This window comes from Neomonachus schauinslandi, chromosome X (genome assembly GCF_002201575.2).
Source record: "Neomonachus schauinslandi chromosome X, ASM220157v2, whole genome shotgun sequence".
Lineage (NCBI taxonomy): Eukaryota > Metazoa > Chordata > Mammalia > Carnivora > Phocidae > Neomonachus > Neomonachus schauinslandi.
This window is the reverse complement of record NC_058419.1, coordinates 3,857,975-3,995,431: the sequence shown is the minus strand read 5'-3', so window position 1 is coordinate 3,995,431 and position 137,457 is coordinate 3,857,975. Positions and strand designations below refer to the sequence as shown.

General features: G+C 45.2%; 1 protein-coding gene and 1 non-coding gene across 4 annotated transcripts; one reads left to right on the top strand and one right to left on the bottom strand.

The window, feature by feature from the left end:
• The first annotated feature begins 27,197 nt into the window (after nt 1-27,197).
• Nucleotides 27,198-123,115, top strand: MTM1 (myotubularin 1). 3 transcript variants are annotated; one of them, XM_021683399.2, is made up of 15 exons: nt 27,198-27,226; nt 50,204-50,276; nt 52,522-52,594; nt 54,334-54,428; nt 66,621-66,731; nt 71,042-71,143; nt 91,031-91,114; nt 93,452-93,601; nt 97,958-98,146; nt 101,918-102,103; nt 108,160-108,366; nt 109,529-109,621; nt 110,186-110,299; nt 114,466-114,642; nt 121,394-123,115. In XM_021683399.2, exons 2-15 carry the CDS (start codon nt 50,214-50,216, stop codon nt 121,559-121,561), a joined length of 1,812 nt encoding a protein of 603 aa, XP_021539074.1. In that variant the 5' UTR covers nt 27,198-27,226; nt 50,204-50,213; the 3' UTR covers nt 121,562-123,115. The 3 variants fall into 3 exon arrangements, with proteins under 3 accessions (XP_021539074.1, XP_021539081.1, XP_044767448.1); XM_021683406.1 differs by lacking the exon at nt 27,198-27,226 and having other exon boundaries at nt 50,208-50,276; nt 121,397-123,115; XM_044911513.1 differs by lacking the exons at nt 27,198-27,226; nt 66,621-66,731 and having other exon boundaries at nt 50,208-50,276.
• Nucleotides 35,579-35,682, bottom strand: LOC123323472. The gene has a single exon (XR_006539416.1). It is a non-coding gene; the product is annotated as a U6 spliceosomal RNA (small nuclear RNA).
• Nucleotides 123,116-137,457: the final 14,342 nt, after the last annotated feature.

Genomic DNA, 137,457 nt, shown 5'->3' with positions numbered 1-137,457 from the left:
TCTCACTGGAGGGGCAGGGGCCTGGGATGGACTGAATGGTCCTGTCCTCCCAAATGGTATGAGGAAGCGAGGCCTCTGGGAAGTGAGTAGGATTACGGGAGGTCACGAGGGTGGAGCCTTATGAATGGCATTAGTGCCTTTATAAAAGTCAGGAGAGAGCCCGCTTCCCCTCTCTGTCCTCCTCTGTGTAAGGATACAGTGTCCAGGCTGGAAGAGAGTCCTCCCCAGAACTCAACTATGCTGGCACCCTGATTCCGGACTTCCAGCTTCCAGAACTATAAGAAATCAGGCTGTGGTGCTTTGTCAGGGCAGCCCGAATGGACTGAAACAGTGGCAGACCCCAGAGGGCCCAGAAAGTCGCTCGAGGCTGCAGGACATGTATAGGTGGGATTTTTGCAGATCCCATGCTCTCTTCCCTTCGGCCATCACGACTGTGATTCTAAGGAATTTGAGGTTCACACTGGAGGGAGGGCTTCTGCGGCTGCCTGAACTGAGCCCTGAAGGGTTTACCCAGACTGGCCCCAAGAGGGCCTCCCGGACTTAGGACTGGCCAGCACAAGTGTCCATGACCACATTGCTGAGGGCGCCGGCCTGGCGGGGGGTGGGGGGCAGGAGACAAGCCTCATTTGCCCTCTCCCAACAGTATCAGGAGGTTACCCCTGCAGAAAGCGTGGGGGCCGTGGGGCTGGGCCCCCGTCCTCTGTTGCACCGGAGTCTGGGGAGATGAGAATGCGTGTGTCCCATGGCACTCAGGCAGGGCGCTTCCCTAACCCAGCTCTCCTGACTGTGAATGATCGCAACTGCTCCGTGAGGGCGGCCTTCGGGGCCCAGCTCGGTGCCCGGTACAAGTAGGCGCCCAACAGATACTTGTCACGTGAATAAATGGCTGCATGGATGGTGTAGGCAAGAGTACCTGGGCAGAGCACGGAGCCAGGCAGGTGCTAAGCTCTTCAGGCGAACGGGCTCATTCACCTCGCAGCAGCAGATCGTGCAATGCTCACCGCAATCCTTTGAGGCAAGGACTCTCCCTGCTCTCCGCCTCCTCACTACAGACAAGATGCTGGAGGCTTAGAGAGGCCACTCGCTCAGGGCACCAAGCTTCTGAGTGGCAGAGCTGAGATTTGAACCCAGGCTGTCTTGGAGTCCACTGAGCACGAGATGCGGAGCTGAGGAGGTGGGGCTCCTGTCCCCAACGCCCAGCGGGTCCTCTATGATCCATCTTTCCGCAGGAACCCACCTGGGCTTTCCCTGGACACAGGCAGCTGCTGCTTTCGCCCCGCACTGCACACTGGAGCTGGCCTCAGCTGGGGTTCTTTCTCTCCCGGCGAACCTTCAGGCAGCACCCCAAGCCCGCAGCCTTCTGGGGGTCAGCGTGATGACTTCCGGGTCACTGTGCGGCTGGTGGGGGATCCAGCGCCTGGTGCAGCCCCTTGTGCGGGGCCTGGCGCTGAGAAACCCCGGGAACGGGCACTGTTAGCACGACCCTTGAATATGATTAAAAAGCAGACAGAGGGCACCAGTGTGTGTGTGTCAAATCCAGAGGGTGAGACAAGGACAGGCGGGAGAAAGAGGGGTGAAGTCAGTGGCCAGGAAAGGCCAGGGTGGGGGGAGGAAGGGTGGCCAGCCCTGGTGTTGGCCCAGCTACTTAAAGGAGCCACAGCGGGCCAGGCTCTGCTCAGCCGGGGCTCCCTGTGGCTGCAGCTCACGCATGGCACATCCCGCTCTGACTCTGGCCTGACACGTGGGCACCTGCCCCGGGGCGGCCTTCCCTCTGCTCCCCTCCAAGCCTCCCCGCCCCACACGCGCCCTGCTCAGACACTGCCCCCTTCACTCTCTCTTCCTCGCCTTCATTCAACAGATGATGCATAGCAGCCCCTGGGGCCACACAGCACCCAGGACACCCCTCTGCCCCTGTCCTCTCAGAGCTGATGGTAAAAACACAGGGCTGGGGTAGCCCTGGCGGGGACGGGGTGCTGGTGACACTTATCACCCTGAGCTGCTGGTGAGAACCTAGGTTTCAAGCCAAATAGCACAGGGCATTTCCTCCCGGGACAGTCACGGATCCAGAGGTGAACCTGTGAACTTAGTGGGCCCATCAAGACCTTTCCTGGCTCTCTCGCCCAGTGGATGCAAACAAGGAATCTCACAGGCCAGAGCTGCTATTGGCAGCCGTGTTAGGGACCCAAGGGGAACCGGCCTTTGGATGAGTGCTGTGGGTGACAGCGAAGAGAGGCAGAAAAAAATCTGAGCGCTTGACGGTATCGTGGGGCCTGTCCCACCTTTGGACTTCCTGTTATGAGTGAATAACTTTCCTTATTGTTTAAATTTTTAAAGTGGGCGTAAGGACACTGCAAGCTGGGACGATGGACGAAGGCCAGGAAGCTGTGGTCCAGAAGGCTCCACGGGGCTGAGTTGTTAGCAGTGTGACAGGGCCTGGGTGGCAAGTTTAAGATGCTACCAAAGCAAAAGCCTGGAGGCCTCTTCTCAGTCCACCGAGGGCAGCTCAAGGCAGACCTGGACACCGGCTCTGGCTTCGGTGACCCAGCCCGTTGTCCTGGGGTCCAGGCTATGTTTCCGTGTGACTGGCAGCCTCTCTCAGAAGCCTCGTGCCTCCCCGGCCCCTCTGGACTCCAGCTCCTGGCTCCCTGGGCCCTCACCAGCTCCGGCATCTGGCTCCCTGTGCCCTCCACTCCAGACGTGTAAGCTCTGGATGGAACACTATCAAGCTTGAGTCTGGAAAGAGGAGGGGGTGAAGAGTGTTGGGCAAGTGGTGGGGTAAGAGGTTAGAGCCCAGGTGAACCTGGGATCTACAGATGTTCCGAAATGTAGGCTGGGGAGCTTGCGTTTGATCCAGAAGGCAATGGGGAGGCCTAGGAGAGTTTTAAGCAAGAGCTAGACTGTTCAGATCTGTACTTTACAAAGATCTCTCTGGCATCAGGAGGTATGATTGAAGGCTGTGTTAATGAGACATGTTAATCAATATATAAACTAGTCCCTGTGTGCTTCCAAACGATTCGTAGCAGTGTTCCAGATTCAGAGCAGACCTGGGCTGAGAGGGGCTGAGCAGGTGGGCAGCAACAGCCCAGCCTTGGGACATCCCAGCTCGGGGCTGACCTGAGGACTCGGCTGGGCTCTGGTTTCTAACGAAGGTGACCTTGTGAGCTCTGCAGCGGCCTGTATACCCTGGGACCTGCCCTGGGAAGGGAAGGTGGCCCCCAAAAGCCTAATTGTTCTTCCTGAGGCTTTCTACAGGCTCCCTGCACTTCCGGAGGCGTTAGGGAGGAGCCGGGGCTAGCACAGTAGCGACATTCATCTGAATACTTGCCCACTAGTCAAGACCATGCTTCTGGATAATTCCACATGCTGCGGGCCCAGAGCAGAGATTGTTCTCGAAGGGAACTATGTTCACCGCCCAACAGAGGTTGCCTCTTGCTATTCTCTTCTGCCAATTGAGCATGAGCCTTCCTATACTTTGTGTGTCAGCCCCAGAAGTCCCCGGGGGGGTTACCCAGGTGTGAAAAGCCATAGAGGCCCCTAACCTCGTACGTATTTTGTGGACCCTGGCCCACAAAGGGTGCAAACAATATGCGTTGATTTCGTTACCCCCCTCAAGCGTGAGAATACCTAGGGGAAGTTGCCGGAGGTTAACAGTGGGCGCGCATGTGAACCACGTGACACCAATGGCCGAGCCCAGTGATTCCTGGCGGGAAGCTGCCTACTGTCTTCCTGCCTTTGCCTGAAACTGAACCCTGAGGAGGACTTGCAGGCGTGAGACCTAAAGGGACATTAAGCAGAGAAGGCAGCTTTTTGTTTTTAGAAGAGGAGGCGAAGTTTGCATGACATCAAATTAACCATTTGAAGTGAACGATTCAGTGGCACAGAGTACATTCACAGTGCTGTACGACTAACATCTCCACCTATTTCCAGAACATTTCCACCACTCCAGAAGGAAACCCTCTGCCCGTCAAGCCATTAGTGCCCCAGCCCCTGGCAGCCTGTAATCTGCTTTCTGTCTCCGTGGATTTGCCTATTCTTAGTATTTCATATAAATGGAGTCGTACAATACATGGCTTTTGTATCTCATTCTTTTCACTTAGCATAATGCTTTCAAGGTTCATCAGCATTGTAGAACATATTAGTACTTCATTCTTTTTTTTTTTATTTAGTTACAACCGACATATAACATCATAGTAGTTTCAGTGTACAATATTTGATACTTCATTCCTTTTTATAGTCGAATAACATCCCCTTGTACAACAATGCCACATTCTATGCATCCATCCATTGATGGACATTTGGGTTGTTTCCCCCTTTTGGCCACTGTGAGAAATGGTGCTGTGAGCATTCAAACATCTATTTTTCATTCTTTGGGGTGTAGACCCAGGAGGGGAATTGCTGGGCCACATGGTAACTCCGTGTGCCTAACTTTCGGAGAAACCGCCAGTGTTTTTCAAGGACTGCCTTTGGAAAAGCCCGTTGGATGCCTATGCCTATTGCCGTGCCCAGGGAGCAGAGCCTCTGCGTCTGTGGGTGGTGTGGGGCCAAGCGACCCAGGATCGGCTGCCCGTAGGCTCCAACCATGCCCCATCCTGGAGCATGGGAGAGTCAGGCCTGGCAGGCTAGAAAAAGCCCCAGCACCACCAGCTCCTTCTAAACCATCTCCCTCCCCGACCAGATAGGACGGGGGGCCCCCCCCCCCCCCCCCGCCGCCACTGTGGTGGCAACTGAGGGACAGTTACCAGGAGCTGCATCTGAAGAGGTTCAGTACCCAGGCCTTTAACCCAGAGCCTGGTCTCCAAATCCCAAAGGGGCAGAATGAAATGAGGAAGCCAGATTAGAAGGAACTTCCCAAGGGGCTGCGGCGGGAAGAATTACAAAGGGGGACCACAGAGGAGCTGTTGGTTTGTGAGCCTGCGCTCCTGGCGCATGCCTTGGCCTTGCTTGCTCACCTCCCTCTAAATTCCCACCCGAAGCAGCTGTCCTTGTCATGAGCTGAGCCCCTGTTTTGTTACTCCAGATCCTATGGGGGCAGGACTGCTGCTCTGAGCCCCAACCCATGTAGCTGGGGTCCTTCCCTTTGCACGGTCTTGAGAGCCTCTTGCCCTAGGGGCCAGGCCACATCCCAGGGCCATTGGGTCAAGACATACAGATGCTCCAGGCCTTCTCCGTGTCAGGCCCTAGGCTAAGAGCCAAGGATGCAGCAAGGACAAATTCACTCATGCATTGACTCGACCTCCTCATGTTTAGAACCTACCATGTGCCAATGGTAGGTGCTCGATATAGCAAAGAAGAGGCCAGACATGATCCCCTGGTCTCCTGGAGCCCACATTCAGGGAGGAACGACAAGAAGAAATAAAAACAAATACCACAATGAGATACCACTTCACACCCATTAGAATGGCTATAATCAAGATGACAAATGATAACGATTCTTGGGAAGGATGTGGAAAATTGGAACCCTTGCGCATTGCTGGTGGGAGCATGAAAGGGTGCGGCCGCTGGAGAAAACAGTCTGGCCATTTTTCAAAAAAGGTAAACATAAAGTTATTGTTTGATCCAGCACTTGCCCTCCTAGGTATATAACCAAGAGAAATGAAAACATACGTTCACACAAAAACTTGAACACGCGTGTTTCAAAAGTGAAAACAACCCAAACGTCCATCACCCGATGAATGAACAAATAAAATGTGGTCTGGCCATACAATGGAATATCATTCAGCCACAGAAAAGGATGAAACACTGACACCATGCCACCACATCGATGAACCTCAACCACACGATGTTGAGTGAAAGAAGCCGGACACAGAAGGCCACAGATTGTAGGATTCCATTTATGCGTCATGTCCAGAAGAGGCAAATCCAGAGAGACAGAAAGCTGACTAGTGGGTGCCAGGGGCTCAGGGGGTGACTGCTAATGGCTATGGGTTTTCCTCTTGGGGTGATGGCAGTATTTTGGAACCAGATAGAGATGATGGTTGTACAGCATTGTGAATGTACTAAATGCCACTGCATTGTACACTTTAAAATGGTTATTTCGTGTTCGGTGAATTTCATCTCAATGAAAAACAAAGACAAGATTTGATTTCTGCAGTGACTAGTGCTGTGTAGACATCGAAAGAGAATAACCCGGTGGGGCTGGGTGTTAGCCAGAGAGGTCAATAAAGGCCTCTCTGAGGAGGTAACATTTAAGCTGAGACTTGAAAATAATGAGCCTGTCGCACAAGAGCTGGGAGAAGACCACTCCAGGGTGACAAGATGAAAAGGATTCGGACCCCATCTTCACAGCCCAGTGCGGGAGACAGAGGCCGAGAGAGTGTCAGGTGCCGGGTGTCGTGGGACTCACAGGAGGGCACTGACCCTCTGGGTGAGCAGCCAAGGACAGGGGAGGAGAAAGGGGAAACTATAAACAAGGAAACCGTGATGCCACCCCTCCTCGGAAAGAGCATCACCTCCAGGTCCTCAACCCTGGCCCCAGCCAGCTTTGCTCGTGCCACCGCTGAGTTGCTGCTGGGCAGGTTCTCGGTGGCATCCATGGGGAGTCTTGGCCACTTGCTGGGTCGCCGCACGTCTGGGAGGGAAGAGCAGAGCAAGCCTTTTCAGACCTGCCTTCCCCTCCTTTCTCCTGATGTCTGTGGGAGTGTCGGGTCTGGATGCAGAGGCCGGGCCTGCGTTTCATAACTTACAAGTATGTCACATGTATTTTGGGCACGTAGCTAATCCTAATGCCCCGTTCCTGCTCAGGCCTGGAGACCAAGAGCTCCATGCAGTAGCCCCTGGCCTGCACAGAAAGTGCTGTAAGCCCTTGACCTTCAGTGCCTCTGTACAGCCACCAGGCCCATGCCACAGGGAACAGGCAGCCCACACGGTGCTGGCCAAGCTTTGCAATTTGAATGTTGGTCAGCCTTTTGCTTTGAGGCAAAGAATATCCTCAGAAGTCTCTTTGCTTGCAACAAGCACATGCATGAAAATGGTGAGTGAATTCATCCTTGTGGTGATCTCTATCAAAAGAGAATCACTGGGGGTAGGTACCTGGCTGGCTCAATTGGTAGAGCATGCACTCTTGATCTCAGGTTCATGAGTTTGAGCCCCATGTAGGGAGTAGAATTTACTTAATTTAAAAGAATATATTTTTAAAAAGAGAATCACTGGGAGAGATCTCAGGACCACCTCGTCTATCTCCTCCCCCCCAAATTTAATGAATGGGGAAACTGAGGCCTGGAGCAGGGATTGAGCAAGCTGGTGGGCACAAGGGTCACTCAGCAGGACGATAGGGATGAGTTTAGGCCCTGGATTCAAAGAGAACAGAGTCTGAACCGCGGCCTCAGCACTCACCTGCTGTATGACCTCACACAAATCATTTTCTCTTTCTGGGCCTCAGTTTAGCTATCTGTAAAGTGGGAATAACATGGCCTCTCAGAGTTGTGAGGATTCAACGTTGTGCCACGTAAAGGGCCCAAGGCTTCAGAGGTGTTGGGGAAATTGAACAACCCTTCCTTTCTTGTATGTGTACCTTAGTCTACGGCTCAGGCCACTCGATTAAGTGGCCTTTGTGCTTGGAGCATCAGAAAAGCCCAGCAGAACAGGGACCTCTGGAGAGGCAAACGGCCACTGCACATCCCACCCCGGGTGTATGCCAAACGGGCCACAGGGGAGTGGGCACCAACCCCTGGAAGGAGCGTTGCAGAGACAAATGAAAGGGCCACTTGTCTACCAGTCAATATCCCTTTCAGAGTCCAGGCATGTTCCGGGTCAACATCAATAGAGCAAGGCAGAGAGCTGAAATTCACCGTTCTGTTTTCTTTTGAGTGACATGGAATGCTCTTTTTCTATGCAAAGAAAAACAGAACAACCCATGCCATTGTTCTGACATCAATTCAAAGTGTCTTCGGTGGGAGCTGTCCCCTCCCACTCCACCCCCCAAGGCTGAGTCCCTTCCAATCCCCAGCAGCTGGACAAGCTCCAGCTAGGTTTGCCAGGGAAAATGCAGGGAGTCCAGTTACATGGGATTTTCAGATAAACAACAAACAATTTCGTAGTGTACGTATGTCCTAAAGATTGCGTGGAACATACTTATGCTACTACAAAACTATTCATTGTCTATCTGACATTTAAATTTAACTGGGCATCCTGTATTTTTATTTGCTAAAACTGGAAACCCTCGCGCCAGCTAAACCAGGCAGGAGTTTAGACCGGCGCCTGGCCACGAATCTAGGTCACTAGGCAAATTGCAGCGGGGGATGAAGCCTGCCTGCGCTCCAGAAGCAGCCATCTTGGGGGTGGCACTGAACTAGGGACACAGCCAAACATGCTGGCCCGTCTGTGCTGCGCTACGGTCGCAGCTGAAGGGAGTTCTCCGCACCCAGTTCTCAGAGTACTTGGTCTCAGTGGTGCGTCCTTTTGGAGCCTGGCACCCTGGGGCACTGCGCTCCAGGCCTCACTCCCTGTCACAGTCTTTGCCCCTGTTCCCCCTGCCCCTCGCAAGCTTGGCCCTGCCTGGTTTGGGAACCAGTCGTGGTCAGGCAAGGCAGGGCGACAACAGATTTTCCTGGAGTGCCTGCTTGCACCAGGCTGTCTGGGAGGCTTCAGAGCTAGAGAGAGTGGGGAGCAAAGGTACAGTCCCTACCCTCCAGGAGCCTGAAGACTGCCATATTCGGAGGACCACTTCTGCGCTAGGCACTTTACAGGAGACGCTGCACTCGGGCCTCGGAATAATCCTAGTGCTATTATGGTCATCCCATTTTATAGCTACAGATAAAGAGGCTCAGAGACAAGCTAGAAAGTGGGGGTGCCAGGATTTTGGCCCAGGTTTCTCAGACTCCAGGATATAGGACTGTGCCGAGAGGGTGGAACCACAGCACAGTGTTCGGGGGACATCCTGGGGAGGGAGGGGTCCGTGGCCCTCGGTAGTAGGAGGCAGAGGGCTTCTAGATGACGAGGCCCTTGATGCTGGCCTTGCAGACCTGGAGGACCTTGCCGGTGTGGCAGTCCATGGAAGTAGGGACCCAAGGCACACTCCCAGAGCAGGGAGTGCCAGGGCTCTGCGGGAGGACAGTGATGCTGGAAGGAGTGGACACTGAGATTTGTTTTATCACGTTGCTCAGCCACACTGCACTGGAGAACGGTCACCGGCCCTCCGATGGGGAGCCCCACCGTGGGGAGGCATCCGCGGAGCGGCCAGTCCTCAGCCTCAGCAACACTTGCCAGGCTTCCTTCCTTCCTCCATCCTTCTTTTGTTTCTTCAGCAACAAACACCGCCGAAGCACCTAGTAGGTGTGAGGTGTTAGGTGTGCTGTGAGAGATCCAGCCCTCGCGGCGTTGACAGTGAACCCCGGCGGGGCTCCCTCACTAACTGTCCTCTAGGGTTTGGGTGCCTCTCCCTCGGGCCGCTCTTTCAGGGCCCGGCTAGGTGAGGCAGGTGAGGGGGCTTCAGCAGCTGCCCCTGGCGCTCCCCCGACGGGGAGGCCGGCGGGGGCCCCGGCGGGCGGGCAGCGTGAGGGTAGCAGGCCTGCGCCACCGCTGAGTTCTCCCCACCCCGGGCAGGCCGGCGTCTGAGGGGCCGCCTTCCGCTCCGGGCCGCCCAGGGAGTGTCCTGTTCCCTCCGGCCTTGGCTCGAGGGGGAGTCCCCGCCGGGTTCCTGGCAGTCGCTACCGTGCCCGACCCGCCCACAAAGCGGCCCTCCCGGGCTGGGGCTCGTGCCAGGCGGGCAGGCCCCGGGCGCGCGGCCGCGGCCCCCCACGCCCCTTCCCCCGCTCCGAGGCCTGGCAGCGGCCCCCGAGGCCCCCGGGTCCGCGGCCTGCGAGCCTCGGCGCCACCCTGGGCCCTTGACCGCGGCCCCCGCCGCCTCGCTATTGGTCGGACGGGTCACGTGTTCGGCCGCCGGCCCAGCGGGCGACCGAGCGGCCAGAGTCCCCGCGGTCCCGCCCCAGGCGCGGGCGCGAAGCCCCCACCCTCACGCCCTGGCCCGCGCGGGGACGGGACGGGACGCGGACGGGGACCGGGGACGGGGCAGCTCCCCCAGCGCCGGGCCTTTCCCGGGGCACACGGCCCGGATCGCTCCCCCGGGCTCAGCCACTGCTCGCTTCCCTCCGAGTGGGCCCGGCTCCTTTCCCCGCAGCCGGCGCCCACAGCCCTGCCATGCTCCCTGCCCCGCGGACTCCTCTCCCTCTCAGCCCTTGGAGGCGGTCACTGGCACCCCAGCTCACCCCTTCCATGGGAGACGGGGCCAGGCAGCTGGGAAATGTTCGTGGAGGTGGGGCTCAGTCACCGGGAACCCAACTGCTGATTCAGGCAACAGGGTTTTACTGAGCACCTGCTGGGTGTTGGGCACCCATGCCAGGCCCTGGAGACAGAGTAGGGAGTGAAACAGGTAAGCTCTTGCCCTTAGGGACCAGCCATTCTAGTGGATAAAGCCAGACACCCCAGGCCTTTCCGGCCACAAGTCACCCCGTTGTGATCAGAGGCATTTATCCAGGCGGCTGTTCCACCCTTACGCCATCACTGAGCTCACCCTGCCCTGAGTCCCGAATGCTGCTGGGCACCAGAAGGAGGGAGAGAGAGTGGAGGAGCAAGAGCAAGATCAACCAGTCCTCAAGAAGCTCCAAGCCAGGGCGAGAACAACACGTGAAAACCCGTAATAATACTGGAAGCCAGTAAGTGCTGCTTTCTGCAGAGAGCGGGAGCAGAGCCGTTTACGGAGAAGGGTGGGAAAGCTCACACTTGCTCACTTAATACCCGGGTCATTTCGTTCCCCAGAGCAGGCCAGAGCCTGGTTGGCGGCCCTGTGCTACCGCCGCAGGGATGTGGGTCAGTGGGCTGCAGGATGGGGTGGCAGGATGGTGGATTCAATAGGACGTCCGGCCCCAGTTGAATTATGAATAAGCAAACAAAAGTATCATCTCTGGTATAAGTATATTCCAAGTATTGCATGGGATATGCTTATTATACTCAAAATAATCGTTGTGTACATGAAATTCAAATGTTAACTAGGTGACCTCTATTTTTATTTTCGAAATCTGGGAACTTTGGGGAATGAGGTATGGGCATGGCCCTAAGGGACCTTGTCTGGAAATGGGGGCATTGATTAGAGTCCCCAGTCTGGTGCCCCCCTCAGCTGAATGTCTCCCCTGGGTCTTGGGTCCCTGGAGCAAGTGTTGATGGGCGTCCAGCCTGTGGTTTGCTCCACCCTGCGTGACAAAGGAGGGGCAGTCTCCAGCAGGGGAAGGAAGGAACAGAGGAAGTAAGATGAGTCCCACCCAAGGAATAGAGGCCTGAGGGCTAGATGCTTTCAGAACGATTTCTAAAAGGGTCTCCAGGGGCACCTGGGTGGCTCAGTTGGTTAAGCGACTGCCTTTGGCTCAGGTCATGATCCCAGGGTCCCGGGATCGAGCCCCACATCGGGCTCCCCGCTCGGCGGGAAGCCTGCTTCTCCCTCTCCCACTCCCCCTGCTTGTGTTCCCTCTCTCGCTGTCTCTCTCTCTCTCTGTCAATTAAATAAATAAATAAAATCTAAAATAAATAAACAAGTAAATAAATAAATAAAAGGGGCTCCAGACCCCCACACCAGGCACAGTGCCCTGAGAACTCCAAGTGTGGAATTCGTTATGCTCCCCGGCAGCCGGTCTGCTTCGCCCCGGGGGTGACCGATGAAAAAGGGAGGGAGCCGAAGGGTAGCGCTAGAGGGAACAGGCTCTGGGTCCAGGAGGGGCGAGGAGTGTGAACTGGTGCTGCCCTGACAAGGACTCAGGGCTTCCGGGGTGCAGGTATGGCCCCAGGAGCCGCAGCAGCGCCTGAGGAGGCTGTCCCTCTTGACACCCTAAGCCTCTGCCCTTGGGTCACACTCTCCATTCCTGTGCGTCTTCTGGTCCCCTCTCTCCAAGGTTACCCTCGGAAAACCTGGCATGCTTTTCCTGCAAGCTCTCCCTTTGCCGGTTGCAGTGCAAACTGAACCTATAAAAGACAGTTGCCAGGGCTTTTTCCCATATTGGGGCTCCTTGGCTGAGGATCTACCAACTACATCCGGTGAAGCATCGCGGCCACCACATACCCAGCCCAGCAGCTATCTAAACCCGGAGAATCGCGGGAAATGGGTCAGTGGACACCGATGTTCTCTGGACGCGGGTCATACAAGGCCGGACACACAAATGTACATAGTCCACGTAATTTGGCCTAAAATAAAAATGCTAACCACTGTGCACAGGAAGAAGTGACAAACTAGCAGGGATTTTGTTTGCTTTTTCACAAGTTCGAGGCATTCGGGGGAAATTATTGGAAAGGTCCAGATCTCTCCTGAAGCAGACACACCCCCAAGGATGGTTGAGGCAATCAATGCCTTCTTTTTAGGTCCCATAAATTCACTACAGAAATTGGAGGCCTTGGGAAGCAGCCCATCAGTCTTAAAGGTGAACGTTAAAAAGGCCAAGACCAGGGGCACCTGGGTGGCTCAGTCGGTTAAGCGTCTGACTCTTGATTTCGGACCAGGTCATGATTTCAGGGCTCTCGGATCAAGGCCTGGTTAGGGCTCCCTGCTCGGCAGGGTGTCTGCTTGTCTCCCTCTCCCTCTGCCCTTCCTCTTAAATAAATAACGCTTTAAAAAAGCCCACCAAGACCAAACAAACAAGGCAGCTACTGAGTTCAAGTTGCTGTGGGCTCCTCATTAGAGCCATGTGACCTTAGGAAGGTCCCCCAAGCCTCTGTGAACTTCCATTTCCTCATCTCTAAAACGGGTGTAATAATCATCCTAACCTTGCAGGGGAGTGGTGAAAATTTAATAAGATGATAAATGGGAAGATAGGTTCAGGGCTCAAGAAATGGACACTCTTGTCAGAATCAGAGCAAATAAATGACCCTCAAACAGGAAGCAGTGGGAGTCGGGCTAGAGGCAGTTGGTACACACAGCGCTCTTCACTCTTCGCATGTCACTGAGGCAGATTCCTCAAAAGGGGTTTCTCAACAGTGGCTCCCCAGTTAGAACCACCCGGACCCACCTGGCATGGGCTTGACTGCGCCCCACTTCCCATTGGCCTGTTGGCCGCCTCAAGGTAGAGGGTGCAGAATGGATGGCGTGGTGGGGGAAGAGGGGAACGGGGCTGCTTTGGCTCATGTTCATCCACCAAGGTCATGCTGGCCAGCCTGGGGTGGTTAGGCTGGGATACACAGAAGGGCCGGAGCTGCTGCTGAAATCGCTGTGTGTGAGACATTTTTGCCTTGAGAAAGGAGGGGAGGGGGGCAGAAACCATCTAGACTTGTCCCCCTACTCCTGTCGAGATGGTTCCCTGTGGTGTTCTAGAGCTGCGGGACTCCAGCACTCGTGGCCTGCCCTTGCTGAGAAGCCAAGAAAAAGGACAAGGAAGTGAGAAAGCAGCCAGTTTCTCTGCTCCGGCAGGCCTGGTGCTAGAGTTTGTCCTGAGGTGTGTGGAAATTGCTGTGGTCTGTCCCTCCTCCTCCGAAAGAAGGTTAAATAAAGGGTCTGGAAAGCCTTGATAGAAAGCCTTTCTAGAGCCCCCAGAACAAGGTACACAAATGGGGTGGCTCAAAGCAACAGAAACTTCATGTCTTGATTCTAGAGCTAGAAGTCCAAAATCAAAGTGATGGCAGAGTCATGGTGTCTCTGAAGGTTTCAGAAGAGGATCCTTCCTCACCTCTTCTAGCTTCTGGTAGCCTCAGGTGCTCCTTGGCTTGTGGCCCCATCACTCTGATCTCTGCCTCCATCTCCACATGGTCTTCTCTGTGTGTCTCTGGGTCCTCTCTGCTTCTTCTATGAACACCAGTCATTGCATGTAGGGCCCACCCTAAATCCAGGGGGATTTCATCCCAAGATCCTTAACTAATTACATCTGCCAAAACTCCATTTCCAAATAAGATCAGATTCTGAGGTTCTGGGTGGACATGAATTTTGGGGAGACATTATTCAACCCACTACACACTCCTAACTGAATTCTGTACTAATGTAGACATTTCAGAAATGATCTTTATTAGATATTATTTAGGAGGATGTTGTTGATTGAGCAAAATGTGCTTCAAAGTAGCTTCCAGGGGTGCCTGGGTGACTCGGTTGAGCATCTGCCTTCGGCTCAGGTCATGATCTCAGGGTCCTGGAATTGAGCCCCGTGTTGGGCTCCCTGCTCAGCGGGAAGTCTGCTTCTTCCTCTCCCTCTCCTCCTGCTCGTTCTCGCTCTCACTCTCTCTCTCTCTCTCAAATGAATAAATAAAATCTTTAAAAAAAAAAAGTAGCTTCCATTGTCACCAAATTCCCCTCTGAAGGGATAACCACAGAAACACACCCTGCTCACCGCTCTCTGCCAGTCCCCAGAAAAGTACCAGGTACAGAGTAGGTGCTGAATAAATATTTGTTGGATCAATGAATATAATGAAATTCATTTGGTGGCCAAATGGACTTGCCCTTTGGCTGAGAGAAGCTGGCTGTGGGCACAAAGTCCTAGATTTTCCCAACTTCTTACAAAAAGAGTATTTTTCAGACAAATCTGACAAGTATAAAAACAGTCCGAGCTAAGCCCCTCTGGTCTGCCCTGCCCACCCTCCGCCAGTCCCCAGGGTACATCCTGGGGCACCAGGAGCCATGTGGAAACCCGTATTGTAGGTCAGAATCAAGGCATTGACAACCACCCCTAAAGTTCACTCCAGAAAATTAAACAGCTTTTTATTCCACCCCACAAGCATTTACTGAGAGTCAGCCTACACTGCGTGTTCTAATAGAGAGTGCAATTGTTGTCTTGCAAGCTGGGTGGTGAAAATGTTTGAGAGTGAGGAAATACCCTTTCTATTAAAGGGACCCCATTGTTTTCTGGATGCATATTTTGTTTTCTTTGATTTCCAAAAGGGAAGTGCAATACTAAAAAAGGTATTTTTGTAACTGCGAGGAGAAGAAAAAAAAAAAGGCCGAAAAAGCATTGTCCATGTCTAATTGGTCTAAATTGAAGGGCTGGGCTGCTAGGGTTACTGTTTTGAAACAGATCATGCTGCGTGCCAGGTTGCCAACCGGTGGTAATTCCCCGTGACCTACAGGATAATCTAGACCCTCTAACGTGGCATTTATTGGCAGCTGTCACCATCTTCTGCCTCACTGTTAAGGGCTGAATTGTGTCCTCCCAAAAGATGCTGAGGTCCTAAACCCCAGTACCTGTGAATGTGACCTTATTTGGAAAGAGGGTCTTTTCAGATGATCGAGTTAAGATGAGGTCATTAGGGTGGACCCTAATCCCATATGACTGGTGTCCTCATTTAAAAAGGGACATTTGAACACAGAGACAAGCACATAGGAAGAACAGCATGTGAAGATCCGAGTTGTGCTGTCACCAGCGAAGGAACTACCAGAAGCTAGTAGGGAGGTCCGGAACAGTTCATTCCCTAGGACCTTGAGAAGGAGCACAGCCCTGCCAACAACCTGATCTCAGACTTCTGGCCTGCAGAACTGTGAGAGGATAAATTTCTGTTGCTTAAGCAATTCAGTGTGTTGTACTTTGTAATGGCAGCCTGGCAGCCTGGCAGCCTGGAGCAAAGCAATGCACTCACCTTCCATCTTGATCCCTCCCTCCACCCCCCATCCCACACTCTAACTGCTCTGTTCCCTAAATACTCTCTGCACACTGGGCATTATGTGCTCTGGCTGGGGGGGATCCTGCATCCAGGTTTACCAGAGACAGTCCAAGCTTCTGCTTGTTGTCCCAGCATAATAATGAATAGTGCCCCCTTTCACAAGTATCCTGGTGGGGACCGTGTCTTCCGTGGTCACCCTCGCATTTGTCTGTGCTAACTCCAGCTTCGAGGGATCCTTCTCACCTTTTCTACCTGGTAAACTTTTACTTGTTGGTCAAAGCCCAGCCCAAACATCCCTGCCTCTGTGACACATATCCCACCTCCTCCAAGATTTCATCCATGCATCCTCTGGGTTCCCAAGGGAGTTTATACATCTGGACCACAATACTCGTTACTACATCATGGCAGCTCAGATGTGATCTTCTCAGGGACACCTCCCCAACAGCCTGACTGACCCAGTGCCCTGGTCACTGCTGTAGGAGTCCTGGATGCTCCTTCCTTCGTGGCTTGTAGTCTGATTGTGATGAGCTATTTGGGGGAGTTCATATCCATTGGTAAGTTATTACTCACTCCTAACCTGTGGTGCCGGGGACCATGTCTGTGTCCTGGCACACAATTTGAATGAAAAAGCACATTCCTTTAAGTGCTTGTCGTCCCTTTTAAAGCTGTCAATTCTTGCCTGTCTCGGCTGTGTCCTCATCTTCTCTGGGTCGCCCCTTAGCACCTCATACTGTGCTTAGAACATCAGAGGTGCTCAATGCCTGCTATTGAGAGTGTTTAATTTAATTTAGGAACATAACTCAGTGTCTGTACAATATTATGAGTCAAAAAAGAATACTGTATTTGCGTCCCTCCTTGAAGGGATACCACATGATATTGGGGTCCTTCTGGACAACAAACACAACTGGGACGACGACCCCTCTCAGAGTGACTGTTCCGCTGGGAAAGAGAAATGATATTGTTAGAGTAGTCTCCTGTTCAGTATAGCTGCAATGTCAGAGAAGATGTGGGAAATGGCCTATTTCAACCTCTGATCCAGATGATTTCCAGATGATTGTAGAAATGCACGACGAATAACTACTCACGTGTATTCAGTCATTGAGAATTTATAAAAGGTTTTTCTTTATATGAGCTACACCAACACCTTTATGAACTAGCTGGGGCAGGGAAAGAAGTGCTGGAAGCTGCCTTTATTTGAAAAAGTCAAATAGCATGTCTTCAAAGTCACACCGGTGACTGTCCAGGAGGGAGCTTTGTCGTTGGAAACTGAGGTTGTGTGCCCAGCTCTGCCACCTACCAGTACAGTGACGTTGAGCTCCCCGCAGCCTCTCTGAGCCTTGGTTTCCTCGTCTGTAAACGAGGGAGGATCACTTTATTTATTTGTCTCCGAAGGTTGTCATGTAGACCAGGTAACAAGAGGGGTTGAGAGTGGTTGGAGAACTTGAAAGCACTGGATATACTAGGGGCCTTCCAAGATGGTCTTCCCAATAAACCCAGAGAGAAAAGAAAAAGAAAGAAGTATGGTATTGGCATTAAGATAGACGTGTGAATCAATTGAATAGAATTGAGAGCCCAGAAATAAATACACACACATGTGGTCATTGATTTTCAACAAGGGTGCCAAGACTATCTGGTGGGAAAAGAACAGTCCTTTCCACAAATAGTACATGGAGGTCTGTGGTCCACTTTGAGGTAATTTTTGTGTATTTCACAAGTGGAAGTATGAAGTTGGACCCCTATCTCACACCATACACAAGAATTACCTCAAAGTGGACCACAGACCTCCATGTAAGAGCTAAAACTATAAAACTCTTAGAAGAAAACAGTGGTAAATCTTCATGGCCTTGGGTTTGACAACGGTTTCCTCATTATGGCACCAAAAGCACAAGTAACAAAAGAAAAAATAAATAAAGTAGACTTCATTAAAGTGAAAACCACTTGTGTTTCAACAGAAACCATCCAGAAAGTGAAAATACAATCCACAGAATGGGAGAAAATTTTTGCAAATCATATCTCTATAGTGGGCTCGAATCCAAAATATATAAAGAATTCTTACAACTCGTCAATAGAAAGACACATAACTTGGTTTTCAAAAATGAGCAAAAGATCCGAATAGACATTTCTCCAAAGATAATATGCAAATGGCCAGTGAGCTAATGAAAATACGGTCACCGTCATTAGTCATCAGAAGTACATCAAAATGAGGTACCACTTCACACCCACTAGGATGGCAAGAATAAAAAGGACAATTAAAAACTGTTGGTGAGGACGTGGAGCCATTGGAAACCTCACACACTGCTGGTGGGAATGTAAAATGGTGCAGCCTCTTTGGGAAATGGTCTGGCAGGTTTTCCAAACACCAAACATAGGGTTACCATATGATCCAACAATTTTACTGGTGTATAGCCAAGAAAAATGAAAACATGGGTCCACACTAAAACTTGCACATGAGTGTTCATAGAAGCATTATTCATTCATAAGAGCCAAAAGGTAGAAACAACCCAAATGTCCATTGAAGGATGAACGGATAAACAAAATGTTGGTATATATACAACAAAGTACTGATTCATGTTACAACATGGATGAACCTTGAAAACATGATGCTAGGTGGAAGAAGCCAGACACAAAATGCCACATATTGTAGGATTTCGCTTAGATGAAATGTCCAGAACAGGCAAATCGATAGAGAAAGAAAGTAGAGTGGTAGTTGCCCCGGGATAGTCAGGAGGTACAAATGGGGAATGGCTGCTCCTGTGTATGGGGTTTCTCTGGGGAGTGGTGAAATGTTCTGGATTTCGATAGGGGCGGTGGTTGTACAGCTCTGTGAATATGCTAAAAAAAAAAAAAAACCCATTGACTTGTGCACTTTACATGGGTGAATTTTATTGTCTACACACTATGTCAATGAAGCTATTAAAAGAGAGAGAGAGTACAGGCAATGTTCTGTGTTGGGGGGCAGGGGCAAAGGGGATGAAGGTCCAGGATTGGGGAGGGGGAGCTTAGCCCAAGCGGGCTTCCCCAGGCAGCACTGAGACCAAGGTTTTCTTGGAGCTCCATTAGCTGTCTGAAAAGTTGCCAACCCTCTCACTCCCAGGCACTTCAGCTTTGTTCCCATGAGCTCCATGGCTGAGGAAGGGCAGGTGAGTGCTCTGCAGCAGTCCCTAGAAACAATGCCGCTAGAAACATCAAGTATTTTACTCCCTCGGGGCCTGACAGAGGCAGGGGTTAGGAGTTGGAGAAGTGGCCAAGGCTCCATCCGGAAGACTCCTAAGATTAATAGGCTTCTCTGGGTGGGTGCACAGGCCTTCTATCGGTGGATGACTTCTTTGAAGTGATCCCTGGAGGCTATAACTGGAAAGGGAACATTTTCTCCAGACTCTCCCTGGGGCATATTTGGAAAGAACTCACCCCCAACTCCCCACCTCTGATGGGTGTTTCTATTAGGCAGGTTTTTTTTTTTAAGCTCATTTATTTATTTATTTATTTGAGGCAGTTTTTTTTTTTAAGCTCATTTATTTATTTATTAGGCAGGTTTTTTTTTTTTTTTAAGCTCATTTATATATTTATTTATTTGAGAGAGAGATCAAGCAGGGGTGAAGAGCAGAGGGGGAGGGAGCCTGATACTGGGCTTGATCCCAGGACCCCGAGATCATGACCTGAGCTGAAGGCAAACGCTTAACCGACTGAGCCACCCAGGAGCCCCTAGGAGGCAGTTTCTAGGGCAATTCCATTGCATCCTGCTCCCCTGCACACCCCAGCTCTTTCGGGGATGTTTTCTTCTGAGTGGAGAGGAAGGGTTTAGGAAGGCATGCTGGGAAAGGAACCTCCCCAACAACTCCCATGAGTTTTTGGCAGTGACACAAAGAAGAGGTGGTAGTGTTTATTTTGGAAAAGACCCGTGTTCTAGCTTCCCTCATTTTTCTGGGACTTGGGCGATTGCTTACTTCTGGCTCCCTGGGGGAGGCTTTGTTTCTAAAGTGGGACACGAGACCTTCTGTCCTAGGTGAGGGCTGACCGCTTGCAGGGTACAATCACATCTGAGATGAACTACGGAGTCCAGGTTTTTGGTCCTCTTAGTTCAGACTATTGTGGAGGCTTAATTAATCTTTCTAAACAATTGTGATAAAATACACATAACCAAATTTACCATCTTAACCAGTTTGAAGTCTATAGTTCACTAGTGTTAAGTACATTTACATTGTTGTATGACCAATCTCCAGAATTCTTTTTGTCTTGAAAAACTGAAACACTGTCCGCATTAAACAAGTTCCCATCCCATTCCCTCCAGGCCCTGGCAACAGCCATTCTTCTGTCTCTATGAATTTGACTAGTCTAGGTGCCTCATATAAGTGGAATCATACCATACCATACTTATCTTTTTGTGGCTGGTTTCTTCCACTGAGCATAATGTCCTCCAGATTCATCCATGTTGTAGCATGTGTCAAAATTTCCTTCCTTTCTAAGGCTGAATAACATTCCATTGTATGGATAGACCACACTTTGTTTAGCCATTCATCCATTAATGGACACTTGGGTGGCTTCCATCTTTTGGCTATTGTGAACAATGCTGCTATGAACATGGGTGTACAAATACCTCTTTGCAACTCCGCTTTCTCAATTCCTTTGGGTACACACCCAGAAGTGGACTTACTGGATCATATAGTCATTCTATGTTTAATTTTTTGAGGAGCCACCATGCTGTTTCCACAGTGGCTGTACACTTCACATTCCCACCAACAGTTCCAATTCCTCCACAGCCTCACCAACACTTGTTATTTTCTAGTTTTGGGGTTTTGTTTTTTTGATAGTAGCCATCCTAATGGGTGTGAGGTGGTATCACACTGTAGTTTTGATCTGCACTTCCCTAATGATCAGTGGTGCTGAGCCCCTTTTCATGTGATTATTGGCCATTTATATATCTTCTTTGGAGAAATGTCAATTTCAGTTCTTTGCTGGGTTTTTAAAAAAAGATTTATTTATTTATTTGAGAGAGAGAGAGCGGGAGGGGCAGAGGGAGAGGGAGAGAATCTCCAGCAGACTCCATGTTGAGCAAGGAGCCCAACGCGGGGCTCAACGCGGGGCTCTATCTCACGACCCGGAGATCACGCACGAGCTGAGCGGAAACCAGGAGTCGAGCACTTAACGGACTATGCCACCCAGGTGCCCCCTTTGGTGGTTTTTTAAATTGGGTTATTTGATTTTTTTTGTTATTGAGTTGTAAGAGCTCTTTATACGTTCCGGATATTAATCCTTCATCAGATATGTGATTTGCAAATGTTCTCTCCCATTCCATAGGTTGCCTTTTCACTCTGTTGGTTGTGTCCTTTGATACACAGAAGTTTTTAATTTTGATGTAGTCTAATTATCTCTTTTTTACATTTGTTACCTGAGCTTTTGGTGTCATAGCCAGTAAATCATTGCTAAATCTGATGTCAAGAAGGTTTTCCCCAGTGTTTTCCTAACAGTTTTACAGTTTTAGCTCTTACATTTAGGTCTTTACTCCATTTTGAGTTAATTGTTTGTATATGGTGTCAGGTAAGCAACAGTTTTATCCTTTTGCATGTGGATATCCAGTTTTCCCAACACCATTTATTGAAAAGATTGTCCTTTCTCTATCGAATGGTCTTGGTGCCCTTATCAAAAATCATTTGACCATATATGTCAGGGTTTATTCCTGGGTTCTCTATTTTGTACAATTGGTCTATACGTTTTCTTTATACCAGTACCACACTGTTTTGCTTACTATAGCTATGTAATAAGTTTTGAAATCGGGAAGTGTGACACCTCCAACGTTTTTCTTTTTTTTTTCAAGATTGTTTTAGCTATCTGGGGACCCTAGAGATGCCATGTACATTTTAGGATGGATTTTTCTATTTCTGCAAAACAAACACAATTGGGGTTTTGATAGAGATTGTACCAAATCTTGGGATCGCTTTGGGTAGTATTGATATTTTAACAATATTACATCTTTGAATCAATGAACATGGGATGTCTTTTGATCTATTTGTGTCTTCAATTGTTTCCAGCAATGTTTTGTAGTTTTCAGTGTACAAATCTTTTATCTCTTTGGTTAAGTTTACTCCTAAGTATTTTATTCTTTTTGACTGATTAATCTAAATAACAAAATGTCATTCATGCTCTACAAATATTTGCTGACGTTCAGGTTTTTTCCTTTCATTTCTCCCTTTCTCATATATTCTCTTTCAAGTTTAATGTTGGGTCTCTAAATCTTTCAGAGTTTGTGAAGTAGCATACTATTCACCTCAACATGAGTCAGGCAGCCCCCTCAAAGTCAAAGATAAAGCTCTTTTTAAAAACCTATTTTGAGGGTGCCTGAGTGACTCAGTTGGTTGGGCGTCTGCCTTTGGCTCAGGTCATGATCCCAGGGTCCTGGGATCGAGTCCCACATCAGGCTCCCTGCTCAGCGGAGGGTCTGCTTCTCCCTCTCCCTCTGCCCCTCCTCCTGCTCGTGCTCTCTATGTCTCTCTTCCTCTCTCTCTATCAAATAAATAGAATTTTAAAAAAATCTATTTTGAGTAAAACACACTCGAATGTATCATGAAACAGTTCCTCATAGGGCTTCCTTCCTCAAAAAAATTTTTAGTGTAAGAAACTGAGATTTAAAAAAACCTCATAATTGGAGACAGAGGGTGGGCATCTTGTGAGCTGGTCTTTCTTCTGAGTTGCTTTGGTTTGATTTGTAATATGACTGGAGCCTGGGGCAATTTTCTCACCAGACTGCTTGTAGACTAGACCTCAAAGTCATCCCTAAACACCCTACATTTATCTAGTGATGAGGGAGACAAACAAACCTGGCCCTTGGAAATACTGTGATGTCATAACAATAATCTCTGCATGTCTGGCCCCTGTGTCCAAGAGGCCCTGGGAGAAAAAATTTTAAAAATCTGCATTTCTCTTTGTGTGTGTTTTTATGTCCCACTACTTGGCTGGAACTTCCACCCAGCACCTGGGAAAATAGACCCTGCTGACCAGCGGGACCTCTCCAAGGAGGCCCCAAACTCAACACTGAGCTCTATGATAAAGTAGAAGGGAAACACCAGCAAGAGGCAATAGCACTCTCATCTGCACATGAACAGAGTCCAGCTTGACCCCTTGGTGTTCTGGAGCCCCTCCGTGTGCATGCTCATAGGTCACTGGCATTTTCCAGAGAGAAGATGGGGAAAACTTCTGGTTTCTAGAGTCTACAAGTGTCGTGCTCCCGCTGTCCAGACTCGGCTCCCAGGTAAGCACTCCTGGCCCCCCACCCAGGGGGCTTGACCACCATCTTTTCCCCGTGGGGCTTTTCCCTAGCTCCAACAAATCTCTTACCTTGTAGCACACCCTTGGTATGTGTAGGGCAAGCTTCACCACCTTCTCCCCTTCAAAATACTGGGCCTCTTAAAAACAACCAACCAACCAACCAAATACAAACAGATTGACAATTCTGGGCAGTTTCCGCAAACTTACCGGAGGCTACTCACTCTCCTGCCCACACCCCTCTAAACCTCAGCTTTATCTAATATAACCTATATCGAGTATAACCTACTCACAATGAAATTCACTCATTTCATGTTTGGAGTTTAATGAGTCTGGGCAATTGTATACAGTCACGTAATCACCATCACAAAATATAGAACATTCCCCTCACCCCTAAAACTTCCCTCTTGCCCCTTTGCAGTCAATACCCTTCCCACATCTCTGGTTCCAGCCAACCACAAATCTGCTTTCTATCACTATAGTTTTGCCTTTTTCCAAATGTAATATAAATGGAATCATACAGTATGTAATATTTTGTGTATTGTTGATTTCATTCAACATAAGATTTGGGGGCTTCATTCATGTTGTAGCATGTATCAATGGTTCTTCCTTTGTATTGCTCAGTAGTATTCCATCGTATGCACATATCACTGTTCAGCCATTCATCAGCTGATGGGAATTTGAATTGTTTATCTTTTTGACTACTATTTTAAAAAGCTTCTATGAATATTTGCATATAAGTCTTTTTGTGAACATACACTGCCATGTCTTTTGGATAAATAGCTAGGAGTGGTATTGCTGGGTCCTGTGTACTTTTAACTTTATTATAAATCACTGTCAAACTGTTTTCCAAAGTGGCAGCATTCTTCTGCTTAGGCTACTTTTTAAATAAAAAGAGTGGGGAAAGAAGAAAGAGAAAGAAAGAAAGAAAGAAAGAAAGAAAGAAAGAAAGAAAGAAAGAAAGAAAGAAAGAAAGAAAGAAAGAAAGAAAGAAAGAAGAGTGGGGGTAAGGAGGAGGGTGGTGGAGCCACTTACAATAAGCTTATAAAGTAGATACTTAATATCCCCATTTCCCAGATGAGGAAATTGAGGTTTAGAGAGAGGTACTTCCCAAAAGTCACACACCTAACAAACAAATGGAAGAGCTGGGATGCCCAGGAGCTTGCTCCTGCCCTCTCCCACCTCTCTTCCCATCAGCCAAGTTGTCAGCTCAGGAACACTACTGCCTTGACATTCTAGACACCACCTTCACCTGGATCCTTACTATGCTAGGACACAGCGACCGTGAGAAGTGGCATTTGACTCCTTTTATCAGAGGCAGCAGCTAATGATTAGAAGTAACTTTCCCAAGGCCAACAGCCTCCTCCTTATAAAGATGCCCCTTCCCCTCCTCCACCCTGGGCTCTGTGTAATGAACCTGGTAGAACAAGGTGGTCGCAGTCCCCAGCCAGCAATGGGAGTGAGAACTGGGAGGGTAGAGCACCAGCATTGGGCCCATGTGTGAGGATACTAAGGGAGAGAATCAGGAAACAGAACTTTGCCTTCCTCAGGCCTGCTTCTCACCCAGGAGGCTGGGAGTGGGGGTGAGGGTACACCTAGCCAGGCCACGGATGTAGACCTCTCCTGGTCCTGCCTGCTCCCCTTGCCCGAACTTGGGAGAACAGGATGAATCCCCAGGGGACAGGAGGCACCTCCAGCTTGTGCCTTAGCCAAAGTTGGAGGACCCTGGGGGGGAGGATGGGTGAAGGATGTCCCGTCCAGAAAGGTTATCGAAGAAGCAGCATTATATCACATCTATTGCTGTCCCTTCCCTATTGTCCCAGAGCCAGCCATCTCCCCACAGGTTCCTCTGCATTTGGTGTGTGTGTGTGTGCCCGTGTATGTGTGTACCTGACTCTGTGTGTGTGTGTGTGTGTGTGTGTAAAATGCAGGGAAGCCTGAAGAACCCCCAACACACACACACAGATACTCACACACATACTTCGAACTATGAGATGCAGCTCTGGCCTGAGAGAGCGCAGGACTCGGTTGAGAATACAAAGATCTGAGGGGCCTGAGTGGTGCAGTTGGTTAAGTGGCCGACTCCTGATTTTAGCGCAGGTCTTGATGATCTCACGGTCCTAGGATCAGTCCTCATGTCAGGCTGTGCACTTGGTGCAGAGTCTGCTTGAGTTTCTCTTTCCCTCTCCCTCTGCCCCTCCTGCTTGTGTCTCTCTCTCTTTCTCTCTCAAATAAATAAATATTTTTTCAAACGGGGGAGGGATTAAGAGCCTGGGTGGCTCAGTTGGTTAAGCATCCAACTCTTGATTTCAGCTCAGGTCATGGTCTCAGGGTCATGAGATCAAGCCCCACTTCGGGCTCTGTGCTCTGCGGGGAGCCTGCTTGAGATTCTCTCTCTCCCTCTGACCCTCCCTCTGCTTGCACATGTGCTCTCTAAATAAATAAATAAATAAATAAATAAATAAATAAATAAATAAATAAATAAAATCTTTTAAAAAAAGATTGGCCAGGTGGCCACCCATGGCCAGGTGGCCACTCCCCTGTAGTGCTCAATGTTTACAGTTTTCAAAGTGCTTTCACCTCTTCTTTTACTTGATCCTCACACCTACACTGTGAGGCTGGGGCCACTGTCTGCCTTCCACAGGCCAGAGACTGGTCTTCTTTACTGGGCCTTTCTGCCTGAGCTGTGTCCTTCAGAGCTGGAGCTGGGCTAACCTCCTTGGATGAGAAGTGTCTCTGCTCTGCAGCTCCCATCCCCTGGTTGAGCAGAGGGCTTCAGCCTCATCCTTGAATACAGTGCCTGAGCATGCAAGGTCTCCCCCACCCCCAGCTGCTGCCCTCTCTCAGTCCACATTTTCCCCTCTCCCTCTGCTCCAAGACTCACAGATTATTCAGTAGCCCCCAAGGGAACCGCTCGGCATGCAATGCATGCAATCAAGAAGCATTTACTGAGCACTCTTTGCAATCCAGCACAAAAGTGAATGTGATTCAAAGGAGTTCACAGTCTGGGGAGGGGAATTGGCAGGCTGACATGTAAGCAAATGATGACATCAGGGCGATGAGAAGGGCTCTGCGAGGGCTAATTCTTCCTGGCCCAGGAATAAGTGCTATTCTGCCGCCCTTCCAGGAGTTTGGCCAATCCAGGAGAAAGAAACAGCAAGTGCAAAGGGCTGGAAGGAGGAAAGAACGTGGTGCATCCAGAGAAGAGAAAGAAGTTCTCTGTGATTAGACCAGAATTTGGGGCGAGGAGAGAGAAGAGGCACATTGGGAGAGTAGGTGGGTTGGAGTCTGAAGGGCCTGTTATTCATTTAAGAAGTCTGGACTCTGCAGTAGGTTTAGTGTGTGTGTGTGTGTGTGTGTGTGTGCATTTGTGTGTATAGTGTGTATACATATAGTGATATACGATTGTATATAAATACATATCAATACACACACTGGTATCAGGTAAAACAATTTTTTTAGATGCTGGAGTACTAACAAATAAAAAAAAAGATGTTGAAGTCCTCCTATTTACCTTCATTTACTTGAACTGCTTATATATATTATATATTATATATATAATTATTATGCAGCACAAGGAATATTACACCTATTCTTCTATGTGTCACATTAAGCTTGTTTTATTTGATTACACATGGAATTCTCTTCTTGAAGATGTCTTCTGTTTTTTTTTTTCCTTTTCCTTTCTTTTTACTGTGCTAATGGTCGCCTGCCCCAAACCTCAGAAAAGCAGAAGGAACTTCGTCCTGAAATGTTTCCTTTCACTAAGTCTCAAGAGAGTTCTTGGAAAGATGCTGGCACAGCACGAAGTACACCTCAGCTGTTCATTCGGTTTGTGAACTGTAGATTCTGTGCCAGAGTCAGTGAAATTTCTTTTTTTTTCCCTTATAGTATCTCAACTTCCCGCAGCCCACCCTATGTGCCCAATAACAGCTCCATTTAGTGACATCCGCTAAAGTTTTATCTAGAGAAGTTTTCCCTCTGTATTTGCCCTTTATTGGAAAAAAACAATGGGACACAGAGGAGTCCTGGGACTACGCTTCCCAGCAGCCTCCGTCCGGCTTCTACTCCAACTTCCCTCACAGGGGCGGCTCCTAGCATCTGGGCCCTGCCCACTGGCATCGTATTTAGAACTACAACTTCCAGATGCCTCCACGTGCCGGACCTTTCAAAGAGGGCTTCCCAGAAGCCTCCCGGGTGAAGAGCCCCGCCCCTCGGGGCGGCTGCCGAGGCTTTCCCGGCGCCTTCCGCCCGCCTCACCCATGTCACGTGATGCACCCCCACCAACCGGCACGGGGAGGAGGGCGGCGGGCGGTGGCCAGAGGCGGGGAGGCCGCAGGGGGCGGGCCCTGGAGGGGGCGGAGCGGGGCCCGGGAGCCGAGCAGCCTGGCAACGGCGGTGGTGCCCGGAGCCCGAGGTGGGTGCGCGCTCGCGGCTGGCCTGGCTCTGAGCCGGGCGCTGCGGGGACCTGTGGTGGGAGAGCCGGGAGGAGGAAGTTGGGACTCCCCGGGCCGACGGGTCCGGCGGGTCCTCGCTGCACCCGCGGGTGTAGGTGGGGGGGGGGGGTGGCCCGAGCGCCTCGCTGTCCCTGCCGGCCAGGGCTGAGTGAGGCCGGGCAGCCGCAGGCAGGTGCCTCTGGCTTCCTCCTGTTCTCCCCGCCCAAGGTCCCGGGCCGGCGACGGGCGAAGGTCGGGACGGGGATCGGGGCCGAGGGGGGAACTCTGGGGGCGTCGCGGCCGCTCCCCGGACTTTGCTTCCCCGTCCTGGAGCGGCGAGCCGGCTGGGCGGCCGTCCTGCCTCCCAGGCGACGCGCGGCGGCTGGTCCTCGCCTTGGCCCTCCGCCTGGGGTGGGTGCCCGCCGCATCCCCAGTGGGTCCTGCGGAGCGGCCGCAGCCCGGCGCTGGCCGGGAAGCCCCATGGGGTCTCTCTAACAGAGTTTCGGTGTCACGCACGGGAGGTTTATCTGCTCTTGCAACAGTTGAGAGAAGATCTGAGAGGGAACGGTTAGTTCCCTGATACGCAGTCGGAAGTGTGCACAGGCACGAGCAAGCGCCCTTTGCCGGGTTGCCTCCCTTAAGTGTCTTGCTGCGCTCAGGAAGTGAAAACTAATTTTAGTTTTTGCCTAAGCAAATATGGAATGAATCTGCTGCAAAGATTATATTATGGGCTTTATAGACGCATACTAAGTATGAGGTGTAGTGAATTGTGACTGGTTTTTAAGTAGACATAATAGACCTTCACAAGAATGAAACCGTGGCATATTAGAATTGACTGGGACCTTGAAGTTCTTAGTTGTTCGTTTCCAGGATGGGGAAACTGAGGCCCAGAGAGTGTAACGCTGTATAATATTGTAATAATATGACCCAAGATTTGGGGCAACCTGATGGCAAAGCTAACATCACAAGTCAGGTCTCTGGGGAGTATCTTGGCCTCTGCCTAACCCGGGTACTTTTTTTTTTTTTTTTTTAATCACAGCTTAGTTTTGTTCCTTGTAAAGTATCCACCTTAGAGCCTTGAGATCGAGCCAGTGATTTTGCTTTAGTTCAGACCATTTTGAATTTCCTTCAAAACCAGTTTACCAGCCAAATAAGGCAATTAGGCGTGTTAATTTATAGACACATTTTGCTTTCATCCAACATATATTTTGGGCACGATCACTTATTGCTCACCAGATTTGACTCAATGACTTTTGGCAGTTTCACAAAACCATATCTATCCTTGAGAGATTCCACACCATGGAGTAGATTCAAACCAGTGAAAGTAGAGAAGATTCATTGGGGCGTTTAGATTCTAGTTATTAAATGCTTTTAAACAGTTGGGTCTCCTTACCTTAAAGTTCTAACTTATATTTATCGGGTTGTCAGCGGCTTCATTTACCCATTATACCCAGAATGCCCATAGTGTGCCTGCGGCGTCCCAAACACCGAGAAGACAGCAGACAGCACCACTAAGTCCCTGCCTTACAGAACTTATGTGTGGGGAAGCAGAGAATAAAAAAAAAAAAAGCAATGATATATTTTCTAGTGGAGATGAGCACTATGCGGGAAAATAGAGCTCTGAAACTCTATGATGTCAATAAAACAGGCTGGCATGTTTGAGAGTGACTTGGGAATTACATTGAATTGTTTTAAGAGTGTCAGCTGCTGCTCCATTAAAGCAAATAATGAAATCCAAAAGTAAATCTGTCTAAAAGAGATTCTGTGGAGTCCTCATTTCTCTGGCGATTGCCTCTTGGATCATAAATTCATCCTAGCCTCATTTTTACTTGCATTTTTTTCTCTTACATGCAAACAATAAGTGCTTTCAAACACCTAGGGAGGTGGTCTTCCAGTCGCTCCCTGTCTCAGTAGTTCCCTTGCTCTGGCTACAGAAGGCTCTGCTGAGCTCAGTATTCCTTGTTGATTTCATGTCAGTGTCTGCCTGCCTCAGGCTACCTTAGGCAGCGATTTCTTTTCCTGCACTCTGGTTTGTACTGAGAACCTACCATCTGAAACCATTGTCAGTCTTTGGGTTGTGTGGTTTGTAAAGAAACGAGTTCATTTTGATGTTAGCTGTAGCGTAAAGAAGCATTCAACTTCTTAAAAACTAAAGCGCTAGTAAAATGGCATGCATGGTGGCTTACTATACAAGTTCATCTGTTTAGTACCTCTTCTCTCATATTCTGTATGTTCAATGGCTTCAAAGCAAATTTTTTCATTTTTACAGGTTCTAAAAAATGACTAAACGTATAAACAAATACTCAAATATTCTTTGTTCCAAAATGAAAGGAGGATTAACAAAATGTAGTTACTTTAAAAACCACTGAAAGAACATGTGGTTCTTGCTCTTATTGAGGGCTCCAAAATCAAGAGAAAAGCAGAGCCTCTTCAAGGCTTAGTAGGCAACATTTTGAACTGGTGGCCAAAGGATTTCAAAGGCCAGAGTTTCTTGTTATTTCTAAAGTTTTTTTCATTTTATAGAAGAATAAGAGGTTGCTTTCATTATTCTTTAGTAATTTCCCTTCCCTGCATCTGACCTCTTTGAAGTTCTGCTTTCTTTATTTTCTAGTTTCTCAGTTCATTATTCTTTTTTGGCAGATGGGGGAGGGACAGGGGCTGCCATTTGCCTGTAAGGTATTGACCCTGGATTTGAATCCTGGCTCTAATATTACCTGTGTGACTTTGGGTGAGTTACTTACCCCTGTGCCTCAGTGTCCTTACCTGTAAAATGAAAATAATAATACGAATAGTACCTGCCTCAAAGGGTTGTTGGCCAGACTGAATGCTAATCTATGTCCAGTGCTTAGAATAGTGTCTTGCACATAGCACACACTCAAGAAAAGTTAACTGTTACTGACTAGGACTACATGGAACTCCCTTGTTTGCTTTTAAAGATTTATTTATTTGAGAGAGAGAGAGAGAGAGAGAGCATGCAAATAGGGGGAGGGGCAAAGGGAGAGGGAGAGGGAGAATCCCAGGCAGACTCCCTGCTGAGCGTGGAACCTGATAGGAGGCTCAATCCCAGGACCCTGAGATCATGACCTGAGCAGAAATCAAGAGTCTGACACTTCACCCAGGGCCCCCCCCTTGTTTGCTTTCAAAGAAAGAGAATGATTCTAGACATGTCCTAATACACTTTTGGACGTCCAGTAAGCGTGATTTTCCCTTTTACTATTTGGACTCAAATTACTTGAGACCATATTTTGTTTGTTTCTACAAACATGACTAGAGCAAGAAAGGCCTTCTTCCAGTTCCTCTGCTTTGAAAGCAGGAGGGTACCAGGAGACCCAGTTGGAGTCAGTCAGGTGAGATCCAGTTGCCATCCTGTAGTTGGAGGACAGTTCTTCACGTTAAATGTTTACAATGTCTTTTTCCACCTGAGCACCTAGACAGTCTCATCCTTTTCTTTTTAAGAATGCAGTGGGCACCTGTTTAGAACATTGGCATCATGCACTAGCGCTTTCTTTCTGTTTCTGAGGAACAAGAAATGGTAAAGGAGCTCTTTGTCTGTGTGAGGTGGCCGAAAGCTTCCTGAGTTTGGATTCGGGAAGCCAGGTTCAAGTCCCATTTCTGCCCCTTCTTAACTCTGTGACATTGGATAAGTCATTTTACCTCACTGCTGCTGCCTCCTCCATTTGTAAGACAGAGCAGTGAGCCCCGCCAAGCTCCCAGAGCTTTCCAGAGAATCAAATGTACATCAGTACCCCTTTGTAGGCTGTGCAGCGTTATTATTGCATTCATGTATTATATAGGCCGTGGCTATTTGGAGAACTGGTGTAAGAGAGCAGGGTCCTTCCTGTCCTTGGCCCCCCTCCCCCATAGCTGTAGGTGCAGCCTCTCTGCCTTGCTCTCCCTCTTCTGTCAGCATTGAAATATGCAAGTGTTTGATTGCCTCTCTCAAATGGACCTGAAGCCATTGGTACTTACGAGCTTCCATTTTATTGATTCCTAAAATGGTAGTACTGCATAACCAACAATGACAGGGCAATAGCAAGGCAATCTCTTGCACCAGGGAATATTGCCTGCCTTTTTCTGAAGTGTTTCAGGATGAAAATCTTTCCTTTTTCAAATCAACACCTTACATTAGCTCCTCAGTGCAGCTTGAGGCCCTGCCAAGCTCCTCCATCCATACTAGACTGGATGCTCTACTCAGGGGCTTAGGATGGGAAGAAATACAGGGTCTTGATTGCTCTCCAGGTCTATGCTGCCTTTCTTGTTCCAACAGAACCAAAACAGAGTGCTGTTTTCTCATTATTTGAAGTTGTTTCTCAGTATCTTGAAATGACTCCGTAAGTAGCTCTTTGAAATGTCGCGTACTCGTGTTCATCCAGTACTGCTGCGTCTCCCCTCTTTGTCTCGATATGTAATACCTGCGTATTTCAGCATTACTTGTTTCATCTTCCAAGCTTGTGCAGAAAGGGGCTGAGGTTGGAGACGTTTTTTCCTGGGCAGGTGAAACCTAACATGGCCCTCCACACACAGTAGACATTTAGTACATGCTCTTTGACTTGAGCTGGACAAGGAAGGGACAGTTCAGAGTTGTTTGGATGTGTCCATTTCAGCAAATTCGGTTGTATGTACAGAGACCATATCCCCTGACTGCAAGATGAAATGGAGCTCATGCTCAGCCTTCCTTGTTGTGGTCAGTTAGCAGATGAATAAGAAAGTTCTTTGAGTCCAGTGATGGGAGAGGTCTTACACGTTGCATTCCCAGCCTCTGGATTTTTGGACTATTGTCATGAGCAGTTTTAGAATAGGTTCATTTTTGTTTTGCTTGTTGGTATGTTTGGGGGTGGGAAGGGGTAAGGGAAGTTGAAGGGTAATAATTGAAAGTAAAAATAAAAGTAACTTGTTGTAACTCATTCTGTTCTCATTCCCTTGCCTACAGACCTTGACAACACAGTGATGTCCTTTCATTAACTTGTGATAATTGTTCTATATTGATATCATGTCCTTGGGCTTTCTGTGAGAAGGAAGCATTGTTTCCCAGAGCCTCTTAAAACGGAACGGGCTGCTACGTCACGGCACCATGCTTTCCCCTTCAGAGAGCTCTTGAGGCCAAGGTGGCCATAAAGGGGATTCGTGGCATCAGATGGTGGTGCTTGAAATGCCCTCGTCTGAGCCTTAAGTTCCTTTTCGGCCCCGAGATGACTTAGGTGGGGACTCAGGGGAACAGGGACTGTGCTGTCAGGGTTCGTTCCAGCAGTCCTGGAATTGACCTGAGCTGTTTTGCTAAAAGAAGAAATGCACCTGCGGGACAGTGACCCCCAGCCATGCTTGTCAGGAGTACTGGGTGGGTCACAGTGACAAGGAAGATCCGCACTTGGTTTCAGGGAGACCCAAGGAGACCACTGCCCTTGACACTAGTTATGTGGCGGGCAGGATATGCGAAAGCTCAGTGGACATTCCGTTTTGAGCTTTCTGGTCCTGACGTGTTCCTTGCCCACATTGATACTTCCACATCTGAGCGAGAAAGGGAGTCCCTAGATGGAGGGCAATTGGAGCTGGCCCTCACCTCTTTGTAGTTCTTGCTGTGAGGCCGAACAGCTGAGTTTTTAAAGTTGAGGCTGAGTGCAGCCCTGCTGGCCATTTCCTTTCTTTACTGTTATCAGCTCTGACATGACATGATCATTTCTCCAGAGGTTCCCATCATCCCTGTGCCACAAAACAGTTTTTCCTTGTTGCTAATTGTCCGGATGCTCCTGCCCTTCCTCAGCTCCTGGGAGCTTAGGAGAAATGCAGAATTTGAGGCCCCTCAGATCTACCCAGCCAAGAATCTGCATTTTAATGACGCCCCTAGGTGATCTGTATGTACATTAAAGTTTGAAAAGGCTGGTTTAAGTAATAGTTCACATCCTGGCTTCCCCATGATCCTTTGAGACCCTGTGGTCCATTAGAAAGATAATTCGAGCCACATGTGTAACCCATGTTCCTAGTAGCCGCATTGAAAGAGAAACAGATGAAGTCAATTTTTATAATATATTTAACCTAGTAGATCCAAAATATTATCATTTCAACGTGCAATCAGTGTAATGATTAGTGAGTGGTCTCCCCTCCCCTTTTTTTGTATGAAGTTGTGAACATCTGGCACATACTTTACATTTACAGCACCCCTCAAGTGGGACTAGCCGTATTTCAAGTGTGCAGGGGCTACGTGGGCTAGTGGCCCCCGTGTTGGACAGCGCAGCTTTGAGAGATACATCCTGGCCTTGATTTGCTGATGATGTCATCAGATTTGCTGTCAGTGCCTGAAGAGCAGTTAGAGCCGGGGTCGCCTCAGTAATAACTTGCATTAACGATCCGTGTAACCTGTGGCAAACCCTTTGCCCGTTGGGATCATGCACATCCCATTTGAGTCCTCACAACATCCCCCCTTTACTGAAGACCATTCTTCCCTCTGCTCCAGTTTGGTAAGCAGTTTGAAGAATTCGCCAGTGGTATATATGTGAAATGCAGGCTTTTTTCTTGGGTACCGGTATCTGCAAAGAACTCGAGGATTGCGCCCTTCCTCTCTGGCTCACCCAAGACGGTGCGGAGTCCCTAAATAGAAGTTTCCATGTGCTGGAATACTGCAGATCAGTGGTTTGCCACGCTGGCTCTCATTAGAATAACCTGGGAGCTTTAAAGACCTGCTGCCCAGGCCCCACCCACTGACGTTCAGATGTACTTAATCTTGGGGGAGATCAAAGGTGTGCATTTTGTGCAGTGCTCCGCCTGCCGCTCAGCTCGAGAACAGCTGCTATAGGAGTGTGTCTCCAACCTGGGTAAGCCGAGAACAACCCGCACTTCGGGTCCAAACAGATTCCGACTCAGTGGGTCTGCCGGGCGGGAGAGCCGGCTTCAGTTGCGGCGAGCTCCCAGGTTCTGTCACTGGCGCTTTGACTTTGGGTAGCCGGCCGCCTCGGGATCACCTGAGGGCGTTTCCCAAAAGACAAGTTCCCTGGCTGCAAGCCTGGAGTTTCTGATTCAGGGGGTGCAGGGTGGGGCCCAGGAGTTGTACTTGAGAAAGCACCATGTTTTCCGTATTACACCACGAAGTATTAGGTTTACTTTAGGTTTTGTGTAGGCACAGTTCTAGTGCATGTTTGTTTTGGCCTAAGTGGATGTTGAATGATATCAAACTCCTTTTCTGCCTTTACGGTGCTCTGTTTTTTTCCCCATTGGCACCTGTTAAGCTGATGGGGTATTTTAAGGGATTTTCTAATACAACATTGTAGCATTAACCCGGTTTGCCTGCTGGGGTGAAACCAGCATGTTTCTTACTGCTGGACTTGATTGGTAGTATTTTCTTCAGGATTTTTACATCTGTATCTGAGAGTGAGATTTGGCTTTCCTCTACTATCTTTGCCTAGTGTCAGTTTGCTAGCCTTGTAAAGTGAGTGAGAGCATTCCCTTTTTCTGGTATCTGGAAGTTCCTGTAAGATTGGAATTACCTGAATTCTTGAATGTTTGGTAGGACTTGCTGCCAGAGCCACCTGGGCCTGGTGTATTTGGTGTGGGAAGATGTTAAACTACCAGTTAATATCTGCCATTATCTGTGGTTATGTCTGTCTTTTCATTTTTTTAATTGTTTTAAGATTTATTTATTTGAGAGAGAGAGAGGAGCGGGAGGGGCAGAGGGAGAGGGAGAGAGATTCCCAGGCCGACTTGGTGCTGAGCCAGACGCAGGGCTCAATCCCATGACCCCGAGGTCGGGACCCAAGCCGAAACCAAGAGTCGGATGCTTAACCGACTGTGCCACCCAGGCGCCCCTGTCTTTTCATTCTTAAATCTTAATATTGTTTGTGCCTTTTTTTTTTTTTTCTTAGTCTTACCAGAGGTTTGTCAGTTGTGGTTATGCAGTATGTTTGTCAGTATGTGGAAATGAATGAACATAATTATATTCTCCAGTTTCTTTTTGATTTTTAATGAGTAAAAATTTTACATAATTTTATTTTTATTTTTTTTGAAGATTTTATTTATTTGACAGAGCGAGCACAAGCAGGGGGAGCAGGGGCAGAGGGAGAGGGAGAAGCAGACCCCCTGCTGAGCAGGGAGCCCAATTCAGGGCTCCATCCCAGGACCCCGGGATCACGACCTGAGCCAAAGGCAAAGGCAGATGCTTAACCGACTGAGCCACCCAGGAGCCCCTTTATATAATTTTAAAGTCAAATTTACATCAGGGTGTTTTACCAAGAAGCCTTACTTCCATCCCTGCCTCTTGCCAGGCATTCTGTTTCCCCCACCCCGTCCCAGGTAATCAACATTATTAGGTTTTAGTTTATCCTTCTGTTTCTTCTTCTTTTCTTTTTTTTAATATAGAACGCTTCACAAATTTGTGTGTCATCCTTGAGCAGGGGCCGTGCTAATCTCTGTATCGTTCCAGTTTTAGTATATGTGCTGCCGAAGCGAGCACTCTTCTGTTTCTTCTGTCGTGAGTGCGCGCACACACACACACACACATTTGCATTTCCCCCCTTACACCAAAAAAGCATATTACATACACTATTCAGTCTCCTTTTTTTTTTTTTTTCCACTTAAAATATATCCTGGAAATCACTCTTCATTTTCTCCTCTCTTTGGATTTATTTTGTGGTTTGGATGTTTCAAAACATTAGAGTTATTATTATTTAGTTCTAGGATAGCCTCATTTCTATTGTGATTATTTCATTCACCTATGGGTTTAGAAGTATATTTTTAAATTTACAAATACATTTTCTAGGTATTTTTAGAACTGATTTCTAACTTCACTGCATTATGGTTACGGACTGTGGTCTGAATACCAGCAGGTCTTTGGGATGTGTTGAGGGTAGGTTTATATAGTGTTTTGTGGTTGGCTTCTTTCACTTAGCATAATGCTTTTCAAATTCATCCATGTTGACTTCACAGATCCACAGTTGGTGACTTTCTGTTGTTGAGCAGTGTTCCACAGTTATTTGTTTATTCACTAGTTGATGAACATTTGAGTTGACTGAGTTTTTGGCCATGGTGAATAAAGCTGCTATGAACATTTGCTTACGAGTCTTTGTGTGGACTTGTGTTTTCATTTGTGTAAATACTTAGGTGGGGCATCGCTGGGCGGTATGCTTACTGTATGTTTAACTTTACAAGAAATTGTCAAACTATTTTCCAAAGCGCTTGTGCCAATTTGCAAAGTAAAGTATGAGAGTTCTGCTTGGGCCCATATCCTCAACTCTTGTTATTGTCTGTCTGGTTAAATTGTAGCCATTCTAGTGGGTGGGTAATGGTAGCTCACTGTGATTTTAATTTGCACGTTCCCAATGACTAATGATGGGCAATGAGTAATGATGGGCAATGAGTATGTCTTCACGGGCTCATTAGCCATTTGTACATCTTTGGTGAAGTGTTTGTTCAAATCTTTTGCCTGTTTCTTATTGGATTGCCTGTCTTATTAAATTTTAAGAGTTCTTTATATATTTTGATTATAACACCTTTATGAGATCTATGATTGGCAAATACTTTCTCTTAGACTACAGCTTACCCTTTCACTTTCTTAATTGTGCCTTGGAAAAAGAGCAAGGTTTTTAATTTTGATGATGTCAGGTTTATCATTTTTTTCCTCTTCAGGTTTATGCTTTTTGTGTTCTAAGAAATCTTTGCCTAACCTAAGTTCATAAAGATTTTCCCTTGTGTCTCCCTCTAGGACTTTTGTAGTTTTAGTGCTTATTTATGTTTAGATCTCTTATGTCTTCCCCCGCCTACAGGTTCATACCCTGTATAATCCCCTTCCCTTGAGTTTACAGCCTTGTGAGACCTTGAGGAGAGGATCCAGCTAAGCTGCGCCAACTCCTGACCCATGACCCACAGAAACTGCACGATGATTAATGTATGTTGTTTACAGCTACTAAGTTTGTTATGCAGTAATATAAAACTAATACTTTTTTAAAAAGATTTATTTATTTGAGAGAGAGCGAGCACGTGCAAGCAGTGGAGGGGGAGGGGCAGAGGGAGATGGAGGGAGAGAATCCCAAGTAGACTGCAGGTTGAGTGTGGAGTCTGACATGGGTCTCCATCTCACAACCCTGAGATCATGACCTGAGCCAAAATCAAGAGTCAGATGCTTAACCGGCTGAGCCACCCAGGTGCCCCTAAAACTAATACTTCGATGCTTCATTTCAACTTGATTTTGTATATTGTATGAAGGGTCAATATTCACTTATTTTTTATATGGATATCAAATTGCTCCAGCATCATTGGTGGAAAAGACTATCCTTTTCCCACTGAATTACCTTGGTACCTTTGTTGGAAATCAGTTGGCTGTTGCTAGGACCTCCAAAAGATGGGTCTCATCCTGAAGCCAGTCTTTGGCAATTCCTTTGGACAGTTTTTTATTATGGCAAGCTGCCTGCTGGGCAGGCTAACTAGTCCTGCCAGTATCACACAGTCTTGATTACTGAGGCATTTTTAGTAAGTCTGGAAATTGGATAGTGAAAGTACTCCAACTTTTTTTTTTTCCCCCTTCAACGTTGTTTCGGCTATTCTTGGTCCTTTGCCTTTCCATATAAATTTCGGAATTGTCTTGTCAATTTCTGCAACAAAGCCCATTGGGATTTCATAGGGATGGCATCGAATCTCTAGATCAATATTGACATCATACCAGTGTTGAGTCTTCTGATCCTTGAGCGGGATATGTATTTCCATGTACTTAGGTCTTCTTTAATTTCTCTCAGCAGTGTTTTATAGTTTTCCATGCATGGTTCTTGTATACATTTTGTTAAATGTATCCCTAAAGAGTTCATTTTTTTATATTATGCAGGTGATTTTTTTTACACTTTCATGTCCGTTTGTTCATTGCTAGCAATACAAATATCATGGGTTTTTATGTTGACCTGCATATCTGCAACCTTCCTAAATTTACTTACTGGTTCTGGTAGTTCTTCTACAGTATTCTTGGGATTTTTTGCATACATGACCGTGTTGTCTGCAAATACAATTTTACTTCCAATATGTTACGACTTTCATTTCTTTTACCTTATTAAACTTGCTAGGATCTCTAAGAGCTATGGAATGCAAGCAATAAGAGCAACCACCCTTGCCTTGTTCCCACACTTTGTGGGAAAGCATTCCATCTTTCATCATTAAGTATGATATTAGCTATAGGTTTTTCATAGGTGCTCTTGACTATTCCTAGTTTGCTGAGGGTTTTTTTTTTTTTTAATCATGATTAGATGTTGAATTATGTTTGTAGAAGCCATGTCTCAGATACAATCTTTAGGAAGATAGTATACATCATGAATAGCCTTGTCGAGTTGACATAATCACCACATTACTATCCCTTACCAACCACCACTATCCAGCTTTTCCTCCTGTTGCTAACAGAATTTCCATCTGGAGCATGCGAATTTTTTTTTCTATTCTTCTATGGAGCAGCATATATTGCTCCTTCAAAAGCCGTGGAAATTCTCTGTCAGATGCGTATATGTCATTGTTATGGTACTGGCAATTCTTCATCTTCTGACACCCGGTTTGGTTCCTCTTCATGTCCTTGCCTTTTTTATTTCTGCCTTTTTCCTTAGATTATTTTCTCACATCTATGAAAACCTTCTCCCTGCTAATAGTGCCAAGCTTCAGAAGTGTGTGTGTGTGTGTGTTCATGTGTTCAGTCCTTCGCCTTCTTGTATGGCTTGGGTGATTGACCACTGTATTTATGACTGATTGCCCTACTCTGGGTCACTGCATGTCGTTCTCTTTCAGAATCTCCAAGGCATCTAATGAAGCCAGTCTTTAGAGATCCCTTTGCACACTTCTCTTAACTATTATGGCAAATTGCTTATTCAGCAGGCTAGGTAGTCCTGTTGCTGATTTCTGCTAACCTTCAAGGTCAACCTGCTCTTGTAAATTAGGACTAATAAAGATGTATCATGCCCAGCGTTTGCAGCAGTTGGCCACATTCAAAAACCTCACCTGCTGCTTTTTCCTTCTGGCCCATGTAGAGAAGGGACAGGAAACTCTATAAAACTATCCAGCCCATTTCTGGAACTCTTTGGAATTGCCTTCAGGCACCTTTTAAAAAATATCCTCAGTGGTGTCAAATCTTTGGGTGAGGACTGGGCATTTGGCTTCAGGCCGAAATGAGGCTCCTCTGTTAAATAGAGTGGGCACCCATGCAGTGGGAAGCATTATTTTTCATTGAAAAACTGAGATGTGATAAAATTCATGAGATGATGTCTTATGTAGCTCTAAACTCTAAAGGCAGTTTCAAGAGAAGAACTGGAAGAATACTTTGAATGGTGATGGGGCGCCTGGGTGGCTCAGCCGGTTAAGCGTCTGCCTTTGGCTCAGGTCGTGATCTCAGGGTCCTGGGATCCAGTCCTGCGTCGAGTCCCACATCGGCGCCCCCGCTCGGCAGGGAGCCTGCTTCTCCCTCTCCCTCTGTCCTCCCCCCCACTCATGCTCTCTCGCGTGTGCTCTCTCAAATAAATAAATAAAATCTTTTAAAAAATACTTTGAATAGTAGCGGTGTTACTGGAATAAGTGCACATGACCAAAAGGGCCTGCTTTGAAGAACCCCGGCTCCATATGCTCTGCTAGGCATTTTAACAAAGGCCCCCTTACATCACAGTTGTACCTCATGGGGTCTGTATTTGATTTTTGTCCACTAATAATGAAGTTTTTCCATCTTTTTGATATACTTGGAAAACACTCTTCCAAGATACAAAGTAATATCGCGGTGGGCAAACAAGAAAGAAGGTACTGGTTCAGTGCCTCCGAAACATGGATGTGGGGAGAAGAGGCCCTATTTGTTTACTCGTCTGTTAAATGGAGGCTAGAGTTCCTGTTTGTGACCATCCAATTTTATCACGTAGAGATGGCATTCCCAAAAAAACCTTTTGTATTCAGCTGTGAAAGCATGAAGCATTCCTCATTTGACCGTCTACCAGAGAACCAGAGCCACAAATACCTGTTAGTGGGCAAGAGGGTCAGACTGACTGGGTTTGAATTCTAGCTCTGACAGTTCTTAGCGGACACATTCTTTAACCTTCCTATTCCCTGGGGTTGTGTGTTTTGATATGAAGATAGTAATAGTAGGGTTATAAGGTTGTTGAGTTCATCTATGCTTAGAACAATGCCTGGCACATAGTAGGGGGTCAGTAAATGAAAGCCATGATCATTATCCACGAGCAGATGTTCTATTTTGATTTTTTAACCTGTATGTTTGGCTTTATTACTATTTAATTTCTATCTATTCATTATCTTCATTGCTGTTTCACTTATATTTATTCATCTCCCCAACTCAGTTGCTAGCTCCTTGAAGATAGATCTGGTTTTTTTTAGAACTTCCTACTGTGGTCCAGAGTAGTTGCCCAGTATATATTTATTAACTGATTTTGGACCTCTTTGGAAATAATTACATATGCTGAGCAAGAAGTGCCTCAGAAATGGTTAGCCTGGTGTCATTTCATTATTTCTTCTCAGAAGCTATATTAATATTTTAGTGCTGGTTAATTTAATAGGTATTTAGTGAATCCTTATAGACGGTTTGACAGACTAAATTATTCTGAATGTAACCAAATGTTGACATGGCCATTCTGTAGATTGTTAATTTCTGCAGCTAATCTCTTGCCTGTTATGCGTTGGATTGCATTCCCCAAAAAGATATGTTGCTAGGCCTAGCCCCCAGCACCTCATAGTGGGACGTTACTTTGAAATAGGGTCATTGTAGATATAACTAGTTGAGATCATACTGGAGTCAGGTGGGCCCTTAATCCAATATGACCAACGTCCTTATAAGAGAGAAGAAGACCATGTGAAGACACAGACATATGGGGACAACTCTGTGTGACAGATATCGGAGTGATGCAGCTACAGGCCAAGGAATGCCAGGGACTTCCGGCCACCACCAGAAGCTCGGAAGAAGCAAGGAAGGATCCTCCCTGAGTGCCTTCAGAGGAGCATAGCCCGGCAGATACGATACCTTGATTTCAGACTCATAGCCTCTGGAACTTGAGAGAAGAAATTTCTCTTGTAAGCTCTCTGGTTTGTGGTACTTTGTTAGAGTAGCCTCAGGAAACTCAGAGATTGCCATCCATTATTTTGCCTTTTTCCCCCTTGCTGCTTGAATTAGAGTGTTGATAACCCTGAGATTTCATCTCCAGTGGTTGGTTTGCCTATATTTTCATCCATTATCCATCTTCTCCATATAATTAAAAAATATATTTACAGCAAATCAGACAAAGGTATTGGGAAATCTGACACAAAAATACCATTGCAGTTCTCCTACAACTGTGCCAGAAGTGGGAGACATTTATGTTTGTAGCAGAACAGTTTGTAATAGCAAAACCTGGAACCAGTTCGGAAGCCGTGGTGTGGAACAACAGACTTCTATGCAGCAGTGAAAATGTGTGGAACACAGCTCCGCACGTCTACGTATATGGCTCTCCCAACCATGCTGTGTGAGCAAAACAACGGGCAGAAGACTATGGCGTGATTCCATTTATGTATGAAAGGCCAAAACCACACGAAAGCAACATCACTTAGGGATATTTATATTTATGAAAAATGACACAGATATGCAAAGGAGTGATAAACACAAAAATCAGCCCTAAGGAGGGAGGGTGGGGTACCTTTAATAGCTGAAGACTAATGTCTCCAAAGTAATGAAAGTTTGTGAGGGTAATACTATATTCATTGATTCATAGACTGAGTGCCCAGGCTGTTGCGTGCTGGAGCCACAAGGTGAAATAGCAGATCGAACAGCACAAAGTGTCAATGGATAAGTACAGTACAGCCTGAGAAGTGAAATATTAGAAATCTGTACAATGTACGGAGAAGCAAGGTGTGTGTGTGCACGCGCGCGTGTGCACGCACGCGTGCCCATGGGGAAGTCAGGTAAAGCTTCCTGTATCTTGAAGCAGGGAAATAAGGACCCAGGGCCAACAAGGCTCCTGCGCCACCTCCAGTAAAAGTGCCTGGAGGAATTGGTCTGAGTGGAAGGTTATCATCTCCGGCCTTTCATCCTCTCCCTATTTTTCTGGAAACTGCACATCTGCTCTTTAGTTCTTTCCATCCCTCCCTCTTCACCACTGATTCTAGTTGGAGGAATCTTTGTCAGGAACGCCAGTCTGAGAAGGTCCTTGGAGAGTAAGGAGATGCTCTGGACGGGCACCTTCATTATTACTGTAGTTGTGACTGTTTCCATATGTTTACTTTTACCTTCGACAATTACAGTCTTAACTTTTGCTTAAGAAGGTACTTTTCACTTACAAATTTAAAGTGGACTTTTTGCAGTAGTTTCTCACAGGGAAAAATAGTTCAACAAAATGCAGTTTTATCATGGAGTACATTAGCTGGGTTCATGAGTTTTGAAATTGGCAGGTGGATGGGGAACTTGATCTTGTTCCTATTTTAAAACTTTGTTTACTGGCAGGTATTTGACAGTTACAAAATCCACTGGTGGATTCAATGATTTGTTTAAGTGTATGTGATATTACTAGGTAGCCTTTTTACATTAAAAAAAGTGAACCTGATGGTAGTTGATTTTTCTAAGAGTTTATATAGCATACCATTTCAATTCAGGAAGCATTTTGAAAGTTACCTTGTTCCATGGCCACCGCTCATGCTGCTGAAGCCAATCAGCTGTCTTGAAGATGTGCCATTTGTCATGAGGAGAACCAAGTAGAGTGGATCAGTTCAAATCCACCACTAACCACTGGAAAAAATGATTCAAAAAGCATTCTACACTGGATCTGAATTGTATTGCTTTTAGCCAAAGGTCTTTGCAGCATTTAAAGAAGTAGAAGTAAGTGTATTGTGTTCTTAAAATGAATAGTAGGGGCGCCTGGGTGGCTCAGTCGGTTAAGTGGTTAAGTGTCGGACTCCTGATTTTGACTCAGGTCATGATCTCAGGGTTGTGAGATCTAGCACCATTTCGGGCTCAGTGCCGGAGGCTGCTTGTTCTTCCTGCCCTCTGCGCCTCTGCCCTTCTCCCTGCTCATGCTCTATTGCTCTCTCTCTCTCTCTCTCAAATCTTTAAAAAATAAAATGAATAGTAAATATCAAACTGATACAAAGAGTGAGTTTCTAAATGAAATACTTTTTAACATTTTGTAATTTCCAAAGAAGAATCATCAAAATGAAACCCCTTTAGCCCAGAGATTTGATGTGGCTGAGACAAATTGAGGAGCTGTGATGCATATGTGTGGCATGTGTCTATTTGAACAATAAGCCACTTGCCTTGACAGGCAGGTACTGTTGTGGGGGCAGGTACTGTTGTGGGATAAACAGAGATTTACTCTGAGAAACCTCTAGCATATTTCTAGATCCTTGAGCCAAAATAGAAGGTAATGAGGTGAGGTCCTCATGTTAGGGATCCCGTGGAAAGTGTCCCTGGGTGAGGAGTCAAGTGTTCTGTTTTTCTATTTTTTTCATGGAAGTCGGCATGCTTTAAGGACAAACTACTTTAAAGCTATTCAGAGCCTCGCCAAGATCAGGTGGATCATCTTAGAAAGTGTGTATGCAGGATGGTTAGGCAGTGTTAGACATCATGTATTTTATGGAAAATCCAGCGAAGTGTATTAGCACCAGTTGGAGGAATGACTTAGAGTTCATCAGACATCTCTCGTAGGAGGAGGAGACTTGCCCTCTGCTGTGGTAGTATCATGTGCATTTCACGCACCAGGAACTGTAGTTTGTCCAACGGGGCATAACTATTATTATTAATCAAGCCGCAGCGTTGGGATTTGAAACAAACTGGTCTGAATACAGAATCCCTTTCTTTTTTCAACCCTATCACACGGTTTTGCAGCTGGTCATAGTGCATTTTTATAAGGTATAAGCTACGAATGGGGGGTGGCTAATAGCTTATATTTTAGTTTAAAAGGGCACGATTGTTACTTACTTTGGGCAAAGAAAGTTCATTTGGAAATCATTTATTTTAATCGTTTAAGGCAGAGGGTGACAACCTGTCTTTGTAAATAAAATCTTACTGGAATACAGGCACACCCCTTCATTTCCCTATTGCCTTTTACTGTTTTATTTATTTCTTCAGTAAGCTCAGCGCCCAACGTGGGGCTTGAACTCATGCCTCCAAGATCAAGAGTCGCATGCCCTACGGACTGAGCCAGTGAGGCGACCCTGCCTTTTGCTGTTTTAATGCTACAACACAGAGTTTAGGAGCTGTAACAGAGTCCAGATGGCCCACAAAGCCTAAAATATTTACTGTCTGTCCCTTTACAGAAAAAGTTTGCCAACCCCTGTGTGAAGGAAGATGTATAAAAATGAAATAAACTTGTAGTTTTACAGAGCATCGTTTGTTTTCATGTGGGTCGAGCACATATGGAACTTGATAGTGTACCTGGTCTCAAAATGGCTGGGATAGGAACATTTCCCTTTTGTGCAGAGTGGTTTCTCAAGGCATCCTTTTCATTTTCTTGCCTCCTAGGTGGTCTGTAGTCAAAGCAACTTTAATGCAAAAATCAGAATAAGTTAATTTAGTAAATTCTGTGTATACAGGCACTCCAGGTACCTAAGGGAATTCTTGAGTACTTCTCATTGGGGGCGACACTCCCCCTAGAGGCCAAATTGGAAATGGGGGTGCTTTTATTTTTAGTGTAATATATTGAAAAATACATATTTAAACAAATTTTTTAGGGGCGACTGGGTGGCTCAGTTGGTTGAGCTTCCGACTCTTGGTTTTGGCTCAGGTCATGGTCTCAAGGTCCTGGGATCGAGCCCTGAGTCTGCTTGTCTCTCTTTGCCATTCCCCCTTCTCGCGTGCAATGCCCCCTCTCTCTCTCAAATAAATAAATAAATCTTAAAGTAAAATAAAATTTTTAAAAGGAAAAATGCATTATTTTATTATAAATCACTGTCCTTTTGTTTCTCCTTTATACTAGAATTTAGGCACTATATTGATTATTTGTTGAAATTGTGTTTAGGTTGATAATATCTATGATTTTCATTTCAGGCTAGCAAAGGGGGCTTTACGGGAATTTGCTTTAATAACAAAGGGAGCATTGGGTCTAGTGGTATTAAGCAGCACTGTCCTAAGTATGTGGCTTTTTTTTTTTTTTTTTCAAAACAGACTTCCAAGTAAAGAGAGTGCCTTCAGAAAGATTTGTAATTCTGGACCCAGAGGCTGCTTACGCACAACTTCTTGCTCACTGGCAGGCTTTAGAAGTGGGTTTTCAGACTGGGTAGCTTTCCACAGCTTTCAAGGGAGCCTCCAGAGAAAACTATCTTTAAACTTCATTTACACGTCAACACAGAGTAAGAAAGCACACTGAGTAAAATCCAAACAGAAGGCCTGCATACCTTTTATCACTGTTTGTACATGGAAAGCTCCTAGACCACTGATGGAGGGCCATTGATCTCCAGTCAGGTGACCATGGGAACTAGAGCTTCCCTTGGAGTTTAGATTTTGCTTACAAAGGCCCTATGGGGTGGAGGTCAAAACTGTTTTCTAATTCTACTGCCTTTAGATTTATATAATAAGGGCAAAGATGGCCCACCTTTGTTTGAAAGTGTTTATAGTTATGTTTGCTGCAGGTGTTTTGTGGAATTCTGCTTTTCATATGCAACAGAGAGGGGAACAGGTTCTTAGTCTGGAAGCAGGGTATGGGGGAAGAGGTTTCCCCACCTGAATTTGAAAGGTCTGTTTCAGGGGAAAAGTCTATAGTGGAGGCCAGCAGCGCTCCAGTTCTTGGTGGTGCAAATTGCTTCAAAGCAGCATAAGTTAATGCTGCCACTCTGCTACCCAGAGCCGTCCTGCCTTGAGCATCTTGATTGGCCAAGGATTTGTTCTACCATTTTCTTAAGCTTGCATGAACTTCTGGCTTAAATGAAATATTGGGTGAACAATGGTTCAGGTCTTGGGCCAGCTCTTTATTGCCCAGTCCATTTATTCATTTAACCAGCACTTACTGAGTACCTGCTGAGTGCCAGGCACCGTCAAAGACGCTGTAACTGCAGCGGTAAGTACAACACACCAGAATCCCCTTCTGCTGGAGGCTTGTATTCTGCTGGGGGGAGGCAGACAGTAACAGCGGATTATCTGAAAGGTGGCAGGTGCTAGGGAGAAGAGATGGACAGAGAGAGGCAGAGAAAGAAGGGTGGAGGGTGGGAGATAGACGGAGATGGGGAAGAGAGTTGAGGAGGACAGTGTAGGAGGGGCAAAGAGAGTGACACCATGAGACCTTTGAGTTTAGTTGTCTTGAATGTAAAGAGAGATCCAATTAAGACCATCTTGTGACTTTCACATTTGATTTATTAAATAATGCCACCTTTATGTAGCTTTATTTGAAGGAGTTTGGGGCCCCCAATGATTGTTTGCCTAGATGAGTTGAGTTTTCCTAACTACTTCTTAGTCTAAAACTCCATTTCTGCTGGGATTGGCACCAGTCACATCCAACGTGGTTTCTTCAAAATAGAGACACTTGGAAGCATTTTTCCCTGGGTGGAAAGGACACTCCAGTGTTAGTGCAGAGGCCTAGGCTAGAGCTGACCTGCCATTAACTTGCACTGGTCCTTTTCACACATCCTCTGGGCTCTTCTGGTCATCTTCTCTGTCATAGAGAGAGGATTGGGCTGAAAGCATGACAAAAGTTTTTTTTTCAGGATCAAAAATGAGAGATACCTACCTTTTGTTAGATTCCTATAGTGTGTGTGTGTGTGTGTGTGTGTGTGTGTGGATAGATAGAAATAGATACAGGAATTAAGTTTCAATTTCACTTTAAAGCCAGGGTAGCCCAAATTCAATGTTTTTTAGATAAAAAGGATGAAAACTCGATCTTTAGGGGTCCTGGGCAAAATGTAACCAAAAGGGTATTTTCATGTACTTTTTAAAGAGAAGCTTTATAACTAGGTCACTGCTGGCCATGCACTATCCCTGTGCTAGTTAACTTTCTAGCTAGTATTTATAGGGTCAAGACTAATTTGTAGAATAATTTGTTAGTGTCAGCATTCAATAAGTATCCTTTCATAATTGAAAAAAAATGCTAATAATTTGTTAATGTATATACCAGAACCCTGTTCTGAGCCTGTCCCATGTATTTATTCATTTTGCCCATCTGTGCTGCAAAAACACAGAGATCGTAGCAGCCGAAGGCCTGAATAGTGGGAAGGTTGAATCACCTGCCCAAGGTCAAATAGTGAGTTGCAGAGTCAGTATTTGAATGGAGTTGGCTCTAACATCTGTGCTCTCCATCATCATGCTGTTCCAGCTTCTGTGCATCAGGGATCAATTGGAACCATTCACCAGAAAGGTTCACCTATGACATTTTAAAGCAAACCTCATGGAACTGACCCATGTTACTTGGACCCCTGGATTTCTCAGATTTGTGCTTGACCCAACTTTTAATAATAGCAGTTTCTGGTGCAACTCTAAAATATCAGGACTTTAGACCTATTACAGTTGACCCTTGAACAAAAACTGCGTATTACAGTTGAGCCTTGAACAACATAGGAGTTAGGGGCATTAGCCCCCCACGCAGTTGAAAATACACATATAAGTGTGTAAACATTTGATTAGCACATATTTTTTATGTTGTCTGTGTTACATACTATATTCTTACAATAAAAGTGAGCTAGAGAAAATGTTATTAAGGGGATCATAAGAGAAAATAAACTTACAGTACTATAAAAAAAATCTATGTGTAAGTAGACCCACGCAGTTCAAGCCTTTGTTGTTTAAGGGTGAACTGTATGTGATTCCTTATATAAAATGTCCAGAATGGGCAAATCTGTAGAGATAGAAAGCAGATTTGTGGTCACTTAGGGGCAGGAGGAATGGGGAGTGATACGTGACTAATGGGTACAGAGTTTCTCTCTGGGGTGCTGAGAATGTTCTAACGCTGGGTACAACTCTGGGTACACTAAAAACCATTAAATTGTACACTTGAAAAGGGTGACTTGTGTAGCTAGTTATATCTTGTTAGGTAGTTAGAAATAAGGGGGACGTGAGGACTTTCCTCTGTTATATTTAGTTCATTTTAAATTGAAGTTTCTTATTTTAAAGATTTTATTTATTTACTTAGAGACAGAGAGAGGAGAGGAGAGGGAGAGGGACAAGCAGACTCCACACTCAGTGAGGAGCCCGACACAGGGCTCGATCTCATGACTCTGAGATCAAGACCTGAGCCAAAATCAAGAGTGGGACACTCAACTGACTGAGCCACCCCGGTGCCCCTAAATTGAAATTTTTTTAAACGAGGATTGAAAAATATAGGAAGACTCCTCTTCCTTTTATGACTTATAAACATGAACAGGAAAGTGAAGACTGAATTGACTATATACCCCAGCATTTTGAATTTCTTATATTGACTTGACAGTAGTAATTTAATGTTATTTGAAAACATTGACTTATATTATTAAAATGTTTTAAATACTATAGTATCTGATTATTAAGTAATTTTATATCTGTTGCTGAAGAAAATCCCTCAAGTATATAATCTTGTTTAGTGCATAGAATAATTTCAGGGCAGAAACATCTGACTTGCTCTCACTAGTCTGTCTCATCCATTCTGCTGTCTCTGAGAATGAGTTATTTTGCTTGGATTTGAACTTGAGGTTAGAGAGGTCTTTTGAAGCTATTTTTTCTAAGCTTTTATCTGAATTTCACTCATTTTTAAATTATTCATTAATTTTTCTAAAAAGCTATTTCTAATTTTAGATTGTGCTACCTCTTAATAGTTGCAGATTTAAGTTTATAAAGAAGCATTTTATTTTGCCATGGTTTTTAATTTTTAAGCCTCAGGGTAGCACCCTAGGTCCATTGTTTTAGGATTTGGTGAACCAAGGTACTAGCTCACCCCATCATGTTTCACAATATTGTGTATCTTGTACATACTCATTCATTGACCAAATAGTTATGAGTGCCAGCTGTGTGCCAGGATGCAGCCATGACCTAGATGGATGCCCAGCCTTGCCCTTGGTGAGCTGAACTCTGCTGGGGGAAGCCTGGCAGTCTTAATCTTGTAAGAATGTCCTCATGTAGCCATCCTTGCCTCGTTATCCTGGTGGTTACCTTTATGTGCATCTTTGTCACCTCTCTTGGGCCTTACTTATGGACAGTGATTGGCACTGTGCAGCTATCAGATCTCTAGGTTTTGTGCCAAGGTGTGTTAATATTAGCCATGCCAGATTTTGTGTGGTTGCTTTTTTCATGAGCCTGGCAAAAAAGATCCCATAAATATCCACAGTCACCTAGTTGATGTGGTTCACCTCCCAGTGACTTCATACAGATCTCTTTGTGTCATTAACTTTGAGAAATAAAATAACTAAAGCATCACTTAGTTTTCTGTTGTTGCAATAGTCTTCACAAGTCTAAATCCTTGCATTAAAATATTGTGTATGTTCTGAATACGATGCTTTCATTTATGCCTGAATTGTGATGAATATGCATTATTTAAATGAAGTATAAACTTTCCCTGGAAAATACTGATCAAATCAAATCTTGCTAATTTGATTTCCATCAAGTCCATGCCACTTTAAATTGCCTCAATTTGGAGAAGACTGAATTCTTAAAGGCGAAAAGAGTGTGAGTTCAGTTGTCTACCCTTTTTACCAATCTGCTTGGCTGCTTCTAAATTATCTTTAAAAATTAAGAAGTGTGGAAATTTGAGGACTGGTGCACAATTACTAAACAGTGCATTTTTTGAGATGACAATTTGAACGCTATGAATAACCATTCTGGGGGTATGTGTAGTGTCTCCCACTGAGCTCCCCCAAGTACACTTAGCTGCCCTTTTCTGTTCTTGCCCAGTTCCCTATACATTTGTTGGAGCTCTTTCACGTGACCTGTGCTGTGTGCTGTGGTAAGTCCCTTGTGTGTCTCGTTCCCCCTGGAGACTACTACGGAAATGGGGCCTGTCGAGCGTAGTACCATTTGTTCTCAGTTGCAATATTTAAATCTCAGATGCCGCATTGTTGGAAATTGCATACAAAATCTGCTGATATTGAATGTTGTCTTTTTTTGCTAGAGTTTCCAGGATGGCTTCTGCACCAACTTCTAAGTATAATTCACACTCCTTGGAGAATGAGTCTATTAAGAGGGTAAGTTTTCAGATTTAATTTGTACCCCTTTCTCTGCATTTCTCTTCTCACATTTGCATATTAGGTGGTCATTTCGGGCTTATTGAATTATTAATTTCATTATTCACATAATGTACGTTCTTCAATATATGTGGTTTTCTTTAATATCCTACTTTGTTCCAGAAAAGACAGAATGCCATATATGTGTTAAGTAAGTTTTGCATTTCTAAATTCTTTCACGTAACTTCATTTTTGAGAACCTTTGTTTTGTGAACTGCTGCCAGACATTATATTTAAGATACTAGGCAATCTCTGGGCCTTAAAAGCTTTCTGAAGGAGATATTGGAAGGCCAAGGCCCACTGAACAGGCTCTCACACCTTCCGAAATATTGGCCTTATTTTCTAATATGATGCTAAAATAGTTGTATGAGCGAAACGAATACAGCGTCAAGAAAAAATTGTTCAAAGTATTGAGGGGAAAATTGTGTAATTAGAGGATGATTTTGAAACATATATTGAAAGGAAGGGGCGAATTTAAAATAAGCTTTATTCATGGCCCTTTGAAGCCTTGGATACATTTACCAATTATCCACCAGAAAGGTTCATTTACACTCCCACCAGCAGTGTACAGGGATGCCTAAGCAATCAGAAGGGAGCCAACTAGTGTTTTTTAATTTGTAGCTCCCTGAGTACTAATGAGGATGACCTTTTTTTAAAAAATAGTGTTTATTATCCATTTGTATTTCTTTTTTGAAGTGGCTGTTCGTGTCCTTTGCCTGTTTGCTTTTTGGTGTGTTTCTATTGATTCATAAGTGTTCTTTACATATTATGATAATCAGCTCTTTATAATATACATTACAGGTCTTTTTCCTAGCTTATCATTGGCCTTTTAATTATATTTGTGGCATTTTGATTTTGAAATACAGAGGTTTAAGTTTTTTATGGGATCACATCTATCAGTCTTTTGTATTTCATATTTTCTGCTTTGGGTGTCATGTCTACAACGACCTTTTTCATCCCCAAGATTTTATAAGTTTTTATTGTATTTGGTATCATTATGGTACAAGGATCAGTTCTAAACACAAGAGTTACTTCATGGAGCTAATTGTAAGTCCTTGACTCTAATATAAAGTATATCCTATGTTAATCCCATGTTATCCGTGTTAATCAAACATCTGTTTCCCTAATTTTGTGGTTGAATTGTACTTTCTTCTCCTGACCCCGAACTGTGGCCCTTAAAAGGTATACTGAGTATTACATCTGCTCGTTATACTTGTTTTTAGTTAGTGAGGGGCAGCGTTAAAGGATGCTGGTGATTTCTTTCCAGTCTTACCATTTATATAAGTTGTGTGGTTTTGCTCCCCATGGGGGAAGGCATTCCTGGCTGGCAACAATTGGTCTTGCCCTCCTAGTTAAAATGCTTAGCTTACAAGTACTAAAACATTGAAAAATGGTTAGGAATTTTCATTTTGTGCCTGAATAAAAATGATAAAACCATTAAAAATCCAGCAGAGCACCCAACTTTGACAGCTTATATCTTACTTAAATACACAATTCACAGTTCTCTTATTGTATAATACTTTACATTTGCATAGGCCTTGATAATTCACAGAGGTGTGCTTGTGCATTTTGTTTCACTTAATATTCACAAAAACCCTCTGTGGGAAGTATATACTAACTTCGCACACGAAATGATTGCCCTCCTAGTTAAAATGCTTGACCGCCCTTTCCTCTTTATATAGTGACCTATGCGAGGAAGGATCTCAGTAAAATAAGAAACCTGATACGTTAAGAAGTAACATATGGGAAGATTCTGACATTATGGGAAGATTCTGTAATTACTGTTGTTCAGTTAAGGCCCCCTTGAAATGAAGTTTTCATTTCTGCTGTTAACATAAGATGACTAAATATTTAATATGGAAAAAAATGCCAAAGTATGCGTGTGTCTATAGAATATGCTTAATATTGACTTTTTATCACTTTTCTGAACAGTGTTCACTGTAAAGCTCCTGGAAGGGGTATTTAAAAATTAATTTTGAAAAGTGTGCTAATGTTATTTACAGACTAAAAGTTAACACAGCTAATGAATATTGATGCTAAGTTGTATTTTTTGGTCGTTTGTTTTTTTCTGTGCCACTTTTCTATAACGATAAATATCACTCTAATTTTTTTCTTTACAAAGTATATTTCTGGTTGGTTGTGTTCCAGGTTGCTTAAAAATCTGCAAATGTAATGTTATTCCTCTGATGCCCTGTTTCGTTTCCAGACTTCTAGGGATGGAGTTAATCGGGACCTCAGTGAGGCTGTTCCTCGACTTCCAGGAGAAACTCGCATCACTGGTAAGGGTCCTGTGAAGTTAGGATTTGCATTACTTGATGAGAGTCCCAGCAGGATCAGGTGGCTTCAATCCCTCTTTCTCTTTAGAACTCAGATTTAGGTATATAGGCTAGCTTTGTTTAAAAGTGTTAACATAAGTAGAACTCTCTGCATTAGTTTCTTGATCAGAGTTCTTTGAAGAGTTTCATGCTATCCAGGATAGTCATATTTTCCCCTCTGTACCCAAGACAGAATTATTTTGGAGAAAAAAAAAAGTGGATTCTCTCTCGAATGTCCTTATTGGAGCTCTAAGCTCTCATGGTTTGAGGTTTTAAGAACCAAGTAATAGTAAGGTTTTCCAGCCTAGGTTGTATGCCTTAAAATGATCAACCTAAAGACTTAACGTCTAAATAGTCTTCTCTTTGAAATATAGGAGACCATACTGGTTTATGATAGCTTTTGTTTGTCCAATAACTGGAGTTAGTAATATTGATGCAGTATTTCGATTGTAGACTTGTCTTTTTCATGATAAATTCATTCTAAGAGGAAGGGATCTACTTTGGAAGGGCCAGGTCATTCTGGCTTAAGAATACAGGAGCATCTGACAACTTCTAAGCCAAATGCTGATGTTGTGGGCATTCACATTTTATATTAGGGCTGACACCCTTGCCTCAGATTACCATGTATTTGGTGGTGATACAGTTACCATCGTTTCAGGGAACCTTTTGGTTTGTTCACTAAGGTCTGGGTTGTTTAGCTTCAATGGCTAAAACATGGTGTAAGACATGGTGCCTTTGTGAGTTAGTTAGCCATGCACCATGAGAAACTCTTCCATATCCACAGACTTGCACATGATGCTAGTCTTGAAAACCAGTGGCATGTGTCCATCCCAAATTCTGGATAAGAGCAAAGAGGATAGCTTACTTTGGGTGGCCTTCATATATGAAATTTTGGTGCTCTGCATCAGCATCAGAAGCTTAACTGAGGGAGTCCTGTATTGAATTAGCATGAAGTCACCTTACTGGGTATTCTTCATTTAGCACCCGAGGAGAAAGGGATTTCAAAATTGTTAAGAAGAATTAAAAGCCGTTAACACATTCAAGGACATCCTTGAAAGATAACAGAAAGATCTTTTTATGATAATAAATTAAGTCTCCTGATTTAGTCTCTCCTTATGTTTGAGTCTACTAAAGATGTACTATTCTCTTGGCCATCTGTTTTCTGTCCCTTAAATGATCGAAATGAGTCTAGCTAAAAACTCTTCTCTGGACTATTAGAAAGAATAGACTGTAGGAATATTTCTACCACTGACGTTTGTTTATTTAAAACATCATGATGTTTGCATGATTAGAGGTTGGCCAACCTCAAACCCTATCTGGCAGTTAGTCCACGAGACTGTCCTGCCTGAATGGCCGTCCTCTAGTTGAAGTAGCTCCGTAGTTACCTTTACAACCACTGGGGGTAGCGGCAGCAGTCCCCACCTTCACTTCTGCTCTCTAGCTATTACCACCTTGCCCTCGGTGGTGCCAGCATTTTGGTCAAGCTCAGGGAAGCAATGCCGGTACCTGGAGGTGACCTGTGGCCCCACTTGACCTGGCACGGTAATGTAGAAACGCGGCCAGTGCCCACCTTTCAACCTTTCCAGGGATCTTTTTTTACTGTAGTTATTCTTAGCCACATAGTTGATATTAAATGAGTGCCATTTGTTGTGTATCTTGGTATATATTTCCATTATTTTAGGGTACTTTTTTTATCTTAATAGACAAAGAAGTTATTTACATATGTCCTTTCAATGGCCCCATTAAGGGAAGAGTTTACATCACAAATTATCGTCTTTATTTAAGAAGTTTGGAAATGGTAAGTAGAATCTAAGACCATAAAGATGACCCTAACTGTTAAAGATAATGCTAAACTGTGTCTCTTCTACCTGGCAACATTGCCTGTGGATCAGATTAACATGGGGGATATATTTGCTTCTCGGCTCTTAATTTTTGGCTTATGCAAAGCTCATTTACCACTAACACCTGTGTACGTAGGAATAGTGTGGATTTAAAAAGTAAGAAGTTTTAGCCCTCAGAACATAGGGGAGGCGTTGGTAACTGGACCCATTCGCTAGTTTGGAGAAATTAGTAGAGAACAGTGGTTCTTTACCAGAAGCACAGACGAGAACCACCTGGGGTGCTTAACAGACACTACAGATGCCCTAGATGTCCTGCATCACAGTGTCCAGGCCTGTGGTCCAGGTATGGTCGTAAGTTTTAAGACTTCACAGAGGAGGATGCTGATGGAATCCCTTGTTAAGGCCCATTGCTCTAGAACTTTCCAAGTGGTCAATCACAAAGTACTAGACAGCGGTTTAGCACTAGGATGCCAATGGTGTGGCTTAGTGCCAATCTACCTTTTCATTCCGTGGCCGTGAAATGTGTGCCATAGCATTTCAAGGCATGTAGCACTGATGGAACAATGAGATGGGGACGAGGTGCTCCCGAAGGGAAGGGATGAGTGAAGAGCTGCGTGGCTGTCGCCGAAGGACCTACGGTGCATACAGTGGGTCGCCATTGTCCAGGACAGCCTGAAGGGGCAGCTGTATTTGGGGCCAAGGAAGAATGGATAGGTCCAGGGTATGTGGAAGAGTAGCCCAACAGCAGTTTATACACAGGAGATGTAAAGAATGTTGGGGGAATGTAGCTTTTGTGTCATTGCTTTTACCCCATAATTTCCTTGGGACTGTGTTACTGACAGCTTGTCCTGATTAAATTGAGGCATATGACTAAGAAACATGGGCCAAATGGTGGTGGTACATCTAGATGGAGTTACAGACTGGATTAAAGCCTTGATACCAACCAGGAAGGGCGGTAACGAATGTCTTGCTGTATAGGGCCCCTCCTCTACAGTGTGTCTAATGCAATGCAGTTGAACCCATAGGAAGTATGCATGTCCCATATGTGAAAGACTGCGAAGTAGCCAATGTGCTAGACTACGCAGTTGCGATTTGAAACTGTCTTAATGGACTAGGATATTGGCGGGAAACTAATGATACATTTCATGTAGATAACATTTACTTTATACAAACCTGTTGTACCAACAAAGGATGGAGGAGGTCAGGTCTGTCTTAATAGGGGCTCAAGCTTATTTGATCCAGTAATTGGGCATGACTGATGACAAAGTTAATATCCCCGTAGGCTTAACTAACAAAAGTATAATATAATGGCCAGCAAAATGAGACTGTAGTCCCATCTGAAGTGTCGTGTTCAAATCCAGGTGCCATGTTTTAAGAGGGACATTGGCAAACCAGCGAGGGTTCAGACAGAGGGAACCAGGCTTGTGAAGGGGCTGCAATATGAGCGATGATTGAAATAAGTGTTGATGATTCATCTGAAGAAAAGAAGATGGAAGGGAGGCATGACAGACCTACCTTGGAATGTCTGAAGTGCCTTCTGTGGAGCAGGGATCAGACTCATTCTGTATGGCTCCCAAGGGTCAAATTGAGACAGATTGAGAGATTTTATGCTAATATATGCAAGAGTCATCAAAAATGAGAATTAAAGCAAGTGTTACGGTGCCTTTCTCCTCTGAGACTCTTGGCTTGTTGGCCAGCCACGCATGCCCGGTTCCATTTTATGCTGTCACTGATGATGAACTGGGGAAATTTTTAAAACTGTGATGCCATGACAAGATTGTACGATCTCAACTGCATAAACCAAGCAAAACCTGTCTGTAGAAAAGAGGCCGGAAAGAAATAACAGCAGGCGTGTTAGTACTTGGGAGATCTGGAGAGTGGACTTATGCATGCTCTGTTTTCTCCTCTCTACTTGGAATGAGCACGTGGGACTTTTGTAATTAATTGCGGAAACACTTAGCAAGCTTTAGTTGGTTTTCATATGGCATAGTAGAAGGTGGGGATTAGCACCGAAGGGGTGTATAAAAGGCCCATTGGACACTGACTACTAACTTGTTTCTTCTTCCACTGTTTTACATAAACATTTTGACCAATCGGCTATAACATTTAGTCCAAGTATAAAAGCAAGAAGCTAATGGCAGAAAACATCCTTTAAAGAAAGCCACGTAAGTGGTTATGCAGAAGCCTCAAAACATAGTCATCATAGTGTTTCTTAAAGCCCTAAATAAGAGTATCAGTTGTGGATTCTGCTGCACACTGTGTGTTTGACAAAGAGCTATCCTCTTATTGGCATTTTGAAGCGGACACCTGTTGGTTTCAGGTAGGTAAACACTGCTGCAGGAGTGCGGTCTGACACGGGAGTCCGCAGTCCCGCTTCGTTGAGGTGTCAAGGGCAAGGTTTCCTGCCCACCCCGTTCCCCGGGACAGTAGAAGCACAGTGGTTGTTTCCTTAGACTGTCCCTGTGGCCCTCCTGCGTGGTCATCCCCCCTCTACTCTGCCCTGCATGCTGCCTCCAGAGTGATCCTCCTTAGAACTAGGCCGGCCAGCTTACTTCTCCAGTCTAAAACTCTCATTGGCTCCCTGTGGCCCACAGAATAAAATCCACTGTCCTTTACATGGCATAAAAATCCTTGTGACTTGTCTTGCTTCAGCTCCCGCCACTGCTGCCCATGCTGTTTGTCCAGAACCCACCTCAACAATCATGCTCTCTTCCGAGCCTCCTCCAGCTTCCCGTGAAGGAGCCCCTCCCTCTTCGTGTCCCCACAGCCTTTTCCCATGCCTCTCCGTTAGCGCTTAGTGCTCGTGAGCACCCCGCCCCCCCCGCCACCAACACACCCTCTTTCCTTTCCATGTTTGTTTGTTTCTCCTGAGCACTTGCCTCCACCTCCTTTTTTATATATGTCACTGCTTCATCTTGTTCCTTGGCTGTCTGAGGACAGGGATGCTTGTCTGTCTGTCTCCCCACCCCCCACCCCCGTGTCCCCTCAGTGCGGAGGGCAGAGCCTGGCACATTGAAGAAGTTCAGGCGGGCTGCTGAATGAAGGAACTCTGGTCTTTTTTCTTTGCTGCCATGTGTCTTTGGCCTTTACTAATGCTGAGTCCTTTTGGTCCAGTAGACAGTAGGCACTCAGTAAAAACGTGTTCTGTGAGTGAACTTGGGAGGGGACAGGCTTCATCGCTGTGCTTTGACTGCCATGCGGACCTCACTAAATTGTGGCATCTTGAATACCAACCGTGTTTCTGGAGTTTGGAAATGTCATAGCCCCCTTTTGACCTTGAGGGTGCTCAGGAATTTGGCGGGGGCACTTTAGGCATGTAATATTCTGTAATCTGTAGACTACCAGGGGGAAGACTGCTTCAGCTTCCTTTCCAGGAACACTTTGGGTTCAGCTGCTATAGTGGGTGAGAAAGGCGAAGTAACCCTTTGTTCGTTCATGTGCTCATAACTTTATTCCGGAACCTTCAGCAAGCAGCACGGTGAACTAACGCTGAGCTTGGTGAACGACACAGAGGCGAGTAATTGGGGTGTATTATGACAAAGCCTGCTGTGGTTGTGTAACATTGTGAGGTTATGAGGGAGACGGTGATTAGCCGAGTGATGGGTCCTAGCATGCTTTGTAGAGGAGGTGATATTTGAACCGAGTCTTGAAGAATGGTAACAATTTCCTGGACAGGAGGGGAGAGAGGGAGGAGCATATCAGGTAGAGCGTTTCCCTCGCACTTGTGTGATGATATGGAGAAGAGCACATACTGTGGCAACAGCTGAGTGGTCTGTTGGAGCTAGAGCACAGGGTGGAGGGGGAGTAGGGTGGCAGGAGATGAAGCCGGGAAGAAGAGTCTACCCCAAGAATCTCGCAAGTCACGGGTCAGCAGTGCACACCTTATGGGGAGGACCACATGTTGGATGTGGGTTTCTGGAAGGGACGTCCAGTTGCAGTGTGTCTAATGGATTAGGGAGGGGGACTGGAGGCGGGGAGAGCAGTGGAAAAGTTAGTTGTTCAGGTGGGCAGCCAGGGCCTCGCACAGTTGTCTTTGCAACAGGAGGAAGAGCACAGAAGGTTCAGGAGCATGGGGTGGCCATTTGGAGGTGAGAGTTAGAGGAAGGACTCGAGTCGAGAATGATGCCTGTGATCCTTTGCCTTTGAAATGGACCTCACGGGAGAAGGAACACGTCGGAGATGAGTCCCTGGGGATTCTCGGAACATGTGGACTTAATAACTATACAGCCACTGAGTGGAGAAGTCTCCGAAGCATTTGGAAACGTGACTCTGAAGCTCGTGAAGTTGTTAGCACATCAGTGTTGGTGAAAGCCGCATACATCCACGCGATTACCTGAGAAGAAGATGTGACAAGGAGATGCGCGCTGAGCCACACGAACATTCTCCTGGGGCGGGGGGGGTGTGGGGGAGCCCCAGGGCCAACTGAGAAGAGAAAGCAGGAGCGGTGGGAGCAGGAGAAAATCTGAGCAAAGGCTTTGGTGGAAGTTGGTAGAAGAGAAAAGACTCAGAAAAGAAGGGAGGGGACCACGGACGAAATGCTCCAAGACTCAGCAGGATAGAGAATGAGCAGAGGCCACAGAGGGTGGTCATTAGGTCACTGGGAGCCCCGGTGGGAACCCATTCAGTGGAGACGCCAGTCTGATTGGTCTCTTGCTCCTCCTTCCACCTCCCAGGGGTCTGCACGCTTCTTTCTAGTCCTGCTCCTCCCCAGGGCTTCCTCTGCTCCCCGGCAGCAGTCTCTTCTGTCAGAAGAACACTGCATGCTGGCCGCGCTCCTTTCCACACGCTGTCCCCCATCTGGCCACAACTGACAGAGCCATCCCCTAGTCACCCCTGGGCTTTCTTGGGTTTCAAGGGCTGCCTTTCTTCTGGCCCCTTTCTCATTTTTTTTTTTAAGATTTATTTATTTTTGAGAGCAAGAGCAGGTGGGGGGGAGGGAGAGAAGGGACAGAGGGAGAGAATCCCCAAAAAGACTCTGCACATAGTATGGAGCCTGACACAGGACTCGATCCCATAATCCATGAGATCATGACCTGAGCTGAAACCAAGAGTCTGACACTCAACCTACTGAGCCACCCAGGCGCCTCCCCCCTTTCTCCTTTCTTACTGCCTGCTCAAGACCCCTGGGCTTTTTGCCTCCCATCCCAGATGTGTGGGCCAAGGTGGGAGTCTTCAGCTCTTTCTCCCTTCCCAGTCCCTTCTTCTGGTGTTCTTACTTCTCGGGCTGGTGCTGCTTATCTCCCAGGGGCCTGGGATCCCTGCCCCGTCCTCCTTCTCCACAGTCTTCACATGTGCCCCACCCTAGTCCAAGGTCTTGTCCTGGGCCATCACAGGGGCCACACATTGGCCTCCCTGCCTGCAGCCTCTCCCCACTTCCTTCTCTCTGGCTCCTGAAGTCCTCTTTATAGTTGCACCATCCCCGTGCTCAGAAACTCTCCGTGGCTCCTTTCCTCCCTCATGTCCTATGCCTTAGCCACAAGTTAGGGACGTGGCACCTTCCCACCTCTCTCCTGTGTGCCCACCCCACGCTCCGGCTCAAGTGCCCTACTCACTGACCCCTAACGAAGCCCTGTGCTTTCTCCTCTGGACCTTTCTTCAAGCCATTTTTTTTTTTCCACCTAGAGCACCCATCCATCCCCACCCCATTTGAAAAATTGTTTTGAAATATTTAAGATAGGAAGTTTATAAAGAATAACCTAAACATCTGTGGATCCACCACCCAGTTGAAGAAACCCCATCTCCCCTTTACCCCAGAGGTAATCCCATCTGAAAGTTGGTATTTCTCACTCCCTGTCACTCCACACAGCCCTAAACTAGAACGGATTGTGGCAGATGTGTGGTAGCTAGAGGAATGGAGGCTTTTAGGCCTTCCAACTGAGTGATGCTGATGAGATGAGAAACGTGTTGTGCACACACCTTTCATTTTCTGACAGTAAGTCAGAAACAGTATGTTCTTTCTGGATTCAATTCAAGGAGAAATCTCTCTAAAAGATAGGAACATAATGATTCCATTCTTTAGGCAGAGTGTTACCCAAAGATTCTTTAGTACCATTTAAGACCCTCTATAAAGATGGAACACACATTCACCTGTAGTTCATAAAGGTATTTCTTTGAGGGACGAGAAAAATGAGGTCTGTTTACTTAGCTTTTTGATGGCTTATCAGTGTATAAACAGGGCTTGGAGAATTAAGATGGATGGATGGCTTGTGTGTCAGTCAGACTGTCTCTGAAATACTCGGTTCTGAAATGAGCTTTGAGCAGGTGCTAGGTATCATGCCACTTAGTAGCTGGGCATCTAACAAGTATGGCAGCGCTTAGCTTCCATGGTCTCTCTCATTGGCTGCAAATGGAGCTGTGAGCCTTGAACACTACCCTCTCCCATTGTGGACATTCAGAGCCAGATCTGTATTCTTTCCCAGAGGGAAGGCCCATCCAGTTCATTATGAGGATGACCGACAAGGATACCTGTAGTATTTTTCTTTTCATGAAAATATAATGGAGACTTTTTGAGATTGTCCTTCTTTAGGTTCTTCAGTCTAGTAGATTTAGCACCTCTTTTCATTTCAAGGGAGCTGAAATAATGCTAAAAAGACTATAATAAGACATCCTCATGTGTCTAAGTAGAACTTCAGTGGGAACATAGGATCCATACTATAGGTATTCTGTTAAAGTTCAGTCTTGAATCACCTCCTTATATTGCTGCTGCAAAATGAGTGCTGTTTTCAGGTGAAAACAATATCCACTGAACCTTAGGTTCCCTTGCCCCTTATTGCCATGTTGTTCCCAATTTGCCAACCCCCAAACTTGAGGGTCTGTGGGTGACTGGGCCCTGCTATGCAAGTCACATAGATTTAATTCATTAGTTCCTTTACAAGTGCAGGCTTTCAGACCTCAGGGTCTCCCCCTGCTTGGGCAATTCTTTTTAATATCTAGTTGATTTCTCCTTCCATCCCCCACCGCATCACTGGCCAGCCCTCCATGTTCTTCAGCTGACCTCCTGTCTTGCTCTGCTGAACAGTTAAAACCCCTCCTCCTGAGCTCCCGGAAACCGCCCCCCTCACTACCTGCTACTGTCTGTTTTCACCCATGCCCTCCTCCTCCTCTCATCTGAGGGGAAGGGACTGGTTGCCTTTTTTCCAAAACAAAATTCCTCTACTTGAGCCTTGTCTCCTTTCCTCTTTTACTTCCTTCAGAGCCTTAGTGCCCCTTCGGTCATTCTGCGTCTTCCATCTGTGATTTCCATTGGCTCTTTTGTCCCCACCCCGCCCTGCAGACCTGCTCAAGTCTCTGTGTCTTGGATCCCTGCTACCTCCCTCCCCGATAGTACCATCCTCTTTCTTCCCCTTCTTTACCAGACTTCATTTCATTCTTTATTTGTTGACCATTTGAGAGGCCGCCGTGTGCCGAGCACTGTGCCAGGCACTCGGATCTAGTGGTGTGCATGGCAGACATGGTCTCTGCCTCATGAAGCTTTCGTTCTGATGGGACCGACAGACACTGATCAGATAATCATGCCGGGTATATAATAGCAAGTTGTGCTGAGCGTGAGTAACCCAGGAGCAAGTGGTACAGGAGTGTAGCTGTTTGAGGAGCCTGGGAAATTGTCCTGAGAAAATGATGTTTGATCCCTGGTCTGAAGAATGAATAAGAATTACCTGGATGCTTGGCAGGGGCTGGGTGGGGAGAATCAGCTGAGGGAACAGCGAGAGGCACTGAGACCAAGGGGAACATGAAAGGATGAGCCAGTCGTGGCTGGGTTGGGGCCAGGAGAAAGGCGAGGAATGGCAGGAGGGAGAGGAGGGTGGGGCCAGATGACTAAGGCCTTGTAGTCCCTGTTCAGGATGGAGGTGTTTGGAGTTGAGCAGTGAGAAGTTCTGGACATGATTTAAGCAAAGGAATGATAGCATCAGATTGACTTTTGTCAGCGATCACCTATGCTGCTGTGTGGAGGGCAGGCTCTGGGGAGCAACAGTCCAATCAAAGAGACCGCTATGCTTGTTCCAGTGGTCCAGAGAAGTTGGAGAGGGCTTGACAGGTTCAAGATTGATGTAAGAGGTAAATGTGCAAGATTGGATGAGGGATAACAGAGAAGGGGACGTCAAGGAGTACTCCTAGGTTTCCAGCTTTTGTAACTGGGCGGATGGAGCACCAGCCACTGAGATAGGAAGACGGAATTTGGAGAGAGAAACATCATGTGGTTCGTTCTGGACATTTTGAGTTTGAGGGGCCTTTGGAATCTCTCCCAGTTCTGTAATTCCAGCTGCCTCCTGCTTATCTGTACTTGATTAATTTGTCATAAGCTCCAAGCCTGTGTATCTCAAAGTGTTAATCTTTCTCCAAAACCCCTTTCTGGGTTCTTCACATCTCTTGTCTGGGTCTAAATCGGAGTCATTGCCGATGCTTCCCCAGTGGCTCATTTTCTCCTCCTTTTGCTTCCCACCTAGGTCACTCCACTCTCGGGTTCTCCTACCCTCTCAGCTTGCCCTAAATCATTAGCTTCCAGAGTCCCAAGGAATGGGCATAGTCCCTTCCTTGCTACCGCACAGTGCTCAGGACTGCCAAAGGAGTCTTAAAAAAGCACCGCTCTGTCCTTGTGCTCCTCTTCTGGAAACACATTCCATGGATCCCAGTCACCCTGATCCAAGCCCTGGGGTGCTCCCCGGGGAATTCCCCTGCCGTCCTGTTTTAAACCTGATCCGCTTGTGTTTTGTTTTGTTTTTCATATATAAAATCCCCATACTTTTCCACACGTGTACCTGATGTCACTGTTAACTTGTTTCTGGAAGGTAAATCTACATCTGCTCTTATTCCATTCTATAAGGATCATCTTTAACATTGCCATTGCACAGAACCTTCATGAGACCCAGTCAATAGGAAATTGTTCTGCCCTCCTCTGACCTCTCATCCCATCAGTCTGGACGTGGGTTTTGTCTTGCTGTGATGGCATTGTGGCTCTTTGGGCACATGTGTCCTATCTCCCATCAGGGCAACACTTGCATCTTATTTATCTCTGTGGTTCCTAGCGTCCAGTACGGTTTCTGCTACTCAGTATGCACTCAAGAGAGAGATGGTAAATGAATGCATCTTTTTTAGATTGTTCTGTTTACTTCTCAACTATTTTAGATCCTTAGAGGTACAGAATTTTGAGTTAGAATGGACCTTTGAGAATTCTTAAATATTTAATAATATTCAGATAGTAACAGCTCAGGTTTCTACAGAGTTAATTTTCCTATTTCTGGATCTTCCAGTTTGGCCTGCTGGGTTATCTGATCTTGAACCTGTCATTCGGGGAGAACATGGCAAGTAGCCTCATTAAACTGGGCACCTATGGTCGGGAACTGGCTGGTTCTCCTCAGTTGTCCCATTTTCTGTTTTGTGTTGGATCAGGGTAATCAGAGCTATAGAATTTCCTCTATACAAGGACAAAGAACAGTAAGATCTCATCTGTTTTGTTTACATTCTTGCTTCCATGTTGATCTTAGAGTATCAGACTTTTATTTAGTGTCTAATCTATGTGTTTTTAGGTATAAGTTTGACATTTAGGAATACACTTGGACACTCCTAAATCTCAATCCAAACAGAACAGCTTCCCTGATGGTGTGTTTTTAATAACTAGACTGTATTGAGAAGTAAACATGTTATAATATGCAGCTGTGAATGTACACAGTTACTGAGTAGTGTCTTTTTTTTCCTCTAGGCATTTGGATTTTAGTCATGTGAGGTGTCTCACCCCATGGCAACAACTAAAAAAAGACCTGTATGTGGCTGCTTGCAAGATCCGCTACATTTGTAGAGCACAGTTACGTCTTCCAAATACTAAGATATTCTTTGTGATAATAATAATAAATTCCATTGTTTCCTAGCTACCGCGTGACAGGCACCATGCCAGGTGCTTAAGTCCATGATCTTTAATCATCCCTACTTTACAGGTAAATGTGGCTGAGAGGTGCAGTAACCTGTGCAAGTTATCCAGCTAATAAATGTCAAAACTCCGTTTGAACCAATTTTGTCCAATGTAAGAGCTTGCAGTCTCTTGTCTACACCATGATAACCGTGCTCTTACGCTTTCTTTAGCTTTTTATTTTGAAATAATTATGAACGCTCAAGAACTTGGAAAACTAGTGCATTACCCAGCTTCTCCAATAACTGTATTGCTTGATCAAAACCAGGAGATTTGTGGCACGATACAGTTCACTAAGACTCTGACTGTACTTGAACTTCACCAGTGTTTCATGCACTCACTTTTTCATAGGTTTCTGCATAAAATTCTGTGACATTTGATCCCATGTATAAAGTCATGGAACCACGTACTAGCAATCAAGATCTGCAACTGATGCTGCCCATTTATAGTCACACTCTCCTTCCCCGCACCCCTGGCAACCATTTCTTTGTTCTCCATCTCTCTAATTTTGTCACTTCAAAAGTGTCATAAATGGACTCCCTGCAGTACGTGATCTTTTGAAATTGGCCTTATCTACTACTCAGCATGATGCTTTTAAGAACCTTCCGTGTCGTTGTGTGCATCCATAGTTCCTTGTTTTTTTGTAGCTGAGTAGTATTCTACGGCATGGAAGCACCCCATTCTTACACTTTTTGAATTTCTAGAATACCCATGAGCTATATTTATATTCTATAAAGAAATGCTTTGTTTTTGTATTGTACAAAGGAGAAGGATTTCAGGTAAAACTTAAACTTTATTTGTATCCCCCAAAAGGAACATCTTCTAAAGGACAAAACTTCAATAAACAGCTTTAAAATATTTTCTTTATTATCAAAGTAATCACAGCACTCAAGAAAATATTGGACTTAAACAAATTTCTGTAGGCCTCCCTATCTTTGGCCATATGAATATATATCTTACATTACTGTAATCAGTGTAGTTTGTATGCTGCTTTTTTCCACTTAAGCTTGTTTTTCCATGTACTGTAATTCTTTTCAGAGCTGCGTGCTTAGTCCTTCAAGTTGACTAACGGTCATTTTCTCCACCCTGACGACCCCCTCTGGCTCCACAGAGCATCTTCACACATGTAACTGTTCATCCTGTTGTGCAATAGCTGTAAGATAAGCCCTTAAGAATGCAGTTATGGAGGTAAAAGGGTAGGACCATTTGTCTGGCTCTTTTGATGTGTGTTCCCAGACCTTGGCTCAAATCTCAGACCTTCCCCATATTTACCAAGCAAGTTACGGAAGCTTTCAAAAGCCTTGATTGCCGCGTCAGGAAACGGGAATACTACACCAACATCTGGAATGGTTGGGAGGATAAAATCAGAAAGATGAGGCGTGCAGAGCCCCCACGGCAGCGCCTGGCACAGACGACTGACTCCGTGTGTGGCGGCTGCTGACAGCTCGTGATGACTGGTGTGACATCACGCATGCGATCCTGGCTCGCCGGCACTTGTACGGCCCCCTTGCACCCAGCACTGGGATGAGGAATGATGGAGCGGCATCGCTGTGCATCCAGGCCCTTCTCCTGAGGGAGACACACCCAGGCCTCAGCTAGGCGCTACTTCCAGATGTTTGGTTTCTGGTGTGGGGAATATAGACCTGTGCATTCCTGGCAGACAGGGTAAAACAAGCGGTGCAGCCGCAGTCTGAACCAAGCGTTGTAGAACTTCAGAGGAAGGAGTGGTCAGTTCGGTTCTGTCTACTTAGGAAGCGGAGCTTTGTTAGAGGTGACGTTTGTTGGGCCAGGGCTTAAGCCATGGGAAAACATCTGGTAGTTGGGGAAACCTAGATCAGCCTGGACAAAGGGAACACTATGCACAAAGCACAGAGGCCTGACTGTAGATCGTGCTTGAGGAATGGTGAAGGTTTTCATGTAGTTTGGAGTGCAGACTGGTGTGGAAGAAAAGCCTGCAGAGACCAGCTGGAAGTGACACCACGGAGCCCTTGAATTGTGTCCCTAGGAGTTTAGTCTTTATTCTGTAGGCACTGCAGAATGGCAAATGTTTGGGGATGCATTTTGGCTGCCCAGCTGGCTGTTGTAATGCTTGCTCTTTTATGTGTGATCTGTATCATATTTTCGTTCATAGAAAGTGGCAAAAAGGGCCAAGGTAAAAGTGCCCTAAAGCGTATGGTTTTTTAAAAGTGTTTTTATGTTTTAATGATACTGGCAGAAATACTGACTTTTGCATTTTTGTCCATTACAGGATTCTGCTCTAATACTTGATGTTCCTCTGGGTGTGATCTCCAGAATTGAAAAAATGGGAGGCGCGACAAGTAGAGGAGAAAATTCCTATGGTCTAGATATTACTTGTAAAGTAAGAGATTCAGTACTTTCTTCTGTGAAAAAAGACACATTAGTGTTGAATACTGAGTAACAGTTAATGGGGGTTTACCAAAAAAAAAAAAAAAAAAAATCAAAGACCCTATTTCATCTAAGTCCCAAGAGTGGTTCTTCCCTTGTGATCAGGCTTCCAAAACCTCCTGGGGAAATAGTTCCTATTAAAGAGACCTGTGAGGACTCAGACCTGTCCTTCTGTCAGCTTGATTGGATAGGAAGAAAACTTTATAGATAGAATTTTCACACTTTTTAGTTTTGCCTGAGTCTGCTCCTAGTGTCCCTTTATGTGATGTGTTACCAGCTAGACATCTTCACACCGTGAAAGGAAAGAGAAATGTTAGAGATTTTACCCTCTGTGAACAGGATGTGCCTCTAACAACCTTTGTAACTTTTGCTTAGTTTTCAGAGGTAACATTTTGCCTAACATTTTGCTTTGGCATGGTGGGTGACAGAGATTTAATGTTAATAACATTTACTCAGCTGTAATAATAACTGTTTATTGAGCATCTCTGTCGGTACAGACACATGCTAGGTGCTTTGCATTCAGTCCTCAGGGCAACCCTCTTGAGATGGACAGTGGCGTCTCCATTTTATCATTACAAAGCCTTAAGCCTAAGAAGAGTTAGGTCACTGAGCTAAGATTACCCAGCAAATGGCAAGGTTGGGATCCAAATACAGTGAGATGATCATTTTGCAGACAACAGGCTAAACCTTCTGGCAAGAAAACTTCCTTTCCAGGTATTAAGTGTCAGATGGTTATAATCCAAATAGAATAGTAATAGAATAGAGTAATGTCCAATCCCAGAAAGAGTTCGAGGGGGCTTGGAGCTCATCTGTTCCAGTGCTTCTCACAGCTAGATCTGGGAGATGTGACCTTTGCTCAGGCACTGTGATTTCTTTTTTTCTTTTTTTTTTTTTAAAATTTTATTTATTTATTTGAGAGAGAGAGAGCACATGAGAGGGGGGAGGGTCAGAGGGAGAAGCAGACTCCCTGCTGAGCAGGGAGCCCGATGCGGGACTCGATCCCGGGACTCCAGGATCATGGCCTGAGCCGAAGGCAGTCGCTTAACCAACTGAGCCACCCAGGCGCCCAGCACTGTGATTTCTTAAAACTAATCTCCTATAATTGTGTTTTGGTTATGAATATGGTATGTTTGCTTTATTGTCTCCAGTTTATAAAAGATGAAGACTAACTAGTACACTCTATCACAAACCAAATGATTGTGTGGTCATTAGGCCTGAACTGAAATTCTCCATCACTGCCCACCTTGGCTTCTTTTGGTTTTTGTTTTAATCCAACCTACCTTAAATGCCTTATGTATGATCCCAGCTACTGTCTTCACTTTGGGGCCTAGAAATACAGGGATTTACTTTTAAGGAAGTGTTTTTGCCTTTTGCATAAAAGGATCCATGGGAGTAGAGTGTTATATTACAGTACTCAAGGGAAAATTGGGTTGCTAATATTGATGACTTTGAAAGTGACTTCAGTTCTAATAGAATTTTTTAAAGTCCTGTTTGTTGCCTTGTCAATAGGAAGAATTTGTATTTAAATATCAGTCCTCCCAGAGTTAATAAGATAAAGCGCATTCTTACCCTTTGACTGTTTATTATAAAAACGGGGCTTAGGGACAACTCACCAGGCATCACTTGCAAATGTTACACATATCTAGATTTCTTGGAATTCGCGTTGAGCCCAAAGATGATGGCCTAGAACAGTGTTGTAGCTCAGCCTCTTCATTCCGTTATCTCCCTGAGAACTGCGATGTTATGAGAGTCAAGTCCCATGTTCTCAGGAACAGACCGGAAGGTGATAGAAAGGGAACCTGCTGTGGCGGGGGAGAGGTGGACTCTCCCGTCTTGCAGGTCAGCCCCAGTGTTGCCCTGGGGAGACTGGTCGTTCTAAGCCCTACGGATTTGGGCCTACCAGCACTGTGCACAGGGATTTCTGCTTTCACCCGGGGGTGTAAGTCCCAGCACAGGAGAAGGTGGCTCTGAATATGTGAATTTTTACCCCCAGGCACCACATCAGCCCCTGCTGACAACTTGGAGCCTTAAAAAGAAAGAGCCTTGTAAAAAAAAAGCCAAAGCCAAGCCTTAACCACTGCAAAACCTCCTCTCTCCTTCCATGCCTCACCCCTGTTTACTCGTTTTAAAGACTGTGGTATTTTGAGGTCAGCAGCGATGGGTGTTGTTTCTCTAGAGATGGGTTATAGAAATGATGTCTCCATAAATCAGCCCTTCGGTATTGTTGCACCGGGGATGTGTTTACTCGGACTCATTTATTATAGCGAGGCTTGGTGCATCGCCACGTGACCCACTTATCAGGCCGAGGGGGGCTGTGAGGCTCTTCTGCCACAAGGCTCTTTCTCAGGGGCCCTCCCCTGACGACTCAGCCTCTAAGGAGACCAGGTGGAACTTACCACTTAGGATATGCTCATATTTCTGTAGTAGATTTGGTGAGCTGCCGCCTGTGAGTCATTTGCCTTTTCTGTTTCAATTTTCTTGTTGGCAAGATGAGGTAGTAATTTTTTCTGTCCTTTAATTACATCTGAATCAGATGGCAACAAGAAGTAGTTGTTGGAGTCACTGATGGATCAAAATAAATGGTTATCTAGAAATGGTCTAAGTTCTGGCCAAGTGGTTAAGAACAGTGATGTTACGGAGTTATCAGCTGACCCCAGGCTGTTAGGAGGAAAGTTCTGCACAGGTCTTTGAGCCCCACAGATCCTCGGCTATCTGGTGCTATGCTCGTGGCTCAGTTGTAAACCCTTTCGAGGCATGTCATCTCATTGAAATGATTATTCCCTTTTATTTGACTACTGCTTTGCATCATGAGCCAACAACTAATATCCCAGTTTTCTTGGAATATGTTGTGAATTGGGTTTTGGATTTTATTCAGTTCTGTGCTTTTAAAAGTGAAAGCACGGAATCCTAGAGCTGGCAAGGCCCAGTAGATGCCATCTGTATAGAGAGTGAGCAGTCTTGGGTCACTCAGTAGAGGTCTTCGGGTCTAGTTCTTTATACTGCCTCTGCTGCCAGGGGCATTCTGGGATGTCCTGTAAATGGCAAGGCCTTTGCTAGTCCTTCATGCCAGAGACTTAGGAAGCTTTAAGTGTGCTCCTGAGATACTAAATGAAAAAGCACTTTGAAAAAATGTAAAGATCGTGACATCCAAGAGGGCAGGGACCAGCTCAGCTGTCTGCCTCCTAAGGTTCCCCCCAGGGTCCAGCACGGGGCTCGTTTGTTCTGAATTGAATTGGTGTTTTGAGTGCTCAGCCACTCGGTCACAGCACAATGATTGATTTAGGAGACAAGCGAAACAACTCTAGCTTTGAAAGTAAGACAGAATGTTATATATTTGATAGGTAATACAACTTGATATTTAAGGGAGCTTTTTTGGTTTGGTTTCGGTGTATGAGAAGGTTTTCTTGCTTAGCAAAAAGATATGTATTGAAAGCCCCTTTTAAAATCCAGTTTCGAGCGTTAATGTTTACTTCCCGAAAGCACAGGGGTCCTTAACTGTGGTCTATGTAGAACACTGTGCAAGTCAACTTGATGGGAAGAATATGTTCCATTACTTGTATGAGAGCTTAAAGTGCCAATCATTTCCTGATTTGTTAGAATGAGACTTGAAAGGAGCATGAGGGAGAGGGAGAGAGCTTCCGTATTTTCATGACATGTTTGACAGTTTTGAGCTTACATGTGATAGCAGGTACACATTTGAAAAGTTCTGTGAAGGGGCACCTGGGTGGCTCAGATGGTTAAGCATCTGCCTTCTGCTCAGGTCATGATCTCCAGGTCCTGGGATCGAGCCCCACGTCGGGTCTGCTTCTCCCTCTCCTTCTGCCTCTCCCCTGCTTGTGCTTTCTCTGTCTCTCTCCCTCTCAAATGAATAAATAAAATCTTTAAAAAAAAAAACTGAATAAAATACTCTTTTATAGGGAAAATACTGCAGAAACCGGTTGAAGTAAAGAGACACCGTAGATGGTGTGCAAGGCAAGGTTTGATTTTTCTTGTTATAAAATGACTTTAGCTCTGTCTTCTCTTTAGCACTGGTTGCTTTGTCTTTACACTCATGACTACGATGAGAGTATTTTGAGGTATTCTTAGCTGGATATTTCAAAATGTCACACAAAACAAAGTGGTTTTCTTAGTAATCTAGATTAACTGCCCTTTCAGGTAAGTGAATCTTCCACTCCTTTAGTTGAAGAGATTTTTTTTTTGCTAAGGAATGTCACTTTATTTGAAGACTGAACTGTCAAATTTCTCTGCTCCCCCCCTCCCCAGGACATGAGAAACCTGAGGTTCGCGCTGAAACAGGAAGGCCACAGCAGAAGGGATATGTTTGAGATCCTCACAAGATACGCCTTTCCCTTGGCCCACAGTCTGGTAAATTCCAGGGTTCTTCCTAGCACCTGGAGGTTCTCGGGTGTCTCCCCTTTCATTTACTCTCTAGTCTGTGCTTCCCGGCGTGCTGTGTGTGCCAGGGTGTTTATTAAAGGTAATTGAAGCGTTGCCAGGAGGAGCAGGCCTCTCCTCTGCTAGTGTATGTGGGATGGCCCGCCCCAGGTGACTGAAGTGTCACCCAGGGTGGTCTGTGCTCTCCCTCCGCCAGTGCGCCCCCGGCCTTGGCTCGTCCTCCTTAAAGGCATGAGGCAGGGAGGCGGTCTGTGGGCACCTTCCTTTTGCCACCAGGCCTTGCTTACATCCTCACTCCCCTCTCCTTCTCCTCTGCTCGGCTCTAAACAGACTTGGAGGCAAGCACCTGCTAAGGGGAAAGCAAGGAAATAATTCTTAAAAAAATATGCATATATATATATGCCTTTACTTTGAGTCTAGGATGAGTATGCCGCTGTGTGGACTGAAGGAGATCATTTGTAATGTAGCCCTTCTCCCTGAGGCTGTCTTTTAGGTTTTTTGGCAATAAGGGCCTGGGATTTTTTTTTTTTTTTTTTCTGGTGAGACAAGGTTTCTCTCTTCCCAAATTTCATCAGGAGTTGTTCCGGGCAAAGGAAATTCACAGGTGATGGAAGGGACAATTATACAAAGACTGGAGGTCTAGAGAGATTCATAAAGTACTCCTCGTGAGTCATGTGTTGATTACAGATTCAAATGTAATGCTTTTAAAACAAATGTAATGATATAGAGTTGAACACATTTTCAGCCTTTCTCAGTTTTTGATTAAATGTGTGATGTAAAACCTATTTCAGTACTAAACAATTTCGTTAATGATTAGGGCAAAAAGAGTTTTATAAGAACACATCTTTGGAATATTTATGAAAGTGAGAATGTAAGTCTAATCCACGAAAATTCAGTTAGGGAACATGTTCTATCTTGGGCTTTGCGTATCTGGCCCCAAATTATCAGAAATTTGAAGAACGGCTCACACAGTAGGTTTGAAGGAGCAGAGGGCCCAGTCCATCTCCTGTAAGATCCCCTTTCTCTGCCATCTTTTGTCTCTTTTAGGGTTTACTCCCCTAAAAAGTCAAGTATTAGACCAGCTTTCTCCAAACTACTGACCCGGGGCGCCTGGGTGGCTCAGTCATTCAGCATCTGCCTTCGGCTCAGGTCGTGATCCCAGGGTTCTGGGATTGAGCCCCGCATCGGGCTCCCTGCTCCACGGGGGGCCTGCTTCTCCCTCTCCCTCTCCCCCTCCCCCTGCTTGTGTTCCCTCTCTCGCTGTGTCTCTCTCTGTCAAATAAATAAATAAAACCTTAAAAAAATAAAATAAAATAAACTACTGGCCCAGCTCTCGCCTCCATCCACACTTCTGGAAAGGACAAGCTAGTCTGTTCTCGTCTCCAGTTTATTCATTCCTCCAACCCATTTCAGTGTCCGGCTTTACTGTAGGTACCTTCCTGGAACTGAGGCCCTTTTACTGGCCAAATCTAATGGCTCACTTCAGTCTTCATTCTGTTTCCTCTTCCCCCAGCATTCAGCGGTTTGGAGCACCCCATTCTAGCAAGTCCTGGTTTGTGTGTTATTCTGCCACCTTGACTGTCCTTCCCAGTCTCCACTGCCTCTGTCTTTTCCTTCGTGGACCATCTCTGTGGTGGTCCCCCTTCAGCTGCCTTCTCATGTTACTCACTTTGCCTTGATGGTTTCGTTTCATCCCATCACATAAGCTGTCATTGCCTTATGGGTGATTTCGAAATCTAGCCCCAACACTGGCCTCCAGTGAATGTAACCAGCCTAACTCTCAAACATCTTCCTCTGGAAGTCCTTGAGCATCACAAGCTTGTTGTCTCCCCCAACCTCTTCACAGCTCACCAGACCTGCTCTTTAGCCTACATGCACCTCAATGAGGAGGATCCCCAGTTGCTCAGGTTTGAGAACTTGAAGTCAAGTGTCTTATTCTCTCCGTGCCTTGCCTCCCATAGCTACATCTGTTCCAAATCCTATAGGTTCTACTTATTAGTGACTCTCACATATTTCTTCCCATTTCTACTTGGGCTTCCTATTTTAACTCATGCTTCCCAACTGGCTTCTCTTCTTTCAGTTTCTCTCCTTCCAATTTATTCTACAGAGTGCTGCCAGTGGTTTTTTAATTGAACTACAATCATGTCACTATGTCCCACTCTCCACAAAAACAAAAACAAACTCAGTGACTTCCCATGGCTTATACCCTACATTCCAAGCACACAGGACTTCCTTGTGCTCCTCCAATACACATAGAACTTTCTCAGAGCAGAGTCTTTGGTTTTTCTATCCCCTTTACTTGCAGGCCCCTTGTGTCTTTAAAGCCCATCCTCCACCACCTTGCTCAGCCATAAGTCCTTCTATATACCATTTGTGTATACCCCCCCGCCCCCCCCGCCCCCTGTAGGGGTTGTCTTGCCTCTCACTTGTTAGACTTTGCAGGTCCCTCTATTAGAGCACTTACCTCAGCCTGCCTTACGTAATAATTATGTAGGAATTGCCTGCCTCCTGCTATATTATGGGCTTATGAATGCGGGGAGCCGCCATTATTTCTCTCTCTCACTTCACCATAATGACTTCTGCTTGGGAGTTGTATAATGATGGCTTTTTTTATTGAACTCAGGTTTAGTAGAAAGTGAAGGAAAAATCCATCTTATGGAAACATATGGGACAAATTTCTGGATGTTGTGGATCTAGCATCAGAGCCTGGGATTCCGGGTTGCTGTCATTGGAGTAGTCCACAGAGGGGTTGATTTCTCGTCTGTGGTACTTGGCCTTAATTTTTGTACTGGCACTAGAAATCCCTACTTCTTCTTTGGGAAGTGACAAACTTGAGAAAAAATGTCAGCCGGATTACTTATACAAAGTTTTGGAAAATTACATTCTCTAAGTTTTAACCACTCGAAGTCATCTTTAAAAAAAAAAAAAAAAGTTAAACCAATCACTGAAACAATACAAGATGCAGATAAGAACAGATCAGCTATTGCCATGGCTTTTGGAACATCTGTTCTTGCTATTCAAGTCAACATGTACAACTGTCTTGTAAATAAGTTTATTTCGGCGTACTGTGTGGGGTGGTGTCGGGGAGCAGGGAGGGCAGATGAGGAGGAGTATGGGCTGAAGGAATGATACCTAGCCCCATTCGGGGATGTGACAGAAGTGATAGGACGCATGTGTCTGGCTCCGATATGGAACAGTTACTTTCATGCTGTAAGAGAAATGCAGAGGAAGTCTACTGGGGATTCACAGGAAGAAGAGAACACGTCCAACCTACATGGGAAAGCCTGCATGAAATTTGATAGTCATTTGGGTTGAGCCTTGAAGGATGGTTATCATTTCCGTTGGAGGAAGTGGAGTTTCAGGCAGAGGCAAGACCCTGACCCTCGACACAGCAGAGGGAAAGCTGGAAGCAGTGTGAAGTGTTTATGAGGGTAGCCAGGCGCTGTTTGGTCAGAGCGTGGGCAAGAGGAGCTCTGGGCTCACGTGATGGACGGCATTGCCAGGGAAGGAGCTAATACCTGGGGAAGTGGTGGAGACCTACGGAAGGTTTTGAAATAAGTGAAAGAACTGAATACAAGGTCATGAAGACTAGACAGGAGCAGAGAGCTCACGGAGCCTGGGAGGGGGCGTCAGAGGCCAGGTGAGAGGTCCACAGTGCCTGACCGAGGACCCGGCGGTGCAGGTGGCCAGGGCGGGGTGGAGGACGACAAGCTTGGGCAGCAGTTTGGTGAGAGAGGACAGCGAGGAAGGCTGAATCATCCTTCCCTCTGGGGTTTGCGGCTTGAGTGATGAGGAGGGTGGGGTGCCGTTGACAGAGCAGGGAGGTCAGAAAAGGATTTTGTTTGAGGAGACAGGTAGAAGACAGGGCAAGGAGGGAGGAGTGGGGAGTTCTGTTTTGTTCATATGGCCGTTAGCATTATTGTGGCTTTTTGACAGAATCGACGGCAGCGATTTCAGGTCTGCTCCTCAGAAAAGGGTCTAGAGATGTAGATTTGAAATCGTGGTTCTTAATCTGTTTGCAGCTATGGATTCCTTTGATAATATGATACAAATTATAGTTTCTCATCCCCTGAAGAATGCACTTATGTACAAAACTTTACATAAAATGTTAGGGTTTCAGCCCCTCTGAAGCCCATCGATCCCAGGTTAGTTAAGTTAGTTACTTAAGTAACCCTGATGTATAATAGAGAAGTCCAAACAAAACCTGTGTTTCACTTGAAGCTGAGAAAGGTGAATGAATGTATTTGTGGGAGGGGAGAGGAAGCAAGAGAGAGAAGGGATCTTTCTGAAGCAGGATCCTGGGGAAGGCAGAGGGGGATGGGGCGAAAGCCAGTTTGTAGGGCAGTTTTGGAAAGGCGAAGGAACAATTATTCCTCTGAGACAGGAGGGATAGAAAAGTTTTCAAACTGCCACAGTAGGGAATGCGAGAGTGTGCCAGGAAGGGATTTCCTGGAAGCCTAATCTAAGCCTGATTGCATTGAACAATACAAAGGGCCCTACTTGAAAAATATCACTTTGTTAATATTATTGAAACTGTTAAACCAGCTGCAGATTATCTCAGTGTTTTGTTTTTTTTTTATTGTAAGCATTTGAGGTCAGAGGTAAGCATGCTGTTGTATCCACGAAATGGTGTCTGAAGGCCAGGAGAGCTGGGTTCCAAATCCAGCCATAGGGGGAACGGTGTACAAGTGGGCTTTTTGCTCTCAGACCACCCCTTTGGCTCTCTCTGGCCTCCTTCCCCATTAGCATTTTCACCACTCAGCATGTTCAAGTTGGGACTTAAACTTTGAATTGAACTTGAGCAGTTTAGCCACACAGAGTCGACCCCAGCCTATTAATTTGATTGTTCCCATATTATGTCGGCTCAGTCAGACTTGGACATTGTTCCCATAACGTTTTCTACTTCAGCCAAAGTATTTATTTTCTTGCTTTATTTTTGTTTTGCCTCACAAACACTAGAACTTGTACCAATTTCGCAAACTACCTTGTAACTCAACGCTACTTCTAGGTAAATGATACATTTTTATAAGAAACGTGATAATGCTGGGGCGCCTGGGTGACTCATCAGTGGGTTAAGCATCTGACTCTTGGTTTTGGCTCACGTCCTGATGTCAAGGTCCTGGGATCAAGCCCCGCATTGGGCTCTGCACTCAGCAAGGAGTCTACTTGAGATTCTCTTTCCCTTTCCCTCTGCCCCCACTCCCACCTCAAAAAAAAAATAAATCTTGAAAAAAAGAAATGTGACAATGCTTCTGACGTAATTATTTAAAGGCAAGAATAAAAATTGTGTAAATCTGAATAGAGCCTGATAGTGCTATTGAAGTGAGTAATTAATTGTTGGGGTGGTTCGTTCAATGCCAGAGTTCTTCTTTCATTGATTTCCTTTATTGTTTGCTCATTTTTCACCCAAGTGGGATAACCAGAGAGAATATAAATTTTAGATGAGTGTTTAACTGTTAATCCCAATGTATTATTGAGTCATGAAATCCATTTACTAGGTTGCAGCCAGCATTTTTAAATGGACTAGAAGAGAAAATAGTAAGAGCATAATACGTAATACGTACCATGGGTACATATGGTTTTGTTAAACATTTGCTTCAGGGGGTGTGTGTGTGTGTGTGTGTGTGTGTGTGTGTGTGTATGTGTATGTGTACAGGGAGGTGGTCATGGTGCAAAGTGTATGGTTTTCTGTTAATCATGATCTAGAAAGCTTGAAAAACAATCTTTTATTTTTTTTATTTATTTATTTTTAAGATTTTATTTATTTATTTATTTATTTGAGAGAGAGAGAGAGAAACAGCATGAGAGGGAAGAGGGTCAGAGGGAGAAGCAGGCTCCCCACTGAGCCGGGAGCCCGATGCAGGACTCGATCCCAGGACTCTGGGACCATGACCTGAGCCGAAGGCAGTCGCTTAACCAACTGAGCCACCCAGGTGCCCGAAAAACAGTCTTTTAGATAAAGGTAGAATATATAGAATAAAATGGGTTTCGAGTTAATTTAGGCATAAGTAAAGTCACTTACATCTGTCTTTACAGCTATAGGCATGCATGGACTTTCCTGAATTTTGTTTAAGAGAAGGGCTTGAGTTTTGACAAAAGTCATGGAGTGGAGCCTCACATAGGGAGGTGGAGAGCTGGAAGGAGTGGAGCCCGGGACGCGGTTGCCAGGCTCGTGGCAGCCACGGGTGAGGGAGAGTCAGAGAGAGGACTTGTTTACGCAGCCTTGCTGGTGTGTGCTCAGTCGCTTACCTGCTTGGCAACTTTGGAAGCCACATAATATTTACGTGCTCCAGCGTTCTCATCTGTAATGGGGATAATAACCCTCTCTGCCCCAGAGAGTTTTTGTGAGGATTAAGCGTAAACTGTTTACAAGTGCCTGGCAAGCAGTAAGTGCCCTTTGAATGTCAGCTGTGCAGTCGTGCGCCATTTTCCCAGCAGGTGCAAAGAAGCAGGTTTCCCAGGATGATTGCCCTAACACACTTTCCCCCAGAATATTAATAAAGTGATTGTGATAATATGTGAGACACTTTAAATCCCTTAAAAGAAAGGTGTTATGTGGATAAGGTTACTATCCTTATTAACAAACCATTGGTTGTACTTGGATAAAGGATTAGTTGAAAGTCTTAAATTTTTTTTTTAAGACTATTTTCTTTTTTTTTTTTTTTTAAAGATTTTATTTATTTATTTATTGGAGAGCGAGCGAGAGAGAAACAGCATGAGAGAGGAGAGGGTCAGAGGGAGAAGCAGGCTCCCCGCTGAGCCGGGAACCCGATGTGGGACTCGATCCCAGGACCCTGGGATCATGACCTGAGCCGAAGGCAGTCGCTTAACCAACTGAGCCACCCAGGCGCCCCGAAAGTCTTAAATTTCAGTGTGTTAAATCCAGAAAGCATCTTAACTAGAAATGTGAAATAGGGGCAGCAGTGATCGTCTTCGGAAAAGGTTTCCCACTGTTTTTTCTGTCCATCTTTTGACCCCATGCAGGCCTCCCGCTTCCAATGTAGCGCGGCTCATTCGGGCGTGTGTACCTCTGTGCTCTGTGCTTTCCTGCGCCGTTCTGGATTAAGCTCTTGGGCATCACAGTGTTTTCTGCTTCTTGGTACTCTGAACTCATTAACACTCGTGTAGTTGCAAAGGTTTTTGGTGTTTTGTTTGCTTTGGTAAACTTGACCTTCATGTGGGTGGTAGGACTAGGCACAGGAGAGAAGACTCTGCCTATGCTTTTGAGAGAGAGAAACAGCTGGGTTTCAGGGCCTTTTCTGGGGAGGCCAGCAGCCTTCCACGGACTGATGGCGTGGTACTTCCTGCCATGGGCAGCACGGGGGGAGCAAGGTGTTAGAAATGGCCGCACCTTTCAGGAGAGGGTCCGGCTGCATTTGTAGGTGTTTGTGACTTCTGCCTTTGCTTCTCAGTCTTTGCCACTTGTCCATACGGCTTAAACACTGTGTCATTTCTACCTTGTATCCACTCTGGCTCAAGTCCAGTTGTACTTGCTTGTAAAAATGATTGCACAAAAATTACCAAAGCGGATGATGGGGGTGCACATCTTTTTCAATCGCTCAAATGAGAGTTGTAAATGATCCTGTGAATAGGCAATTAACAACAAGGGCACTTTTCCCTGGGCCTTCATTTTTCAGTCCAGAATTGGGGACATTTTTATAAATTGCTTTGAGATTTTAAAAATCTCAGACTAAAATTTAGTGGACTCCTACTTCCTAGGCTGACCACAGGATAGATAAAAGCAAACAGCTCATTTTCAGAAGGCAGTTGAAATGAGAAGCAGTACTGTGTGTACACACACACACACACACACACACACACACGTCTGCTTTTCAGCCTAGATGTGGCACACACACACACACACACACACACACACACGTCTGCTTTTCAGCCTAGATGTGGCTTTGGGCCTGAAGCAGGTCTCAGTTCTCCATTTTCTCCTTGGCTAGGACTCTTTTTTTCTTGGACAAGCAGTAAATGTGGCCAACTGAGGGTCTCATCACACTTCCTGCCACCTCCAGGACTTGGCCCTTGGTCTCTTTCAGTCTCTCTCTTCTCCCTGCTCCCCATCTCCTGGAACCGTGCTCCCAGCAGGACTGGCCCCGCATGGCCATCCGTGTTCAGAAGCCCAGTGTTCACTGCCTGCCTGCTTGGCGGCCGCTCCCCTCAGAGCTCATCCCACTTATCGCCCTCCCACACCAGGGGAGCTATGCTTTTGAATGTGACTCAAGACCCTGCAAGTGCTCAAGCCACCTCTCCTTTCACAGGTTTTTTAAACTACTGAGTAGCCATGAGAGGATGTTTGTAAAACACATGTGAAGTATGCGGAAGTCTGATACCTGCAGCGTCCCTCTGGCTCCCGGGATGTCGTGTCTTTGACTTCATCCACCACGGCGCTCTTCAGCCGGGCCTGCTCTGCTGAGTTCTTACTTGCTGGCTCAAGGTGCCTGGTTTCCCAGGATGTTTTGTGATTCTTGCTTCTGAACTCCTCTTCCTCGGACCTTTATGGGAATACTCAGAGGCCAGGATCGAAGGCAGTTTGACGTTTCCTTCTGCCAGGCATCTTAGGGCACTCCTGGCGTGGGTCAATTACAAATTAGATTCCCTGCTTGATGTTTTCCGGACCATCCAAGTTTTATGAGCTTGGGCTACACGTTGCTTCAGAGCTGCCTTGTGGCTACGAATTCCTGGTGGGGGACAGCAGTGGAGACTTTTTTCTCCCTCGATCAACACCAATAACCTGGACAGGTAACTTCCTTCGAGTCTCAGGGGGTTACTTCCTGTTTGTCCTTACCCTGAGGTTGTAGCACTTGGGAGGCCAACCTCTATTGAAGGCGGTTTCCAGTCTGATGCCCGTCTTGGCATCTTGGGTGAGCCTGGGCCTTTATGTCCTCTATCTCCTAAACTCCCAACAGGCCATGAGAATCCATTCTGTGAGCGCCCGGAGGTAAAAGCAGCACTTTCCTCTTGCTCTCTACATTCCTGTTTGTGGTTAGTGTTTAGCTTCTGAGTATTTGTTCCTCCCTAGCTAGCTCAGTAGAGCATTTTAAAAAAGGTTTCTGTTTTATCCAGCATTTCTAGATGTTTTCCGCAGAAGGCTCAGTTAGAGCATCTATATACCAGATGCCTCTCCCTGTAGAAAAGTCCACTTTCCCCCCCTCCTTCGTGCTCTGTACCGTCCCCTCAACAGTATCTCTCCCTCTCCTGTCTTCCGGCATTGCCCATCTGACCTGACTTCCAGATTCAACGCTTCATGTTTCCCTTTAGCTGCTCCATAACTTCAGCTGACCCCTGAACGTTCCTTTAAAATAATCTCTCCTCTTTCCCTTGAACCTGCTCCTGTGTGTTCCCAGTTTCTCGTGGTATCTTCTCTTCCTCCAAAATGAAGGCCACCATTGGAAGATTTCCCTTTTCCTGAATGTTTACTGAATCCAGGGTTTTCTTCTCTTCTTTTCTCAAGTGGTGGAATCGTACTTGGACTGGTTTTCCTGCTTCCTTTCTGTCTCCTACCCAGTCTACCCCTGCACATCCTCTCCCTGGGACTCGGCTCTCACTCCCCCCGCCCTCCAAACGTCAGCAGTTCCTCCCTCTCTGTCAGCACAGATACAGACTTCAGTCTCCCCCACTGTGTGGCCTCACCTCTCAACTGTCCCCACTTTTTTCGACCCCCTCCTGCACTTTGGCCATGTTTGCAGATGGCCTCGTATTCGCTGAGTTTGGCTACCAATTGTGCCTTTTTGTCATCATTGTTATTATCATGGCCAAGGTCATCTTATCCTTCCAGGCTCATCTCTCTAGAAATAACCTAGGCATTCTCTGGAGTCCCAGGTGCTCTGTGCTCTCCTCTTTACATAATTGGTAGTTGTGCCCTTCTTGTCACCGTCCTTTGGAGAATTTCTGACCCCTTAAAAACAGTGCCTGTGTCTTACTCATCTTTTTCTCTACTTAATACCTTGTTCATGGTAGGCCCTCGGTAAATGTTTGTTGAATTAATATACTAAGGTCAGTAGAGTGAATGAATTAAGAACCGGCAGCAACCAAGTCACCAGTAAGAATATTCTGTTTAGAAAGGGCATTTATTCAACAAGCACTACTTTAAAAGTTTGACAATAGCTAATATATGTCCATAATTGAAAATTCGGGAAGTATAGAAGGTACTGTTAAGGACTCAATGTTTGTGTCCTCCCAGAATCCTATGCTGAAGCCCGAACCCCCCAGTGTGATGGTATTTGGAGGTGGGGCTTTTGAGAGGTGATTCGGTTTAGATGAGGTTATGAGGGTGGAGCCCCAGGATGGGATTACTGACCCTATAGGTAAAGGAAGGGACCAGAGCTTGTGCTTTCCACCACGTGAAGTACAGCAAGAAGGCTGCCCTCTGTAAACCAGGAAGTGGGTCTCACCAGAACCCGGCCATGCTGGCTTCTTGACCTTAGACTTTGCAGCCTCCAGAACTGTGAGAAGTAAATGTTCATTGTTTTAAGCCACCCAGTCTATGGTAACTTGTTATACCGGCTGGAACTAAGACAGGTATGTCGTAAAAATATCCCGCTCCAAGCATCCTTCACCCACCCTATTCCCCTCCTCACAGACAACCAGTGTTTTCAGTCTGTTACTGTCCACCCAGTGATAGTTTAAGCCTATTCATGCAACTTGTTAGGCATCTTTTCCCCCTTTGACCCTAGCGGGAGTAAGCTGTATGTGCTCTTCCATACCTTGCTTTTACATTTACCAAAGATACCGCCAGATGAGTGGGCTTCTTTACCCTATTTATGACCATACAGTACTCTGTTGACCGTACCATACTTTCTTCAATCCTCTCTTGATGGATACTGAGATCATTTTCTATCGTTTGCTGTTACATAAACTGCAGTGGGTAACCTTGCACATACATCATTTTGTAGGTGCTCGTGTATGTTGTAGGATAAGTTCTTAGAAGTAGAATTACTGCTATTACCAAATATCCCTAAAAGAAGATGTACTGGCTTTCACTCCCACATGCAGTGGGTCAGAGTGCTTGTCTCCAGCTCTATTCATTTCCTATAGCTGCTCTAACACATGACCACAAACTTGGCGGCTTATAAAAACACGAGTCTGTCATCTTACAGTTCTGGAGGTCAGAAGTCCAAAATGGGTCTTGCTGGACTAAAGTCAGGGGGGGTGTGGTGCTGTGTGTCTTCTGGGGAATCTAGGGGAGAGTCCATTCCTTGCATTTTCCAGCTTCTAGAGGCACCCACGTTCCTTGGCTCACAGCCTCTTCCTCCATCTGCAGAGCCAAAGCAGTGGTCGAGTCCTTCAAATTACTCTGACTTTATTCCATCGTCACTCTCTTTTTCTGATTCCGACTATTCGGCCTCCTTCCACATCTCAGGACCCTTACGATGACATTGGCACTCCTGGGAAGTCCAGGGTACTCTTCCTGTCTTAAAGTCAGGTGATTAGAAATCTTAATTCCAGGGCGCCTGGGTGGCTCAGTCGGTTAAGCGACTGCCTTCGGCTCAGGTCATGATCCTGGAGTCCCAGGATCAAGTCCCGCATCAGGCTCCCTGCTCAGCGGCGAGTCTGCTTCTTCCTCTGACACTCCCCCGCCTCATGTTCTCTGTCTCATTCTTTCTCTCTCAAATAAATAAAATCTTTAAAAAAAAATCTTAATTCCATTGGCAACCTAATTCCTCTTTGCCACATATGGTAATGACACGGGTCACAGGGAGTAGGACATGGACATCTTTGGGGGACTGTTTTGCCAACTGCACCAATCCAGGATGCTTTCTGATTTTTTGATCTTCACTAATCTAATAGGTGAAAATGTGGATTCATAGTTTTATTTTGTATTTATCCTATTTGACTGAAATTAAATATCTTTTGGTTTGAGCTATTTGTATTTCTATTGATTCTCGGTGGCTTCTGCCTATATTTCCTTTGGGATTTTGGTCTTTTTTTTTTGGTCAATTGTAGGAGTTCTTTATGTAATAGTTACACTCATAATATGAGTTGCAAATATTTTCCCCATATGTCTTTTGACTATGGTGGCTTTTGCTATGGGAATTTTTTTTAAATCTTTGTATTTATCAGTTTTTTGTGATGGGGGTCCCTAAGACCACCCCGACGTCAATGATTCATTAGGAGAATTCAAAAGGTGTAACATATAGTCGTCCTCACAAGTGTGATTTATTATAGCAAAAAGGTATGGAGGAAGAGCTGCAAAAGGAAAAGGTACATGGGGTAAAGTCTGGGTGGGGGGAACCAGGCACAAATTTCCAGAGTTTTCTCCCAGTGGAGTCACACGGGAGACACTTAATTCCTACAGCAACAAGTTGAGACAACACATGGGAAATGTCACCAACCAGGGAAGCTCAGCACCCAGAGTTTTTATTGGAGGCTGGTCATGAGGCACCCTCTGCCTAGCATGTACCCAAATCACTGCCTCTCAAAAGGAAAGCAGGGATTAGGGTTAAACATAAACCACGTTTATACGGTTGAGGCACCATAAACCCCTCTTATCAGTTAGGGAGCAATGGGAACTTTCCCGAGAACCCAGGTTCTCAGAGTCCAGCTGAGGGCCAACCTCACAAGCAGACCTGTCTCAGGAGAGCAGCCAGGCCTGCTAGGTTAAACTCTTGTCTGCAGTTTTCTTTTATAGCTTTTGGGTTTTACATTCCCTGTTAAGGATGCTTCCCTACTCACAGAGTTATAGAAGAATTATCCCTAGAATATTCCTTTAAAACTTCAGTTTCTTTTTTAAAATGTAAATATTTCATCAATTTGGAGTTTATTTGGGGTTACTGTGTAAGATATGGATCCAAATCTTTCTTCCACTGTTGTTGCAATACCATTTGTTGACTATTCCATTCGTTTGAAATACCACCTTTATCACACACTTATTTCTTCTTTGTGTTTTGATTTCTGAATATTTCTTTTCTTGCATCAATCACCCTTCAAGTACTGGCGACATTCTTTTAACCATTGAGGCTTTATAAGATGGAAGGCCTCCTAGGGCAGGCCTGTCCTCATTCCTCCTCTTTTTCATCCCTTTCCTCCCTGTTTTTGCTCTCCAGGCATTTACACAATGCCTGCCTGCCTATGGCTAGGTGTGGGGAGCTGGGGCTCATGCCCACTTGTCCAGGAGGACAGACAAATGCATATAATACAGATGCATGTGCACAGGCTATCAGGGGAGCGGGAAGTAAGGGGCTTGGTGTCGAGGACAGCTTCCTAGAGGAGGTGAATCCTGGAAGATGAGTAGGAGCATTAGCCAGGCAGAAATGGCCCTGGCCAAGTGCAAGAACAGAATGTGCAAATGTGAAGAGGCTGGACACAGACTGGACCCACATGTGAGTTGGTGTACATGTGGGGGTAGTGGTGAGAGATGGTGCTGGAGGGGGAGGCTGGGCCCCAAAGCTTGTGCCCCACCAAGAAATTCCACTTTGTATCTAAACAGGAGGGGAGCCATTCAAGGGGTTGAAGCAGGAAAGTGACATTAGATTTTGATTTCAAAAAGATTGCTTGGGCTGCAGCATGCGGACTGGATGGAGCAGGGCAGGAGTTTATTTCCGGGGATGTTTGTTACTCACCCAGGTGCATGATAATGAGTCCTTGAAATGGGACAATGGAGAGGACAGGAGAGAATGGATTTGAGGAAGATCTAGAAGATCAATAGAATCCGTGATCGTGTGAATGTAGTTATGATGGGGGATGGCATGATAGGGAAGAACCCAGCCTGGGTAAGCGGGTGGACAGTGGGACCAGCGGTCAAGTTGGGGAATATAGGAGGGGAGTGAAGAAGAGGCAATGACTTCCAGTTCAGATATGCAGAGTTGCAGGTGTCTGTAGGACAACCAGACATAGACATCTACGAGGCAGGTTGCTGCGTAGACCTGGAGCTCTCGCCCGGGGAAAGGTTTCTTTGGTGGGCCCAGATGTGATCAATGGCATTTTCATCAATGTGGCCAAAATTGCCAGGAGAGACAGTTACAGTGAGAGGAGGTGTGGCACATGAACCCTGAGAAATGTCACCTTAAATGATTATGATTTTGGACAAGTAGGAAAGAAGGTACTCTTTCCACATGGTTTCAGCTGACATTTCAAGTGTACTTTTGGGGTCTTCTCCTCCCGAATAAGTGAATGTGTACATTTATATATGAAGGTGATGGCAACCCAAAAATATGAAGCCACTTTCCCCAGGAAAGGTGGTGGAAAGAGGACTAGGAGAATTATTTAAGCCAACGGAAGTATAAATGGTAATTTATGTGCTAGCCACTTTTGACCTGTGAGGCTTTTGTCAGACTTTTGGATTAAATTACTTTTGATGCAGTTACATGAAAGATGTTACTTTGAACTATAACCTTTGCCAAGTTTCAGTACCTCCTGTGGTTCTTTCTCAAAATGTTTGGCTTTTTTCCCCCCAACTTTAATGAAAGCATTTTTTTTTTCCTTATATGAAGAGGTCTTGTTTCTTAAGTGTAACCTAAAAGATGAAAATGAGGTGATTTTACATTGCTACACCGTTAAATGGTAGATGGAAGCTTTTAAAAAGGCAGGTGTCTTCAATTTCAGAAATCAAATTAGAAAAAAAAAATGCCCACTTAAATTCCTGTTCAAACACTGCAAAATTCCATCAGGAAAGAAGAAGTGAGTGCACAGTCCCCTAGATTTTTAGTGCTAGGTATTCAGAGTTATAGTTTGTTTACTTCCTAAAAAGGGTCTGCTCTTCCTAAAACTTGTGTCCATGCATGGTGGCAGCATCATTTGAAAGTACCATTAAATCTTCGTAGCTTATCAATTCATTCCCCTGGGTACTATGAAAATAGTTTTTTTCTGTAACTGCCTCCCTTTTGAATGATATTTAATTTTTACAAATATAACTCTCCAACATCCAGTTATGAGACACAACATGACAAGTCTTTGAGGGAAGAGGCTGTCCGTGAGGGGCTTCATGAGATCTAGAAACTCTAATTCACGGACAGACAACTCTCCCACCTCAAAGAAGGAAACTTAGAGTTGCTCAACATTTATAGAGCCTATTAAATAGCAGTAAATCCCATCTAGGTGTTTTAAGTGAGTTGGTGCATCTTCACATAGGTGCCATTTTAAAATATTGGCTAATTAAATGAAATCTAAAACCTGTTGTCCTTTCACATTTTTTCCCCATGAGACACAACAGTGATAAATGTAGGAAAATTTAAATGACAAGTTACATTCTCTTTGTCAGAGCTGTTTTTATCCCTAGTGTGAAATCAGAGATTTTCATCTCAACTTTGTCCTTTAACATTTTTCAAATGTTACATTGTGCTATTTTTAATCCTGGAAAAAATGCACATGATTGCTTTTTTTTTTTTTTAAGTCTCCATGCATGGTATCTCTTGACTAGTAGGAATCTGAATTGGTGAAATGCCCAAATACTAATATAGAGCCAAATAAAGGAAGAACCTGCTCACTTGAAGCCAGGGTAAGCACGTAAGTGTGTCCTTTCATGGTTTTGATACTGTACTCTAGCTATGCACGGTGCTCACACTGGGGAGGCTGAGTGAAGGGTACATGGGACTTTCCTGTCCATTTTTGTAACTTCTTGTGAATCTATAAGTATTTCAAAATTATTTTTTTAAAAAAAGTGAAGCAGCCCCCCGATAGCCCGCACACACAGAAGCGTTGGGCTATATTCCTGAGTGTGGTCGTGTATGGCACGTGGCCCTTCAGGATCAGGGCGACCACCTCACCCCCCGGAAATTCTGGCTCAGCCGGGGGGCAAGGTGGGGCCCAGGCACCCACAGGCACCTCCGGAGAGCACCCCCCGGCACCCGCCCCCACTGCCCTAGCCCGACCCCCGAGGCTGAGCCCGGGCCCGAGGGACCAGGCCCCAGCAGGAAGAAAGGTGTGGAGGGCCTCCCGAAGCCCCCACTGGGCACAACCCTTCTGGGCTCGGAGGCTCTGGGGCTCCCGGATGGACGGACGCACTCCTGATGCGCGGTCCCCAGGCTGTGAAGTCAAGTCACTGTGAGACCAGCACGTGTAGCCAGCTTGATCATTACCCGGCTCACACGCCCGACTCCCCACTCCATCCTCAGAAAGGAAAGTGCTCTCCCCGTGGTACTTCGGTTTCCCAAAGAGAGGCTCCCAAGCGACCCAAGGATAGAGTTAGGAATCACTGGAAATGGCAACCCGCTGATAGAGTTCTAAAAGACTCAAAGCCTTAAAAAATGTATTTGTCTGTAAGAGAAAATAAATGACAGCTAAAAATCTCAAGGTATGTAACCTGTTAACTTTAGGTTTTAACAGTTTTCAGACAGGAGCTTAAGACTTGTCACAAGTCACCACTTGTAGGTGAATTTTGTACTTTGTAATAATGAGGTACAGATGAAGGGTTTTGTTGCCTTGCTTTAATGCTTTAAGTTTTTTTGTAATAATCCACCTTTATGTTACCCTGTTGAGAGCTTGTGTTTTAAAACTCTTGCTTCGTTCTCTTACCTGAATCTTTAAGAGGGAAAAAATAAAGGTAAAAATTAAAATATCTGGGAAATAAGTCCGGGTACATCCAACTTTAGAAAATACTTGCATTGGTTCTTTTGGAATGCTTGCCTCAGTGGAGCCAAGTCGCGACAACTTCACGTTCACATTGTGTTTTTCTTTAAAAACTAACAAGTAATGCTTTTTAAAAATATTTTTTCTTGGGGCGCCTGGGTGGTGCGGTTGGTTAAGCATCTGATTCTTGGTTTTGGCTCAGGTCATGATCTCAGGGTTGTGGGACTGAGCCCCATGTCGGGCTCCATGCTCAGTGCAGAGTCTGCTTAAGACTCTCCCTTCCTCTCCCTCTCCCTGTCTCTCAAGTAAATAAATAAAATATTAAATATATATATATTTTTTCCTTATAATTGTAAGCTAATTTATTTGGATGGTTAAAATATTGGTTTAAACACCTGGTCTTTTTTACCTTAAGCTCTAGTATTAGATGTGCTCCTGTGTATTTCATGACCAGGACTATCTGGCTGTTGGGTGATTCATAAACTTTCCTGAAATATCTGAGCCCCAGGTCTGGCTCTTAGCTCTTAACCTGGGAGTTGTTTCCATCATAGAGTTCTCAGAGGCATGTTTCAGAGGTAAAGGATGCCAGTTCATTGACTCATCCTGTTCATCTGGATGTCTTTAGAATGTGAAGTGTTTTTCCAGAATGATTTCGCAAGAAAGGCCACCTGAGATGTTGCTACCATGAGGACGTTGTACCCACTCTCCTATTAATGACAATTTTATATATTACTTGTATTCAGAGTTCCCTTAAAGCAAACATATTAAAGAAATTATGGAGATAATTTTGGTTTGGGCTATATAACTTTCATCTTCTGATAATAATTTTGTAAACTTATCAGTAATTTTAATATAAGATACAAGAGAATATGTGAAGCAAGAGCAGAGTTGCTTTATTATTCATGACTGAGAAATAGTTACATTGAAAATGCTGCTGGCAAGTCAAAGGACACTGATAGCATTAACACACATGACGATTTTTCTGGAGAGAAAGCTTTATCCGGCCTTTGAGTTAGTAATTTTATTCTTTGTTTTTAAAAGGCTGCCATATTCACTTGAGCTCCGTGGGAAAGGTGCAAATAACTAAAAACAAACAAAATGAACAAAAACAAAATCAAATGTGGAGGTCAGGAACTCATTTCCAAGAAAGCAGCTTATAGGTCTTCTTCTAAAGGGAATGACAGCCCTGTGTCTCAAACCACCTGGCATCTACACATATGTCAGCAGCACAGTATTCAGCAGAATTGATCAGTATAATATCCAGTACTCAGATGTCACCAAGACAGTGCTTTGATACGTGCTACGGATTCTGTTTAGGGATAAACAAGTGCACCGTACATTTTAGCGCTATTTCCATCAAAAGTCCCCCTGTCTTTGAGTTAAACTGAAGTTAACAGAAATCACGTGTTTCCCGAGTGGTAGGAATAATTAAGTATTGCTGTGGATTCCATGTCTGTCTAAAGCCTCAACGAATTGCTACCCATTGTAGAATACACAGCATTTGGGCCTACCACTGCCTGGATTGAGACCTGCTGAGGGTGCCCTGTGCTTTTAAAAAAAAAAAAAAGAAAGAAAGAAAGAAAGTTTAAGAAGACAGTCCAGAGAGCAGTCTCTTAAACCTCTTGCTTTTTGAATACATAAAACTGTTGCTGCCAAGCAAGGCTTTTCCAGAAATGCTCTGTAGTGTGGGGGAGGGGATTCTGGCATGCACAGTTGTAAGACGACAACAGAGGAAAAAGTGTCCAAACCCAGTGCTTCCAGAGAAGGTGGTAGTACAGGGGCTGTATGGACTTGACATTTTCCCTGGGGCAACAAATATGTATTCTGCCTACTATGGACCAGATACTGTTCCAGTTACGGGGGATATAGGATGTGACCAAAGCAGGTGTCTGTCTTTATGGAGCCCCTGGTCTAGGGGAGGGGACAGTGGGAGTCCAACAGTAAACAAAGAAGTATACATATAATCTGTCAGATGGTCATAAGTAATAGGGGGAAATAAAATGGGAAGGAGAATAAGGGGTGCTGTTCTGGGGGGGTGGAATAGCATGTAGTTTTTCTATAGGGTGTCAGAATAAGTCTCACTGATTAAGGTTACATTTGGGCAGAGATGCGAAAGAAGTAAAGGGGAAAGCCATGGAGGAAAAGGATTCCAGACAGCTGGATGGCAGGTGGAAAGGCCCTGATGTTGGTCTGTGCTTGATGCTTTGGGGGAATAGCACTGGAGGCCAGTGTGGCTGGAGTGGAGTGAGCAATGGGAGAGCAGAGGCCTGATAGGGGCTGTGGCCAGAGGGCGGACAGCCATATGTAGGCTATTGGACAGACTTCTGCTTTGACTCCAAGTGAGATGGAAAGCCACAGGAGGATTTGGGGCAGGAGAATGACTTGAGCTGACTTAGGTTGTGACACTATTACTCTGACTTTAGAGGTAAAGAGGAGAGTAGCAGACCAGTTAGGAGGTTATTATAATGATGCAAGTGGGAGATGGTTGAAGCTTAGACCAGGGTGGTGGCAGTGAGTTGATGAGGATAACACCAAGGTTTTGGGCTCAACTAGAAGGATGGGTCTGCCATCTACTGAAATGGGGAGGCTGTAGGAGGAGCAGGATGGGAGGCGTTCAAGGGTTTGGCTTTGGATGTGTTAACTTCGGAGTCCTCCTCTGGAGGCAGGCTGGAATTGTGGAGCGGTCCCTTGGACAGCCAAGTGTGCAGATCCAAGTCGGGGCTGGAGAGCCATAGGTACTTAGGAGTCACTAGAGTATAGATGGTATTTGAAGCTGTGAAATTCATCAATATCGCCTCCAGAGTGAGCACAGAGAGAGAAGAGAGGTCTGGGTCCTGTCATTTCACAGAGATCAGGGCATTGATTCAGAATTCACAGAGAACCATTAATTAAGAATTTTCCTAATGTCCTGTCCCTTTTTAAATAAACATGTCATTGTTCCCTTTTGAGACAGTCGTCTGTTTAATAATGATTCCTGAATTTCCTTTTTTTTTTTTTAAAGTGACTTTTACCTGATCAATTGCTAATACTGTTCAAAATGGATAGGTGTGTTTTGGTCTAGAAACCTGATTTTTGTGGAACATCATTTTAAAAAGGACAAATTAAAAGAGATGTTTGTAGCCATAGAAAATTGAGGTCTCAGAAGTAATGATAACTCAAGCTAGAAGGTAGCATTAAGTCCAGTCTGTATTTTCCACTCTTACTCCTTTTTGAAAGTCTCGCTTTGGATTGTGATTTCATGGTAGGCAAACCTGGTGGGTGAAAACTCGGAGGATGTAGTATTAGTAGACTGTTAGTTCCGTCACGCGGAACTTTAAATTCTTTTTTTCCTTTTGCCTTTTCTAGCCCATATTTGCGTTTCTAAATGAAGAAAAGTTTAACGTGGATGGGTGGACAGTTTATAATCCAGTCGAAGAATACAGAAGGCAGGTAAGTCATGTGGTGAATCGCAAACATGCCGGGTGACAATATGTTGTTGGTCATGCTCTTTGAGCATCAGTGAAATCCTTGCAAAGTCTGGCTTAAATGGCAGTTATAGCTTATTTTATCGATTACTTTGTAATTTATGAGCTCATTCCATAGCCATATGATATGTTGTTCATGAAATGAATCAAATATTTGGAGTCTAGAAGAGTCAAACTTCTATACCTTACTATTTAGGAGTTCATGTCACTATATATTTACGTATCCGGGAGCTTAACTATCACTGACAGCTAGATTCAAATTATATTTATTCTGGTTTGCAGATTGAAATGAATTAGAACAGTTTCCCTGTAATGATGACTTTTCCAAGAAAACTTTGATGAATGTATATCAAAATTGCTTTTATTGCTCTCTTCTGTAGACTTCACCCACGTGCATGATTATGTGCTGTAACAAAGGCAAGAGGCTTGATACAGTGTTGCTGTTCAGGGACAAAGGTCTCTTGTGGCATTTTGTGAAGAAGAGCCTGTGCATTTTATGTACAAGAGCCACAATTTGACCTCTGGTTTAACCAAATCTGTAGGCCAGCTAGGAGTTATGTGATGGAGTTTTTCACAGTTCTCATCCTATACAGCTTTTAAAATAATTGGGAACTTTTGTCGAGTGAGCTTTGAGAATCAGATCAAGCCCAATTGCCTTATATGAAAAGGCAGTGAATGTAAAGTAAAATCTTAGAACCCTAGACTTGAGAAGAACCTTCTAGCCACCACCTCCACTACCAAGCACCCACGCTGATTTTTTTTTTTTTTTTTTTTTTTTTTTTTTTAAAGATTTTATTTATTTATTTGAGACAGAGAGAATGAGATACAGAGAGCATGAGAGGGAGGAGGGTCAGAGGGAGAAGCAGACTCCCCGCCGAGCAGGGAGCCCGATGCGGGACTCGATCCCGGGACTCCAGGATCATGACCTGAGCCGAAGGCAGTCGCTTAACCAACTGAGCCACCCAGGCGCCCGATTTTTTTTTTTTTTTTTTTTAGCCTTGACCAGTGGTGTACATATTTGTAAGCAGATTCGATGCTCAGGAATGAGGGTGCAGGAGTTAAAAATCACATGCATGAGGTGGTGCATCCTCTGCAGATTCAGACTGTTAAGTTTTCAAAGGCTATATATACCTCTCATTTTAATGACCTCTGTTCTGGGTCAGTTGTTGAGGCAGAAGAAAGACCATGAAAACATTTTGCATGTTCTGGAGACCTCTGTAGCAGTATGTATTTAAGTATCTGTACCTTAGTTTTGGAGTGTTGCTGACAATATTAAGACTTATTTTTTAGATCAATGTTTCTAACTTGAAACAAGACAGTTCATGTTTAAGATTGCATGCATATACGAACTATTGAAAGGTATCTTGTTTTAGACTGCCATTATATTTCATCTTTTCTTCTTATAACTTTCTCATGGGACTTAAAACTCTCTAATTGGACTCAGCATCAGACTCACCTGTTTGGTCCGTGGTCTATAGGACCAGACCTAAGGAAAAGGTACAATGTCTGTCCCCAAAGCAAGCACCCACATAGCTCACCTTTGTGTGTGTATTTGTGTATTTGTGAGTATGGGGAGAGAATATTCCACCACCTCTGGATCTTGTCCATACTAGATACGGTTTTGTGGGTGGATGACAGGATGGGAGGTGTACTCTGTGTCTCCCTGTCACATTAGTAGTGTGCTTAGAATGCAGATGACTGTATTTCTCACACAACCTACAGAGTGATCACCGATCCCAAACCACTTGATTGAAAAACCTTTTAGGAGGTGGCGAAATGAGCCTCCCCAGAGGGGTTTTCCTCTATTTCCCCTCTGTGACGTTCTTCTTAAACTTAACCTCTTTCTACTTTGGAGCAGACTGAAGCATTCACTCTGTTTTGCGTAGGGATAGGAAGTAGCCTGATCTCTTTCTACCATCAGTTAGACACAGGTTGAAACTACATGATGCACTTTTCTTTGGGGTGGGGGTGGGGTACACAGGTGGGCGATGAACTTGGGTTTATCTTTATTGTACAAGTAGTAAGAAATAGTTTGACATGAAATAAAGGAAGATCTCAAATTCAAGAGAATCTCTATTGACCAATGATATTTCAGAATTATGGGAACCACCAGTGTTTTGTCTTGTGTTCTTCTGTTGTCTGAATTACAGATCTGGCTCCCTTTAGTACAAATGGTAGACTGTCCCTACCCTGTGGTCAAAGAGGCATGTGCAGATTCTGCTAGAAAGAAGGAAGGAGAGCCAAGGCCAAATCCAGAGATGAAGTTGTGCAGTACTGACTTGGACTTCCTTTTTTCCTACAGGGCTTGCCCAATCACCACTGGAGAATAACTTTTATCAATAAGTGCTATGAACTCTGTGACACTTACCCTGCTCTCTTGGTGGTTCCATATCGTGCCTCAGATGACGATCTCAGGAGAGTTGCAACTTTTAGATCCAGAAATCGAATTCCAGTGAGTACTACAGTTAGTTTCCCTCAAAGATTGCCTTTTATCCCATAAGAATAGTAGTTAAGTCAGAGAAACACTCTTGGAATTTCAATCCACCATATAATTTTTAAGTGCCTTCTGAGTGCAAAGTACTATGCCAACTGGGAAAAGAAGTAAGACAGCACCCATCTTCCAGAGCTCACAATCAAGGTCAGAGAATGAGCGTAAACTAATTGGCATATGAGAGAGGGTATAAATAACGAATAGATCAACCAAGTGCTAGCTGGAAGGAAAGAAGGAAGGACAGGGGTTTTATGGTTTTCACCTTTGTAGTACCATACCTGACATGTGACGGGCTCTCCATGAGCGTCGGCTGAATCATACTGGAAATGACACGCTGCCTGTCTTCTGTTAAAATAGAGCACATGAGTGCTGGCTTTATTAGGTCTAGCTCGTCCTCATCACATTTGCAAGCTGCCTGAATGCCATTAGCAAACTGGAGCCAAGTGCAGATTATTCCAGACAGTATACTTACGGTATCGTTGGACCTAGTTCACAAAGTTCTCTTTGGCTCTTAAATATTTATGTATGAGTCATACCGTCTACTTTGTGTGCATAAATTTTATTGACTAAAAATTTAGAGAATTTTTTCCCCTCTTAATTTTCAGGACATGTCATAATAAGTACATTGTTTTGTTTTGGTTTTCTAAATAACAGATTTTGGAAAAATAAGGACTGAAGAAATTAAGATTTAATGTCACCTTGCCTTTAACTCCAAGTCTAGAAATTTTTGTCCTTAAAAGGACATTTGTGTGGAACTTTTGTATAATGTCAACATAATAGGAATCACAACTTTTAAAATTCACCCGCTCCTCTAATTATGAGTAGAAATCTGTTCATATGTTAATGATCTATATCATACTTGAACATATGTTTTTTAGGTCATTTTGCTAGAATGTAGTGCCAATGAGGCTAGAGTTACAAGTTTACTTACTCCTCTTCTGCTCCGTTGTGACACACTTTTCTATGCCATAGCTATAGACTCCACCCCTGTCTCGCCTACAGGAGAACTAGGCTAGGGTAGTGTGGATCGATTTTGTTCACGCCTTCATTCAGTTGAACATCGACCGTGTCATGCGCGCGTGTGTGTGTGTGTGTGTGAATTCATGGGATTTGGGGCAGGAGAGGAGATGAAACAGCTGTGCCCAGTCCACTGTGGACCTACTATTCTCCACTATCCTGAGTGAATGAAAGTCTACCGTAGAGCCAATAGAATGCTTAACTTTTTACTTATTTAGCCATTTTATTGATCCTTCTTACTTCATAATGGCCACCAGTCTGCCTTTATTTTTCCTAATAAAGGCTAAGCTCTCCATCATGTCTATATCTTTATAGATTACCATGCTTAAGAATATTTAAGAGTAGGGTGCCTGGGTGGCTCAGTTGGTTAAGCGACTGCCTTCGGCTCAGGTCATGATCCTGGAGTCCCTGGATCGATTCCTGCATCGGGCTCCCTGCTTGGCAGGGAGTCTGTTTCTCCCTCTGACCCTCCCCCCTCATGTGCTCTCTCTCATTCTCTCTCCCTCAAATAAATAAATAAAATCTTTAAAAAAAAAAAAAGAATATTTAATAGTAGATAATGTAGTCTTTCTGATACACCTTCTAACCACCTGACTCTTGACTATACCCCAGAAAATGTATTTGATTTTAGTGTGAAATCATTAATATTTGCTATTCAGTTCTTTTTTAAAAGCCCATATAAAAATACAAAAGGAATTGATGAGAAAGCACTCTTGTTATTTTGTGCATAAATAGGACATAAACGATTGTAAGATATTGTTGAATAACAAAATGATCCATGTGCATCAGCGTTCCCATTAATGCATACATCTGTTCTTATATGCATCCCTGTGTTCTCAAACAGGTTTGTCTTAAAGTTACAGAAGTCCTTACATATAAGTAATACATAGTTATTTTAGATACGTAACAAAATGCCGATAAGCAAAACAGGAGTCTGCCCCCTAGTGAGAACCACAGTTAACATTTTGGTCTACGTTCTTCCAAACTTCCTTCTATGCAGACATATTTTTATTTAAAAAGATGAAATTATTCTGTAATTTGTGCCTCAGTCCGCTTTCTCTGCGTAGCATCGTCTTGGAAAGAGATGAGTGTGTGCAAGGGTTTCGGTGTACCCTGCTGTATTATATCCGTTTTCTGTTGTGAGACATCTGGGTTCCTTTTAATCTTATACTATTATAAACAGTGCTGCGATCAACATCTTTTGGTGGCTAAATATGTGTGTACATCCTTAATTATCTATGGCTTCTAGATCCTAACCTTAATCGGAACAACCTTTGAAAGCAGTCATGGTAGTTGGTGTTATGAAGTGATCATTCTTTATACCTGTGAGTCAAACAGCAAGCATCCTTTTTAAGAAGATAGTCGCGATCCCAAAAGAAAAAGAAAGAAAGAAGCAAAACAGCCTACAAGAGTAGCATTTCTTAACGGCATGGTGATTCTAGCCTTAAATCTCCCAGGCAGGGAGAGGAGGGATGGAGGGAGGGAGGGCACTGTGGTGGCACACAGCAGTTTCTTGCCTAGGACCTGATTTAAATTTAAAAGTTGGTGCGGGTGTTTATCAAATAACAAGCCTCTTGTATGTGTAGCAGTGTGCTCTTTTAAAGGTGATCTTGTATCAAATCCACATGTTGTGCAGCTTAAACTTACAGTGTTGTAGATCACTTATATCTCAGTAAGCCTGAAAAATGAAAAATACATACATACAGGGCGCCTGGGTGGCTCAGTCGTTAAGCGTCTGCCTTCGGCTCAGGTCATGATCTCAGGGTCCTGGGATTGAGCCCCACATCAGGCTCCCTGCTCTGCGGGAAGCCTGCTTCTCCCTCTCCCACTCCCCCTGCTTGTGTTCCCTCTCTCGCTGTGTCTCTCTCTGTCAAATAAATAAAAAATCTAAAAAAAAAGAAAAATACATACATACATGCATAAAAGGAATCTCCTGTCTCTTACCTGTCTCGAAACAAGGGCCACAGGAGGCAGGCTGGGCCGGTGTCACCTCCACGTTGTTGCTTGGAAAATGGAGGTCCAGGAGACCAGTGCTTGTCCCAGGGCTTCCCAGTTCTGAGCCTTTGGATTCTTAGGGGCCACAGTGGTGTTTTTACTGGTCTCTGGCATGGCACAAAGACTCAGTGAATGAGTACTCATTCACGCTACTGTATAATCTTTTCTCACTAACTTGTTGTCACTATTATGCACATCAGTTTTTATGAACATCAGTGCTTATCATTTGCCATCATGGAGGGGGTGACTTCAGAGATGACAACGCATTTGGCCTTGTAGTAAGTGAGCTTCTTCAGTTCTTGCATCTGCTTTTCACAATTTTCCCTATCTGACTTCACAGGCCACCTGGCCTGCCCCTGGAATGTACTTTACATGTGTTCTTCGCTCATCCTCCCAGCAGGGCCATGGAGTCATGTTCCCCCACCCCCATTTGATGAAGGAGGAGAGGGGAGCGACAGAGGCTGTGAGCTCCGTGCCCAGGTTACAGCCACAACAGAGATGTGCCGCCCCCAGAGCCCACACTGTTGCCCACCACAGTCAACTCCTGGCTCCCTTTTTGTTTTGTTTTGTTTTTAACAGCTTTGAGATCTAATTCACCTACCAAACAACTCACCCACTTAAAGTGGACACTTCCATAGTTTTTATTGTATTACATTGTTAGCTACCTTTTACAGGTGGTGTTTCTCCTGCACTGCGAGCTTAGAAACCGGGTAACCCCCGTGCTAGGCTTGTGTGCACAGCTTCATTGTGGGACCTCTGGCAGCTCTGTGGTCATCCTGAGAGCTTGTTTGTTTTTTTTTGGTTTTTTTTTTTTTTGGCTTCCCTTGGATTTTTCTCCCCACTATGTGAGATTCTAGAATTGAGACTGTGGGGGAGATGACCTGTAGAAGTGAGTTGGTCTTATAGAAACACATTATAGCAGAGATGATTTCCATTAGGTCTCACTTCTTGCTAAAGCTTGTTTCTGTCTGAGAAATCCAGCGCAGGCTACAGAACTGAAGTAGTATCAGAAGCTTTTTTTTCCCTTTAAGTGATAGAACTTTTTTTTAGGTAAGCATTTAACCTCTACGAGATGTGGTGCTAATTAAGAAAAGACTAGTAAAGCAATTGGTTATTCTAGTTGTCTCTGAATAGTCCTCATTGTGCACACACTGTGATAGCACACGTAAATAAGTATTCTCTTCTGGCCAAATCAGACTCACTTCATCATGATTGTTTGTGCTTTATTATTTTTTTTTTATATTTCTAACGGTTTTGAGGTTTGTTTTTTTTCTTGATAGCTTAAAATTTCTGAACTCACCATAGGTGCTGTCATGGATTCATCCAGAAAACAACACAGTCATCGTGCGTTGCAGTCAGCCTCTTGTCGGTATGAGTGGCAAACGGAATAAAGATGATGAGAAGTATCTCGATGTTATCAGGGAGACTAACAGACAAATTTCTAAACTCACAATCTATGATGCAAGACCCAATGTAAATGCGGTGGCCAACAAGGTGAGTATATTTAGTGACACGCTAGATGCTTATCTTACGGCTAGCATGCCATGCTTTACGTGAATGTTTTTGCACGGTGTGTCAACATGTGGGCTTACATTAATAGTTAAACTTAGTTGAAATGGGAAAACTGGTTTGCTGAGGTAGGAAGTAGTTTTAATCACAAAATGTATCCTGAAAGTCGAATCTATTAAGATCAAATGAGAATAACCTTTAGGTAAATTAGGTGGGTATAGAACTGTAATGAACTTCAATTTTGGCAAAAGCTGGAGTCTCTTTGGAGCTCTTTAGGCTGTTCTTGATCCCTCTTGATATATAGACTGCTGAAGCATCTACGAGGAGTTGCGGGAAGCCGAAATTGTTAAAATCCTCAATCTGTAGCTGTATACAGACGGTCTCTTCACTATCCTTATGAATGGGTCTTCTCATTTATAGAAGATAATTGAAGAAATGAGTAGATCTCTGTACATGGATTTTATAGTCCTGTGCACACAGTGTTACTGTTTTCAAAGAAAATCTGTCTCTGTTGTCTTCTTGGCCTTCGTACGCAGAGTATGCTGAGTGCCCCTGAAGTTGATCGGGGTCATCATTGTGAACATCAGTGACTAGGTAGTGTCGCTTTCAGAAGCTTCCACAGAATCTGCCGCAATGTATAAGGCCATTTGTACACTGAGCAGCCCCAGGTTATTATGCTTTTTACATTCAACTTCTCCTCTTTGTTTCGTTTTTCCCTCTCCTATCATTTCCAGCTGTCACTTGCAAGTGCCCACAGTGGGCCTGCCCTGGGCTGTTCACCGCCATTGCGCCTTTCAGAGTTCTTGTTTCTCATCAGCCGTAGGCTTAAATGTCATCATCGTGAATACTTTGCTTATCCGAGGTCACTTTTCTGGCATCTTCAATTAGTCATTGCACAAGACAAGACCCTGAAAGCAAAACAAGTCCTCAAGCAGCTCGGCGAGATGCAGCAGCTTCCTCAATGGAAGGGTGTGTAAAATGGCATGCGTGTGCAGCTCCACTCGCCATTATTTGCACATGGATTGTGTGTCTTACACGTTCACATCTGCGGAGTCCCCTCTGCTCCCTGTGTGCTCTTGGCCCAGCTATCTGTTATTGCAGTTGATTTTTGTTTCAGTAATGGAAATGATTTTGAAATTATAGGTAAAGCAATCAGGGAGTGTTGTTGACGAGTAAATTAGGAAGTAGAAGTAAACATTTAGGAAATTATGTCTAGAGATGAATATCTTCTTGCATTATTTGTAATGTTAGGTATTTCTGTTCCATCCCTCATATATAATTCAGAGTTGAAAGCATGTATAAAATGCAATATTTGCATGTATACATTTAACCTGAAATAGATATGATGTAACATTAAAATGAGGTATTTAGAAAGATTATTTTAAAATATGAAAATGTATAAAATGATTACCTTTATCATATTAACTTTAAAGCTTATTGTGATAGCAGTAGAATCTCCGCCCCCCCCCCCCCCCCAGCTTCCGAGCAGAATTCTTGAATGCCTTTTTTTAACACTCAGGAAATATGCCTGTGTTACTAGTGCTCTTAGGAATGAAGGGAAGGAAAAAATTAAGGAAAAAACCTAGGCTTTAAAGATCTCTGCAGCATTCTTTAAAAACCAAGCCCCCGTTCCCTCCTCCCTCAGCTGTGTCTCTCCCCTAGTCATCTATATCCATAGCAACAGGCCCTTGAACCTTTATGTCGTCATACTAGATAATCAGGGTTGTTCCTTTTTGTTGAAGAGAAGGAAACTGAAAAGACTTCAAAACTAACCAGAGATGGAGAATTTGAACTTTTGGGAACTCAATCTATGCTTGGCTAATTGATTTTTACCCTTCTGACTTCTGTTCTCTTTGGACCTGATCGTTCCTCCCTTGTGGATATTTAGAAATTTACAGCCCCCACCCCCAACGTAATAATCAACATTACACCATTATAAAGTAAACAAACAAAACCCAGGCAAGGGGCAAAAAGTCTATTTTGCCTTTTATTTTTCTGCATATTATCTTCAGTTATTTATGAAAGAAACTCCAGCATTGAGAATCTCTGAAAAATCACTGTAACTATTTAAAAACCACATGGGTAGAGAAGCAGGTCATCCATGGGAGGGTGACTTGTCATTGCATTAGAGACTCGCAGCTCTGGCAAAATTGAGGCTCGCTGTTTGCTCCCAGGCTATGTGCCTGCAGGTTACGAAAGTGACTGCCAGGTGGATAGGGGCACCAATGTCAGCCTCTGATCAGAGCCGCAAGGTGTTATGTGCCCTGAGGCGTGGATAACCAAGAAGAGGGAAATAGGGCTCATCTGTCTATTTATTCATTAGCTAATAACTTTTTAAAAAACAACAAGTTTGAATGTGTTTTGTCTACTTATACTGATGCTGTTTGTGACAAGCTTTAAAAATATATTTCTAAATAAAACCTATTTTCTTACCTAGAGTCTGGGAAGACCAAGACCTCTGGCTTGTACATAGGTCTTTAGGTTTGAAATTCAAGTGGTTGCCTTACTTCTATCCCGCAGGAAACCATTGTGACTTAACCCTGGAAAAAAAACATGGGCTGCATTGGCCCTTCTGTTCTGAGTTACAAGTTATATATTCTTTCTATTGTTATAAATAAAAAGAAAAGAGGCAAAATGTAGCAATAGCACATTTGTCCAATGCCTTCCCCTTCCATTTCAGCTTGGAGAACCTGTTGCTTTCTTGGCAAGTCTCTGAATTATTTAACTTTTTCTTAAAGGGCCAGAGGCCACATGTTCCATGGCATTTTAAAACATGAGGCAGAATGCAGCCATTCCATTTCTTTTGCTATACATGGAAAATGGGTATCTTCGCCATGCTGGGAAGGGGTCCGGATGCCTGTCCTGGCAAGTCACTCCTCACAGACGCCGTGGCAGAGGATGACCAGCTTGTCTCCTCTTGAAACCTTTTGCTCTTTGAGGGCCTACTCGGCGCAGTGCAGCTCTCTGTCCCTGGTGTTTGCATGGCAGACAGGTGGTCATGGTGCACTAGAAAAGGTCTAGGCCTTGAACTCGGACACCTGGAATTCTACTGATTGATTACTGTGTACCTTTGGGGATCATTAAATAGCATCTCTCCTCATTGACAAAATGGGGATAGTAATACCTATCCAGCGGCATTGCTGTAAGAATTAGATAAGAGGATGTAAAGCGAGAATCTTAGTATCTGGGACTTCACTGGGGCTCACTAAATGGTGGCTGGTGTTAACTGTGACAGAGTAGGACTCCTTTTAATCCTGTTTAGCCTACCTAGTGTTCTCACTGAGGCTCAGAGAGGTTGAGTGCTTTGCCTCAAATCACAGAGCAAAGAGAGGCTGAAGCTGAGCGCTGTTCGAGTTAGCGCTGCGCCCCGCCCCTCTCCCGCTGCCGAAGAGTACTGCTACAAAACCCATAGGGGAAAAGGACGCTTGAGAACCGCTCTTGCCTTTCCAGATCCAGAAGAAGAGCTAGTAATTATGGAACATTTTGAAGTGATTTTTTTTTCTTGCAAATACAGATCCCCAGGAAATTGCCAGCCTCCTGTTTCGTTTGTTTGTTTGTTTTTTCCCCGAGCTCAGAGTGTGACTGATGTTGTTGAGGCTCAGTGTTGGATGGGAAGTCCGGTCACGTCAATCATTGCATCCAAGCTGGAAGGTTTTAGGTTGAGATTTGGAGGACCAGTAACTTGAAATATTTGTGTAAGTTTGCTGATGAAATAGAAAACCCAACTGACTGTTTGTGTGTCTTGCTGTTTCTCAGGCAACAGGAGGAGGATATGAAAGTGATGATGCATATCATAACGCCGAACTTTTCTTCTTAGACATTCATAACATTCATGTCATGCGGGAATCTTTAAAAAAAGTCAAAGACATTGTTTATCCTAATGTGGAAGAATCTCACTGGTTGTCCAGTTTGGAGTCTACTCATTGGTTAGAACATATCAAGGCAAGTATATTTTGAAAAAAGTACATACCTAAACAAGGAAGTCATTGTTTAGTGGGACAGGAATCTTTTTTAATTCCTTCAATTTTATTTTTTTTTTTAAGATTTTATTTATTTATTTGACAGAGAAGGACACAGCGGGAGAGGGAACACAAGCAGGGGGAGTGGGAGAGGGAGAAACAGGCTTCCCGCGGAGCAGGGAGCCCGATGCAGGGCTCGATCCCAGGACCCTGGGATCATGACCTGAGCCAAAGGCAGATGCTTAACAGCTGAGCCACCCAGGCGCCCCTAATTCTTTCAATTTTAAAATTGAGCAGTGACAGATGAAATAATTGTTGTATAGGGTTCTACATTTGACAGTTTTGTACCTCTTCATAAAATGCTTACCTTAAGTTAAAGATTTCACAACATCACTCCAGAACAGTTTGAGAGTTTATAGAGATGTCACTTTCCATCTTGTCAGTAGTAAGTTAGTTTGGTCTTCCATGCGGGTTTGTTTAGAAACAGCCAGGTTATTATCCAACCATCACTGGGTATGACCCTCAGGGACCTAAAGAGAGATTTTTTTTGTTGAAACTTATCTCAAATTGACTTACTTTAAAGAATGAACTTTGTGCTTAGATTATACTCAATCCTTCATCTTGATAAAAGCATCAAAAACTTCCAGTCTTTTAAAGTACTTGAAGCTATCTGAGGGAACTAATACCTTTAGAAGGTACTTTTTCGTTGTCAAAGAGCCTATGTTAAATAGGTGCATTATTAATATAAATTGTTTTCTAGTCAAATTTTACTTTCAGACTTGATAGGAATCATATTTTTATTTGGCCTGTCTGACTTTCATTTTTTCTTAATTTGTCATTCTCAAAAATGAATTGCAAAACCAATTAATTGTAACAGCTAAGGTAATGTGGGGTCCTAGATGGGATCCTGGATTAGAAAAAGGACACTGGGTGAAAACTAAGGAGACCTGAATAAAGTATGGACTCTATTAACAATAAGTTAAGTTTATTAATAATTGAATAACATGTCAATATTGGTTCACAGGTTGTGGCAAATGTCAGTGATGGGGAAACTGGGTCGAGTATATGCAAACTTTCTGTAGTACCTTTATAACTTTTCTATAAACCTAAAACTACTCTAAAATAAAACATTTATTTTTAGAAAGTATTACACTCTTTATAGGCAAAGCATCACGCTAGATCCTATGAATGGAAAAAGGTATGAGACGTACTTCCTGTCTTTAAAGAAGTTTGTACGGTTGAAGAGGTGACATGCACATGTGGAGGGAACAGGGCTTTTGGGATTTGGTGGGGCTTGAAAGCAGAAGGGATGAGGGGACCCATTCTAGAGAAAGAGGCAGTCTGGACAAAAACCCAGGAACAGGCCTGGGTGAGGCCTAGTTGGGAAGAGTAGACTCCTACTCTGAGCTAGACAGGAGAGAGACTGGTCAGAAGTAGGTCTTCTTCAATGGCTCAGGTATCTGAGGAAATTAGGAGTCAAGGCCATCTGCATAAGATGCAGTATGGAAGTTAGGACCTATGGAATATGGAAAATGCTGTAAAAGGCCCCTGTAAGTTTTTATAGGTTTGTCCAAAGAGAGGGAGATACGAAAGAAATGAAAGAAACTGTCGGTGTTCTCTGGCGAGGCCAGCTGTAACTGGGGAGCCCAGATAGACACCTTAGTGACCTCTGACTCAGGGTTTCTCAGGCATAAGTCACATTGTGCTAGAAGATGGGGGAGCACACGGCATCAGGGAAATCCAAATCAAAACCTCAATGAGATACCACCTCACACCAGCCAGAATGGCTAAAATTAACAAGTCAGGAAACGACAGATGTTGGCGGGGATGCAGAGAAAGGGGAACCCTCCCTACACTGTTGGTGGGAATGCAAGCTGGTGCAGCCACTCTGGAAAACAGGATGGAGGTTCCTCAGAAAGTTGAAAATAGAGCTGCCGTACGACCCAGCAATTGTACTACTGGGTATTTACCCCAAAGATACAAATGTAGTGATCCGAAGGGGTATGTGCACCCCAATGTTTATAGCAGCAATGTCCACAATAGCCAAACTATGGAAATAGCCAAGATGTCCATCGACAGATGAATGGATAAAGAAGATGTGGTATATATATACAATGGAATATTATGCAGCCATCAAAAGGAATGAAATCTTGCCATTTGCAACGACGTGGATAGAACTGGAGGGTATTATGCTGAGCGAAATAAGTCAATCAGAGAAAGACATGCATCATATGACCTAACTGATATGAGGAATTCTTAATCTCAGGAAACAAACTGAGGGTTGCTGGAGTGGTGGGGTTGGGAGGGATGGGGTGGCTGGGTGATAGACACTGGGGAGGGTATGTGCTATGGTGAGTGCTGTGAATTGTGTAAGACTGTTGAATCACAGACCGGTACTTCTGAAACAAATAATACATTATATGTTAAGGAAGAAAAAGAAGAGTAGGAAGGGAAAAATGAAGCGGGGGAGATCGGAGGGGGAGACAAACCGTGAGAGACTATGGACTCTGAGAAACAAACTGAGGGTTTTAGAGGGGAGGAGGGTGGGGGGGATGGGTTAGCCCAGTGACGGGTATTAAGGAAGGCACGTACTGCATGGAGCACTGGGTGTTATACGCAAACAATGAATCATGGAACACTACCTCAAAAACTAATGATGTAATGTATGGTGACTAACATAACATAATAAAATAAAATTTAAAATATAAAGGGGGAGCAGAGATATGGGTAGCCTTGAGCTGGACCTTGAAGATCGAGTGGGAATCAGCAGGGGTGGGGGCACATTTCGGCTGTGCTCCTTCTGGAAGCTCTAGGGGGAGAGTCTTGTTCCTTGCCTCGTCTAGTTTCAGGTGGTTGCTGGCATTCCTTGGCTGTGGCCAAATCGCTTCATTCTCTGCTTCTGTGATCCCATTGCCTGCTCTCTGTGAAATCTCCCTCTGCTCCTTCTTATCAGGATACATGGGATGTAATTTAGGGCCCACCTGCATAATCCAGGATAATCTCTCCATCTTAGAGTCATTATCTTGATAACATCTGCAAAGTCTGTTACCATACAAGGCAGTGTTCACAGATTTCCAGGGGCTAGGACCGGGACATCTTTGGTTGACCCATTATTCAGCCTCGCACAGTATTTTGCAGCCCCAGGACTGCTGACAGACACATGGCATGGCCACCACTAACCTGCATTCAGGCGAAATGGTCCCACCACTCTGTGCAAAACAGGGCAAGCTTTGCAGGCGAGGAGACCACCACCACCTTGGCATATGTCCCATATCCTCATCCTAGTCCGTCAACGGAGCCCCAACAGGGTAGAATGTCTCTGTGGTTTCTGGAGCTTACAGTTTCTGTCTGTCCTTTTCAACACTCTTGCCCTATAGCCCTTCCTGTTATTTTGTGTTTCTTAGAATGTGGCTAGCCGGCAGCCAACATTCATTTGAACCCATGCCCCATGTCATCACTTTATGGGGATTCTTTCTTTTAGGCCAAGACAAGCTGGTGGTGGGGATACCATTTCTCCCCTCGCTTCAGAGAGAAAGGAACCACGGTTCTGTGATTGGCTCAGTGGGTGACATGTCAAAAGTGGTGGAAGGAGGTTTCAAACCCAGGCCTCCAGGCCATTGAGCCAGTGTGCCATACACTGCCTTCCCGTCAGTCACAAGTCCATCTGATTATCAGTTTCCAGTGGTATTTTTGAAAATCTGATTTCATTTCACTAGATAACTAGCAGCATTCCTGTTGAGAAGCAATGGTGGGAATTCATACTTTATTGGAAAACATCTAATATTTTTAAAGATGACGGACTGAGACTGTATCCCCTTTTCATAAGGGAAGTGTCTGGAGTGAAGTCGCCCTCTGTAAGAGGGCAGCAGAAGCTCAGCTTCCTTAAGTTGAATTCAAGTGATCTGCTATATTTCTGTTGCTGCTCAACAGCCCTTTCTTCAGAAGTGCCTCAAATTAAAATTATAAACAGGATTTTGAGGAGATACTTAAAATGCTTGAAGAACTAAAGCTGCTCTAGTCAGTTTAAAAGCGATGACTTCTGTACGAATAATTGATGTGCCGTCAGGTCCCCTCACCTGTCCTTCTCGGCACTACTTTGTCCACTTATCTGCAGTTACTGTTTATGTCAAAATAATGAAAGTACATAGCTTCAGAGGCACCTGGCTGGCTCAGTCGGTGGAGTATGGGACTCTTGATAGCGGGGTCATTAGTTCAAGACGTACATTGGGCGTAGAGCTTACTTAAAAAAATAAGTAAATCAAGTTAAAAAAAAAAATAACAAAGTACATGTCTTTAAAGTTCTTTATACTAGATCTTTCACTTAGTCTGATTTTGCCTTGAATCCGTGAAAATGACCATAATACATGACTGTTGCAGAGCTGTTAGGATTTGGGAGGCTCCAGAAATGTCATCATGTATATGAATGGCTGATGAGCACGTGAAAACATGGAGCCCTCATACACTGACAGTGGCAATGTGAAATGGTCCAACCACTTCTGAAAACAGCTTAGCAGTTTCCTAAAAAGTTAAATAAACATACATTTACTGTATGATCCAACCATTTCACTCTTCGGTATTTACCCAAGAGAAATGAAAACTTAAGTCCCTACAAATCTGTGTGTGCGAAAGTTCATAGCAGCGTCATTCATAGTAACCAAATGCTAGAAACAACCAAGTGTCAATCAGCCAAGGAGTGGATAAGTAACATATGACCGGTGCATACAATGGAATACATCTTGGCCATAAAAAGGAAGGAAATACGGACAAAGGCTACAACACAGATGCACCTTAAAAACATGATGCTAAGCGACAGCAGCCAGACATGAAAGATCACCTATTATATGATTCCATTTAGATGACGTTTCTAGTAAATGCAGAACTATAGAGACAGAAAGCAAATCCATGGCTGCCGGGGGCTGAGGGTGGGAGCAGGGATTGACCTCAGGTGGCACACGAGACTTTGCGGCCGATGGAAGCCCTCTACAAGTGGATTGGGCTGATGCCCACGCAGCTGTATACATTTATGCCGTCTCATCAGACTGCACACTCATGATGGGTAAAGTCCATGCTTCATAAAGGATAACTCCATAAATACCAAAATCATCCAAAAATGACATCCTAGCAATAACTCTTTGTATACATAAGTTTAGTAGTATTTCTGCATCTCAAACGTTTACCAGAAGGCTGTCACTTTATCTTGACGTAGGTATTCTACTTACAAGCCACAGAATAGTTCATATTTTGTCGATTTAAAGGCTAAAAGGTGATTTCCCTTGTGTCAGGCCTTTAAGGTCTAGACTAGACCTGTTGGGCCAGTGATTTTTCTAAAATGATCGCTGCTATGGGTTGAATTGAACCCCGTCCCCCCAAAATTTCATCTATTGAAACCTTGACCCCCCAGGACCTCAGAGTGTGGCCTTTTTAGAACTAGGGTCCTTGCAGATGCAATGAGTTCAGATGATGTCATACCGGAGTAGAGTGGGCCCCTGATCCAGTAAGACTGGTGTCTTTATTCAAAGGGGAAATTTGGACACAGAGACACAGGCACAGGGAGAAAATCGTGTGAAGATTGCAATTTTGCTGCCACGAGCCGAGGAACTCTACCAGAGCTATGAGAAGGTCTGGAACAGGTCCTTCCCTAGAGCCTTCAGAGGGGGCCTGGCCCTGCCCACACTTTGGTCTCGGGCTTTTAGCAACATAATACATTCCTGTTGTTTAAGCCACAGGCTGTGGTACTTGGCAATGACAGCCCTCAGTACTCTAATCACATGAACTTTAAAGGAGTTTGAAATGCAGTTTGGCTTTGTGTGCATTGAGTTTGGTTGTTTTTTTTTTTAAATAACCTAGTCTCATTAGAATGCCATTGCCCCAGAGGAAGAGCAGCAGGCCCCACAGCTCCTGCTGTTCCATTTGCAGAAGGCTTTCTGTCCTAGACAGTAGCAGTTTTTTGAAAACATGACCTTTTCTGGGGTTAAAAACGATCATTTCAAATGTCAGCAGTATCTTACAGCTACCTCCTAATCGCGTGTTCTTTGCCAGCTTGTTTTGACGGGAGCCATTCAAGTAGCAGACAAAGTTTCTTCAGGGAAGAGCTCAGTGCTTGTGCACTGCAGCGACGGCTGGGACAGGACCGCCCAGCTGACGTCCCTGGCCATGCTGATGCTGGACAGCTTCTATCGGAGCATCGAGGGGTTTGAAATATTGGTGCAAAAAGAATGGATAAGTTTTGGACACAAATTTGCATCTGTAAGTGAACAAAAAAGTCGATTTCTTAAATGTCAACATCATTGCCAGTTGAGATTTAGACTAGTTGTTAAGCTACGTATTTGCTTTTGAAAAGAAAATCTGAGGAGTCAAATGAAAAGTGTGTGCGATTCCTTGGGGGGGGCAGTGAAAGTTGTTTTAGGAGACAGGTTTATCCATCTGCACTATTTACATTTTGACTCGAAAGTCATGCCAGGAGCCTGCATGGAAATGTTTACATTGAAATTGTGTGAAAGAAGGAAGGTAGAATGACCGTTCTTTCTCAGCTGTTATAGCCATTAGAACCAAATACATTTTACAGAGATGCTAGACTATTAGTTGAGGTTTTATTATTACTATTATTATTCTCTGATGCACCTTTCGAAAATTGAGAGAACCTATTAAAATTCATATTTCCAGGTCTTATTTCCAGATATACTTTGAAAAAGCCTTAAAAAAAAATTTTATTTACTTATGTATTTGAGAGAGAACACACACGAGCACGAGCGGGGGGAGGAGCAGACTCCCCACTGAGCGTGGAGCTCAATGTAGGGCTTCACCTCACAACCCTGAGATCGTGACCTGAGCCGAAGTCAAGAGTCAGACATGCTTAACCAATTGAGCCACCCAGGTGCCCCTGAAAAAGCCTTTTTAACAAGCTCCCTCAGATGATCCTCATCCATGTTTCCTAAGTAGTGTGAATAACATTTTCAAGTAGAAAGAACCATTGTTAATAAAAATAAACGGTGAGGCTTTTGTCTTGTCTTTAAGAGAGAAAAAACTTCACTTCCTAATAATCACACTGTTTTGGACATCGTTTCGAGGCTTCAGACTTGAGGCTTGGTCCCTTAGCACTAGCTAACCTAACTGCAGGCTGAGCTGGCCCAGTCTACCTGCAGCTGCTGGTAGAAATAGCTGTGAATGTGATGATGCTTTGCCAGTTGGCATTGGGATGTTATGGATGTTTATACTGGATTTCCATTATTTCAAAGCCTTTGCACATTTCTATATTGCCAAGGAAAAACATATACCATTTACTCTCTGAGAAACTTGGCATTTGGAAAGCAGATTGATGAGTTGTATTGTCACGTTTTGTGGGTTATATATGCTTTCTCAGTTTTGTACCCGTAAATGAAAACAAATGGTCTTCATCCATTCATTTCAGAGAATAGGTCATGGTGATAAAAACCACGCCGATGCTGACCGATCTCCTATTTTTCTCCAGTTTATTGATTGTGTATGGCAGATGTCAAAACAGGTAAGGGATATGTACAGGATAAAAATACATTTGACTTCACGTTTAAGTATTTTGATCTAATGTCCGGGATTTGCCTCACAGTACACAGGGCCAAGATAGAGATGAAACGAGTCTGGCCCTATGTAAGTCATTGTTGAAGCTGGGTGATGGGTACATGGGGTTTACGGTTTTATTCTTGCTCTTTATGTCTGGGATTTTCCATAATGTTTTAAAATTTAAATATTTCACTGCATCCTCTCTCCTAATGGAATTGACAGTCCCAAGTCGTCTTTTCCATTCCCTCTGTACCGGCTTATTGTACATAGGACACCATCAATGAAGAAACTACCCTGTATGCTCAGGAGAACCCAGAAAATCTGCTTGTTTTCCTTTGATTCCTATACTTGACATTCCTTCAAACTCCTCAGTCCTGTGCAGAGCACCAAGAAATGTAGGGTGTGTGCGGGTAGCAACCTCTGCTGGCCTTCCTGAAAGGCTACAAGGGGCCATCATGTATACACCTCTTTTCAGTCTATAAAAGATCAGTCCCAAGTTTTCATTCTTTGTTGGCGTGTTTTTGTCTAGTTCCCTACAGCTTTTGAATTCAACGAACGATTTTTGATTACAATTTTGGATCATCTGTATAGTTGCCGATTTGGTACTTTCTTATACAACTGTGAATCTGCTCGAGAAAAACAGGTGAGTGGAAATGGTAATCTGTTGAGTTGAATGTGTCTAGTCTTCCATGAATTAAAAAAAAAAAATATATATATATATATAGCTTGGTTTGTGGGAAATGCAGAGGGTTTGTTGAGTGTCTGGCATTTACTGCAAGGGTAAGACATTGACTTTGCCTTCGGAGAGTAGGAATGACTTTAAAGGTGTGGAAGGTCTCCCTCCCAAAACACCATAAAAACGTCAGGAAAGGGCATTGTTTTAAAGGCATAAACCTCTAAGAACAGGAAAGATGAGAAAGGAGACATAGCAACCAAATTTGGGAAGCCAAAAAGTTTGTAGATGACTTAGCTTGAGAAACGGAGTCTCAAACCAGCAGCGGGGAAGCCGAGAAGCAGCCCCACCTGGCATCGCGTAGAGCCCCAGATGACTCGGGGTCTGGGGCGAAGGGGGAAAGATAAGGCAACCTGCAGTTCTGTTTGGAATAAGCAGTTAGCTTCCCCAGACCCTGTCTCCTCTTCTCTGGAGCTGATGACTCTGACAGAGGTTTCTTCTCGAGAGAGCATGAGAGTGGCTCTCCGGGCTGGGGACCCGAGTGTCATCAGGGGGTGAGGTGAACGGACAGGAGCTCACTCTCCCTACTGACTCCCAGCATTCTGGCAACAGGTCCTTAGTTCTGGGTGGGAGCACGGAAGAACCTTCTCCGTTGGCGAGAGTGGGGGGAGAAAACGGAGCCCTCATACGCTGCTGTTGTGGCAGAAAGCTAAGCAGAGAGTTTGTCCTGTGACCCAGCAATGCCACTCGTAGGCACATACCCAAGGGAAATGAAAACAGGAGATGAAACAAAAAGTCACCCACAGATGTTCAAAGAGCTAAAAGGTGACAACAACCCCAGGGTCCATCTGCTGATGACAGGATAAACAGAATGCGGCCTAGCCGTACGCTGGACTATTATTCAGCCGTAAAAAGGAAGAAGTTGTGACCCGTGCTACAGCGTGGACAAACCTTGAAAACATGCTCAGCGAGGGGAGCCAGACGCAAAAGCTCACAGATGGCATGATTCCATTTCTAGGAAATGTCCAGAATAACAAGGCCATCACGGCAGAAAGCAGATGAGTGTTTGCCGGGGGCTGGAGGGAGGGGAGAATGCGGAATGCCTGCTTAGTGGGTACGAGGGTGATGAAGAGCTCTTGGAACTTGAGAGAGGTGGTGGTGGCACGACTGAATTGTCGACTTTAAAGTGGTGACTTTTACGGTACGTGAACCCCACCTCAATTTAAAAAAATCATCCCTGCGGAAACCGACTAGCCCAAGAGGAAGGACTGAAAGATAGCAACACCCAGGGTTCCCCACAGTGAAGCTCATGTCGGTGAGCCTCATGATCCCAGAGCTTCCAGTCAGCTCTTCAGTGCTCCACTCTTAAATAATAGCAGATAGCCAGGAGAGAGAAAAGCAGCTTGGAGAAAATGGTTACCAGGTAGGGAGGGGGGAGACGTAGACAGGCAGCTAGCATCGAATATGCCAAGAAAGATAAGAAAATATTGGTACCGTGAAACAATAGCAGGATGTTGTTTGGAAAGAATATGTAGAGATCAGAAAACAACTTGAAATGAGAAGAGGTTAAAAACTCAGAAGAAGGGACGCCTGGGTGGCTCAGTCGGTGAAGCGGCTGCCTTCGGCCCAGGTCGTGATCCCAGGGTGCTGGGATCGAGTCCCACATCGGGCTCCTTGCTCAGCAGGGAACCTGCTTCTCCCTCTCCCTCCCTCTGCTAGTGCTCTCTCTGTCAAATAAATAAAATCTTTAAAAAAACAAAAAAACAAAAAAAACCCAGAAGAAGAGTTGGAAGCTGAAGTGGAAATCTCCCAGAAAGAGCATTAGAAACAGAGGTAGAAGATGGAAAGATCAGCAAACTAGATCAGTCCTAGAGTCCAATATCCACATAATAGGGCTTCTAGAGAGAGAAACTGGAGAGACCCCAGAGCAGGAAATCACCAAAATAATTTGAGAATATTTCCCAGAATTGAAGTATGTAAGTTTCCACATTGAAAGGCCTGCCACGTGCCCAAGCATGGTGGACAAAAATAGGCCCGTGCTAAGTAAGGCCCATCTTTGTGAAGTTTCAAAACACCAGGGACAAAGAAAAGATCCTTCAAGCTTCCAGAGAGAAAAGGAATGGGCCATTTGCAAAGAAACAGATCAAGAAGGCAAAATCTTCAATAGCAGTATCGGAAGCTGGAAGTCAGTGGAACATTGCCTTCAGAATTTTAAAGGAAAATGGTTTCAACCTAGAGTTTTCTAGCCACCAAACTGTCAACCAGGTTTTTAGGTAGACCAAAGATATTCTCAGACATGCATGGCATCAAGAGTTCCCTCCCACACCAAACCCTTTCTCTGGAAGCTGCTGGAGTGTCGGCTCCATGCAAACAAGAAAGAAGACTGTGGGGGTGCCTGGGTGGCTCAGTGGTTAAGCGGCTGCCTTCGGCTCAGGTCATGGTCCCAGGGTCCTGGAATCGAGCCCCGCATCAGGCTCCCTGCTCCACGGGGAGCCTGCTTCTCCCTCTCCCTCTGCCCCTGCTTGTGTTCTCTCTCTCGCTGTGTCTCTCTCGGTCAAATAAATAAATAAATAAATAAATAAATAAATATCTTAAAAAATAATAATAAAAAAAAAAGAAAGAAGACTGTGGAACTCAGGAGAGAGAGGCAACGGGATGCTCAGGGCGAAACGGAAAGGAGATCATAGGTGCAGGCCGGGCACGAGGCGCGGGGGCAAGCAGTGTGGCTTGCTTTCCTCTGAGGAAGAAACTGGGGGCGCCAGAGGTGCTGAGGGTCTTGACACAAGTTTGAGACGTTGGAGGAAGAGTTGGGGGTTGAATTCATGATAAATGCCAAGAAAAGTTAGCACACAGAACAGATAGTTGTTAAATCGAGGGAAGACAAAAAAATTCGTGCGGGAGAAGAAATCACAGAAAGGGACTGTGGGGCCTGCCTGAGAGTAGCATTTGCTTCATCATAGGGATCCAGGCACTAAATGTCAGTCTCATGAGAGCTATGGTGCATGTTGGGAGTACGAGGCGGGACAGACAAAGTAAGTGCCTGTAGCTCCACAGCCCCCAGGTAGCAAGGAAAGCATATTATCTAGAGATGTGGAGGTTAAGTACCAGATAGTCAAATAGATCAATTTAAAAAAAAATCAAACACAGTTGCTTGTGGGGAAGTGAGAGACAGCTGGGTTTTTTGTTTTGTTTTTTCTCATAACAAACCTGGTCAGGCTTATTTGACTTTTTAAACTATGTGTATGTACAAAAATAAAAGCAAGCATGCAAATGAACTCAACACAGTATAGCTTGTACAAGTGAATGAAGTTTTAGGTGGATTCCAAGGAAGACAAATTTATGCTGCCGTATTTCTTGTTCACGTTAATGAAATATGTATGTTAAAGACATTTCTTCAGTCACTTATTTTAAGCTGTTCTTTTTTAGCTGCCAGTTTTAGCTTATTGGTCCTTTCTTATTGAAGTCATTACTGGGAAGAGTTTCAAAGTCTGCCTTCGATAATTTTAATAATTGTACCTTTTATTTCCCAAGCTTTGGGTTTTTTTCTAGTTTACGCTCAAAATTGGTAAAAATCTCTAATAAACAATGAAAATGTGAATATCTGTATGAGCTGATGGACACCAAATGAGAAAGTAAAGATTCAGTGAAGTCAGTTATGCACGTGTTTTCAAATATATGCACGTTGGCATGATAGAGAGCGAACATCTGGGTGGTTGATTAAAAAACCTTTATATCTAGATACCTACTGTCAAGCAGGCACAGGTTAAGATTTTACAGTTCTAACAAATACAAAAATGAAGAAAGCCGATGGGATCTTATGATAATTTTTCTTTCTGCTGAATTATAAAGAGCATACTGCCCATCTGTTCATAAATCTTTTACCTAGCCAGGAATAGTCGTCTTAGGTCAGTGAATTGCATTTAATGGTACAGCATCCTGCTGTACCCATAGTGGCTCTCAAGCTAGGCCATTATCTATGCAAATATCAGTAAGTGGCTGCTGAACACTCACTGGCCCATGAGGCTTTTTGAGCTATTATGGGGATAATGTAAATGTGTGATTCAAGTTGAGGCTGAAAAATGGTTTGTGTACTTGTATGTTTTTACTTAGGCTTCCCGCTTTCTCTTTCTCCATAGAAAGTTACAGAACGAACAGTATCTTTATGGTCGCTGATAAACAGTAATAAGGACAAATTCAAAAATCCCTTCTATACTAAAGAAATCAATCGAGTTTTATATCCAGTTGCCAGTATGCGTCACTTGGAACTTTGGGTGAATTACTACATTAGATGGAACCCCAGAATCAAGCAACAAGTAAGTGAAGTGACATTATTAAAATGCAGTGATGTCTACTGATTATGACTTCTGGATTTAGATTAATGTTACTCGGTAGTGGGGTTTTTTTTGTTGTTTTTTTTTTCATATTATGAGGGGGGGAATAAAAAAATCACACTTGCTTTCAAATGCAACTTTAATTAAAAATTGTTTTAATTACTGAGCTACTTACTTGGATTGGTGTTAAACTTATATTCTTATAAATAATGTAATTTTTTTTTTTACTAAAATGTAAAATGATTGGAAGCTCTGGAAAATTTTTGAGTCTTGATTGCTAAGGATTTCCTTCAATTAGTGGACATTGTTACACATAATAAGAAAATTCTTTCCAGTGAGTAGACTTTGATGATCCTCAAGGAAAAAAAACATTTTCTTCTGTCTGCTTCAGGTGTATGTACTGGGTCAGCTAACATCAGAGTGCATTTCACTGAGGATATTTACTTCTAAAATAAAGATAATTGATCTGTCAGTGGATAGTACATTCAGTTGGCCATTTATCAATCAAAAAGAGAAACAATGATTTTTGAAGCAGAAGAGTCCCCATTTTGTTAAGGACACACTCGGGCTTTCCATTCTCCCACCTCCACTCTATCCAAAATCAGAAGAGAAACACAGCCTGTGTGTAAGGGCTCGGAAGTGCCTCCAGTTTGTGATGTGTTTTCAGGGCTATAAATATTCAGTATTTGCGATTGCCCTTTTGTAAAGGTTTGCACATTTTCCTGCAGTTTGGATGGCCAACTACCTGTTCTCACAGGCCAGTCTTGCGTAAGCGCCAGCTTTAATCCCGCTCGAAATCGCGGGGCAACAGCAGGGCCCGGGTGCTGCATTCTGTCTCTTAGATTGTTTATCCCACTCAGGCAGCTGGCTGCACGCCAGGCTGTGCCCTCTCTTCCATTGGGGAATGCCTGCTTCAAGCTGGCACTCTCGTTTCAAGGTCTCTGCTGATCGCATGGAAGGCTTCTGCAATTCAGTAATGGTGGAAACGTGTAATCTCTCGGAAAGTGACAGAGTCCAGGGCTTGAGAACACTCACTTGTTTAGTTTGAGATTTGAGAAGCACAGTGAGGGAATTTATTTAGCAGTAGTTCTAGCCTTTGGAATATCAAGTAAAGAGGAAATGGGAATTTTGCCAGGGTTCTAACTGCTGTTACAGAGGACATGTTCCTTTTCTCATAAAAAAAAAAAAAAATACCATGTAAATATGCAGTGTCTCCTATAAATTGACCCTTTTCTGTGTTTATTGTGACCTTTTTTAAAACATTAGTAATTAGAAAGTATCACCAATTTCTGTATAGATTCTCTAATCTCCCCTCACCCATTTGTACTTGGAGAAATTCTTAAAATACAGGGAATTTAGAGCAATTCATTTCTGAACATATAAAGGTAATAATTGTGTGACAAGTCAAGTAGGAAGAAACATTATTAGAATAACTTACTAGAGTGTATCTACCCCCTTATTTTTATGGAGGTTAGCAAAAAATGGAACTGGGCCAGTTAGGAACACACATTTTTTGATAGAAGTTTCTATTTTGAGACAGTAATTGGTCTGTATTATGATCTGTGAAATTTACTCCAAAAACAAAGTAACTTATCCTTTCTATATAGATTTTTCTGAACGTGGAGGGTACTACACATATCTTTGTATTTTCAGGGCGGCGAGGGGAGGGGCTGTGGAACACACAGGGTGCCTAGAAACATAAGCCGGTGATGGTAGTGCTCGGGGAGAAATGTCATCATGGAAGGTGTGAATTAAATGCATTACATTTCCTTAAAGATCTCCTGTAGAACATTATTTCATTCAGAAATAGATTTAAATCGGATCACATAGGACTTTTTAAATTAGTAAACCTCAAGGAATATACTTAACCACTTAAAAGTTAAATTGTTGGGCGCCTGGGTGGCTCAGTTGGTTAAGTGACTGCCTTCAGCTCAGGTCATGATCCCAGGGTCCTGGGATCAAGTCCCACATCAGGCTCCCCCTGCTCTGCGGGGAGCCTGCTTCTCCCTCTGCCTCTGCCTGCCACTCCCCTGCTTGTGCTCTCTCTCTGTCTGTCAAATAAATAAATAAAATCTTTAAAAAAAAAAAAAAGTTAAATTGTTCAGTTGTGTGGCCCAGTTGGTATACAAACAATTACTGGGTACCTGTCGCACTCACAGCACTGCAATACACTAGCAGACACAGCCCGTCCCTCTAATGAGCTCTGGCCTAGAAGAAGGCAGGGTCAGTGTGCTTTTTAAAAGCAAAAACCACCAACCATTGCTGCGACGTAAAAACTGAGCGGAGTGGACGGAAAGAGCAGTGCTTACATTTGAAGAGCTATCGGGAAGCCCGTTTGGTACATGTATTAAGGTGAGGGAATTGCTCATGCCGGAAGCAAAAGTGTTCCATGAGTCCTGTTATAAGCCTGAATGAGGCCTTGGGCTGCCGGGGCGCCTCCTATTATGTATCCTTCAGCAGCTGCCGCCCTCCGGTAGCGGTTAAGCAGGCCCGCGCTGGCGAGCTCACATCTTTGCACAGTGATCGCCAAAGGATGAGAAGAGGGACAGTCAGATAGGAACAGGCTGACCCGTGTGGTGCTTCAGTCATTTCTGAGGGGAACGCCAAAAGGAGTGGGACTCTGAAAGCTGTTTGAAGGCCGAGATACTTCCATAGCCCGTGTCATGTGCTGCGCTGAGCACACTCTGGACTTGCGTTTGGTCCCGGGGAGAGGCCGGGCTGTAGCTTTTGCAGCCGCTTTACTTTAAACTTCATTTCTTGTGATTTTGCCTTTTGGACTCTTTCCTTGTAGCCTCTCAGCGGTTTGTGTTTGTCTATAGGCTAATGGCTTCTGGATATTTTGTACCCATCACCAGACTGAATTCTCTTCATTTCGAATCATTTTTTGGTCTACTCTCTTGAGATTTCTAATTATACAGCCTTGTCATCTGCAGAAATGGTTTTTTACCTCTGATTCCTTTTTCTTGTCTAATTGTCCTTGCTGGTACAATAACAAACTGATTCTAATAGTCATCTGAAAAAAGGGAAATTTAAAAAATAGCCAGAACAGTTTTGGAGGAGAATATCGAGGAAGAGCTTGCCCCACTCTTTGCAGGGGTCCCAGAAGCAGACTGCGCAGGTGGGGAGCCCCGGTAGGTTGATGAGGGCAGAGGGAAGGACCGGCGATGGTAAACTGGCCTCGCACAGCAGATCAACGTGGACATGTCTAAAATGGGTCTCCTGGTCCCGCAGAACCTGTTCCTCCTGCCATCTTTCCCATGTTGGTTCTTGGCAACTCCATCCTAGTCACTCTGGCCAGAAACCGGGGAGCCCTCCTCGACTCCCTTCTCTCTTGCACCCCTTTTGCAGTCTGTCGGCAGAGCCTGCTGGACTCGGCCTTCAAAGCCCATATGACCCCAGACCCTCCGTACCAGTCCCCCCGCTGCCGGCCTGGTGCAGGCCGTGTGGTGCTGCCTCGCCTTCTAGCTGGACTCCCTTCCTTCCTTCTGGTGTGTTCTCAACATGGTAGCGAGAGCGATCCTTGTAAAGTACATCCCGCATCCCACCGCCCCTCCACACAAAACTGTCCACGGAGCTGCTCACCTCACCCGGCACCAAAGCCCAGGTCCCTGCAGTGGTTTCCAAGGCCTGAGCGGCATCCCACCAGTCCTGCACCTCTTACCCTGGTCTGCTTCCTTTCCAGAATGTTCCTCACCTTTGAACACCCCCTGGAACTCAGACTTGTGGTATTCTTTGCTTGTCTGTCTCCCTCTGCTGGAAGGAAAATGCCATAAAAATGGGGATTTGGGCCTCCTTTGTTCACTGATGGATCCCAAGTGCCCAGAACAGTGGCTGCCCTCAGCTGAATATACAGAGAAAAATGGACAAAAGACATTAGCAGGTTGTGCACAGCATCTACTGGGTGTCACACACTCTACCAAGCATTCCTGTTCTTTTTTTTTTTTTAAAGACTTTATTTGAGAGCACGAGAGAGAGAGAGAGAGAGAGAGAGAGAGAACACACAAACAGGGAGGGCAGAGGGAGAGGGAGAAGCAGGCCCCCCGCTGAGCAGGGAATCCGACGCGGGACTCGATCCCAGGACCCTGGGATCATGACCTGAGCTGAAGGCAGACGCTTAACCGACTGAGCCACCCAGGCGCCCCCAAGCATTCCTGTTCTAATGCCACATGTGCCTTTCTGAAAAACTTCACATTCTGCAGTCACAGTAAAGAAACAGGGCTTACAGGAAGAATAGGATTAGGAGCAAGGAGGAGACCTCTTCCAACCTGTGGACGTTTGTAACCAGAGCTCTAATGGAAACACCAGTGCGGGCCCCTGGTTGGCTCAGTCGGGAGAGCATGCAACCCTTTGTCTCAGGGCTGTGAGTTCGAGCCCCACGTTGGATGTAGAGGTGACTTAAAAATACAATCTTAAAAAAAGAAAGGAAAGAAAGGGATGCCTGAGTGGTTTCGTTGGTTAAGCTTCTGCCTTCAGCTCGGGTCATGATCCCAGGGTCCTGGGATTGAGCCCCGGAATCGGGCTCCCTGCTCAGTGGGGAGTCTGCTTCTCCCTCTCTCTCTGCTGCTCCCCCTGCTTGTGTGCATTATCTCTCGCTCTCTTTCTCTCACAAATGAATAAGTAAAATCTTTAAAAAAAAAAAAGAAAGAAAAGAAAAAGAAACACCAGTGCCACTAGAAACACGGGCACCATCACATGTCTGTGGCATTTTTATCTGGCCTCTGTCGACCACTCCTTGGCAGCTTGTGGTGGGTCGAATGGTGTCCCCCTAAAAGACATGTCCACTCTGAACCTGGGAATGTGACCTTATTTGGGAAAGGGGTCCTTAGAGATGTTACTAAGTTAAGGATCTGAAGATGCCATCCTCCTGGATTTGGAGTGGGCCCTACATCGCGTGATAGGTGTCCTTCCAAGAGAAAACAGAAGGAGATTTGAGCCGCAGACACTTATGGGGAGAAGGCGTTGTGGAAACAGAGGAGGTGGGAGGGATGCAGCCACAAGCCAAGGAAGCCTGGAGCCCCCCCGAAGCTGGAAGAGGAGAGGAAGGAGCCTGCCCTGGAGCCTCCAGAGGGAGCACAGCACTGCTGACAGCCTGATTTCAGGCTTCTGCCCTGTAGAGCTGTGAGAAAATACATTATCTGTTGTGTTAAGCACTCCCCGCTCCCCCGTTTTGTGTTCATTTGTTATGGCAGCCTCAGGAAGCTCAGACGCAGTCTTAACCCCCAGGGTTCCTGCTGTCTCCTCGAGGCTCTGGTGCAGCCCGCTCTCCTCCACATTATGGACCCAGGCCAGGGTGCGGCCTGCTTCATCAGTGCGTTGTCTCCACAGCTTCCATGTTGGGGCTCATAGCCTAACGCGGTGGAAAGCAGGATGGTTCCAGAAGCCACTAGCGCTGAAGGAATGCACTTCCGTAGACTTTTGGTCTTTTTCTTAATGTCTTCATATACTGCTCAAGCTTTCTAGGAGCTTGCCTTTAATCACCTCAAAACACGCTGGTGAGGGAGTCTTCTGGGGGCTGTCCTATCGCGTACCTTGGCCTGGGTGGGTGATCACATTAGTGTATGTCTATGTAAAGGCTCACTGAGCTGAACATTTTAAGCTTTGTACACATTCCTGTCTGTAATTCATACATCAGTACAAAGGTGTAAAAAGTCCGCACGCTCGGGAGCATCACTTTCTGTTCTAACCTGACTTCTAACCTCCGGACCGCCGCGAGACCCCCCATTCATCAATGAAGCAGAACTGACCGTATTGGCTGCCCTCACTCTCCCAGCAATCCCATGAGGTCTGTGCCGTTTTTAGTCCCATTTCACCGGTGGGGAAATGGAGGCATCCAGGTTAAGTCCTGCAGCTGGTAAGAGGCAGACCCGAGACTGACCCTGAGCTAACGGGCGTCGGCCCTGCGGCTCGCAGCTCTGAGTTGACACGGGCAGTAGCACATGAAAAGAGGTGCAAAGTAAAGCTGTCCTGAGATGCCACCTTATAGTCACCAGATTGGCCCAAACCAGAAAACAATTACTCTTGTATCCCAAGCGCTGATGAGGACGTGGAGCACCAGACATCACTAGTGACGGAGTGTAAGGTCATACCGCCACCTCAGAGAATGTTCGGCAGCATGTGATAAAGCTGAAGAGACCATGCTGTCCTCCCCGGCAGGCCCCACCCCCACCCCCAGGAAACTGCCTTCAAGAACCATTTAGCGGATGTGCACGAGGACAACACAGCATTGCACGTAGTAGGGGGAGCACTGGACATCCCCGGGTATCTGTCACTGGGGGAGTGCAGAGATCAGCTGTGCTTTATTCATTCAGTGGGACTCAACGGGGATCGAATTCAGAAACATGGGTGAAAATGCCAGGTGATAAATACAGAATACCACCATTAATGTAACTTTCACAAGATAGACAATAATAGCGTATTTTGTTTCCAGATACTCATGTATAGGAAAAGTATCATAAATCTGCACAGGACAGAAGGCCACACACCAATTTGAGAAGAGTTGTTGCCTCTGGGAACGAAAGAGGGCAGTGGGCCTGGGGCCGGGGGACACAGGAGACCGGAGCCGTGTCTGGGTTGATAAACCTTAAAAAGATGGCAAGCCCACGTGTACAGGAGCTGCTTTCTTGGTGGCGAAGAGCTGGGTGTTTTACCCTTGTACTTTTCTGTATTTTTGGCATCTGTACATTAAAGGTCAGTACGAGGGTTTCTTGTAACACCCGTTTGTGCTTCTTTCTAGCAGCCCAATCCAGTGGAGCAGCGGTATGTGGAGCTCTTGGCCTTGCGCGACGAATACATACAGCGGCTCGAGGAACTGCAGCTTGCTAGCTCGGCCAAGCTCTCCGATCCCTCGACTTCGCCTTCTGGTCCTTCACAGATGATGCCGCACGTGCACACTCACTTCTGAGAGGGAACCCCGGTGCTGCGTTAGAGCTCTGAATAAAGGAGATGGTTGACGTTCATTTAGGGCCTCTGTACAAAGTAGATTAAAATAATTGCCTCCGTGTAGAACTTGAACTAACATAATCTTAAACTCTTGAATATGTGCCTTCTAGAATACATATTACAAGAAAACTAGTGTCTACAGGGCAATCAGAAGAAAGGAGCCAAGATGGGGTTTTGGAAAATCCTGACACCTTTCAAGAACAGTTTTTGAAAGATAAAATTGAAATTGAATTTACCTCTTTCGAAATACTGTGTATACAATACGTATTTTGTGGGCTTAATTGGAATGACATGATTTTAAACTTAAGTGAAAAAATATGTTTGTGAACCGGATTTTCCTTAGGCTGCTTCTAAATAGTTGCTTTGGAGTAAAACGAGCCCAAATGTGAAAGATGTTATTGCCAAAACCAGATCGAGCTCATCTTCTGAGGTATCATCCAAAAGCAAGGTGTTTAAATAATTGCCAAACTTTATACCATCGTAAGTGGTGGCTTAAAGAGAAATAGCTGTGTAGATGAGTTTTTCGTTATTTTGAAATTTTGGAATCTGAAGTGTTTTCCCCTAATTTTCAAGAGGAGCATATTTTTATATTACACTGATGGGGCCCAGTCAAATATGATTTTTTTTAAAAATTTTTTGCCAGTTCTATTTTCTAAGTTCTTCCATGAGCTTGCCTAAAATTCTGCTCCATTTTCAGGTTGTGGAAACCCCCTTATATAGCACTGTTTGAGGATGTCGGGGGCATTATGCTGCTTTGGTGAATGTTTTCGCAAACGTCGCTCTAGTCAGACCAGCTTATCTGCCAAAGTGTGGGGTTGACCATCTTGGATGTATGAGCTGTTGCTAGAGCATCATTCTTTGAAATAAAAGCCACAGATGTACATTTGTTGAGCGTATTCTTGAAAGTATTGTATTTCAATTTACATGGTGTTGGATGCCCCTCCCCCCAAGCGTGCATTAAACTGGTTCTACAAATTTTTACTTGAAATGTACCCGGCAGTTTGCTTTTTCAGGTTTTTGGGGAGTTTTTTTTGTTTTGTTTTTGTTTTTGGTAATAGTACTAGTGGTAAATGAAGTTTCAAATGCAGTTCTATTTGATATCTGAACTAATTCATTTAGTTAAGTATATTTGTAAAAGTTAAGGCTAGAGTTAAAACAATTAATGTTTTACAGTGATTTGTAAAGGACTATTTATAGCTAATATGGTTTTGTTTTCAATGAATTAAGAGATTAAATATATATCTTTGTAAATTATTTTATGTCATAGCTTAATTGGTCTACCAAATAAGACATCTCAAATACAGTAGTATCGTGTATAAATTTTGTATGTATAAGAAATTTTATTAGACATTCTCTTGCTTTTTGTAAACGCTGTAAATATTTCATAAATTAACAAAGTGTCACTCCATAAAAAGAGAAAAGCTAATACTAATAGCTTAAAGGATTTTGTGAAATGTCATGAAAAAGTTTTCATGACAATAATGACTAAAGACCTGCTGTAATAAATGTATTAACTAAAATAGCACTCTGTTTTCAGGGGTGTAACTGTGTGTGGGGGGGGAGGGGTGTTTGGGTGTCTTTTCTTTTCCTGGCTCAACTTCACATGCTCTTTGTCTTACTAGCAACCTTGCAGGCCCCTCCCAAAACTCAACAACATGGGACATTTAAGTGTATTAACGGTGCCAATTTTAAGCCACAGCTGTCTTTCTTAAAGTCCGGAGAGCTTCCGCAGAAGAGCCAGGGTGCGTAGACGTGAGACTTCAGACTCTGGATGCGGACCACAGCGGCCGGTGTTAAGGGAGGCTGAGACATTGGCGCGAGTAAGCCATAGTCGGTGTCTCTTGCGGTAAGAATTCAAAACTGTTGTCGAACAGTACAGCCGGTTGGAAATTATGTGCATTCTAAGAATGCTAAATAGTTCTAGCAGTAAACTAAAATTAACCATTTTTTGGAAATCTGAATAGGACTCTTAAAAGATTAAGTGTATCTTTGAAAACTCTGAGTATTTGAAATACTCTGCCAAGGTTCTTCCTCGACATTGCTGTGTTGAGTCCTCACTGCAGCCTCATGGGCTCCGTGGCGTTCTGGCATCCCTGTTTTCCAGCCCAGGAGAGTGTCGTTGAAACAAATGTGCACAGGCGTCACGCTGAATTCTGCGTCTCTCGAGTTCCCAGTGAGTAGCCTTAGCTCTGCCATCGGGAATGAAATAGAAGAATCTCTCTTCCTGGGACAGCCCTTCAAATAATTTGGAATCATATATATTTTTGATAATATAATAGTTTTCCCTAACTATGGTCCTAGCACTTTCTGATCTACTTTTGATAATGCAATGAAGCTTGTCCTTCTTTTTTGGTAGGAATAATACTCAAAACTCTCAAAACAAGCTGACTAGTAGTTCGTCACCTGCAGGCCTCTCCAAAGAACACAGATTTGTGGTGTTGGTCATTCGGACAGCTCTTGTGGCGTGTGGGGCATTGGACGAAAGCAGGACCATATAAAGGGAATGTTCTTAATTATGAGAGTTTTTCACACAGTATCTACACCTGTGACTGGAGGACGTGGCCATCAGAGCAGAAGCACAGGGGACCCCCAAAGCAAATAAGAAACATATGCAAGGCGCATCCCACAAATAAGGAGGATTAGCACATCTGCAGGAAAATATTGTGGTTGAAATAGATTGCGGTTGAATTGTTGGAGGTTCACAGAATCCCTCACTAAAAGCACGATGCTGGAATACCAATACTTGAAGTGAGTCTAATCCTCCAACATCTATTGGTGGGCTTATAACTTAATTAGGGAATTGTTAGCGAAGTCTTTTGTATTAAGTGTATTTGGAAGATGAAAGATCAGCAAAACGAAGCATGCTCATTTCCTTATGAGGCTTAGATTCAGACATGGATTAGTCCTTATTTGCGAAGGCAATAATGTATTTAACCACATAGAGTAGCTACACATTTACACATGACTGTTAGGTCCTGACGGTTCATTTTCCAGTAGCTTTGGACAACATGACTTACTCATTTACAGCTGGTAATACTTATGTGCTTCTGAAATTGACTTCATTTCCCAGTGCATTCCATATAAATTACAAAAGAAAGTCGTTCACCTCGTTTCGGGGGCCTCATCACACAAACTTGTCTTAGTCAGGATGCATGGAGACCTGGGCTTCTGTCTGAGCTCTGGAACTGCTTCTTGGATGGAAGGTGTGAGGCACTCCCAGCTCCCGGATGTGATGGATCTGGAGGCCTGGAGGAGGCCTCAGCGTCCACTGTTCAGCTAGGGTATGGGCTTCACGTTCTCGAAGGTTCCTTCCAGTTCAAATGGCCCTTCCCAGAAAATGCATTTTAATCACTCGTGCCCATATAAGATTTATGGCACAAAACAGCACTTGCCTCACATATTAGCTTCCTGTTTCTGCTACAAGAAATCACCACAAACTTAGTGGTGATTATCTTACAAGGCATTTATCTTCTTACAGTTCTAGAGGTCAGAAGTCTGAAATTGGTCTCACTGGCCTAAAGTCAAGGTGCCGGCAGGGCTGCGTTCGTTCCGGAGGCCCTAGGGGAGAGTCCTTTTCCTTTTCCGGCTTCTTGTGGCCGCCTGCTTCCCCGGATCCGTGGCCCGTTCCCCTGTCTCTAAAGCCAGCAGCAGAGCATCTTCAAATGTTCGGACTCTGACTCTTCTTCCTCCCTCATTGACATTTACAGGCCCCTGGCAACACCAGGCCCACCTGGATAACCTAGGCTAGTCTACCCGTCTCAGGGCCAGCTAACTGATAACCTTAATTCCCTCCGCTACCTGAACCCCCCTTGCTGTGTAAGCTACCGTATTCCCAGGTTCTGGGGATTAGGAGGGGGACATATTTTGGGGGAGGGGCATTATAATGCTTACTGTGCCTCAGTCCTTCCAGCTTCAGATGGCGGGTGAATGCAGGCTGAGAGAGGTCCCGTCACCAGCTATACAGTTCCTTTAGGTAAAGGCCAGCTCCATCCATTTCGTGACATCTCAGAGAAAATCTAGCCTTCTAGTTGCCTCTGGCTTTGCCCCCGGTTCTGGCTATCCTGTCTATCCTTGCATCTATCCAAAGCCAGACCATGTGCTTTCAGTTCCCTTGGTCCCTAAATGGAGGAAAGGGAGCTGTTTACTGGGGGTATGTGTGCCGAACCCTATACTATCTAGCATCCCCACAGCCTTATAAAATTGATAGGGTTGTTTTTTTGTTTTTTGTTTTTTTTTTGTCATTTTATAGATGAGACTAAGGCTCGGAACCAGGAGTGCTTTTATAAAGTAAGGTCACTTCAACAAAGACTGTCTACTATGACCCAGACCTGTGCCAGCCGTTTTTTATTTGGAAACAGAAATGAATAAAACAGTGGCCTCCTTCAAGGAGCGCCTGGCCTAGAGGGAAGACGGTTCGGTTAACGACTAATTGCCGCCTGCTCTGACAAAGGATGGGAGGTCAGGGAGGAACTTCTCGGGAATGCCGTCAGAACAGAGTCTTGAAAGTTAGGTAGGAGCTCAGTCGCATCTGTCTTTGGAGAAATGCACGTTCAAACCACACTGAGATACTATCCCACACCCACGTATTGGCAAAACTTTTAAAAGTCTGGCAATCCCAAGCATTAAAGAGGTTGTGGGCCGATAGGAATTCTCATACACTGCTTTGAAGAACAGTTGGCATCATCTGGTAAAATTGATGCCTACCCTATGATGTAGCATTTCCACTCTCAGGCATATAGATGCCCTTGAGAAATGAGAACTTCTTTTTTTTTTTAATTTTTTTTTTTAAGATTTTATTTATTTGCGAGAGAGAGAATGAGAGACAGAGAGCATGAGAGGGAGGAGGGTCAGAGGGAGAAGCAGACTCCCCGCTGAGCAGGGAGCCCGACGCGGGACTCGATCCCGGGACTCCAGGATCATGACCTGAGCCGAAGGCAGTCGCTTAACCAACTGAGCCACCCAGGCGCCCCGAGAAATGAGAACTTCTATGCACCAAAAGACACGTACAAGAATATTCATTGCATTGTCTCTAATGCCCCCCCAAAACTTGAAACACCTCAAATACCCATCTACAGTAGAACGGATGAATTGTGGCGTATTCCCACAATGGAATTATACGCACCCAGGACGAATGATCAAACCACAGCTACATACAACACGGATGACTCTCATAAGCTTGTTGGTTGAAAGAAGCCAGAAACAAAAGAATATATACAATAGTACTCCATTCGTCGAAGTTCAAAACCAAACAAAATCTTGTTTTGGCGTGTATACATGGTAAAACAACAAAGAGAAGGGAACAGTACAAATCGAAGGATCTGGTACTTTAAACGTGATGCAGTATGTACAGAACCCAAAGAAAGTTGGTGTTCCTGGATTGTAAGGTGCACGGGCCTGGGAGAGGATCGAGACGTAGGCAGGGGCTGGTCAAGGAACTCCCTCCGGGCTACGGTAAAGAACGGGTATTTCCTTCTCTAGGTCATAGGAGCCACTGAAGGGGTCCACTGGGGCAGGGGAGGGACGTGATAAAAAGCGAGCCACTGTGGCAGCCAGTGGAGGGTGGGTTGCAGGGTGGCAAGACTGGGGACAGGCCGGTTGGGGGCTCTTGTAGTTGATCAGACATAGAGGACTGGGCCTGGAGTGTGGATGAGTAGAGAGAATATCAGGGTGGAGGAGCAAATGGGGGCAGTGCTGAGGCCTGTTTGGGACATGCTGAGCATACTGTATACAGAAAAACAGATATGCGGATAAAATCACCCAACAGGGCCCCTGGCACGTGGTAGGTGCACAACAGATATTTATCTGAATGCATGAGTCAGTGAATGAATGAAGGAAGGAAGGAAGGATAGACAGGGCCACACTGCTCTTTCTAGAGAGTTGAGTATAAAGAAAGAAGAGAGATTGGGTCATAGCTATTGGGAGAGTGGACCAGGAGAATGTGCCTTTTTTTTTTTTTTTTTAAGATTCTACTTATTTGAGAGAGCATGAAGGAGCACAAGCAGGGGGAGGGGCAGAGAGAGAGGGAGAAGCAGGCTCCCCGCCGAGCAGGGAGCTCGATCCCAGGACCCTGGGATCATGACCTGAGCCAAAGTCAGACGCTTAACTGACTGAGCCACCTGGGCGCCCCGAGAATGTGCTTTTTGAAGGAAGAGACTTAAGTGTATCATCTATGGGGAGGAAGGAGTTGGTGGAGAGCAAGAGATTCAAGGCCCCAGAGTGGGCATGAGCCCCAGGATACAAGCAGAGAGGGATTTGCCTTGAACAACAGAAGGGACTTCTGTTTCTCAGCTGTAGGGGAGGAGGGTTGGTACAGATAAAGCAACATTTGTGGAGGGGTGTGGTAGCAGGATCATGGCTCCCAGAGATGTTCACGTCCTAATCTCCAGAACCTGGGAATATGTGAGGTGCCATAGAAAAGGGAAATTAAGGCTGCAGCTAGAATTCACGGGGCTAATTAGATGGCCTTGAGTTGGGGAGATCATCCTGGATTATCGAGGTGGGTCCCCAAGCATCCTTAAAATTGGAAGAGGGCTCACCTCACCATTGCTGGCTTTGAAGATGGAGGAAGGGGCTGTGAGCCAAGGAATGTGGTGGCCTCCAGAAGCTGGAAAAGGCGAGGAAATGGATTCACCCCCAGAGGCTCCGGAAGGTACACAGCCGTACTGACACATTGATTTTGTCCAGTGTCAGACTTCTGACCTACGGAACTGCACGAGAATAAATGTACGTCGTTTGACCCGATTAATGTGTGGCAATTTGTTATAGCACCAGCAGGAAAAGAATACAAGGAGGATACAGAATCTGGGGAGAGGAGGAGGACCATGCCTGATTAATTCCATTTTCTTAAGCAACATCTGCAATATCAGAGGACTGTCAGCAAATTCAAAGTGGCCCAGAGCAGAGGCGGAGGAAGATGAAAACGTTCCTGAGAAGCAGGCTCTGTGGTATGTAGTCCAAATTGACTTCCCCAGTAATGGTCACAATCTCAGGCACCAGGCTTATGGCGCCCCCAGGTGCTTGACAGAAGCTAATGCAATACTCTAGAGGAACACATCTTCATCCTCAGCCTCTAGGAATTCTCACAAATCATTTTCCAAGGAACATGAACAGTTCGCAATAAAAAATAGCAAAGATAGAAAGCCCTCGGTGAAAACCAACGGAAAAGACAGATAGCAGGAGAGGACTTGTACGGGCTCGTGAAAGCCAACGGTGAGCCTCTCCAGCCATTCAGTATTCCGTGATGTCAGGATAGTGGTCTGAAACTGGCCAGGGTGGAAGGATTTATACCACAGAAATCAGCAAATGCTGCGAATCAGGGTGGTTGTTTGTTTTTTTTTTATTTCAGAGAGCTGATAATTAAAACTTTATCAGCACACCACTGGGTGCAGGTTATAAAATTACTGTGCATATTATCTTTAAAGAAATAAAAATCAAAGTGACCTTGAGTTTAGGAGTGAGTGTTTGGATACAACACCAAAAGCACAACCTATGAAAGAAAAAAATTGATATGATGGACCACATTCGAATTAAAAACATCTGCTCTGTGAAACACACTGTTAAGAGAACGAGAAGACAAGGCACAGAGTGGGAGAAAATATTTGCAAAACACATATCTGATGATATCTGATATCATTAGGTTTATAGGAAAATCGGGCGGGAAGTACAGAGAGTTCCTAGGCACGCTTCACAGAGGATAAACCCACCCTCCACTGGCTGGAGTCCACTGGGGCAGGGGAGCGACATGATCAAATGTGAGCCACTGGGAGAGAAAGGGGTTGCCCTTCCCCTGCCGGTGGGCCTCCTTTCCAGTGGGCCTCGCCTGCTAGCCTCCTGCAAAGCACAGCTTCCTCCGGGGCTTGGCTCGTGAACACGCAGCATCTTCCGTACTGGCTCCTGCATGTATTAAGCAGACCTTTTATTTTCGGTACTCTGATGCTTTGACAGCTGACCCTTCACAGGGTTATACAATTCCCAGAGACGGTGAGCAACTGTCTTGCAAACACGCTTTACAAATGTAAACCAACCAGTCCAGAGCCCTTATCCCCAACCACCTCCTTTGTCTAAAGGCTTTCACACTCCAGGCCCCTGTCCCCCTGCTGTCATCACCCCCAGGGCCAGGTACCAGGCAGCTACGGACAGCCTGGATGGCCCAGAGCTGGCTGAAATTACTCCAACCAGCCAGTCCTCAGCCTGTTTGCCCTGCCTCGCCCCTCCCTTCCCTTAGAAACCACAATAAAGGCTCTTGCCCCCGGCCCCCCTCCCCGCCTCGTGACTGACCCTGGTGCTTCCGTGTGGCCTCGAGTGGCGTGGCATGTCCCCTCCTTTTGGGATCTGTGAATATAACAGTCTTTTCAGGGGCCATCATCTCTTTACTTACTAGTCAAACTCTTGTTACTCCAATCCCGTTAGCAGTTCTTCCTGTTGAACTCTCCCTGTTCAAGCGACCCCGTGGTTTCAGTCTCCTGATTAGTCCCTGACTGGTACAGCCTACTGGGTCCCATAATCATTTGGAATCATGTTTTCTTCATGGAATGTTTGACAGGGGAAGTTGTGGTTTTTGTTGCTGCTTTGCAATAGGGACCAAGCATCTGTTTCCAGAATGTCATACGAAGTAAAAAGGGGCTGAACAAAAGTGTAGAATTTCAGTGGGCGGCCATCTCCAGAATTAGAAACATTCCCAAACTGATTGCACATCATTATAAGGATGACTCGTACCTCTGCCACGCATGATTAACTGAAAGTTGAATTTTGGAATGCTCTTTATACGGCCGATCTTTGTAACAGGCCAGTGTCCTGTGCTCTGGAACTGAGTTTGAACAGTGTAGAAAATAATTACCACCATGAGAAAAAAACGTAACAGAGAATCTGTAGCTTTATGTTTTTGCCTTTTTATAGCCAATGTCCACAACCGTTTAAAAAGAGAATTTCAGGAAACTTATAAAAATACACATAAGATAAAAATAAGCAAGTTCATCAGGGAAATGAGAACACAAAAGCAGGAACAATAGATGAGGTAAGCAGATAGAATTCAAGCTTCAAGATCTTAGACACTTACCAGAAGCGTGTCACATATGTGTTTCTAAAGTCTTCAGCCAAGCACAGATGACACAATTGGTTTTATAATTCACAGCGTCCCTCAGCTAAAAATTAAATCAGTTGTTCCAAGAAGAACAACTCTTCCTGGTACGGAAACCAGGGTGGCTTTCTCTCATTGTTCACCCAATCCACCGGATTTCCTCAAGTTCCATTTTGTCCGCCTCGAAAACGAGTAATCTCCGTATGGCCACAAAGCCTAGTACAATGTCAGACGCATACTAAGCACTCAATAATGTTTAAGGGAATGAATGTATACATTTCTACCAATTTCTATGAAAAACGCAAATGCTTCCGCCACAAGGTTCTTGGAAAGTAATAACGCAATGGCAAATGGCAAGAGATCCGAAGAGGCCTTGGAATTTGAATGCATTTTTGCAATTTCATTTCCAGGGCCCATGCCGGCTTGGAAATCCAGTGTTCTCCCCACTGACACATGAATGTCTGTCTTAAGTCAGGCAGGGATCTGAGCACGCGTGACGCCCTACAGAAGAGCTCTCAGGAGAAGGGGCTGGCAATCCTGCCAAGAAGGGGGTGCTGGGGCGCCCTTAGCAGCCGACATCCCCGCAGCCAGGGCCTGGGGGCCAAGCCGACCAAGTGAGTCTGCTTGGAGCTCAACGTGGTCCACATCATGAAGGACAAGTGTTTATAGTTGTCATTAAATAATAATAGCTTATGTCACGCTCACCATGTGCCGCCCACTGGCCTAAGTGCTTTACATGTATTAAGATCCCTTGAATTGCCACAGCAAGACCAGGATGAGCTGTGTTAGCCGTGGTAGTGGCAGACGAGGAAACCGAGCACAGAGAAGTCACTCGCCCCAAGTTAGCCCCGTGCTGGCAGGTGGAGCCGGTTTTGAACCAAACCGCAGTGGCCAGGCCAGGCGTCTGTGCCAAAGCCTCAGAGTCTTGTCAAACCAAAACACCGAAGAATACCTTTCCCATTCCTAAATTAACACATCTCCCCTCCTCACTGTTCACTGCCTGTAAATTTCAGCCCCGAATGACAGCAAGCCAATGATCCATGCTATTTCCGAGTTGGGAAGAGAAATGGGTGATCCCTATATAATATCTGATATTTTAGCTTATATTTGAAGATGGATAACTTTAGCATTCACAAATTCATAACATTCACAACAGATTGTCAAACCCTCCACTGAAGGTCTTGTGAAGGCAGATCTGACCCTTCTGCTCCCCAGTCTGCCCTGGGGCCGGAAAGCGCTGCGGTTGTAGGTGGCAAAGAAATCACGTGCTTTTCTTCCCACTTGCCTGAGCCTCGTGGGGTAGTGTTCAGAATGAAAAGAACCCCTCCAAACTCTGCACAACGAACAGGTCAACGGAAGGCCTAACATTTGCTCTGGAAGCTGGAGGCTGATGTATAAAGTCCCTACTTGGCAACCACATGCTGCAACGAAACCCTTGTGTGCTTTGGTTTTGGTTTTGGTTTTGGTTTTTTTCATGCTATTGGTGCATGCCATCCAAAAGTCTGGGAGTAACTGGTTAGAACTCGGTGTCTCCCTTTCTTCCCCTCTGTGATGGTTCACTGTATGTATCAATTTGACTGGGCCACAGGATGTCCAGATATCTGCTTTACCACTATTTCTGAATGTGTCTGTGAGGGTGTTTCTGGAGGAGACTAACAGTTGAATGGCCAGACTGAGTAAAGAAGATGGCCCTCCCCTCGGCGTGTGGGCACCTGCCAATCCACTGAGGGCCCGAATAGAACAAAATGGCTAAGACGAAACTCCTCCTGCCTGACCCGTGAGCTGAGACATCCCTCTTCTGCCTCAGTGCTCCTTGTTCCCCAGCCTGCAGATGGCAGATCTGGGACTTCTCAGCCTCCAGAATCGCGTGACCCAATTCCTCATAATAAATCTCATTATACAGACAGAGAGAGATTCTGTCTCTTTGGAGAACCCGACTACATGCTGTAGCCATTTCTCAACCCAATTGTCCCCCTAAAGTGCTCTCATCAATTCCACACCATCTTCACTGCCAAATCCAGGGGACACCTCTCTGCCCCATCTGACCAGTGTCTCGGCACCACTTGACACTCTAGATCATTCCTTCCCACTTAAAACTCTGTTCTCTTCACCCCCAGGATGCCTCTACCCTGGCTCTTTCCCTGGTCTCTGAAGATGACTTTCTCTCTTCCTTTGGATTCCATGATAATCTCATCTGCTGGACCTTGTCCTGACTGCTTCAGTGTGGCTGCCTTAAGGGGGATTTATGGAGTGAGGCAGAAAGCATGTCTCTGAAACATGCTCGGCAGGTTGAGGCCAGTGGAGTCGCCTGAGCTTTGGAAGTGTGGGGTCTCTGGGTAGCAGTTGACATGGGAAGGAGAGCTTTTGTAGAGCACCTGACGTAAGACTGAGGACATTTCATGTCAATATCAAAGAATGAGTGGTGGTAGAGATCATGGGGCACAGAGCCAAAGCCTCCCAAACCACCCTTCAGCCCTGTCTGTAATTTTAAACTGATGGCTCAGGCCTTCTGGATAAATTTGGAGGCACAACTAAGTAATCTGTGGCATTTCCTAATGCAGCTGATGGAGGCACAGGAATTAATAACTCCACTCATTTAGCTGTACTTACTTCAAGTGTCATTGAGAACATCAACCTCACAAAAGGACCTTCGGACTGTGTTGGCTCATTTTATGCGTCAAGTTGGGTAGGCCATAGTGCAGAGGTGTTTAGTCAAACACTAATCTAGATATTTCTGTGAAAGTATTTTGTTTATGTGATTAACATTTAAATCAGCAGACTCTGAGTAAAGCAGATTGCCCTCCAAATGTGGGTGGGCCTCATCCAATCAGTTGAAGGTCTTAAGAGCAAAGACTGAGGTCCCCTCAAAAAGGAAGGAACTCTACTCCAGACTCTGACTTCAGACTCAGGTCAGGACTGCTATGTGCTGGAATTTCCAGTCTGCTGGCTGACCTGCAAACTTGTTCACAATTGTGTGAGCCAATTCCTTAAACAAAATCCCCCTTTGTCTTTCTCTCTTTCTGTCTGTACCCACAGACACCCTCTATGGGTTCTGTTTCTCTGGAGAACCCTGACCTGGTATCCTTGGTAGACATTCTGGTCCCCCCATTTTGTCCATGCCTTAATCCCTGAACCTGTGAATGTGTTATGTTACATGGCAAAGGGGGGAATTTGCAGATATAATTAAGTGACTTTAGGCTGGGGGGAGTATCCTGTATCATTCAGGTGGGTCCTATTTAATCACATGAGTCCTTAAAAGCAGAGAACTTTCTCTGGCCAGCAGCAAAAGAGATGCTTCAGGAGGGGAAGCCAGAGAGATCAAAGAATAAGAGGGGCTCGACCCACCACTGCTGGAAGGGGGCCACATGGAAAGCACAAAAAGGAATGAAGGCAGCCCGTGGGAGCTGAATGAGCTGGATTCTTCCCCAGAGCCTCCAGAAAAGAGCCCAGCCCTGCCAACACCTTGATTTCAACCTTGTGATACCCTAAGCAGAGGACCCAATTGAGCCCACCGGGACTTTTGACCTACAGAAACTTCGAGAAAGTAGATGTGTGTGGTTTAAGCTGCTAAATTTGTGGTAATTTCTTATGGCAGCAATAGAAAATGAATTCAGTGCCTAATACTGTGTTGAGAAAAGTCTTGAAACATATATGTAGACAAGCCAACATTTTTAAATGTGGCTAGATGGTGCTTCTGGAATGAATGGGGTTAATGCTGGACTTGTTACAAACCTGGATCCGAGGGAGCAATGTTTTGCAAGGACACACAGAACCTAAGTCCATCTGTTGCCACATTTATCAGGAATTGCTTTGGGCTAAACAGCACAATAATAGACACAAAAACGAACACCACGAACTGAACACACTCCCAGGGCTGGAGCCACAGACAGCACCAGGCTTTGCTTTATGATGCGGACGGCCTCTACTGTTGCCTACAAAGACTGGATCCAAATCTTACTGTTTTAAGCTGCCATTAGGACCCCTCCAAACAACGGGACCATTTCTCTGCAGGGGCACTCATGTGTTGTCCCACAGAAGATGAGATTTGCTCATTCCTATAGCAAAATGATGTTTTTGAGAAACTCATTTGATAAGGAATCCTCAGGCCCACTTTCATTTGCTTGATTCCTTTTCCAGAAATGAAAGTGGTAGCCTCATCCATAGTTACCACATTGTGGAGCTGAGGATTAAATTTCAAAGAGTTTCTCTGTTTTCAAACTTTATGAAAATGTACCAACTCTTTTGTTACCTCTCTCTCTTGAGCTCTAGACCCCTGTGACCAACAGTCTATTGGACATCTCCACCTGGATAACCCATCGGCACCTGTCAAGGCCATGTGCATCATTGTGCAGGTCGTGTAGGGCACAAGGGGGTCACACCCAAGGGGGACCATGCATGGACTCCTGGCTGCATGTGGAAGGAAACTGATGGGGGTGGGGGCATGGGCCAGACAGCAAGAGCAGTGTTTGGGTACCTACTGCTGCACCAAAAAACATCTCAAAACCTCGTGGCTCAAAACACCACTTTATTTCTCAAAAATCTGTGGTTTAACAGAATGAGTCTCCAGCTTCACTGGATGTTGGCTGGACCGCTGGGATGGCTAGAAGGCCTGAAATGTCCTCACTCACATGGTTGGCAGCTCGTGCTGGCTGCTGGCTGGGGAACTCAGCTGGGGCTGTTGGCTGGGAGCCTTGGTTCTCTTCCACATGGGCCTTTCTGTGTGGCTGGTTGGGTTTCCTCACAGCGTGGCCGCCGAGTTCCAAGAAAGCATTCCCAGAATCCGGGGCAGAAGTTGCAGCTCCCTGAAGGCCAAGCCCTGGAAGTTACATAGCATCCCTTCTGCCATGTTCTTTTGGTCCAAAGAGGTTATGGGAGGGGACATAGATTCTACCTTCTGCTATAGGAGTGGCAAGGTCACGTTGCAAAAGAGCCTGTGGAATGGGGGCTATTATTGCAGCTGTCTTTGGAGACACAGTCTACCACACGAGGGACTGTACAATAGCATTTCTCCAAGTGCGCTGAGCCCTGCCTGTACCAGAATCCGGCACAGAGCGCGAACTTCTTGAAGTCTAACATAACAGATGCTCCATGTCTTGGCCCTGTTGGCCTCTAGTTGACCTTCTCACTCGCCTTGTCTAACTTTATGCTCCAGCCATAGGAGATCTCTTAGAGTTCACTTGCACATAATCTGTTTAACCAGCTCCACACCATTGTCCATAACTGTTCCTTCTGCCTTCAACGACTTGAAAATTCAGCTTTGCGTGTACTTTCCTCGGAAGCCTTCCTAACCCCTCTCCTCCCACAGCCCTGTGGGCTTTGCTGCCACCATGGCACTCACCAGCAGGTAATGTCACTTGACTGTGAACTTCTTAGGCAGCAATATGTCTGATTGCTTCTCTGTCCCAGAAGTCCTATGTTTGCTTAATGGAATTGAAAGTCTAACAGTGTCACAGTGAATTCCTCAATGGCCTAATCCTCCTTGAAGAATACAGTACTGAACATGTTTAAAATTTCACCATTTTCTTTCTGACACATCTCAGGGCAGCTAGGATGCTTGCATACAGTTCTGGAGGCTGGAAAGTCCAAGACTGAGGTTCAGTTCCTGGTGAGAGCCCTCTTCCTGGCTCACCCACAGCTGTCTCTTACTGTGTCCTCGGGCCTTTCCACAGTGCTTGCTCACGGAGAGAGTGGGACCAAGCTCTCTGGTGTCTCTTCTTATGAGAGCAATAATCTCATCATTCCAGGGCCCCATCTTTATGACCTAATCACCCCCAAAGGCCTCATCTCCAAATACCATCAGTTGAGGGTTAGGGCTTCAACATAATGCATGGGGTTTGTGTGTGGACAGAAACATTCAGTCTGTAACAGTGGATTAAACATTTAAAACCAGAGCCTGTAGGAGATGAGTCTCCCAGTGTCTCCCAGTGTGTCTGGAGATCTTCCTATTCTTCCTCCCAGCCTCCTCACCTTGTCACCCTTTCACCCCAGGCCCACCCCCTCTTGGGTGTACGATGGCTGTGGGGCTTCCGGGCATCACATCCTCATCCTCAAGGTTCAGTTCTAAGTTATTAAGCTGGTAAAGCAGGATGGGTCTGAGATGGGAATGGGCATCTCCCCATCTACAGGTCTGCTTTTTTTTTTTTTTTTTTAATCAAGGTCATAGCTCTGCTGTCTGTACCCAGGCAAATCACAACAAAGGGCTTAGTCATGATTGCCATCCCCACCCCTAACAAAATCAGGGGTGAGTTGAGAGGGGATGAGCCTTTATCATCAGATATTGGCTGGATTTCCATAGCAACACAAGTTATATGTTACTCTTAATATAAACCAGGGGCGGAAGTTCCGAGGGCGGCATCAGAACACTCGGTGGCCCCACAGATGGCGGGGAGGTGGGTTTGTGGGAGGGAGGAAAGAATGGCGTGGGGAGAAGTTGCTAAAATGTCTGCAGTTGCTCGTGCTTTGAGACCACAAGACCATGGACGCCCAGGGGCCTGGGCTGCCCTCACCTCAAAACTTCCCTGGGAAGGAAAACCGAGGGGAAACAAATCGTTTTTAATTCCTGAATGTCCCCCAACTTTTTTGCAGCCCGGCACCTCCCTGGCCACTCGGGCGCGTTCCCGCGCGCAGCCGGGGCACACGGGCCGTCGCGGGCTCCGGGCGCCGGCGGCTTGGGCCCAGGTGGGGCTCCGCGGACGGGGGCGCGGCCAACCCCGCGCGCCGCTCCCCGCCCCCGGCCCCGCGCGCGGCCTTGTGGGTAGCGCGGGGCCGCCAGGTGACAGCTA

Bases quoted from the DNA above. Each gene is read 5' to 3' on its own strand.
- MTM1 (XM_021683399.2), top strand. From the start codon at position 50,214: ATGGCTTCTGCACCAACTTCTAAGTATAATTCACACTCCTTGGAGAAT. The intron at 66,732-71,041 runs GTAAGAGATTCA...CCCCCTCCCCAG, and splicing joins GTCTAGATATTACTTGTAAA to GACATGAGAAACCTGAGGTT. The intron at 71,144-91,030 runs GTAAATTCCAGG...TGCCTTTTCTAG, and splicing joins TTCCCTTGGCCCACAGTCTG to CCCATATTTGCGTTTCTAAA.